Source organism: Vigna umbellata, chromosome 8, assembly GCF_029865625.1.
Source record: "Vigna umbellata cultivar VRB3 chromosome 8, Vumbellata_1.0, whole genome shotgun sequence".
NCBI lineage: Eukaryota > Viridiplantae > Streptophyta > Magnoliopsida > Fabales > Fabaceae > Vigna > Vigna umbellata.
Genome location: NC_142172.1, coordinates 40,163,385 through 40,304,515, shown reverse-complemented (window position 1 = coordinate 40,304,515; position 141,131 = coordinate 40,163,385). Strand labels below are relative to the sequence as shown.

General features: G+C 32.9%; 18 protein-coding genes across 21 annotated transcripts in view; 7 read left to right on the top strand and 11 right to left on the bottom strand.

The window, feature by feature from the left end:
• Positions 1-397, bottom strand: part of LOC124832499 (exocyst complex component SEC5A-like) — a 17,338-nt gene extending 16,941 nt beyond the window's left edge. Inside the window, exon 1 of one of the 3 annotated variants that reach the window (XR_015781524.1) lies at positions 1-397. This exon is cut by the window's left edge and continues 126 nt beyond it. Coding sequence is in view for 1 of the 3 variants with exons in the window: in XM_047306718.2 (XP_047162674.1) it covers positions 1-240 (240 nt within the window). In the remaining 2 variants the exon portion in view is untranslated. The other 2 variants (XM_047306718.2, XM_047306719.2) reach the window with 2 other exon arrangements.
• Positions 398-7,471: 7,074 nt separating this feature from the next.
• UPB1 (transcription factor UPBEAT protein) lies at positions 7,472-8,132 on the top strand. Its single transcript, XM_047306717.2, has one exon. The coding sequence runs from the start codon at positions 7,610-7,612 to the stop codon at positions 7,949-7,951; it is 342 nt and encodes a 113-aa protein (XP_047162673.1). The 5' UTR covers positions 7,472-7,609; the 3' UTR covers positions 7,952-8,132.
• A 3,746-nt stretch (positions 8,133-11,878) lies between these two features.
• Positions 11,879-15,865, top strand: LOC124832497 (calcium-dependent protein kinase 4-like). Its single transcript, XM_047306715.2, has 7 exons — positions 11,879-12,536; positions 13,427-13,570; positions 13,685-13,837; positions 13,956-14,068; positions 14,595-14,762; positions 14,894-15,118; positions 15,514-15,865. The coding sequence occupies exons 1-7, from the start codon at positions 12,002-12,004 to the stop codon at positions 15,649-15,651; spliced, it is 1,476 nt and encodes a 491-aa protein (XP_047162671.1). The 5' UTR covers positions 11,879-12,001; the 3' UTR covers positions 15,652-15,865.
• Positions 15,866-19,139: 3,274 nt separating this feature from the next.
• LOC124832493 (calcium-dependent protein kinase 4-like) lies at positions 19,140-24,216 on the top strand. 2 transcript variants are annotated; one of them, XM_047306712.2, is made up of 7 exons: positions 19,140-19,825; positions 21,004-21,147; positions 21,274-21,426; positions 21,545-21,660; positions 22,764-22,931; positions 23,072-23,296; positions 23,873-24,216. In XM_047306712.2, exons 1-7 carry the CDS (start codon positions 19,285-19,287, stop codon positions 24,005-24,007), a joined length of 1,482 nt encoding a protein of 493 aa, XP_047162668.1. In that variant the 5' UTR covers positions 19,140-19,284; the 3' UTR covers positions 24,008-24,216. The 2 variants fall into 2 exon arrangements, with proteins under 2 accessions (XP_047162668.1, XP_087952565.1); XM_088096439.1 differs by lacking the exon at positions 22,764-22,931.
• Positions 24,217-25,903: 1,687 nt separating this feature from the next.
• RPL21C (Ribosomal protein L21) lies at positions 25,904-28,660 on the top strand. Its single transcript, XM_047306714.2, has 5 exons — positions 25,904-26,268; positions 26,626-26,706; positions 27,596-27,697; positions 27,781-27,855; positions 28,406-28,660. The coding sequence occupies exons 1-5, from the start codon at positions 25,981-25,983 to the stop codon at positions 28,499-28,501; spliced, it is 642 nt and encodes a 213-aa protein (XP_047162670.1). The 5' UTR covers positions 25,904-25,980; the 3' UTR covers positions 28,502-28,660.
• A 1,220-nt stretch (positions 28,661-29,880) lies between these two features.
• LOC124832495 (putative membrane protein At4g09580) lies at positions 29,881-33,258 on the bottom strand. The gene is made up of 4 exons (XM_047306713.2): positions 32,760-33,258; positions 32,396-32,666; positions 32,126-32,296; positions 29,881-30,601 (listed from the first exon to the last, which is right to left on the bottom strand). Exons 1-4 carry the CDS (start codon positions 32,999-33,001, stop codon positions 30,470-30,472), a joined length of 816 nt encoding a protein of 271 aa, XP_047162669.1. The 5' UTR covers positions 33,002-33,258; the 3' UTR covers positions 29,881-30,469.
• Positions 33,259-37,562: 4,304 nt separating this feature from the next.
• On the bottom strand, positions 37,563-42,919 carry VND7 (vascular related NAC-domain protein 7). The gene is made up of 4 exons (XM_088095883.1): positions 42,586-42,919; positions 41,147-41,318; positions 40,653-40,928; positions 37,563-38,541 (listed from the first exon to the last, which is right to left on the bottom strand). The coding sequence occupies exons 1-4, from the start codon at positions 42,835-42,837 to the stop codon at positions 38,009-38,011; spliced, it is 1,233 nt and encodes a 410-aa protein (XP_087952009.1). The 5' UTR covers positions 42,838-42,919; the 3' UTR covers positions 37,563-38,008.
• Positions 42,920-53,951: 11,032 nt separating this feature from the next.
• LOC124819497 (DNAJ heat shock N-terminal domain-containing protein) lies at positions 53,952-64,441 on the bottom strand. The gene is made up of 12 exons (XM_047291026.2): positions 64,081-64,441; positions 63,586-63,917; positions 63,433-63,510; positions 63,233-63,335; positions 62,539-62,627; positions 61,957-62,068; positions 60,826-60,879; positions 60,708-60,756; positions 57,396-57,496; positions 54,927-55,042; positions 54,361-54,807; positions 53,952-54,259 (listed from the first exon to the last, which is right to left on the bottom strand). The coding sequence occupies exons 1-11, from the start codon at positions 64,399-64,401 to the stop codon at positions 54,459-54,461; spliced, it is 1,704 nt and encodes a 567-aa protein (XP_047146982.2). The 5' UTR covers positions 64,402-64,441; the 3' UTR covers positions 53,952-54,259; positions 54,361-54,458.
• A 3,428-nt stretch (positions 64,442-67,869) lies between these two features.
• On the bottom strand, positions 67,870-68,976 carry LOC124819496 (gibberellin-regulated protein 2-like). The gene is made up of 3 exons (XM_047291025.2): positions 68,874-68,976; positions 68,219-68,267; positions 67,870-68,149 (listed from the first exon to the last, which is right to left on the bottom strand). Exons 1-3 carry the CDS (start codon positions 68,931-68,933, stop codon positions 67,968-67,970), a joined length of 291 nt encoding a protein of 96 aa, XP_047146981.1. The 5' UTR covers positions 68,934-68,976; the 3' UTR covers positions 67,870-67,967.
• Positions 68,977-74,028: 5,052 nt separating this feature from the next.
• On the bottom strand, positions 74,029-77,154 carry LOC124819494 (Mitochondrial transcription termination factor family protein). The gene is made up of 3 exons (XM_047291023.2): positions 76,990-77,154; positions 76,591-76,661; positions 74,029-74,916 (listed from the first exon to the last, which is right to left on the bottom strand). The coding sequence occupies exons 1-3, from the start codon at positions 77,039-77,041 to the stop codon at positions 74,335-74,337; spliced, it is 705 nt and encodes a 234-aa protein (XP_047146979.2). The 5' UTR covers positions 77,042-77,154; the 3' UTR covers positions 74,029-74,334.
• Positions 77,155-79,312: 2,158 nt separating this feature from the next.
• On the top strand, positions 79,313-91,961 carry EMB2756 (transmembrane protein (DUF616)). The gene is made up of 7 exons (XM_047291020.2): positions 79,313-80,099; positions 80,472-81,245; positions 86,706-87,058; positions 89,744-89,955; positions 90,789-91,045; positions 91,130-91,308; positions 91,418-91,961. The coding sequence occupies exons 1-7, from the start codon at positions 79,847-79,849 to the stop codon at positions 91,484-91,486; spliced, it is 2,097 nt and encodes a 698-aa protein (XP_047146976.2). The 5' UTR covers positions 79,313-79,846; the 3' UTR covers positions 91,487-91,961.
• A 1,270-nt stretch (positions 91,962-93,231) lies between these two features.
• LOC124819493 (isoliquiritigenin 2'-O-methyltransferase-like) lies at positions 93,232-94,908 on the bottom strand. The gene is made up of 4 exons (XM_047291022.2): positions 94,468-94,908; positions 94,004-94,317; positions 93,834-93,898; positions 93,232-93,734 (listed from the first exon to the last, which is right to left on the bottom strand). Exons 1-4 carry the CDS (start codon positions 94,857-94,859, stop codon positions 93,438-93,440), a joined length of 1,068 nt encoding a protein of 355 aa, XP_047146978.2. The 5' UTR covers positions 94,860-94,908; the 3' UTR covers positions 93,232-93,437.
• Positions 94,909-110,076: 15,168 nt separating this feature from the next.
• On the bottom strand, positions 110,077-110,780 carry LOC148194673 (uncharacterized). The gene has a single exon (XM_088095816.1). It carries the CDS (start codon positions 110,576-110,578, stop codon positions 110,210-110,212), a length of 369 nt encoding a protein of 122 aa, XP_087951942.1. The 5' UTR covers positions 110,579-110,780; the 3' UTR covers positions 110,077-110,209.
• Positions 110,781-111,525: 745 nt separating this feature from the next.
• On the bottom strand, positions 111,526-116,961 carry EMB3003 (2-oxoacid dehydrogenases acyltransferase family protein). Its single transcript, XM_047313962.2, has 7 exons — positions 116,195-116,961; positions 115,472-115,744; positions 114,453-114,644; positions 114,269-114,356; positions 112,312-112,382; positions 112,114-112,197; positions 111,526-112,001 (listed from the first exon to the last, which is right to left on the bottom strand). Exons 1-7 carry the CDS (start codon positions 116,756-116,758, stop codon positions 111,897-111,899), a joined length of 1,377 nt encoding a protein of 458 aa, XP_047169918.1. The 5' UTR covers positions 116,759-116,961; the 3' UTR covers positions 111,526-111,896.
• A 1,158-nt stretch (positions 116,962-118,119) lies between these two features.
• On the top strand, positions 118,120-121,878 carry LOC124838375 (Tetratricopeptide repeat (TPR)-like superfamily protein). The gene is made up of 6 exons (XM_088095644.1): positions 118,120-118,407; positions 118,890-118,977; positions 119,282-119,342; positions 120,527-120,819; positions 121,033-121,179; positions 121,364-121,878. Exons 1-6 carry the CDS (start codon positions 118,217-118,219, stop codon positions 121,649-121,651), a joined length of 1,068 nt encoding a protein of 355 aa, XP_087951770.1. The 5' UTR covers positions 118,120-118,216; the 3' UTR covers positions 121,652-121,878.
• A 2,380-nt stretch (positions 121,879-124,258) lies between these two features.
• On the top strand, positions 124,259-127,042 carry LOC124838376 (protein SENSITIVE TO PROTON RHIZOTOXICITY 1). The gene is made up of 2 exons (XM_047313967.2): positions 124,259-124,472; positions 125,364-127,042. Exon 2 carries the CDS (start codon positions 125,393-125,395, stop codon positions 126,887-126,889), a length of 1,497 nt encoding a protein of 498 aa, XP_047169923.2. The 5' UTR covers positions 124,259-124,472; positions 125,364-125,392; the 3' UTR covers positions 126,890-127,042.
• Positions 127,043-127,418: 376 nt separating this feature from the next.
• On the bottom strand, positions 127,419-132,399 carry LOC124838381 (uncharacterized). Its single transcript, XM_047313971.2, has 6 exons — positions 132,093-132,399; positions 131,817-132,004; positions 129,227-131,299; positions 129,018-129,153; positions 128,603-128,901; positions 127,419-128,525 (listed from the first exon to the last, which is right to left on the bottom strand). Exons 1-6 carry the CDS (start codon positions 132,367-132,369, stop codon positions 128,325-128,327), a joined length of 3,174 nt encoding a protein of 1,057 aa, XP_047169927.2. The 5' UTR covers positions 132,370-132,399; the 3' UTR covers positions 127,419-128,324.
• A 7,284-nt stretch (positions 132,400-139,683) lies between these two features.
• Positions 139,684-141,131, bottom strand: part of LOC124838378 (GRAS family protein RAM1-like) — a 1,631-nt gene continuing 183 nt past the window's right edge. The window contains exon 1 of the mRNA XM_088097554.1: positions 139,684-141,131. This exon is cut by the window's right edge and continues 183 nt beyond it. Within this exon, the coding sequence (XP_087953680.1) occupies positions 139,816-141,131 (1,316 nt within the window). The 3' untranslated portion in view covers positions 139,684-139,815.

Below are 141,131 nucleotides of genomic sequence, written 5' to 3'. Positions count from 1 at the left end.
GACGTTATCCTCGTCACCGCTGGAGATGCTGAGCATCTCGACTTCAGAATCGTCGTCATCGTCAGCGACTCCGCTTTTGGAGTTGGACTGTTTGGACGGAGGCCCGGGTTTCTTTGGCTGTTGGACGTAGTTAGCGACGGGCTTGCGTGAATTGGAGGTTTTGCCGTAGTTGAGATCTCGCTGCGCTTGCTCCTTCAGCGCCATCTGGAGGAGCTCATCCTCGTCGCTATCACTTGACATCGTCGCAGTTCCCTTCGAAGGAAGAGAGAGAAAGAGAGGGTGTGGTTTCTGGATATTAGATCTGAGGGAGAAGAAGCAAACAAACAGAGAAGAAAGGAGAGTTCGAAGGAGAGAATCTTCCAATCTCAATGTATTTTCCCCGGAATTTCTCTTTTTCTTTTTTATTCGATTTTAATTGAGTGAGAACATTTTTATCGACCATATGTATCGAAATTGAATGGAATATTTCAAGGTTTTATTTTTAAAATGAATATTTGTTTTGGAAATATTTGTGTATATTTTATATAAAAACTAGTTTTAAATCAAATTTTGAACTGGTTTTTAATTAACTCTTTAACTCATTTTAATTATGTATTATTTTATATTATTTTTAAAACTGATTTTTAAATTGTTCATTTTAAATGTTTTCACTAATCATAGTCATCCTATGATTTAACAGTCATATGTCAAAAATGAAAAAAATATATATATAACATATCTTATCAAAATTAAATACATGTTTAATTTCAATAGACCTGTGTCTAATTAGATTTTATTTTTATATTTATATGGGTGAGTAGATTTAATAAAATCACTAATCTGACATTGTTACTTTTATTTTTTTCATCCTACTCTCAAAAAAGATATTTATATACTTTGATGTTCAAACTAGCGTTTGAATAAAAATGTCTCATTATTAATGGGGTGTTTATGATAACGAATATTTTATTTTAGGTGTTTATCTATTTTCATTATTTATATTTTATCTTTGGTTATACATGTGATTAAGAAATATTTATTAAGTATCTCCTAGTCATGGTTATGCTTTTGTTTGATGTTTAATGTTGCTAATTGTGTATTTAGATGATAATCATGCATCAATTGTATTGTTTATGATCGATCTAAAAGTATATTGATTGAGGAAAATATATATCAACAAGGCATAAATGATATCCGATACTATGATATTGCAAAAATCATCAATAGCAGACCAAGTTCGACAACATCGTGGGACACTAAAATTTTGTATGTGTATCTCAAGTTATATCCTTCCTCTAACTACAAACTAAATTAATTTTTTATATTTTAACAGTATTAAAGATATATAGTTAAATTGATTTTGACATATTTCAAAATACAATGTTTTAAAAGAAATAGAAAAGGGGATCAATTTGTTAACAAAAAAAATATCAGGAATTCAATTACTTAAATCAAACCATTAAATACTTAGTTTTGTTACTTTTCTTTACCATTTATTTATGTATCTAATATTTGTTTTAGAATGTATTCTTTGTTTACTTGGTATTTTGTTTATTATAGTGTTTTTATTTTGCATTCAATCGTTTATTTAATTATTATTCTTAAAAAATTACTTATAACCTTTTTCTTAACATATTCTCATACATATCTTAAACAAATAAGAGAGTATTTAAGTTATCAGTAATATGACAACATTCTTCATTTTTGTCCAATGTTTTTAAGTATTTAAATTATAAGTAATATGACAGCATTCCTCGTTCTTGTCCAATGTTTTTATATAAATATTTTTTTCACACAACATAGTTGGCTTTTAAAATGATTAATGTGAAAGGTTATATGAAATAAGATAATGAATGGACTCACTACGAGGATATTGAGATCTTATCTTTGAGTGGTAAGAGTTACTTCATAATTAGTGACGTTGACTTTTACTAAGTTTTTATTAATAAAATAAACTCTACTATAACTTTTATCTTCTTTAATTTTTAAATTTATCTTATTTTTGTATTGTCTTATGTTTACTTGTTTTATCTTTAATTTCCATTTAAGTTTATCAAATAAAAAAATAAAAAATAATTATGGTAGAAGAAAATAATATGATACTTAAGAAAGCATAATTGGACAACTAAAATATTATTTTAAGAATAATATCCACGTTGGACACCACAAGAATAATATCCAACACTGTAAACACAGAGACAAAATAGAATTGCAATGTAACCCAATATCGAGTGATATAACAAAGGTGTTAGGTGTCACACATCCAAATTGGGTGATGACTTTGGCACACGCTACCCTTTTCACAATTAAATTAATTGAATATGATGATTCTAAGTTGTCGAGTAATGTGAATGCTAGAATGTCAAAATTGAGTATTTATTCATATTTTCTGCACGGATTTAGGGGTTTTTCGAATTTGTATAATAGAAAAATGTCTTAAAGTGCTTGAGAGAAACTCTTAAAGGCTACTAAAGATGCTATGAAGCTCTCCTTTCTCTTCATTGGATCTCCACTTCATCCATGATGATTTTCTTCTTTGTAAGTTGAAAAGGGACTATGAATTGAAGTTGGAGATGTGAATGGGAGACGGGATTGGAGGTTGGAGCAACTACTAGATGCCTTGGAAAAAAAACCTCCTTCTATTTAATTTTAATTTTTTTTCATTTTTTCAATTAGTAGACCTAAGTTTATTTGTTGAGATTATATATAATAAATTGAATTTTTATGTATTTTTGTGTAGTTAATATATATGATTTTCCAATTCAAGTTTGTATCTTATTTTGCACTTAATGTTTGTTGTGGTTTGACTTATTTGCACTACTGAATGATAAAATATAAAATTAAATATAGTAAAAAATAAAAGACTTAATGGGACATTTTTTTTATTTTCTCTCTCTTGCCTCCAGATTTACTTACTGTTATGTTCATCTCTGTTCTTTCATGTTCTTTTTTGTTTTTTTTAAGTTAAATATAATTTGATTATTTTTGTTGTAGTTTATTCCATATTTTTTTTCATTATAAAAAAAAGTAACTCTCTCATGTTCCATTTGATATTAAAATATTAGTTTCATATTTTTTTATCTAACGAGTCTTTTTTGTATAATAATTTTTTATGTATATAAAAAAGTTAACTATTATATATTTTTTCATAACTTGTGTCTTATTATCATATGATAATTCATTTTTAGTCTTGATTTTTTTTAAAAAATAAATATACTTATATGAAGAATAAAAATATATATTTATTTTTAAAAAATAATAAAAGGAAAACTAAATGTAAAAATAAAACAACACAAAATCAATTTTTTCACATGTTAATAATTCAATTATTTATTTTTATTTTATTAATAACAATGATTAAATATGTAAACTTTGAGTATATTATTTTAATTTACAAATTTATTAGTCAAGATTCATCACTATATACTCACTAGATAACACCCGTAAGCTTAGACCCGTCAATTTGGTCCCCCTTACATGGTTTGGCCCTAACCCACGTAGGCTGGGGTCAGAAAAATCCACAGGGCTAAAAAATCCCTCGTAGAAAAAGCCCACGGGACCAAAATATCTTCAAAGGCCCTGTGGACCAGGGCCAACCCATGGGTCTTTTCTTGAGAAAAAATGTTCATTTTGAATACAAGAAAAAATATAATTAACTCCTAATTTATTACAAAAATAGTTACTATAAAAAAATTAATCAAAATTTTTTATTGGAGGAGAGTTCTAGAATCAAGAAACAAAAGCAAAATGACAATATTTATTGAGTTAGATTTTTTAAGTATATAATTAAAGGATCATTTTATAAATTTGAAATTTAAATATTTAATTTCGCTTTTTTTAGGTTATAAGTTAGAAATTTACTTTTTATCTAAAATTATCCTAATTGAAATTTAAGAGAAGATTTTCTCTAATTGAAGCTCTAAATTTAAAAAAATACGAGGCTTCTTTATTTTTTTAGAAAGCTATTGAAAAATAAATTAAATATAAATGATTTTATTTTTCATTTTATACTCAACAAATCATGCTCATAACATAAATAATAAGTAAAAAGAGAAAACTCATAAACCTTGTGCAGACTGCAGTTGTATCTGCCCATAGGTTTCAATCTCATTGTACTATTCACTCAAAATGTTTACATTTTAAATATCATAAACATAAACATACATTTATGTTATGTGTTCTAATTGAAAGTTAAAAATAAATTATTTAATGTGTTAGTTAAAGAATTGAAACACTCTAACATTTGTCATTCTTTAGTACTTTTAGGTCTATTTAAAATTTTCATTTTGTTTTATAAATCTTTTTATAATATATCTTATGATGATTTTGAGAAAAGATTATCAAAGAGAAAAAAACAAAATAAAACATAAGTTTACTTTACACATAAAATATTAATACTATTTATGATCCAAAAATTTTAGATAATAAAATTTTGAATTGATTTTAATTTTAAATAGTTAAAAACATATTGAGTGATATTTTAGAAGTCGAGAAAAAAAAAATAGTGATTCTTTTTAAGAACGGTAAAAACACTGCAAATATTAAATCAATTTAATATGTTATTATCTCTCTTTGGGGTTATTTTGATATTACTAATTATATATAATTTTCTAATAATTGGTGTCTGCAATATAAGACATAATTGTATTAAAATTGGCAACAAAATAAAGCATTTTTATAATATTTTAGTAAAATAAATTTGTAATACTATTTAGTTGTGTAAAATTAAGTGTGTGGTTTGTAATTGTTTTTAGTTATTTAAAAAGGTGGTTATTTTGAATATTAAATATTCTATTAAAATATAATTAATTAGTTTTATTTAATAATTTGAAATAAGAAATCAATTATATGAATATAAAATTTAGTACTTTTAATAGTTACTATGAGAATGTTGAAGTTTAATTTCCAAAAGAAAATTAGTGGGGTTAAATCCACCTTAACCTTGACTCTAACCCCCTTGAGAAGGGGCTTTGGGAGTTTGGGCTTTTTTTTTTACTCCCATTTGAGGAGCTTCTTAAGAGGAGACTTTTTTAAGAGTGAGTTAGAACTAGCCCGAGGGTCATGGATCAAATTGACACCTCTACGTAAGCTTAATGAAACTCATACCATGCATTTTGTTTGTCATATAGTTATTTTTCTAATGTATTCATATTTTTCAATAGCTCTCTCTCCATCATAGTGAGGACACTTTGTTCAATATGTAGATAGTTACATCGGTGATCATATGGTGAGTAACATTACACATTGCTCTAAAGTAAAAATATACTGTTTCTTTTGAACCAACTACAATTTTAGTCCCTTTGATGGGTACTCTAATTCTTTTATTAGTGAGCACTTTCTTCTTTTTTTCTCCAGTTTGTTTCTTAGTCGTTACTTTTCCAACTTCAATTAGCATGAGGCTTAGTATCTAACCTTTGTCATGTTTTACTTTTATCTATATTGATGACTTTTTATTCCTTTAATAAATGCATCAACAAAATCTCTTCATTGACTTGTGTGAATTTTCATAATTCCTTCAAAGGTTCTCTAACATACTATGTTACATCAAACAACCAAACGAAGCTGCTTATTTGTATTCAAACTTAATGTTATATATCACATTAATTAACAACTAACAAACATATGAGTGGATGTCGTTTTTATATGTTATTGTTTTTTCCTAAAAATATGTTTATACTTATCAAAATTATATGATAAATTTATATGGTAATTTTTAATAATAAAACTATATAATCTGTTTAGTTAGGCTTAAAGTTCACTTATAACATGGTATCAGAGGCATTCTATTCTTCTATTCCACCCGCTATCGGACCACCCAATTTCTACTATCACGCACGAGATGTCTATACCTCGGCATGAAGGGAGTGTGTTAGAAGTCTCATATCGACTAGAGATAAGGCCAAACTATAATATATAAGTGACTTACAAACCTCACCTTACAAATCGATTTTGTGGGGTTGAGTTAGGCTTAAAGTCCATCCTACAAATATAACTACAGATACAATAACAATCATACAAATATAATTTATAGCACATCTTTCTATTTGACAATTTTTTTTGTTGTAAAAAATTGTTTCACAATTTTATTATGACAAAAACCACATAAATCCCTATACATGTGTATTATTATTGACCTGACTTTTTCCAATTGGTCTGGTCTATCATTTGCGAGCTTATTGATTATCCAGCTAAGCATGGGTTAAGATCTCTCCTAAAGAGAAAAACACAACTTCATTGCTCTCTATTTTATTGTAGGGGATCTCAATCTCCTTTGCTAGACATTGGATGCGTGCCACAGTAATGATAAACCATAATGCAAAGTTTATTGCTTTTGGAAGTAAATATGAATATAGAAAAAAAAAATCTATATTTATGAGCAATAAATATCAATGTTATTCATAAAAAAAAAAAACTAATAACCGAATGAAAGAATGTCATCCCATAAAAGGGAGACTTACCTGGGGGAAAAGGATTCGTAAAAGGTTAGAAATTTGATTCCAACAATCTCACTTAAGATTTAAATTGAGGACCACAGAATCTAGCTATGAAGATTTAGTATCACTTAATTTTGAACATAAATGAATATAGATGTGTGGCAAATTACAGATTCATCTTACCTCTCGTACGAAAACATGAATATCTTTTCTAAATTTCTACATATATAACGCATGGAGCTTTAGCTTTTATCATCCACATGGAAGAAACTTGTTACTTGGACTCTGATGCATGAATGTGGATGTTATTTAAGTCCTTGATTTGTTTGTAGTTTCGTGAGGCTTCATGTTTTAGGGGAGGCATATGATCTGCACCTTCATGGCTCGGAGAAGATTAAAAATAAAAGGGAAAGGAGGAATGTTTGTCGGATCTCATCTAACATCGTATATGTGTAAGTACTAAGTACAATGTATCGTTTTTGTTGCGTGATAATATCAATTGTGGACGGAAAGATGAGGGATATAGACACGTATACGAGAAGGTGGTGGTTGTTTTGAAGAGTGATTAAATTCATGAGTTCGTTCAATGAAAAACTAACAGGGTTCATGAATCTGAGAGGTTATCAATCTTATCCCAACATTATGATCCAAACGGTCGACTTTTTGTTAAGAGAAGCAGTGACAAATAATAGTCGTGTAATAGTTTATAATGTCTAAGTGAGTAGTAACATGGTTTCCTTTGAAGCAGCAGGTAGTGAATATAATGAAGGCATGAGTTTGTATATGTGGAATGCCACGTTGATTGAGCTGGAAGGAGGCGATTGAAATGGTGAGTGCATTGAATTTGGAAAGTGGGAGGGGAATAATCCAGGGTGGTCTTACTAGGTGGAGGTGTGTGTGTGATGAAAGGTGGTGGTTTAGAGAGAGGTTGGGTGTTGTGAAGAAGAATCATGTGGATGCATGTGCATTGGGTTGGAGAACATGCCCAAAGCAACAAGCAACACACTTAGGTACACCTGTCTCTCTCCCATTCCCTTGGAACCCTCCTTCCAAAGTGTACTGTGGCCCCCACCTTCTAATCCTTAATTCAAATCAACCCCATCATGTATATAAATTATGCTGTCTTGGTTATGCTATTCTATTATACCACTACACCACACACCACCCTCTTGTTTTAGAACCTGATCTGCTTCGTCATGGGAATTTCTTCACACCCTTCTCTTGTCTCCCTCTCTTTGAAGGATCTGCTTGAGGGAACTGAAGCAAACAGAAATTCATCATACGGGTGTTTGAGGACCAAAAAGAAGGGTGTTATTAGGAGGCCAAGGAGGGTTTTGATGAAGAGAAGGGGTGGTTGTCGAAGAGGATCAAATGGGATTCGGAGACGCGTGAGAACATTGAAGACCCTTGTACCTAACTCTGATTCTTTGGGGTTGGATGGACTCTTCAGAGAAACTGCTAATTACATATTGTCCTTACAAACGAGAGTGAGGGTCATGCAGGTTATGGTTAAGGTACTGACAGCCTCTCACGACTGATTCATCTGTTTGTAAAGACTAATTATAATTAAGATTTTTGTTTTCCTTGTGGTTTGTAGCTACACAAACATTGGTTTCAGATTCCATGTTCTTTGTCTCCTGCATCTAGATTTAGATCAGTTTTATGATCATTTTCATGGTGTAAGAATCATATGACTGCCTTATTACAGTCTTTGTTATACATATATTTACCTGTATTAATCAATCGCTCAATTGTGATATACTACTTTTTTTTTAGTTATTATGCTTGAAATGATTGCCACTTGATAACATGTAGAACGTAAATGATCGACCATAACATGCACTCTTGAAATCTGAAAATGTGGAAATTTTGATTTTAAGAGTCAAAATACACATCTAAGTTCCTGTTAATCTGGCGAGAAGATTTACAATAGTGAGTTAGATGCCAAGTCGGAACCCAAAAATCTTAGATTGGTGGATTAATATTCCACTAGACATGATCATCACTTTTTCATTTCTATCGAACTAAAAATTTTCTTCGTAAACTGAATTTCGGAAAATTACTTTTACTTTATTTATTGAGAATTGGAATATTTTATGAGAAAAGACCTATAAATTTATTACTTTAACATTTTGACTTGAGATGTAAATTTCTTTCTCATCATTTTTATAACTTTTTATGAAAACTTAATTAAATCCTTTTATAGGTTAAACTCTGTTATCTTGTTGTTGAATCTCCTGATAAATCTCAGACTTGTGACTTTTTATAAGAGCTTAGTTCTCGCAAAAATTAACGTAAAATATGGTTAAAAGTAGGAGTAAATGATGCAAGTTTTTTTTAATGCAGGGATGACCTGTTTCTGCAGCTCATTTCTAAGATTTTCTCGTCTTTTCCTGTGCTTTTAAGATAGAAAAAACATACGTGTCATTTTTTACGAGAAAAAGAAAAACTATTTGTGTTGCTAAAAAAGATGACATTGTATATTATTTTCCTAATATTGCACATCTGTGTCAAATTTTACAAATTGAGTAATAAAAACTGTAAGTTAATACAACAATTTAAAATAGGAGCTCGCAGAAAATAATAAGAATTTGGATAAATTTACTTCCTCTAGTCAATTTAGTTTATAAAAACGTGTAACATAAAGTGTATATTTATAAATGTTAGGGGTTTCTTTTTGTATAACGAAATACTTATAATAAATGGAATAGTTACTTTTGAAAGTTTTGAATTATAATATTGCAAAATGGAGTACATTCTTTTGCAGTGTGTTGTAAAATTATTATTATTATTTGTTATGTTTTAATTTAGTGGTTGGGTCCGTAGAGAAGATGAACTCATTCCGTACGATAACCGTTGACTAACATGCTACTCATTTAGTAAAGTTAGTTTTTCTCATCAACCTTTATTATGAGAAGACGTGTGTAATGCACCTTTATCCAAAATAATCGTACTTACACTGATTTGAGGAGTGTCCCATGCCAAGTTTAATTTATATATATATATATATATATATATTATGAATAATGATATTTTGATAACATTTTTTTAATAATATTTTAACATCATTTACGTGTTATTTTGCGATTGATTCAAAATCACTTTATAATCAATAATAATTATAAACACTAATATAGATCACAGAATGACATATAGATGATATTAGTTATTCATATATTATTTAACTTCTTTTAACATACACTCGTAATATTTTGTCAGCCTACCCTTATTCTATTCTCCTATGCGATACAGTGCTACCTACTTTGGTGATGATTATTAATGAAAAATCTTAATATACTTTGGTAACATAAATAAACTACTTTCTATTTAATTTGATTAATTTATAAATTAATTTATCAATTTATAAGGCTTAATAAGAATGTCGAAGTAGTTTGTTATACAATCTTCTAATTTATAAATTACAAGTTATTTTATTTAATTTATAATTTTTTATTGATTTAGTTTTATTATTATATGTTATCTATTAATATGTTTTTATATCATTTTTATTTTCTTTATCTATCATTACTTGTTACAATTTTGTAGAGATAATTTTTTAGAATTTGCAAAAAGTTATTTTAAGTCAAATATATTAAATTTTAGCAGTTTTGGGCTTCTTCTTTTTTTCTTTTTTTAAATCTTATTTATAAGAGTTTATCCACAGTTCAAAAGACTAACTTTGTTAAATAAAGATTTATATTATAAGCTTCATATGTAGAATATTTCACTTATTTCGTGGAAAGATATTATATAATTGAATATATATATATATATATATATATATATAATATTTAATTCAGTATAAACAAGTATTTAATATATTTTATTTTTAGAATAATAAAACAATAGTCTTAGTTTAAAAATTTAATTTTATTAATTATGTTGGACTCTGTTAAAATAATTGAGCATGAAGTTATATAGTATATTGTCACGTATTCTTCAAGAGGAAATTAATGTTAATATGTGTAAAAAATTTATCAATATAAAATTAAATTTAAAGAAAACTAATAAAGACTTTAAATTTTAAGAGCAAAAGGGTAATCACTTAAGGTTAATTCATATTACGAGACAAAATCTATATATAAGATGCATGTTCAATTATTTTAACCATTAATAAAATAAAAATAAAATCAATAGAATTAAATTTTTGAAAATGAGATTTTTTTTATTGTAATAAGAATGAAAAATATGAATATTTATTATAATTTTATATTCTATATGTTTTAATCATTTTAAATATAATTTAAATTAAAAGATGATAATTGAGAATTTAAATACAAAGTTGATTATAATAACTTCCATGATAATATTATCGTGATAATTTCTATAATTACTCCATATTACTTATTTTATTTTTCATTTCTTTTTTATAACAAAATTCTTTTTTTAAGTTTTAAGTACTTTATAATTAATTAAGGTATTTTCAAATGAATATTTTGATAAAAGAATTTGATATACTAAGTACTCATAACATTTTTTATCCCATTATCTTTATTTGATTTTCAACTGATCGATTAACTTGTTGTTTCTCTGTATACTTTCCTCCAACTTATTAGTCATATTATTGAAAATATTGAAAAGAAACACCAATCGATATGAGTTAGATAGAAAAACAAGAAAAATAGATAGTTGACGACAGAATAAACGACATAATAATTTACACGAAAATAAAAATATTTTAAATTGAAGAATTTTTTAATAAAAAAAATTAAAATCACCTAAACTTTCAAAAATTAGTAAATTTTTAAAACATTTATTTATTTTTCTCATAATTACCTTTAATAATATATTGTGGATATATATTAGTAAAGTTTTAAAATATTAACTTTGTGGGGTAGGAGAGAATCACCTTTATGTATAAAATTCCTAAAATATATTCAAATGTAAAGAAAAAAATTAATAAATTGAAAGTTAGATATGTGAAATGAGAATAGGTGGGCTTGGTGTTTCAATCGAGGATAGAATAATTTGAAAGAGAGAATGGTCATTTTTGTGAATTCATACAAGTAACAAGAACATCTTAAATAAAGAAGTTGATGATGAATGGATGAAGAATTTATATAATATTTTATATTTTTATTTTTATTCAATGTTACACTTACACTTAAATTTGAGTTTTTAACAACTTCTCCTTCAGATCTTCATTACATCGGTCTTTATAATTAACATTAAAAATTGTTTATTTTTACTTAATTTTTTAATCGTTATTTAATTTTTTTTTTAAACAGTGTTGTAATTTAAGGCAGCCACACGCAAGTACGTGATGGATGGCTTATATTGAAAAATTCTATTTTCACACAAGCAAAACATGAGACATTAACACAAGCACAACCTAAATAACATCATCATAATCTTATTCTTAACTATGTTTCTTTCGGAATCATGACTATGATTTCATATCCTCCATCTAAACAAAAATAATTATAGCCTTGACAATTGTTACATGCATAGCACTGAGAAAAAGATAAATAAAGGGTCGCAAAGGCAATTCAACTCTGATCAATAATAACATATCACATTCATTTTCAAACCTCCCCCACAGAAACATTTAGGAGTTCAGAGGGAGAGAAAAAGAGAGAACAAACAAAATGCAGAAGCATGGTTTTTCAGCGAAACGTAGCGTGTTACCGTATCAAACACCGAGACTAAGGGACCACTACGTTCTGGGGAAGAAGCTGGGACAAGGGCAATTTGGAACCACTTACCTTTGCACGCACAAGATGACGGGGAAGCTCTACGCATGCAAATCGATCCCGAAGAGGAAGCTTCTGTGTCAGGAGGATTACGATGATGTGTGGAGGGAGATTCAGATCATGCACCATTTGTCAGAGCATCCCAACGTTGTTCAGATACAAGGGACGTACGAGGATTCTGTGTTCGTGCACCTTGTGATGGAGCTGTGTGCCGGGGGTGAGCTTTTTGACAGGATCATTCAGAAGGGGCATTACAGCGAGAGAGAGGCCGCAAAGTTGATAAAGACCATTGTTGGGGTGGTGGAGGCGTGCCACTCTCTTGGGGTTATGCATAGGGATCTCAAGCCTGAGAATTTCTTGTTTGATACCCCTGGTGAAGATGCCCAGATGAAGGCCACGGATTTTGGCCTCTCTGTCTTCTACAAGCCAGGTTCCTTTCATCTTTTCTCTATCCAATTTTTCAAACAAACGGTCCACAGCCCTTGTGTTTTAAAGGTCTAGCCTCTTGATCAACTTGATCAGGCACTCTATTCTCTAATCAGAATTCAAATTTCACGTCTGTAATCTATTTTACCCTTTACAGTAAATTTTTGTTACCCAAGATTATCAAGAAGGAACTTCAAATATGAATTTACAACAAACACCAACAACATCCGCGCATAAGTGTCTATTACACAATATTATTGACATGAATATTCACTCGTGAATGCAGAATACCTCAAAAGCACCTGCATATAAGTTTAGTCTATTCGTATTGCATATACATGTCTGCTGATTTTGCCAATGTTCATGATGTATGGTATGGTCTACAATATTTTTTTAATTTTTAACAAAAGTTGTAAATTGTGGTCATGATTTCATCGAGATTTTTGATGTGGTAGGAAATTGCAGGAAAATGTCGCTTCAGTAGCCAAAACTGCAGTTACATGTTCCAAATACCAATCAAAAAGCGCGGACACAGACCCCCCTTGCCCCCTTTTTCATATAAAACCTAGTTATTAACAAGTTGATACATTTACCACTAAATAAAGTGAAAAAAGGACAGGCAAAGCACAAGTTATTCCATATCTCCCTTTGGGATCGAGGAACTTATTACAAAGATTCTTCGATTCCATGATTCCTTTTGGATAAAAACATGTATATTTTGGACGAAGCGATTGAATTGAATACCTATATTCTGCGTCGGACGCAATTTTATTCTATTTTTCATGATGTGGAACAAAAATTTTCCCTTTATGTGTTTAGTTAGTACCGAAAAGAAAACAATATGTATTTACTGCTCATGCATGACTTACAATTCCTTTTGTTGTTTGTCCTCAGGACAAGCCTTCCATGATGTAGTGGGAAGTCCGTACTATGTTGCCCCTGAGGTGTTGTGCAAGCACTATGGACCAGAAGTGGACGTATGGAGCGCTGGTGTTATCCTATACATCTTACTGAGTGGGGTGCCACCTTTCTGGGCTGGTAACGATTCTAATGTTTACTGTATATTTTTTGGACTGACTCTATTTACGATTTAGTCTTCTGGTTGTTATCCTCGTCGTGCCTGAGTTGCTTTCACTTTTTATATTACCTCAGAGAGTGAAGCAGGAATTTTCAGACAGATTATAAACGGAGAGCTTGATTTTGTTTCTGAGCCGTGGCCAAATATCTCAGAAAGTGCTAAAGAATTGGTAAAACAGATGTTAGACAGGGACCCTAAGAAAAGAGTTTCTGCTCATGAAGTTTTATGTGAGTTCCTTGAGTACTAGTCGTCACTGGATTTTCATGTGCTGTTGGCGTATGCCAGATCGTTATATTATCAAAGCTTTGTAGCAGATTTAACTACTATGGAGTCTTGTATAATCAGGTAACCCTTGGATTGTTGATGATATTGCACCCGACAGACCTCTGGACTCTGCTGTTTTGACACGCCTAAAGCATTTCTCAGCAATGAATAAACTTAAGAAGATGGCATTAAGGGTATGTTTGGCTATCATTATACGCCTTATCCTTCTGTTTGATTTCTACAATGATAATAAAAAATTTCCGGAGATTTTTGTTTACTTGTTGAATGGGATAAGTTCATAACTTGTATATGGCTTAAGAGTAGCATTTGCTTTTTAATAATTAAGTATGGACTTCTTAATCCCTTCCACATAATAACTTTGTATATAGGATTGTAGATCTTAGAATGCTTTTAATATGTCATAAATATAAGGGCAGTGATTATGATGATGATGAATGTATATCACATAAGAAAATAAGGGTAGCTAAATACAGAATTGCCAGTTTCTATGAATTCATCTCTCTCATATTAGAGCTTTCTCCATTTGATGGATGTTCTTATCATTTGTTAGATTTCTGTTTGTTCCAGTTAATGATGATTAAATCATTTATATATTTTTTGTTTCAAAATAGAAATTCGTATGTACTTTATAAATTTTATATGCTCTGTCCCTTTTTTATACAGTCTGGTTGCGCTGACACATCTAAATATTCTTTTCAGGTCATTGCTGAAAGACTTTCAGAGGAAGAAATAGGTGGATTGAAAGAGTTATTTAAAATGATTGACACAGACAACAGTGGGACAATAACTTTTGAGGAACTGAAGGAGGGTTTGAGAAGTGTGGGCTCTAATCTCATGGAATCTGAAATCAAATCCCTTATGGAGGCGGTAGGTAGATTACTATTACTGTTATCGGAGAATGTAATACAGCTGTTTTTAGTGTTATTTCAAAGAAGTTCATAAATATTCTGCTTCTAATGTGTATTTTGAGTTGGGTGATCATTCATTGCCTTTGGCAGGCTGATATAGACAACAGTGGAAGTATAGACTATGGTGAATTTCTTGCTGCTACACTGCACTTGAATAAGATGGAAAGAGAGGAGAATTTGGTTGCTGCTTTTTCCTATTTTGATAAAGATGGTAGTGGTTACATCACCATTGATGAGCTTCAGCAGGCTACCAAGGATTTTGGCCTTGGCGATGTGCATCTAGATGAGATGATCAAAGAGATTGATCAAGACAATGTAAGTTCCTGTAAGGGTGTTTACATTTTCGCTAGTACTTGCTGATGTGATTGTTTGTCGTCAGTTGTTTAGTTTCTCTAACTCTTGTTGATTCCATTTTTAGTTTTCCCAATAAAATTGATGATATTACATGAATTCATATCTAAACTTAATGAAATAACATTCTCATAGCAGGTCTCTAAAGTAAATCAAACTTTTACAGAGACACTGATTTCAATTTTCACTTAAAATTAAGAAAAAAAACAAATTTAACTCATAAATACTTAATAAGGCTTTTCTTTCTGTGATAGTGTTGTTTGAAATTATCTTTGAGAGCCTTCTCTTAGGTACTTGAGGCATTGTTTTCCCTTAACTTATGAGGCTTTAGGTCCTAATTGTGTATCGTTGTTTTTCAGGATGGCAGAATTGATTATTCAGAGTTTGCAGCAATGATGAAAACGGGTGATCCGAATGTTGGTAGAAGCAGAACCATGAAAGGCAATTTGAACTTCAATATTGCAGATGCTTTTGGAATGAAAGACTCTTCCTCTTGATATGCTACCTGATTTTTTTTGTACAGTTAGGACCAATGATAGTAGAACAAAAATGATAGTAAAATTTTCCAACAGCGTGGCTATAATATGTTTTGTATTGGAACTTTGTTTACCTTCTGGAACAATCTTTTTATTTCTTTAGAACATTATGTGAAGTTGAATATGTTAACCATATATTTATATATAATGTAAATTAATTTGAATGATTTGTGTATCGTACAAGTGACCCAAGATTAACATGCTACAACGACTCATGTCTCTAGAACACCAACCAGTCATAAATCCTAAAAACCATTTAACTATAATCTATAATTGAGTTTACAGGTAAACCGTATTTATTATGTATTGAGTCATGATGACTATGCTATTCACACGTTTATAAGGTAAAAAATATGAGTTTGAGAATTTAAGATTTTATATTCTGATCGATTATATTACTGATTTAAGCGTTGGATAAAGATCTGTCTGCACGGTATCGCAACAAAGCCGAAAGAGTTTGCTTTCACCCCAGAGAAAGGGAACGTGATGCTATTATTTGCGGAGTCAAGAGAAAGCAAGGGATAGAGAAAAGAGTGAAGAAAAATTGTTAAACGACTATGGTTTAAGAAAAGTGATGCGACCGAAAAATATCTAATAAAAATGTGTTGCCGGTCGTAAGGATGGTAATTTGTGACACCAGGGATAACAATGGATTAGGAATAATAAGTCATAGCGTTTGCAACCATCCCCAGATAATTTCAGGAGTAAGTGGATGTCTAATGTTCTTTGTAATAGTAAAAATAAAATGTCTATTTGCCTTCATTTCTGAACATGAAAAATTATTACCATGCCTTCTCAATACAATTAATGTCTTTCTTGGAAGAATGAAAACAGAAAGGAGTAAACAACCATAAGCTAAAAAGAACGAAAATAATATTGATGGTTATGTTATTAAATGGAAATAAAGTAGATGTGATCTTGATATTATAAAAGAAAACCAACTCTTTTTTTCAGTTAGTACATTTTAGCAATATATACCAGGTTTAATAAACAAAAATATTCTTATATATTATGGATTCTAAGTTTTAAGATTAATGGTATTTTGAATAAAAGAGAGATGGTTGAGAAGAATGAGAGACGTGATTAAGGGTTTGGGATTTCTTATTTTTTTTTAGTTTGGAGAATGAAAATTATTCAAATACCCTCACTTTAAAACTTAGAATTTAGAATCTATAATATATGAGGGTATTTTTGCTTACTAAAATCTGGTACACATTGCTAAAATATATTACTCAGAGCGTACACAAATTAACAAACCCCATATATATATATATATATATATATATATATATATATATATATATATATATAATTTTAATTTAAAATACTAAAATATATTGTTATATTATTAAATTGAACCTGAGCAGTGAGTGTTTTTTATTTTGGAATATTTCAAAGTATCACTTTTGAAAATACAATAAGATCTACTGTACTTTTTATTATGTTTCTTAATTTTTTTACTAACTTTTTTATTTATATATTTTCTTCTCCAATAAAATATTCTAATTTCTCATTTATTTACTATTTTGATTCATTCACCCTTTTCTAATTTTATACATCCTATTTATTTTTCCTCTATGAAACACAATCTTAAAATAAGTTGTGATGAGATTACTTAATTTTCTGAAAGGGAATAATATTATTAATTTTGTAAGCTTTATAAGTTCAAGCAAAGTTAGAATAAGAAAAAGAAAATATAAATTAAAATGATTAATACAAATAAAAAACTAAGTTAAAGAAGTGTTATAAATACAAGGTTATTTTCTAACATATTAGGTAAAATGATTTAAAAAGAAAGCATATAGTCAACATGATTACTTAACTTTGTTATTAGAGTTGAGATATAAATATGTTTTCTGGATCCCATTGTTAATAATTGATTTTTTTAATCGGCTAATATATTAATAATAGGATATATGTACAATACCTATTGATAGTTCAGATGATTGATGACCAATAATAGTAGCATGTTAACTGATTAGTTATATGATCGATGACATCGAACGTATTACTTCGTGTATGACGCGATTAACTAATCTAAAACAGTTTAACATAAATTAATTAAATAATTATATTAAAATATATTGAGACATAATTAGGTTGATAAGAAGTGAAAATCTATAAGAAATAAAATATAAATACGAGATTAAAGTAAGATAGTTTTACATTGATTATTTTATTTCATATTATTGTATTTAATTTTTTTGTTTTGGGACACTTGCTAACTTTAATATTAAAATATCTTCTATAGGTGTCAACCAAGTAGTTAAGGATGAATGAAACATGTTTGATGGTTGACAAATTGGAGACACAAGTTCTCTAGTGAACGTTGTCCCGAAGAATTTATAAAAACAAAGCTGTTTTTTTAGTTTTAGATACTTTTTTGAAGAGATTTTGAGAGAACTTATAAATCACTTACCTTTTATTGAGTAAACACGATTAGAGGTTATAAGAGAGAACGATTCTTCAATATATTGTATTATTTTCATCGAGGACCTAAATCTCTTTAAGTGTTAAAGCAAATATAACTCATTGAAACTCTATTTATTTATCAAAGTACATTTTTATTACATGTTTATGAATTAGTAGTTTATATTTATTGTCGGATGAACTTATCACTCATCTTATTTTAGTGACTTAAGATTGATTGGGAGGTAGTTTTAAGTTGTGATCCAACTAATTGTCATCCTACTTTTAGATGTTAGGAATAAACGTAAGATTCTAATTAATTATAAAGTCATGATGAAAGATATTCATTCAAACTATCACTGATGAATACATTTAAATAAAACTCTGATGACATGATTTAATTGTATATTTATAAATAAAGATTGATTGATTACAATATACAAAGTGATGAAATATAACTTTAACAAGTTTTTATTGTCTTGAAAGATAATCATATACTCATAATTGTTTTAGTAGATTGTTAACATATTAAATGAAAACTATTTCTTTACATCAAACTTATTTTCTCACTTCTAATACATATCTTCCATTGTTTGATTTTAATCAAACTTGGTTAAAATTTTGTGTATTCTCCAAAATTCCGATAAATACAATATTGTTGTACTATAAACCATCCATGCTGGAAAAATTAATTACTTTTGAGCATCAACATTTGCTGCGACCCTTTTACAAAAATATATCCATATATAAGGCTTTTCTCTAATTAATCCGGAATTTCCTCTAGCTCCGCATTTTGAAACGAACCTACGGATTTCCAAAGTTTGAAACATACTAATAATTGTGTTTGCTGTATGGTGTCTGCCTCTACCATGATAGATATATATATATATATATATATATATATATATATATATATATATATATATATATATATATATATATATATATATATATATATATATAATTAGAATCTATTAATGATGAATGTAGGTGAGAAATTTTTTTTGCTGCCCATAAAGTGAGCTAAAGATAAAATTGATTTTGGTTTTGGACCTGATTCAAACGACAGTAATTATGGCCTTGACAGTTGTTACAAGACACTAAAAATGTGGCATGGTGATCGTGGGAATTCAGTTGGTATTATGAGTTTTGGAGATTGTTAGGAGGGAGGAGGAAACTGGGAAAATGTCGAAAGATTGGAGCGCATCAAAGAGCAAAAATGTGTTGCCGCACGAGACCCCGGACCTATTGGAGCACTACATTGTGGGACAGAAGGTGCTGGGAAAAGGGCGCTTGGCCACCACCTACGTGTGCACCCACAACGAGACAAGGAAGACTTACGCGTGCAAAACCATCCCAAAGACGAAGCTTTTGTGCCAAGAGGAGTACGATGATGTGTGGAGGGAGGTTCAGATCCTGCACCATTTGTCGGAGCACCCCAACGTGGCAAGGATACAGGGAAGCTACGAGGACAAGTTTGCGGTGCACCTTGTGATGGAGCTGTGTCGTGGGGGTGAGCTTTTCTATAGGATCACTCAGAAGGGGTATTTCAGCGAACGAGAGGCTGCCAAGTTGATGAAGACCATTGTTGGGGTGGTGGAAGTGTGCCACGCTCATGGGGTCATTCATAGGGATCTCAAGCCTGAGAATTTCTTGTTTGATACCATCGCCACGGATGCCACCCTCAAGGTTATCGATTTTGGTTTCTCTGTCTTCTTTAAACCAGGTTCCATTCATCGCTTATATTCAATTCGATTTTATAATGCATGCCTTTCCGTATGAATTTGTCAATCAAAGTCATCAAATTACCTCCCATCAATGTATGTGTAGTGTAACAGGTCCTTACAGATTAGTGCGAATCAACTTCAACACATTTGTTGGTGTGCCCGTGGGTTTAGCTGCTTGCTTACCCTTGACATGGGTATCAAAAAATAGAGAAATATTAAATGTTCAAGATTTCCTGTTTAATAAACCTCTCAGTAGGATTTAGAAATGTTCCCCTATGTCTATCTATGTCTAATTTACAAAATTATGATGCATGGTTATGGTTAACTTAATAACAACAGGATTAATGTAAAATTTAGAATCACAAACAATGGAATGCAGAAGAACCCATCTCTATCTATCAGCTAGAGTTTTTCGCAATGCCGTGCATTAAAATCTATCTAATAAGACAATAATTCTATAGTTATACAAAATTATGGTGAGCATTAAGTGAAAGGCCAAGATATCATAAACTCACTGCCATCAAATGCTAGTCTAATTAAAACAATCCATCATTTAATTAGCACAATATAATGATTTTTGTAAATTTTGGTGTAATAAGTTTTCCAAGAGATATATCGTGTCATAGTTGTATTGTATACATTTCGAAAGATGACCAAAAAAAATTATATCTTTTGGTGAACCAACCATCTTGTTCATACATTCTTTTTTGAGTTAGTTTTCTGTTATAATTCAGACTAAATTGTAACTGTTTTGTGCTCCTATATGAGGGAATGTTGAGCAACAAATAAATAGTAAGCAACTTAATGATTATTTTGCTTTCTTGATTAATTCTGAATAACTTACAAAGAGTCCTTTCATTTCTATCTGTGTGTTTGTTCTTTATTTTGTCTTAAATGGTGTAATTTGCTTTACCTATTTGCTAGTTCTTTCATTGTTATTGGACACAATTTGGCACTTGGTGCAAAACCATTATTTTCATAATTAATATTATTTAATTATCTAATTCTAATCCACAAATTTCTGACTCACATTATATGCCACTTTTTTTTTTCTTGATGTTATATAAATTTTCCTTGGTCACTTAACCATCTTCCTGGATTTAGTATGCGTGTATGATTTTGGCAAACAACTACCGAACACACTCTTACCTTTGCCCTTTTTCTTGTTTCTTCTCAGGACAAACCTTTAGTGATATAGTAGGAACTTGCTACTATATGGCCCCAGAGGTGTTGGGCAGACAGTCTGGACCAGAAGTGGACGTTTGGAGTGCTGGTGTTATTCTATACACCTTACTGAGAGGGCTTCCACCTTTCTGGGCAAGTAATGATCCTAATGTTTACTGTAATTCTCTTCGACTAACAACTGAATTTTTTTCTCTGTATATTATTTGATCATATGCTTGTTATCTTTGTGCCTGAGTTGCATTCAATTTTTTCTTTTTTTCAGAATCCGAATCAGGAGTTTTCAAACAGATTTTGCATGCAGAAGTTGATTTTGCATCTCATCCGTGGCCAAGTATATCAGGAAGTGCTAAAGATTTGATAAAGCAGATGTTGGATAAGGACCCCAAGAAAAGAATTTCCGCTCATGAAGTCTTGTGTGAGTTTCTTGAATACTAGTTTTAACTGAATTTTCTTGTGCTATTGGTGTATGGCAGCTCATTACAATGTCATAGCTTGGTAAAAGATCTAACAAGCATGGAGGCTTGTATTCTCAGGTCACCCTTGGATTGTTGATGACAGTGTTGCCCCGGACAAACCTCTGGATCCTGCTGTTTTGACGCGCCTAAAGCATTTCTCAACAATGAATAAACTTAAGAAGATGGCGATACGTGTATGTTTAATTGTTATGCCTTACCTTTTTTTTGTTTGATTTCAACCATGATATTAATTTTTTCTTGAGGCTTATATTAAAAATTTGTCGAATGAGATAACCTATCATAACTTATTGTTGCAAAATCAATCCAAAATTCCAGACATTAATACAGGTAGTGGAAAGTCAGGATTCCAAGAGGTAGGGGTAGGAATGCATCTTGACTCTTGAAGAATCCCATTCTCATAATGAGGCATGGATGAAGAGGTGAAATAATTAAAGTCTATTGAGTCTTATTTATGGTGGCAGTCATGAAGCTTTGTTTTATAAAGGGACATATGAAGAAAAACGATACACTCAATCTAGAGAGAGGGTCACCGCCCTAAGATGCGACAGGATTTTCTCAAGTTTTTCTGGAAAACTAATGCATTGTTATATAATGAAATACTTTAGAGACAATTTGGTGGAAATAGACACGAGGTGTCTAATCATGTAAATTCATACTTTTCGGTTGTTTTGTGTATGGTCTCGTACTTTGACCCTCATTAGGTGTGAGAGGAGTTTTTCCCCATCACTTCTATATGACATAAAAGTTTCATGTGCCATTTTTTTGGAGGGTTATCTAATTCTGGACGAATTTTCATTTAGTTTTTAGTTTGAATATATATATACACACAAAAGGGTTCTATGAATCCATTTCTCTCTTAGGTAAGAGTTTTCTGCTTTTGCTGGATATTTCTATCCTCGGTAAGGTTTCTGTTTGTTCTAGCGTGATGATTAAATCCAGTTCTATGGTCTCTTTGTTTAAGCATTTCCATTCATTTTGATTTTGGGTCTTTTATAAGGACTTCTAGAAAAGAAAAATATGAAGAAAAAAAATGAAATTATTTTCTTTATAGGTTAAAATTAGCTTCTGTACAAGTGAAAAATAAAAATGTAGAGAAGTTATTTGAGAGAGGTTCTCCAAATTAGATTATGCATGCAGAAGTCAATTTCATTTTTTTCTTCTTATTTTCTCTGAAGTTTGTCCAAACATAAATGATCTTTATGCTTTATCATTTTTCTGTACAGTATTGTGTTCATATAAGTCGTGCACTTATATTTTACGTTGAAAAATTCTTCAGGTCATAGTAGAAAGACTTTCAGAGGAGGAAATAGGTGGATTAAAAGAGATATTTAAAATGATTGACGAAGACAATAGCGGGACAATCACTTTTCAGGAACTCAAAGATGGTTTGAAAAGTGTGGGATGTGATCTCATGGAATCTGAAATTAGATCCCTTATGGATGCGGTAGGTAGATTATAGTTAATATAGAATAGAATGTAATAAAAACGGAGGTGTTATGTGAAAAAGCTGCATATCTTTTTTGCTTCTTTTGTATACGTTGAACTGGGTGATCTTTAACTGGTCTCTCTTGTGCACTTTGGCAGGCTGATATAGACAACAATGGAACAATAGACTATGGTGAATTTCTCGCAGCTACAATGCACTTGAATAAGATGGAAAGAGAAGAGAATTTAGTTGCTGCTTTTTCCTATTTTGATAAAGATGGTAGTGGTTACATCACCATTGATGAGCTTCAACAGGCTTGTAAAGACTTCGGCCTTGGTGAGTTGCATCTGGATGAGATGATCAAAGAGATTGATCAAGACGATGTAAGTTCCTCTGATCAATAGTACGTGCTGATGTGACTGTTGTCACTCTGCTTAGTTTAACTGAACTTCGTTGTTGAATTCATTTAGTTTAGCAATAATCACTCGAACAAGTTATCTCTAAAATTAGTGAAAGTGAAATATGTTTCTACTTTCTTGTTTCTCTTGCAAGTCAACCATTAGGATCAAATACTGCATAAAGATTTCATGTTTACAACTTTTGCTATGTTTTTGAATTCTCATTTCTGCCTTTTACGTGTTTATTCTAAAGTTTTTTCAATATTGAAAATGTTTTTAGCAATATTTACTAAATTCTCAGGTTTCTTAAATAAACCCTTTAAATATCATCTCCAACCTTACTTTTATTTGAGCTATTAATCTATATCACTGATTTGAGCCAAATTTTAAATGCTAATAACGTTCTGTTAATGCTTCCTTCCTAACGTCTCTCAGGTCTTTTATGTTAGCTGTCCCAAAATAAGGCTTTTCTTTCTCTGATATTTTGAATGAATTTACCTATGATACCTTTCTTTCTAAAGCAGAAAATGTTTTTCTATTCTAATTTGTGTCCTTTTTCAGGATGGGAGAATTAATTATGGGGAGTTTGAAACAATGATGAGAAGGGGGGAACCAGGTGGTTGTAGAAGCAAAGTCATGAACAGCAATCATAAAACTTCATTATTTCCTGGTTTAGGAGTGAATGACTCATCCTAATATGCTTATTGAGATCTTTAGTGCCGTTAGGAAACATATGATAGAAGAAAAGTCAATAGTTAATTTTTCATGCACATGATTATTATATATTTTACATTGGAACTCTGTATTCGGTGACGTCAAATAGACTCAACATACAAGGTAAATTGGCTTTTTGTGTTTGTGTTGAGCAAAGAGAAAGGAAATATGTTGCTATTATTTTTCAAGCTGCATAGTCATGTTGCCTCTAAAAATTATGAGTCCAATTCTTATCTGACTGGGCTAACCTAACTTGGTTAATAGTTAGGCTTAAAAATGTTTTTTTCCTCAACTATTATGAGCAATGGTAATTTGTCCTGAAACTTTGATTTTGTTTGTTGAGTTTTAACTTTTTAATGATTTTTTTTAAACATTTAGATGTAGTGACTACATTCTTGACCCCATCTTCTCCATTTTCCCATCCCATTTAGAGCCACAATCCAAATCTTCACTGCATGCATCACCATCGCCTGTCATCACAATGATTAGTGATGTTGTCGGTCTAACCTGCTTCTTCTTCTCTCTTCGTGCATAAGGAAAGACATTGTTGGTATTATTTTCTCTTTTTATACATGGAGATTTTTCTTTTTCTTTTTCAAAATGAAAATGAAAAATTCTCATGTGGGAAGAGAGAAGATGATGTCCACAACGTTTATAGTTATTGTGACGACAAATTATGATGATATGTGAATGCCATGTGAAAATGAAGAATAAAAAAAAATGTAGTCATTACATCTTAATGTTTAAAAGAAATCATTAAAAAATAAAATTTAACACACATGTTAATACAAGTATAAGCCATACATATATCTACGTGGGAAAGTTGTTTTCCACATGAGACAAAAGTTGTTAGTAATGAGAAACTAAATTCATTACTCTTAGAAAGTATAGGACATAATTAAAGTTCCAAACATTAAACAATTATAATATTACTTAATAGTTTATAGATAAAAAACATATTTAAACATTTTAGTTATAATAAAATGAGTTCTCTTTTTATTAGTGTATAATTTTTATATGTTAAATACTTAAATAAACTAAATATAATTTTACAATTAGTTCTTGCTTTGATAATTTACCATACTATAATTATAACTCAATATTAATTAAAAACTATTTACACACTTCGTACATTTTAATTAAATTTTGATAAAAATATAACTTAATTTTAAGCTGAAAATATTTTATACGATCTACAACTTTGTAAGAATTTTATTACTATTAAAACATTTTTCTATTTTTAAAAATTCTCGTTTTCTAATTTTTTTACAATAATAATTTATCCCGAAACATATTTTATTTTATATCTTTCTTTTTATGTTAAAAATAACTATTATGAATTAGGTATTATAACTGGTTTAACTAATCGATACATATGAGTCATAAAAGATCAATATTTTAAAGACTAGCTACCAAGTAAACTAAATGGATCAGATTCAAACCACTAATTTGACTCATTCTTACATCTATATATGACATCTATATAAAATAAATCGAGGATAACAAACATCAAATTAAGCAAAGTTAGTATAATTTCATTTTTTTAAAATTTGAACTCACTTGAGTTTATTTTAACTGTATAAATTCTCTATAATACTTTTACTTAGACTTGAGTTCATCCTTATTTTGGTTGTTCTAATTTTAGTTAAAATAATATATAGGAATAATTAGTTTTGTGATATAAGGTAGGAATATTACCCCTAAAAGGTTGAAATCTAAAAAATATCAAATTAAGCAAAAAAATAAAATTTTTATTGTTTGTTTCTCCGTAAGGTTGGTGCAGAGTGTGGCGTGCCTTATTTTAATTTGTTCAATTTCTATTGTTAAAAAAAAAAGTAAAACCAATTTAAAAATAATTTTTGGGTGAAAAATAAAAGTGAGAAGAGAAAAGGATAGGAAAGAAGAGAGGATAGATAGGCCTGAGAAGAAGAGACAGAGAGAGAGGTCTCTCAAAAATGGCCACTGCTGCTGTTTCAACTCTGTGCGCTACATTCGGAACCCATTGCACCATTTCTCACAACCCTAAACCTCTATTTTCTCAATCTTTCAATCTCAATCGTTTTCCTTCTCACTCTTACAATTTCACATGCTCGCCTCGCTCACCTCTCGCACCCGTTCCCAAGTCCTCAGAATCTGCGGTTGCCCAAACCGAAACGGAAACCGGTTCGACCGAGCCAGAACCGACCCAGATTGTCTCGGCTAAGGCACCCTCATGGGAGCCCGGTCTCTTCGCAGTCGTAATGGTGAGTTCTGATTAATGAATTGGGAATAACTTTCTTTTTCTGAAGTTGGGTATGGGATTCGATGACCCAGTGTGGAAATGTTGCAAGCTGCGGTTTAAAATTGTTGACCCAGATGAGTTTTCTGGCCAATTGCATTTGTACTCCAAGATTTGAGGCTGCTAAATGCTTTTAATTATTGCTTATATATGTTTTTGGTGCTATTGTAAAGTGGCGGCCATCGATTAAAACAGTTAATTCTGGTTGTTTGAAGTGTTGTTTTATTGTTCCACTTAAGTTTGATAGGATATTTTTGTGGTTTCTGCTAATATTATCTTCTGTCTTGTGTGATTCTGAACTTGTTTTTGTTGTATTGTCTAGATTGGTTCACGCCAATATATTGTTCACCCCGGGCGAAAGCTTGTTGTTCAGAGGTTGTCAGGTGCAAATGTTAATGATAAGGTGCATAACTATGATAGCTTGTTTACTTCTTAACTTCTGCTGTTTTGGAACAATATAAGACCTTTTCTTACTAGGTGGAGTTTGCTACATGGATCAAATGATGTTGTAATATTCTATTCTGAAATATCTCTGTAGACAAACCCCTGATTTCTCAATCCGTCATGCTGATGTTGTCTGTAACTTTTCTCGGTCGGTCTCCCTCTAGCTCAAGTAATAGATACGCTTTAACTCATCAGCCACAGTTTTGTATCATTCTTAAAACTCTTTCAATGTTTTTTTTTTCTGTCTTTGATTATATGCTTCGCCAGCTTACTACCATCACTTTCTCCCCAAACATTATTGCTTTTAAAATTTCTGTGATTTGAGCGTGATGGCAGCTGGGTAATAAGCATTTGAATAGTGAATATCAGAATAGTGTTTATGCATGCGAAAGTGCATGAATTACAGCATGTCATTTTTTAAGGGCAAAATACCATAGTATGTTATTATTATTGATGTAATTGGTAGTCACAAGAAAATGTATCTGCAACAGACAGACAATATATCTGTTCATTTATTATATCAAAGTTTCGGCTCTCCAAAGTACAAGATAGATATTTGGAGAATGAAGTTCATTGACTAGTGTAATCATATATCGTGAAAATTTAACTGATTGTAGATTTAGGACCTATTAATGATCTGAACCATGGTTTAGGACATGTAGATTTAAAGGTTCTGACAAAAAAGTCTGTTTAAGAAACTTGGCCTAAGTAAGCTGAATAAAGTTATTTTTACGAGTGGTTCGGGGTGATGTTGATGCCATCTCAAGTGATAATGCTATATGAACAACTTCTGTAATTTCCAAAAGATTATTTTATTATCAGTTTAATTTAGTTGTTGGTAACTACAGATTGCTTTGCACAAAGTTTTACTGGTTGGCACTGATACATCTTGCTACATTGGGAAACCAATAGTTACAAATGCTGTGGTATATGCAACGGTTGAAGAGCAGGTACAGCTTTTTCTTTTCGTTTATCTTCTCTAGATAATATTTTTAAAAGAAATCTTCTACCTACCACTTTAGTTTTAATGCAGGGTTTAGACCCCAAAGTAATTGTCTTCAAATATAAAAAGAAGAAGCACTATCGCAGAAACATTGGACACAGACAGGTACAACAGTTATGCTTTAACTTGTGCAATCAAATTATTTATCAAATATTTTGCAATTGAAATGTTGGTTTGCATGGCTTGGGAGCGAGTGGTTGGGAATTATTTATTCGTATGGGTGTACAATAGCAATAATGAGGTTTAAACCTAGCATCTCATGCAAACTATCACCCCACCTTTCTTAGACAGTTTGGTGGAATGATCTGTCCGAGCGTTTGAGGAATGTAGAAGTAAAATGACAAAGTTTGGTTATCATGAAAATAAAATTTCATGCCTTTGGAACCATAAATTTGGGAACTAGACATCTCCTTCCATGGCAGTCATCACTTCACCATACTTTTTAAGTGGCTATAACTAATTCCACTTATTATACTGAGTGGTGCAAGATTACCATGGCATTAATGTTATGCTACTTAAATCATACAGTGACTTATCAGAAACTGAATAAAAATTAAAAAATCTTGTGACATCTCTTCAAATAAAGCTTAGTTGAAAATGATTTCGTCCCTGTTATTGAAATGCTTGACATTGTGTTGATTTCAACATGTGACAGCCACACACACGTATACGGATAAATAGCATTATGGGCTATGAGAACTACCCAAAAGTTACTATGGACGATATCAAATCGAAGGATTCCGAATCATGAACATCTTGTGAACTGTCCCTATACTGTAGCTTCTTCATCTCCAATTTTATGCAATCATGCCGTCTTTATTAGTGTTGCTTTAAAATTACAAATGTAATTGCATATTGTAATTTTGTATTATTGTAATCTCCCGTTTCCAAATACATTGCTATTTCTCTAGCTCCAAGTTACACGTTCCAATTTTAGCTCATAATGTGCTTTTGTTTGCTTGGAATTGTAGTCAGTTTTCTTCTTGCCTTCCATAGAAGAATGGCTGGAAGAAATTTAATTTTAAGATTATAAGTAATTGGCTTATCCTCTTTTAATTAGTTCCATTCCTATATGCAGGAAGTAAAAAACTTAAACACACGCCAAACATCAAATGGTTAACAAGAAAGAAAACTGTGTTCATTTTTTTTTTTTCTGAGAAGAGAGTACGGGAAGGAAGTATTTATTGTTTCATTTGGTTGGTTAAAAAGAAAGAAAGAAAACTAAGTATACAAAACTTCGAAACTTTTCCTATTGTTCTTTTGAAAATCTAGAACTTCCTCACCTTTCTCGTATGCTCTCTGGAAACAAGTAATGCATTCAAATTTGTCAATGTCCTGTGGATTTTTCCTTATGTATTATGAATTTTGTTTGTGTGTGACTGACCCAAAGTGTACTCGAACCATGCAAAAAGAGAAGGGTTAGTAGCACACTTAACCTGATTAATATTTCAAGATGTCTTGTTATTTGGTAATTCTAAAAAGAATTTTACCAAATTAAGAAACTTGCCAGATTTAGTGAGTTTATGCGAAATTTTCTTAACACAAATTAATATTTCTCGTACCAAATTTTAGTAAGCAAGTTCAATGTTGATATTTGCAAGTAATTATATTTTTCTATACTCTAAAAAAACAGCAGGCAACATTTTAACTAGCTCCACATTGACCTTCAAATTGTAATGGTTCAGTGCAACATAAGCATATCATTTCCATACAAACATAGATTTCCTACCTCAAATATCAGTCGCATAAAAATAGGCTCAAATCTAAAACGATCCGTTGTTATGTATAATTTATGTGGTAAGGAAGATCCCAATGCCTATTAATACTATATTTTAATATAACAAATAATGGAACAATTTTTTTATGCTCAAACTGTTCGTACTCATTTGATAGTATTCTTAATTAAAATACAAAATAAATGTCAGTTTTTATGGAAACATTCATTTGAAAATCGAAACGACTTGGTGTAAAATGCAATTGGTTCACAAGTAATTTTAGAACTGTTCTGACTTAACTATGCCTAAGCTTCGTCAGCTAATGCAATATTAACTTCAAACGTGATTGGCTTTTAGCGATATTGACATGAAATAAAGTTTATAATTGAAGTTATGAATGACGAAAGCAATGGAATGGAACTAAACACCAATTCTTTAAGTGATTGCAGTATCTAGCTGATTTATACAAACATCAGTCCGTTTCATCCTAAGTTTATACGCAACATTGAGATGACTTCCTGTTAGAGAAAGAGCATTAAATTGGATAACAATACCAGAGGTGACTCTAACGACAGGAAGAATAATGGTTGAAGTTCTCTTCTACAGATTGAAAAAGCAACACTAACGAATAAAAGTCAGATCCTATATGGTGCGGAGCAAGTATGCATACTGCATCGCTAAACAAACACCACAACCTTCTTGATGACGTTAATGTCAGTATGTGTAATTTAATGCTCCAACAAAGCCTCGTAACCGTAGCTCAATCGATTGTACACCACTCACTCAGCTAAGTTTACCCTTGCTCTCTCCACACAACCAAAATATAAAAAGGGAAACATAAAAAACTTAGGCTCCACCACAGAAAATAAAATGGAGCACATGCTACTGTTTAAGTTAATAACAATACACCCTTTCTCATTGATATCTTTCTTCAATACTATCTTCTCTGATAACGTAACTTATCTTTTGACAAAATGTATAACGCAAGCTAGGCTCGCACAACTTCATTCGTATACTCTCTTTCTCTTCAGAAGTGTTGGAACTATGGAAACAAAACCAATGAGGAAAAGTACCGATAATGTCTTAAAATCATATAGATCCTTAATTGACTTTAGATCCCCAAGAGCAAGGCCAGCCTGGTTAAACAACAATAGAGGTTAGGAGTACAATAAAAGAAAAGCAGAAGATCATCAAAAGCATGAATATCATAGATGATATTTATCCTTTTCATCCATAAATTAGGAATTATATGCAACAACCATCCACGTTGATTGAAATCAAAATGTGACACGGTAAAAATGAGAAGAACATACTAACGTATGACCACACAGTCCGCATTAGCCTAGTTCAAATGAAAGGAGATGCAAAATGTACAAAAACAACCAACAAGGAACAACAGAAAATACACTCTAAGCAGTTAGGAAAAAGGATTTAGATGCATTTCTCAATATAGCAGTTCTCAGTGGAACTAATAATGTGCCATTTCAACCGAAACATTGCTAGCATAATCTTTCAAATTCCCAATAGCCTTCAAGATAAATGCTGCAATAAATCTCTTAGCTTAATAATGATTTACTCTAGTTGTTCTAATAAGTAAAATATGAATGAATCATCTGTGTATATTCGCATATATGCATATTGGAACAAGAATTACTTCGATATATTATTGAACTGTTTCCTTAAGAATAAAAAACATCCCACTCCAATTTAAGCAGATCTAATTCACAAAGTTCCTTCATATTAAAGATTGACATAAAGCTTATGCCCCCGGAAGGTATCTTTAAGAAGCATTCAAGAAGACACTCCATCCCTGATTTCTATCTAAGAAGAAGAGTTTTCAAATGCAAAAGTTCCAAAATGCAAAAGCCGAAGTTGTCAAAAATCAAGATCTTATTCCAGTGTAGAATAAAAAGGGGGAGAGGGGGGAAACACTTTTATCAGAACATGTGCACAGCTAAATCATACACAGAAAACAAAAATGCATTTAAATGAATATTTACATATTATAAATTAACATAAATAAAATAACCTTAAAATCACATTAATATTCAATAAAATATCTCAGCAATTAGTCATATGGTCCAGCTCCATCTAGCAAAATTTAGAGAACTTGCTGACCCAATAAAAAAAATTACCACAGAAATTGCAACCAAAATGAACGGAACAGAATTGAGACGGAGATAAAAAGAGTTCAAATGAAACCAAAATAGACAGGAGATAGATTTCAATGACATCAAGCGACAAGGAAAGAGATTTCAGGGCAAAATCTATGTTGTCTCTCAATTAGCTGGCTCAATCCAACTCACAAAAATAAACGAATCACGTGTTAGGTTTTGGGGCTCAAGTTCACAGGGGTTTGCGATCTTCCCTAATGATCCTAGACTAATTCTACAGGTTGCAATCCTGCATATGTTCAAACATGGAGAAACGTGAGAAATAGTAGAGCAGTGCAATCTTAGGTGCAAAATCAGGATATCAACAACCTTGCAAACGCCTAGAGGCATGTATACGACACTCACTAACTAAAAGGAGCTCAAACAAAAAAATAAACAGACACACGTACAAAACAAAAATTTAGAATAGGAAAAAATATCTAATTCAGAGAAACCAGCAAAGCAAGCACACTGCAGAAAAACATCAACACCAGCAGAGAAGCTTACTCTGACAGTAATATATGCTGCCGGAACAAGACCAACCAAAGTAGCCAAAAAGAATACATGAAACGGAACATCAACAATGGGAGAGGCCAAATTGATGAACAGATTTGGCAATGTCGGGGTTATCCTCAGAAAAAGCATGTAATTCAGCAGCTTATCCCTACGCTTTGCAATCTGATTCAACCATCCAGAAAACAAAATTCCACATTAACAATACCCACCAAATTCAAAATGTTTGCAAAAACATAAAAAATAAAGGATACAAAAACAAACCTCAGCTTGGAAGAACCTTAGCTTCTCAGGCCACAACCAAGTAACCAAAGGCCTGCCAATTAACTTAGACAAAAAGAAACAGGAAGATGCACCGGCAGTGGCATTGAAAACAACCAATAGTATTCCTCGTACAACTCCAAAAAGCGCCCCAGCTAAAAGGGACATGAAGATTGTCCCAGGAATCATGAAAGTCTGCATGAAGATGTAGGTGGAGCAATAGCCAAGAATAAACTGCGCCGGATTGTTGCTCGCATACATCGAAAGATCTTCCCTTTAACACAATAAATAGACAAATAAACAAATTAATACAATAATGATTAATACATAAAAAGAAGAAACAGCATAGTTGTTATGGTCACGGTACTTGAGGAGACGAAGATCGGAGAGAGTGCGGGGGATTTTGAGGCTTGTGTAAGCGGCGGGGGGCATGGTGAGGTAAATGCAGAAGAGGCCCGTGGAGAACACGAAAAAGACAGCAACGGCGGCGGCAAATTCCCACGTGTTGAGCGGGAACCTCTCCAATTTGGGCTTCTTGGCGGAGGGTGAATCGTCATCCTCGCCCTTCTCTTCATCCCTCGTCGCCGTCACATTCCTCGGCGCCGCCATACTACGATCCAATTAACCAAATCTCATGGGAATCGAGTTGACCGGAGTTCTGGGAATTGGGGATTTTGAAGGGTCGATGCAATGTTCTTCTCTGTTTGGGTGAAAGCCCTTAGATTTGGGGCCAGGAAGAGAGAGACAGAGAGAGAACGGGTGAGGATCCTTCTGCGAAATTTAACTGCAATGCAATAGGATGGAGAGAGAGAGAGAAAGAGTTTTTTCAATTTCAACTTTGAAGAACATAAGAATTAACAGGACTGTGATTTTAATTTCCCCTTGTTGTTTTTATTTCTTGCAATTTTTCCGGGATGGCTACTTTGTTGCGGCATTTTTCTTATATTTTTAATAATGTTTTGTTTCTTTTTCTTTTTCATCTCAACAGATTTTAAAATGTTGATTTGTATTGTTGATAATATGGTTGGCTCGTGGAAAAAAAGAGAGGAGAAAATGTAAATTAAAATTAAAAAGAATAAAGAGAACAAATTTGAATTTTTTCAGAAATCAACTATTTTTCTTCCAATTTTTTAATTTTAAATTAAAAAAAAGCAAAGGTGCTGATATAAAAAACAGAAAGACAAAGCTTGTGTTTTCTGTCGTCGTTTTATTTTCGGAAAATAACACTTGAACAACCATTTTTGACAACATTTAGACACGCGCACACGTGTCAAAATCTGAGTGGTCCATTTTCATTTAATTTTTCCAACTGGACCACTCAGATTTTGACACGTGTGCGCGTGTCTAAATATTGTCAAAAATAGTTGTTCAAGTATCATTTTCCTTTATTTTCAGTCAGACTATTTACCTAACATAGCATATATCTTATCATACTTTCAGTCCATTGATAAATATAAATGCTGTACTTAAAAAATATGGCATACATTTATTTGTTTTTATACATTTTTATTTATCTATTTAAAAATGGATATTGAAAAAAAATATAATTTATAAGGAGAACAAAAATGAAATTTAATTTATTTTATTTTACAATGATAAAAATTGAATTTAATGATTTCAAATATTAAACGTTTAAAAAAAAAGTCAACAAAAATCAGAATTAAAGCATTTAAGAAGATGAAGATGTCATCGTTATATTTATTATTATTTTATTTTACACAAAATATATCCATATACTTCATTATACTAACAGAAGTGATTAAAAAGAGAGTAGATTTTAATCAAATCAATGGATTAAATCAATATACCTTAATTTTATAATTATGGTAATTGTTGTTGTTGTTAGGGTTTTATTTAATTATCGTAATAAATAATAATTGATATTACCTTAAATACTAATATACTATATGATCTTAAATCAATAACAATCATTCTATTGTTTATACAATCACGTGTTTCTTGTGACACATTGTACTGTTAATTATTATTTTTATCTAATTATTTTATTGAAATTTACAGTAGATTCAAATCAATAAATTTTACTTGATATAAATTAGGTTGAATAAATAAAACAAATTAAGTTGATAAATGGTGTGGGAGGTGTCTTATGTTAAATATAATAGATTCCAAAAACAGAAGTATCCAACAAAAATTTGAAGAACAACTTTAGTAGAAGATGCAACGAAGAGACCCACTTATTACAATCATCATTTCAATTCTTAAAAATATATAAAAAAAATATTTTATACAAAAGCTTTACAAAATTTCAAGTATCATTTTAATTTTAATAAATCTCGTGGTGCTAGATATTTTTAAGATTCTCTTATAAATTTTGATCAAAATATTAAAATTTTCAACATTTTTTGCAAATGAAAATGTTATTTTAATATGAGTATTATACAACTTTTTAAAACTAAAAAAATCTTATAAAAATAACTCGTAAATAAAAATTTGTAATATATATAAATATTTCCTTTCTCTTAAATTTTAATATACCTATTTGTATATCCTTTAGTTGAAGTGTAGATCTAGTTTGGTGTGGTGAAGGTGATGTGTTTGATATATTGTTTAGTGGAACATGAAAAAGAAAATAATGCTTTGTGGAAAAGAATATTCGGAGCACAAAATTGATCGATCACAAATACTGGATAAAACAAACCCATCAAAGATTTTATCTAAGTATACCCAACACTTTGATGTTTATGGTTTCTTATGTTTTCTCTAAGTATACCCCACCACTGTTTTATTTTTTACCAAAACAAAAACACATACTTCTTTCAATCATTTAATTATTTTTTAATATAAATTATTTAGTAAAAGTAATTAAGTGAATGATAACATAAACAATGTATATATAATTCAATCTATTTTTAATTTTTAAATTTGATGAAAAATTATAATTTGCTTTTGTATGTAAAATTTTGATATTCAAACTTTAAAAATAAATAAATAAATTTCTTTTAATCCAATTATGTAAAACTTTTTTTATGTACTGTCAAATTTTACAATTAACACATATTTGATACACCAAAAAAATTTAACGTAATTAAATTAGAAAAATTATATGAGGAAACAACTTAAAATAAAACTTAAAAATTCAGGTGCAGTCATTTAATAACAAAGAAGATCCAAGAAGTGATTGTATCTATATATTCATATATCTTATTTTTGGTTTTCTGTTGTAGAATTGGTTGAAGTCATTTAAGTAAGTTGATTCTCCAATCATGTTACACATGCATTATCATCAAACTTAAGTAATTTTTTGTGATACAAACCTGACGTATACGACTATCAAGAATTAAATATAATAAACAAACTTTAGGTAGCAGAGGATTGGAAATATCATCACCGACGCAATAAATAGAACTACTCTCTATTTCTAAAACAATATTAAATAGCTAATTAAGAAAGCTGAAAATAAGTGCCAAACAAATTCATGAAATTTTTGAAGTTCCAAAAAGAATATTGGAAAGTGATGTGTGAAAAGAAAAGAAAAACATATAAATAGGTTTGATAAAATATCTATATCTCGATAAAAATATCGCAAATATTCATAGATAAAATTTGATAAATAGTTAATATTTACAAATAATATATTTATGGTAGTGAATAGTAGGTATTTTAATATCTATTTTTATAAATACATACTATATAGATATTTATAATATATAGATATTTATGGATATTTATTATTCATAAAAAAATAAAATTTAATTTATATTTTATTAAGTTAAATTTAATTAAAATTAAATTTTAATTTATATCTTTTAAAATTTTATTTATTTATTTTAAATTTTATAAAATAAATATTACGAGTATCATATTTATAAATTTTAAAATACTTATAAATATTTTTTAAATAGATATTCAATCAATAACAAACAAATTATATATAATTTTTTTTATTGTAAATTAAATAATAAGCAAACAACCCTTTTCATCTTATATATTAATGGATATATTCATGTGACAGTAGATTAAAATAATCTATATCTTCATTTTCTCTGTTTCTTTAATTATTCTTTTTCACGTTATTTATATTAAATATTGAAACATGTCACATTAATGAATAATAAATTACTCACACTTGTTAACAACAAATATTAATGTTAGGTATTCATTTTTCTACTAGCAATAAATTTTATCCATAAAAGATAGTGTTTGTGTATTTTATTTTTAGTCGGTCCTCAGTCTCAACACTACAGAGAATTAAAGTTTATAGCTAGCTAGGTATCTCATTCCAACGAAACTCAAGCCTGCGTTCTACAAAAAGAAAAATATTTATATTCATATCATAGTTTCGTTTTCTACATAAAAATATTACTATTTATTATATATAATTTGGATTAAATATGTTCTTCTCTAACTTATTATAAGAAAATTTGTTTTTTTTTTTGTATAAACTAAATTATAAAATGTTTAGTCCTATGAGGTTAAGTATATTTTTCAGTAAACGACAAATAAAGTGTCTTTTATATATTTGAAAAAATATTTAAAATGACTTTCGTAAAATATACGAATGAAATACTTTATAATTTAATTTAAGAATAAAACATAAGTTTTTATAATAAGTTTTTGATAAAAAATATATTTATCTCATAATTTTTTGTGTTATTTTTATATGAAATAGACTTAATTATGTACTAAGTTATTTATAAATTTAGATATACTATTTTATTTTTATAAAAGCACTTAATTTTTGTTTTTACAGTTTATTTTTTCTGTTAATTAAGCGAGGACACGATTATCTTATTCCATTATTTTATTTATTTTTCTCTACTTAATATGAAATTTTATAGTTAACATTAAAAATAAAAAATGATTTTTATTATTTTAATGAAAAACATGTATAACAAGAAAATGTTGTCGTTACCTATATGAATGGTAGTGAGGAATAGTCTCTTCGTCAGATGATTAAAATATAAACAATCTCATTATCTGATATATTTTAATTACATTAAGTGCAATAATATAAACAAGTCTCTAACCAGTAGAAACTCATAAGATAGAATAAGGTCACATACTAGTTTTTGTTGTTGTTGTCTTATGTATAACATTAATCTGTCTTAAAAATTTCACAATCACAACTATAGTTGAAGTAATAATGCCGTCTAATCAAACGAGAAAAAGAGTAAAGAATGAAGATAGTGATAAACTGGAAACTCCCTCCTCTGATTAATTTGTATATATATTTATAGTCATATATTGATGAATTGCACACAATGCTCTCGAAAATCACTGACGAGGGCAATAGTTAAAGCAAAGAAAAAGCACACTATGCATGCAATTGAGAATGTACATTTATAGTGACATAACCAAGTAAGGACAATAAAAAGTTAAACTGGGGACCCAAAACGAAAAAAAGAAAAGGTTGTGATCTTCTGAACTCTAAACAAAGGAGAGATTCACTCTTCAAGCGAATCTCCTTTATCACGAAAAAATATATATAATATCATCATCACCTAAAAAGCTTTTAGGTTCAATCTCCAGCAACTTCTAAATTAGCTTATGGTAAGATAACGGACAACTACGATATAATGAATATTTATCCATCATCTTACTTAGACTTTTTATTCATTAATTCACTATGGATGATTATGGTGACACACACGTTAACTATGAATCAGGGAAGCATCCTAGGATATGACTAGCTTGATCATGGTTATTATGGGGCATCATCAAGGGCAAGTTTGGATGTGAAAAATAAGCTGTGTCACTCAATTGTGACCCGAACAAGTTGTCCAAACTCTTCCAATCGATACCTTGCGCACTGCTATTGCTCCTTTCCTCACTACAATATTCCTCATTTCTGAGGCCATTCTGGTGTTGTTGGTTACACTCCTTCATTGCAAAACTTGCAGTTGGACTATCTAGCTGAGGAAGCTCAATCAGCTGTTTGTCCATGACAGTTTGGTTTGGCAGAATAAAGTGCTGCTGATCTGAGTTGAAAGGAAGACTAAAGCTTGGAGCTTCTGCAGGGTGATGAGGCACATTTGTTTCATTCAAAATGTCAGCAATTGATAAGGGTCTTGCAAAGCTTTGATCTTTGTAAAAGTGTTGTTGATGGCTACTACTACTGCACCATGCTTCATAACCTTGCCTGTGACTTGGACTAGGCTTTCGAAATGCTCGGCACACGACCCATCCTTCTTCCTGCAATACCAAATTATAAATTCTCACGTTCAGCTTTTCTCATGATTCTCAGATACTTCATTTTTTCTTCTGTATTACTTACTATATATCATCATCATCATCATTATTAACATACTATAATGGACAAGCGTGTCGTAATTTGCGTTTGACTCGGCAAAGTACCTTTGGAGAAAGTGGATATCTTTTCAGTACATGTTTGAAATTGGTTTTATGTAACGATCTATCGATTCCTAAAGTTGCATGTATAATATATATATATATATATATATATATATATATATATATATATATATATATATATATATATATATATATATATATATATATATATATATATATATTCATAACTATAACCCTAACATTTTAATATCCAAAAATTTACACTAACCTACATGGGGATGGAAAGAGAGCAAAAAAGAGTGTAATATAGAATTTGGAGTGTGAGAAAATAGTTTCCCTTTTTTTCTCGAAAAGTATATATTATTAAAAGGGATTAAAAGTAAAAGAAAAGGATTGGTCAGTATCAAACTTTTTTTCTCAATAAACAAAATTAAGTGTAAAGACATTTTATTTACATAATTTTCTTATATACTCTTTCACATTTTCGCAAATAAATGTTATAGAGAAGTAAATAAATATTTAAAATAAATAAACTACGTTTTATATGATGTTAAAATATTAAGATTCACAAATAAAGAAGTGCTTCAAAAAGCTATCTTTTTGTTACTTTCTGTCATAGGAATAGCAGTGAACCACAGTAGTAATTACAGTTTGTCAAATTAAAGAACTGCTCTATGTATAATACAAGCTAATTGATATATATATATATATATATATATATATATACGTACATACATGTTTTATATTGGAAAAATACTACTTTGAAACCTCTTAATAAAAATTACCTGACAACTCTTTTAATATTATAATAGTATCTATTTAGAATTTTAAGATAAAATGTAGAATACTTATAATTAAATATTATCATTTTGAATTGTTAAAGTGAATGTTTTTTTATTTGATAAATTTCAATATATCATTATCCTCTGTATTGAAAGTAAAATCATAAGATGATGCCAACTCTAATAACTTTTTATACATAAATTATTAAGCCATGTCATATGCATTTTTTTTCAACGTTAAATATATCTTTTAATAAGATGAATATGGTATAAAAAACAGTAACATGTCGTTGTTTGATTAAAATTCAATTACAATAGTATAAAAAAACTGTGTTGGGTACAGCCTTAAAAGTGTTATTTAGAATGTTTTATCATTACAATTTAAGGCAAAGGTTTAACTCGTGCAACTACGACAATGATTAAGTAAAATAAAAAAAAGTATTTACTAAAAGTAGAAGCCTTAATTATATTTAAAATAAAAGCATTTTACACACTACAAAATAAAAGTATTAATTTATTTCAAAATACAAAATGCATTTAATACTCGCTTAAAGTAATTACATAAAGCATTTAATGTAATATATTAAATATATTATTTAACTAGGATCCTTCGATACTCATTAACAAGTTTATTTACTGAAATCACCTAAAAATTCAAAAATCGATGCATTTATATAATTTTAATAAAAAACAAAGTAACTCTATCGACAATTAAAAGTTATCACATGAAAAGAATAAACAATTTCATATAAAAAAAAAAAGAAAAAGAGCGAGTTTACAGTTTTCTTTTTTGCAAAAATAAAAATAAAAATAGTAACTTGTCTAATGCTGTGTTTATACGATTGAATTATATTTTCTGATCTTATTTAATAAGGAGTGAAAACCATAGCATTTAATGAGAAGAATTTCAAACAATTCTAACAAAAAAAATGTTTTAGAAAGTGGCATATGATCATTGTGCAATTTGAAAAAGAGTGTGTATGTTTGAAAATGAAAAGTATGAAACAGTAAAAGTACTGTTTGAAGTGGTGAAGATAGTCTTGACAACCCTATTTACTCAAAATGACATGTTTGCCTTCTGCTTAACTTAATTCCAATAACATATTATTGGAAATCAACCATTGAGTTATAATTTGCATTGTATAGTTGCAAATAGATTACTTGCTTTGATCACAGTGGTTGATATGATTGAAGTGAGAAGAAACTTGCCTGTGGAGGACCATGTTCAGAGGTTTGATGCCTATATTCATGCATAATCCAGTCCGTTTTCCTTCCATTAGGGGCACGTCCCTTGTAGAAGACCAAGGTCTTTCTCATCCCTATGATTCTATTTTTGGTCATAACAGCCTTGTCCCTTCCAGTTGCTTTCCAGAATCCAGCAGCAGTCGCCCTGTTAGTTCTTGTTCCTGTAGGATACTTCTTATCTTTATGGCTGAAAAAGTACCACTCATTCTGTTGCTCATATCCTAACTTGCACTGGTCTGCATAATTTCAAACTAGCACATCAACAACTTTCTAACTATAAAATATCATAACTTCCTCCATATACAACGTTATGATATATAGTTAACAGATGAAGTTGAATTATAATTTCTTAAAGATTATTCATGTCCCTTTAATTTAAGAAAGCATTCGTGTCAAGATTAATTGCATTGTGCATATAATATATGTTATGTATATAACTGGGTAATTACAATACCTTGTATGTCCCAGGGTTCCATTTTGTAGAGATCAATCTCAACAATAACATCTAGATCGATTTTTAGGGAGTTTATCTTCCTCTTGAGATAGTACCCCACAAGCTCCTCTTCTGTTGGATGAAATCTGAATCCTGGAGGCACACATGATTCCATATCAACTGATGATCTCTCCTGAAACAAGCAAAGGAAAAGGAGTCATTTGTGAAAGATCAATTTCACCATTTATGTTTCCATTTTAGACTGAATATTATGCATAGAAGTTTGTCGTGTTCTCTTTTGACGTGCATCAAGGGAAAAACAAATGATTATGAAACGAAAAATAAGACGCTAAAATTGATTTTGCAAATTCCTGTTGGTAAGGGCAGCATTGGAAGATAAGGAAAAAAATCAGTGGTCATTGGCTTCGTGTTGCACTTCATCAAAGTCATAATAGTTTACAAACCTTATAGCTCTAAAAACCTCTAGGGATGAGATATTTTGAAGTAATGATGATGACGATGATGTATAACTTTGGTATTGGACCCAACAATTGTTCAGCATGTGCAATGACAAAATTGGCAGACCATGTGTGGAACCCACCATAATAAAGAAATTAACTAACAAAATAGGCCTATGATTAATCCTAAGAAGCTCTTTTTATGTGCCTTTATTTGCATGACATGGAGTTGGCAAAAGTATATTGAACACAAAAGTTGGCCGAAAAGCTTGACTTTGCTGTCACAAGCATGTCACATTTCTTTGAGTGCAGTGCACTCCCAACGCCTGCTGGTGGTGGAGAAAGACCTGCCCTATTGAAAATGTCGTGATCACAATTCACGACCACCAGGCACACATGTAGCCACCATATATGCTACAGATAAAGTTCCACTCATCAGCTTAAGCTATTTTTCAGAATTTTCCAAGGACACAATCACTACCCATGTACATGGTTTTCTTAAACCTTGACAAACTAGCTAGCCCTAACTGATTATAATAATACTACTGGATTTAATATTATTCATCTCTTGCTATTAATGGGGAGACTGTTTCATTGATAGTTTGAAAATTTTCAAATTAATCATATCACTCTCTTTTTCTATCGTTAAGATCATGATATTCACACGCTCTCAGTTGACAAAAACCAAAAGATATCATTCTGGGACTATTGTCATTAGTGTTTTCTTTCTTTCAGAAAACTAACAAATGTGAAGGAAAAGCAAGCTATAGATCCATTTAACATCTTCAGGGTTGTAGATGGACATGGATATAATATAACAAACATCAGAAAGCTGTAGTTCCCCTTGCAAAATAAATTTGAAAGCTCCCTTGAGAAAAACTCTCCAGAAGAACATTATACCAAATTCAAGGAGGTTTCAGACTTCTCTTGACTTGCTGTTGAGAAAAGAAAAAGGAAACAATCGTCACATTTATGAACACTACAAATATATAGAATACTCACAGGAATTTGGGTTAATGTCATCTTCCTCTTGAGTTTGCTAGACGTAGGCAGGCACTGAGATAAGACTAAGGGAAAGGATCGATCGATCGAGAGAGAGAGATGTGTGTGTTGAAGTAAGGTGAAGGTGAATGTTTGTCTAAAGAGAGGTAGGAGAGTTATATATATGTATTTGCAAGAGCATGTATCGAAAGGGATGAGAGAATGTTGTACAGAAAAGAAGCAGAAGAATAATATATATAAATATATACACATATAGAAACATATTGTAGATGAGGTTATTGATTGCGCGTGGGGTGGCAGATAGATGGAAAGGTCTTTGTTTGGACGGCGTGACACCGAGTTTTCACGCCACCCCCCTTCCACCGCTATATTGTACCCTAAGCCTTTTCAATTCCACCACTTTAAACAACAATGCTAGCTACTGTACAGTGCTCGCTTAATTTTAACCATATATATTACTGTTGTTATTATTATTATATGTAATGGATCATTCATAGTTTTCATTAACTCGTATTATACTTGGCTAATGCACTAGATCAGAGGCTCTCTCACTAATTAGCAACAGACACGAATAGTGAGTACATGCATGTCACATTCTCCTCCTCCATCCTTCACAATTGAGGTTTCACAATTGTCTGTTTGGTGCGCCGTCCCTCTACATTTGGCACCATTGCTTTTTTGACATCTGGAAGCTATGTCAGACTCCTAAGCTGTCCATATCAATATCTTAATCATTCCTGTCTTCTGGCTTTAGTGTTTTCATATGCAAACCATAAGCCCTCCACCAATGTTTATCCGATTGTTGTTTAGCACGGTTGTCGTTTTGATTTTGCATTCTCTGCATACCATAATTCATCTTCTGTTCTGCAATTAAGTATATCAGACCATTGGGTCGATAAAAGAGCATGTCCATTCCATAAAAAGCATGTATATTTGTTCATCAGTGCCATGTTTAACAGCTACAAAACCATATTAATAACATGAAAGTTTACACTAGCAACCTGTTAAACTCGTATATAATACAATTATTTCATCACACCAAAACAGTCTTATATCAGTAACAATCGAGTTTGAAAATAATTTATATATATTTTCATCTTTTAAACACGATATAAGTTAATAAACATAAAAGTTTTTAAATTTCTTCTAACGGATTTGCCTTCTGTACACCGGACAATGAGGAAGAAACATGGTTTTTCTCTTAAACATTGAAGTTCCAGCTAAATGACTTGATTATTGAGAAAGAATAGACTTTTATATATTATCCCTTGCAAAAGTAAGAGTAACTGATAACATGTTTCTTTGAGAACAATGCACTCTTTTGTATATATATTATAAAAAGGTAATGGATGTATATATTATACGCGGATTGAAAAGGAAATTTTGGGATTTGTATTATATGTCTGTATATATAAATACTCAAAGGATTAAATTTATTTGTTTTGTACAAACACACATAAAGCCTAGATAAGTTGGGATTACCAACCTATACCGTTGTACTTTGCAAGGGTTTATATTGTCTTATTCAGAAGCATTAATTTAATAAATAAATAAATATGCTGCAAATCTAGTACAGAAATTGCATTTATTATATGAAAGAGTAGTGACCAAAAGCCGAAAGCTTGTATAGAAAGCTTGCTATAACCATATTATTATACCTGAGGGTACCCTTTACACCTACTGAATACAACCTTCTAGGGACTCTGTTGGCAGAACAGCAATATTTAACCAACAACTTGTCACCTGCAAATTAAATAATTAATGGTTTAATGTTAATGTTGACGTCATTTTGTTCCAACACTTGCTTACATATGCTTCTTATTTTTTTTAAAATATGTGCTGACTGTTCACTTTTCATTATAGTATTCTTCTGAAACATTCATTTCTTTATTACATCCTCGGTTTAAATTGACACTGAGATAAGTGGACCATGGTTTGCTGTTTTTGTGTCCAGCAATTATATGTGCCCTTGGATATCTGTTACAATGGAGTACTAGTGTTCATCATTTTTGTTGAATTTAAACCTTGTAATTGCTTTGTTTAAAGATTTTTCTTTCGTTTTGTAGTGGTGTTTGCTGAATGACAATTTCTCAGTTGCCGATCTAGTTGATAGAACCTAACTAAAGCTATACCAAATCTATTCACTATACTATATACATTTATGTAAATCTCCTTTTAATGTATTTTATATGGTTATGTGGTTAGGTGTCCCACTATTTTATTAAACGCATGAAAGGTTATTATAAATTGTAGTAATAGGAAAATAATATTTTGTACTGTGCATGTGTTTATGCTAACAGCAACACGATTTTAAATTAAAGAAGCCACCGAAATGTGATCATTTTAATAGCGTTTCAATTATAGTTCTATGATATAATTATATTATTTTATTTTGACCTAGAGTTAGGAAGAATGTTTAGACCAAATTATTGTGTCTAAACTCTAATGTAATTAATTTGTCACCCTTGCTTTATATTAGGGCTATAATAGACCCGTGGCTTGATCATATACATTATTTAACATCTAGGTATTCCAAGGAAAAAGAAGTTCACAAGCTGAAGCATAAAGTGAGAGAATAGTAAAATTACAATTACGATGTTTATTATTCTACTGCGACAAACAGTCATAAAAATAAAGCAAAACAGATTAAAAACAGGTTACTGTTAGCTAGTTTAATTTTAAGCTTAGGAAGAAAAAGAACTAAGAAACATAATCTCAAAAACTACCAAAGAGACAAACTTACGATATGTTTCATTCACATCTATAAACCTTATTTTAGGTTTACATATAATGAAACAAGATTAGGTTATAGTTTTTGTTTGAATGTAGTTTTCTGAAGTGTATATTATATGCACCACTTGAACAGAAAGGCACCAGCTCTCTTTCACAGATTAGGGAAGAAGAAGTTATAAACAAATATGGAAAGTATTCTTTGCTTCTAAATATATCTGTTGTATATTTTATGTAGTGGTGTGGAACAGATTGCTTGTGTATGAGCCCTGAAATTTTGTGAATTCGTTTATTAGCTTACAAACAACTACACTAAAAGCTTTAAAGCCTGGAATAGGAACACTACACTGCAAATTGGTTCGTTCTAGAATCAAATTGGCTTATTTTGTTTAATCTTTCAGGTAATTTACTTTGAAAAGAAGAAGCAGAAGGAAATTAATAAAAGAAATTCAGAATTCATATGATTGTTTTGGCCCACACGTGAACTTTTTAAGGACCCACTTAAGGGTTCAAATCCTATTTCGGACCCACCTTCAAAAACCAATGATCTATGATAAAGAAGAAGAAACAAGAGTAGAAAAAAGTTCAGTAAGATAGACTTTTGATGGATGAAAGTTTTTATCCCATTGCAAAATCATACCATTCTTTTATATTATCTGTAGAATTTGATAGTGATATGCTTTGATATTATGTTGAAATAAAATTTAATGAACCAGGGGTTAAAATTTTTTTTGGTATACTTTTGACATTTTTATTCTAAAATTTCATAAATATATTAATTTGATCCGTACAATAACCATTGAATTAACCAGATATTTATTTATAAAAAACAACAGATTCCTATCAATGTCAAAATTAATATATTTATGTTGATAATAAGAAATGTCATTTCTTTAAAGATGTTAATTTTAATATAAATTATTTTGAGGACATCAAAAACTTATTTAGTTAATGAAATAATTATACATGATAGTTCATGCTATGAAAATATATCATAAGAAAAAAACACATATTATTGAAAATCCAGTCATCAAACCTATGTCCGATAATATGTGATTGAAACCAGTAACCAAATCTATCACTAAAATCAGTGATCGAATCTGTTGATTAGTGATCGAAATAAGTGACTGATTTAGTGATTGATTTTAAATCTTGTTTCAGTCACTAAATCGGTCTTAGATATTTTGTTTTTTAATTTTCTTTTTTAAATAATACTTTCTTTTCAATTTTTTTAAATAATATAAACGTGATAAATTTAATATAAACAATTATTGTACACAATTAATATATAAATTTTTTTCTCTTATTTATAATTTAACTATAGTTTAGGTTCATTTAGTTAAAACTGTGTACATTACAAGATAATTATTAAATAACAATAAATTAAAAGAAGAAAAATAGTTAGTCACTAAATTAACTAATTTATATATTAATTTATAGACTAAAATTTATTGATTTTTAAAATAATTTCTATAATTATGAATACAAAATTAAAATCGGATTATAAATTACATTATTTCCTAAGGTTTTAGTCATCAAAAAATTAGTATCTAAATTAATTTTAATAGTAACTTAAAATTAGAGATTAATTTAAACACTAATTTTTCGGTAGTTAATATCAGAAACTAATTTAAACTCTAATTCACCAATTAATGATAATTTTGTATTCACAATAGAAAGCATGTTAAATATCAATTATTTTTAGTTTATTATAAATTAATATTTAAATTAGTCATGTGACTAATAATTTTTTCTCTTAGACAGTGATTGTTATTTAATGAATTTCTTCTAGTAATGGTATTATTATTCAATTTTTCTTTATAAATTTGGTCATGTATTTAACTTTTTGATATATGATTCATAATAACTGTTATCCAAATAGAGTTTAAGACAAATTTATTATATGAACTCATTTTAACCGTTTAAGGTGAAATTTTGAAATTTTTATGGCATGCAAAGCTAAGGTTAAATGAAAATATTGATATTTATTTTAAATTGTTTGGTTAGTTTTGATTATTTGATGAAAATTTAAAACAATTTGAGAAGATGAAAATTTGAGGATTTTCCGTAGAAGAAAATTTATGGCAAACCAAATTTATTGAGATTTAAAATATTCAAACTATACTAAAAATATCATGATTTGTTTTTCCAACATAAGAAGGTTATATATTCGTTTCTCTTTAATTAATAATTATTCTCAAGTTTTCTCTAGAGTTGTTTTATTACCTATTCTCCTGCTTTGTACTTACACATATGTTGAAGAAATTAGGTGGGTTTAAAATTTTGAGGAACTTACATGTTACGTTGCATATGAGTCAAAAATCCGGGTCACGCCTTCTTTTCATATATGACAAAATGTCAACCTTAAATTTGTATAGATATAGGTGATAATAAGAACCTAGAGATAGCACTAACTTGAATACACAGTAGTAACATTAACCACTGATTGTGGCAGTGATACAGTCAAGAAGCTATGACACGGTGACATAGTCATGCAGAGGTCGGAAAATGCTCCAACGACGTAGGATACAACTAAGACCATTAGAAGATGCATTGTCACACACCTTTAGACTAAGTCTATTTCTGTTAATTTTTATTTTCATGATCTATACAGAACAGACCTGTCACCAGACAAGGCATTCATTCGCTAAACATGACGTAAACATCATGTTAATCTGCAATACAAATAAAGTTAAAGATATGTGAATTGTACATGGACTAAATTATCAAACTTATGGCCCCAAAAACTTTTACCACTTCCATAATTGTCAAATCAGTATCTTCAAATCTGATCGTCTTTCTCTTTTAAGATTAACCTATCCACATCTTCTTAGATAGTCGGTGCTCCATTTTCAACGAAACAAACAAAAGGTCAATCTAACGTTCAGGAACTTCTATCACTTTCTACACTAGTTTTTAACTGTAATAAGATGAAATGAAACACTGCTTTAAGTACCGAGACAACCCTCTTTACTTGGTCTTCAATTTTAGTTTCACCCCCCAGAACAAAGAAGGAAAAACCGTGGGTCCCGTTTCAATTCTCATAGATCATAGAAAATCATGAATCCAATCTGAAAAAATCATCACAAACAGATATGATCTACCGACTTTACGTTTTCAATGATATTTTAATGCTGTAATTATTGGCCAAGATATATATTTTCCGATTCTTATTGGCTGAACCATTAATCTTTTTTTAAGATAGGGGGTGCATCTATCAAGTATGCCAATCTTTGATTAAGAAATGCTGAATGGGTTTGAAATTCTATTTTTGTCTTTAATTATTTCAGATAGGTAAGAATTGAATCGATTAGTACTAAGGTAGCAGCAAGTGAACAAAAAGAGTAATTATGTTGGAGAATTAATAATCAAAAGGAGCAAAACAAATGTCATTATTATTATGGGCGCGTGTGGTGGAGCTTAACATCTGCGGATCTTATGCTAGATACTGTTCTTGTTTTTGATTAACTTAAACTGTCTGAAAGTGACCCTATCCCTTCACACCTCACCATCAGAATTGCTTCAGTACCATTGAGGTGGGGCAAACATTGGTCTATATGTAAACATTCTTCTTCCATATGAAGCTTGTTAGACAAACCTTGCTCAAATACTATGATGCAGACACTGCATGTGCAGTACTATTATGTTTTTTCTATCGATACATTACCTTTTTTTTTATATTACTATATAAATATATCTGCTTATAAATTTCAAGTCCCTGGTAAAGCTCGAGTTGTGCCTGTGGAATTAAAATTCTGAATTTCATATGAAGCATTTCAGGCCAGGCTTTGTCAGAAAAAAGTAATATTACTCCATGTCATATGATCATATATTCATATGTATGTTTTAGAAATTATATATGTTGTCTCTTGTGGATTATGATGACTGTTGTCATCTCATTCTCACAAGGGTATTTTGCAAAAGCAATTATGAACAAAATGGCCAAGATATGTGTCCACCAGGTCCACCACTAGATATATTTTGGTTCAATGAGTATAGCCATAATTTCGAGTTGGGGAGAAGGGAAAAGGAAAAAAATCCGGAATCTAGTTTTCAGTGCAAGCACCATGAGACTTGCGTGTGAACAAGATACACAGTTCATTGGTTGAGAGAGAAAAGGCCCATTATTATTTTAGCATGCAACATAAGGAAGGAGGGATAATCATTGTGATATGTATGTATCCTGTTCCCTGATTTTATTCATTATATATGTAGTGTAACAACAGAAAATATCTTACGTTTTCCCTTTAGTTATTTCTCTCGTCCACTTTTTCATAGACATAAGGATTCCTGTAATAAATTCAGTCATATATTGTGGCCAAAAGCATGTAACGTACTATTCACACTAAACTGAAGAGCTTCAATTTGTGTAGTAGTAAGCCAGCCGTGTAATTAAAGCCGGACCAGACTAAAAGAGAATTTTCATCTCAGTAATCACAAAACTCTAACCTCGGGTCAAAAGGGTGGAATAATCATTAAAACCCCATCCATGTTCATATTTAGTCAACTTGAAGCAGTAAACAAAGAATGAGGTTTAAGTCAAAATCTGTAGTTAGTGAAATTGATGATCAATTTGTCATTATCATGGCCGGTAACTAAGTTGTGTCTATGGTAAGCAGACGGCACCAGTGACCAGTGATATGTCACCAGAGTGGTCTAAATAGGAACTAGCAATAACCTTCCTTCAACTCAATTTGACTTTATATATTCATTGCTTGTTTTCGGTAAAAATATCATGTTAGCAATGATGCTGATTCGTGGTATTATTGTAATCTCTAAAACATGGGGCTGGCATTACTTAAGTTTCTCAACAGAATAGTACTTAAGTTTAGTGGTGTATAAGAGTGATAAATTTGAAGTTTAAGAGTAAAAGAGAAAGAGAAAGGTAAGTAGGCAATAGTTTTTAAAGTGAAGAAAGAGAATGATAGAAACCTTTGAGGAGAACTATTTGAGGTCTGTTTCAATGAAGCTGAGAATAGATTGTTGGGAAAGCAGCCGCAGAAAGAAAGTAATTTGGAAGGTGAAATGGGAGATGATGGAGCCTACAAGATTAGAATGAAATAGTGATGATTTTGATAAGGGGTGTGTGGTGGGGTTGCTTCATCAAAGAAAGAAATAGTGCAAACGAAGCAAGTTGAGAGAAGCATTTGGGGCGGTTTGTGGGACTGCAGAGGAGGTTGGGCTGCTCAGTCCCACACACACATTAAATGTATTCATAAAGCATACATTTTCAACTCTTGTCATTATATTTGGATTATCTTATCACTCAGTACTTCTTTTCCTTTCCTTTTATTTTCTTCCTTACACTACGTCTTTCTCTTTAACAGCAAACCTTCTAGACACCAAATTTCAAGCTTAAACCAAGTTTGATAATGACATGCCTTGTGTCGCAACCCAACTTGTCTCCCTTTATTAATTTCTCCTAAGATTGTCTCAATACATCCATTCATCATTACTTCTGCTCATTATTCCTTTTGTCTTTTACTGTATCTTTTTTTATTAATATATTCTTATACATTAATCATTGCTCAAAATTAGGTTTAATATTTTTAATTAAAATGCTCAATAAACCAAGTATGTGATCTTTTCCTGATATATAATTTATTTCCTATCTAAAATGGTGTTATAAAAGTTTATTCCTTAGACCAATCAAAAATACTTAATGTGAATTTATTGATCAAGATTTTAGTTTAACCAATTCTGAATTCCAATTTAAGAATCTACTTTATTTAAATATTTCAAAGAGGATATATATATATATATATATATATATATATATATATATATATATATATATATAAACATTTACATATTTTTTTCCAATGTTAAAACTTTGTTGCAACATTTAATTCTTAGACAGAACTAAAATATAATATTATAGGTTTAGTAATAATCAACATTAACTAATTATTACATTTATCTTAGTAATTGTTTTCCGACCTTAAATGGCACCATTACATTGATAGCAAAAATTAACATTTCAATAACTAGTTTTATACTTTTATGTGTTGTACTTTTTGTACAGAATTATAGTAATGACAATTACATACTGTATCTAACATTTATTTTAATTTGATTTCAGTCGTGAACCAATTTTGAGTTTTACTTAACTTCTACATATATCAAGACTTTTGAATTATATGTAACAAAAAATAATACTTTCACTCAGTTTATATAGGAATGAACAAAATTTAGTGTTATTCAAATTAAAAATGATAATATGAATTCAACCCGTGAAGCTGACCATCATGATCAGCTAGCTCACCTTATAATTAAAAATTAGAGAAAAGAGAATTATCTTTCTTTTTCTTTTAATTCTGACAACAAAAATAAATTTTAATGTCAATTAAGCTTTTTTTTTAAAAAAAAATTTGTAACTCATGAATTCACCTTGAAGTATGGATGGTGAATATTTTAAATCCATTTTGGAAAAAGAAAATATTGTGTTTTAAATGGGTTGAGTTTTTGACAAATGGTTAAGAAATAAAGTTGGATTGAGTGAGTTGTAGCATGTTTGATTGGAAATATGTAGCAAAAGAAGGTTTGGTGAGAGAAGAAGAAAAGTGGATTATGGAAGGACATCATCCCAGGTTAGGTAATCTTAATCATGATCGCATCAATTTTTAGACTTACTTCCAACTTTTTCTTTTCTATACCTTTCACCAGTCACAATGAGATAGCTAACTTTTTGTTTTTTATGAAACCCTCTCTTCTTATACAACACAAAATTCTCTCAAATACTTTTCATTTCAATTTCAATATATGAATTTAATTAATTGAAACCTTTAAAATGATGCAGAGATCTCACATCCATTCAAAAAAAGTTAAATCAATTAAATATAAATAATATAAACCTCTCGATTACAATTTAATTTTACAAAATTGAATTAAACATAAAATTTATATTCTTACTGAATCTAACATTTTCATTAATATATGTAAAATATTCTATTAATATCAAACAATCAATGTTAGTTATAATTTAGATATTATTATAATTTGTGCATATTTATATTTTTATCATTTATTTAATAAATGAAAAATTATAAAACCTTATATATGTTACCTACTTTTTAAATAATATAATTAAAATTATTCTTTAAACTTTTTTTATCCTGAACCTGTGGGTTATGGGATTTGATGTATCATGTGACCTAGTTTTTAAGTTTTACAAGTTTAATATTAAGAGCTATTCAAAATTCTAACATCATCACAACCAAGTGGTAAAGACTGTTGTTAGTTTTAAAATGGTAATGGAGGTAAATATGAAGGCCAATCTGGCACTCCCAGAACTTTTCAATGAATTGTTCCTTTGCTTGTAATAATGAAAGTGACCTCATTCTAAAAAAAAAATTACAATGAACTTAGTAATAATTTAAATAGAATAATAACAATATATTGAAATAAAGAATGAACATTCAAGATGGGATTGGTGCACTTCTTAAAACTTGGATCCGAGGGTCTGTTAAATGTGGAGTAAGGGGTGCACTGGAGCAGCATGAATGTGGTTGGGATGATTGATAGAACAGTATTGGGTATACAACATTTGTACAGGAGACCAATATATGCAGGGATGCCTCAATGCAACAACATTATTCTCCTAACTATGGACCATTGCCTCCTAGTGTTGCCCCGAAGGTCTCCTATTTTTACTTGCTTGGTTGGGTTGCATACACTTCATATTAGATAAAAATAGAAAAATAAAATATTATATAAAAGTGAAAGATTCATAAATTATTGTCTAAATTTTGGATAGAAAATGATTTTAATTCCTTATATAATTGAACTCAAATTTTATTGATGTATGTATTTTTATCAAAACATATATCTTTTCTTACTAAAAATTGAGACAAATCAACATAAATTGAAAGTCTAATAATATATTTAAAAAATTAATATTTTTTCTTGTTTAAAAAGAAAGTTCATAGATTTAATCCACAATATTTTTTAATCTTGTGAACTTTTTCAATAAAAAACTTTTACTATGAAATTTTTTCCCCAACCAACATGAGTTAAGACCAAATTTGGTGGACCAAATTGATAGCTCTAGTCAAAATTTTTTAATAAATAATTTATAGATTTAGGTAAGTATTTTTTTTAAAATAGTAAAGGAGAACTGAAAGTGATTAAGCTGGTAATTAAAGAGATTCATAATCCAAGACTGCATTCAAAATAATGCACATAACACGTGTTTGGTTTATTCCCTGACTCTTTTTTCTAAATCTATGGACTTGTCGTTAATACTTTGCTCAAAATTAATTCCTCAATTCACTTTTATAACTACTCACTAGTTTTGACCTTATTTGAAGTTTTCACATTCATATTTTCTATTTAAAAATCTCGCAAATTAAATAACTAGCCTATTTCAGCCTTTTTTTTATGCACAAAGTTTATCAACTGGAGCATAAATTTTACATAGAATAGAAAATTTTACGTAAAATAGAAAATTTTGTTTCCAAAAATTTAACCTCGATCCATAGAAAAATTGAATTTCATCAAAATGAGTTTCTATATCATTCCAATATTCATATTCAAAATATCCCTCAAGCCCCTAATTGAGTAAAATACGAAAATTGTAAAGCTTCAAGTATATGACTAAAAAAAGAACCAAAAAGATTATTAGTTCACACATAACCTAGATAAAACCCTCCTTTGAAAAGATGACACTGCTAATGTAACTTAGATATATAAACAATTCTTAAACTTTTACCGCGGATGCCGTACTACCATCTCCACTATTTCTGAAGCTATAACTACATGTGCCACAAAAAGCGATGCTTCTGACAAGCATGCTTGATAGACAATTAAATATACAGGATTAAAAAAATACGCACAGGGCCATTTATTATACAAACTCCTTCAGATAATATTCGCCAGTGGTGCAATTGCATAATTAGAATTCTCCCTAGAAGAGCACATGACCGTATTCAACACCAAGCGGCTACTGCATGCATTTGTAGATAAAAGAATCAGTTAGCCTGTGATAGAGTTGATCAAGAAAAGAAAATCAAAATAATATTAGTGTAAAATGACAGGAAAACTAACCATCAGGAAAAAGAAAAATACAGATTCTCAAAGAAGCTCATTAAACAGTTATTGTCCAGGTAAAAGAGGTCAGCAAACAGAACGCGAACTCGGTCAAATCAAAGGAAGTTCCTCTGAAAGTTTCCAGAAGAAAACCTTGAAGATAAATCCTTAGTCATGCTTTCTGAATCAAAATTTACACTTTTCCTTCCAGCTGTCAGATCCTTTTCACGGTCCCATGGCTTCCATGGATGTTCACCCATCCACTCTTGCTTCCCTGGCTGTTGCTTCACTTGCTTAGACTTTTTCTTGGATTTGTTAGCCACCTCTTCTTGATGTTTCTGCACCAATGTTTTTGACCGTTTTGCTTTATTGTATTTGTCCACCAAGTCTGCATCCTCACTGGCCCTTTTCTTATCCTCATCATTTGAAGCTAGTGCAGTAGCTTCATTGTATGCCTCCAAATAACTGCCATACAAATATATCTTTTTGGTAAGGCTCTCGATTTCACGGAGTGGACTATGCAGGTTGCAGGAAAAAGAAATTAACCAACCAAAGCATTCAGGAATAGAATGGAAGATACATACTTCATCTTTGCTTTCTGGGCCCTATCCAAAGGGGTGTCTGTCCAAACACTAGTATCACCTCTACCTTCCTTTGGGCCCCTACTAAACTTGGTTGATTGCATAGTCACACCACCAGGCTGAAACACAGATATTTAAATAAGTACGTTTAGCATAATAACCGATTTCTTCTTGATTAAATAAATTGCTCTAAAGCTCAAGCATATTTTAGAAAATTAGAATAAAATTTAACGAAAAGAGTACCAAAACAGGTTTCAATGATAAAAGAATTATACCATTCTCATAAAACCAATAAAGAAAGTAGGCTATAGTGTGGGTTGAAACAGAAGCACACTTCATCCAGGTTGATAATGCCCCACATCAGAGTTTAAGTAATTCCATTAATATCAACCAGATTTTGCAGATTCAAAAGCTACAAGTTGGCGTTTAACTTGTTTTTAATGTTGTAATTTTGATGTTAGTTGGTCTGATTGCCTGTGATCATGCAAAAATTAGGTAGAGGAATCATATATTATAAGTTATGCAAAGATCACCCAAAAAACAAAACTTTTTAATTGATTAAAATTGTCTTAATCCATTAATTTCGCTAAAAGCCCCTTGAGCTTTTATATGCTCTCCATTTAATAGATTAAAACTAGCTTTAATTGATTAAAATAACTTAAAACACTTTCTTTACTGATTTTAATGGATTAAAACTCGAATTAATCCATTAAAATGTTCTTTTCGGGTGTGAAGAACATTGTAATGGATCAATTCTATCGGCTATATGAGTTATCTCAAGCTATTTTCATTGAATCAAATTGAAGAAGTTCCAGAATATTTTCAAACACCTAAGGAGAACTCTACAGTTGTGAAAAAGAAAAATAGACCAAAAGTTTAAAGATCATTGACTAAAGATATCTTGAAGATCATCCTTTGAATCTTCTTTCTTTTTCATTTCACTTCCAAGAGTTTGTCTCAGTGATTTTGTTCCTTTTCACTAAATTTGCGTGTATGTATGTGTTTATGATCGGGGTTTCATAAGAGAGGTTGTAAAAGATCTTGCCGAGTTTAAGATCTTGATGTGTGTGTGGTTGTTTCATTCTTGTTTTCTTGAGAGGTTATTTTAAAACATTGAATGATAGTGGATTGGTCTATTCAAGAAGATTAGACAACCAAATGTTGCTCTTGTGAGAGAAAACCAGTATTGGCTCTTCTTTTCTTCTCCCTATATTTGCCTATTGAAATTTGAATTAAAATCAGTTCTTATTATAATGGAAAGTTAAAGAACATTATCTTGGCATTTCTTTTGAGGTTAACAACTTTCTTGAAAATGTCTATCTATAATTTAAAGAAAACAGTTCATCCATTTTGAAAAATCTTTTAAAGTTCAGCTCACCCCCTCCGGAACTCAGCCTTTGTTTCTAATAAGATAATCATGGGTATATCCATTACTAATGACTTTTTCGGCAGAGAAAAGATAAATAAATTAAATGAAAACACAAATTTTTGGAATTATATAAGAAATAAAGTGAAAGCTAAATATGTCTAGTTGAAGAGAAATAAAGAAGAGATGGAAACGAGATAGACAGATAAATAGAAACAAGTGAAAAATAATACAATGGGTCCACCATTAAAAAACATCCTCTCTTTCTCTCAACCAAAAAACCTTTATTACTTTTATCCTTTTTATCCCCCATTTCTCCCCAACCAAACTGACCATAAGAAAACAGGAAGGCTCCTAATGTAGATAGATATGTGGTGCTTTGAGGGATTTATAATGTTAAGCTTGACGTGTTAAATATGGCAGAGCTGTAAAATTATCATGGGTAAGAGAGTAAAGCACGTAGGAATTGAACAAGGAACCAGGGACTGTGTTAAGGTCTCAACTCGAGACCTACATTGGATACCAGAAGTCAGAGTTCATTGATTTCATTGTCGAGCAAGGGAAAGTTAATCAGAAATAGAAACAGCATTCATGAACTGTGGTTTCATAGTATCAATATTTTTTAACAACAGAATGGATTAGTGATTTCCAGAATTACTTCAAATGTAGGCCAAAAAATATGGGCCCAGACTGAGGTTTTACTCAAACAAAATCCTAAACACAAGGTATAATTCTTTAGGCATTACATAACCCAAAGAAAACGGTATTACAGATCAATTAAATTCTTAGAAATTCATTTCAAGGCTTTAGACGTGTGCTACCTACCAATAACCTCAATCAATTCAGAAAACCAAATATAAACACTATACCCAAATATAACATAACCCAAGCAAGTTTACAATTTCTAACTGGTATCTACAAATTACAAACCCAACGAAAATATATCATAGATCATTCATATAGAGAGCTAAAGTGACTCAATATTATATCATTGTATCACGATCATAATTAAACCACATTTCAATGTTACTCTACTTTATATCATAAATGGATTACATTTTCTCAAGCACAAGTGTCCAAAATATCAAATGATTAACAGGACTTACTTTCCTTTCCGGTGGAAGTGTTGTCATCCACTCGTCCCTTTTAGGCTCCACTTTAACCTCTGTCTCTGCCAGCAGTTCTTCATCACCCTCCATGGAAATACCTGCCAAAGAAATCCTAAAAATAAAATAACAGTTCAAAGGTAATAATAGTACCATCTACATGCCTTTTCCTTCCAGGAAAGACAAGTTAAGCTTAAATATATTTGTGGGTGGGTTGGGGCTGTTGACTGTGATCAAAATGAAACCAAAAGGGTTAGAGATCAACTTTACAACCTAAACAGTTACAAAACTACTCAGTACCAGCAAGAGGCAAAAGTGCATGCCACACACAACAAATTAAGCACAATATCACTAAATTAACCGGCAATAACACTTTATGTTGGTGTATTGGCATGCATCAGTACATTACCTTTTGTTGTAATTTGAGATAATATCTTTAGAATCTTCTTAATTAGAAGAAATAGATATATAATCTTTTATTTTATTTTATTTTCCTATTTTTCTTTTTAGGAGAATTAGATTATTACAAATAGAGGGTATCAAAATGTATTTTTTATGATTGAAAATAATAAATCAGTCTTATTTTCAACTTGATATCAGAGCTTGTCTAATCCACTTCCGCTGTCTTTGCTGTCCGCCGCCATGGCCATCGCTGGCCCCTAAAAGTCTCTTCTTCAATCTGTGCCTTTGTGCTTCATTGGGCTACAATTGCCCCAGCTAAGCTTTTAGACTTCTGTCTTTTTCTGCCTAGATCAGGCTTGTAGTGCCTGGTCTGACATTTCTCCAGCATTACCAACACGTTTGTCATTCTGATAACACTTACACAAAGTTGTGCTTCCATAATCTGGAATGGGATTCGAACCCATTCCGTTTCAGACCAGTAGCTGAAAGGTATTTTAAGCGATGCAGTTATTTGGCCAAGATTGGGGCCTCTCCTCTAATGCCCGATAGTTGGCATCTTCACTGGCTTTCAATCATTTACAGAGTTCTTGTTTGTTGTTCTCTCTGTTATGCACTGCTGCTCTCCGCCGTCGACCACCGCCGGCCACCGCCGGCCACCGTCGACACCGCCGGCCACCGTCGCACTTTCGTTCGATGACCAACGGATCTAGACTGCCTCCTTGAGCGACGGCCAACCCCGCCAGAGTCAGGACCAGACTCCGCTCAACGCGCCTCCACACGCCGCCTTTCTTTAGTTGGTCTCGAGTGCGTGTTTGTCACGCGCCGCCTTCTCGGCATTGGCATCAAGCTGCACTGCTGCCGGTCGTCTCGCCGGAGCTTCCTCTCTCTATTCTGACCCTCCATAGAGCCATTGTTGTCATCTTCATTTTCTTAACAACATCTCTGTCTTCTCGTCGTACGCTTCCGCATCGCCAGACCTCCCTCTCGTTTTTGTGTTCTGGTTTGGTGCGTCTGGTTAGTGCATTTTGGTTTTTGTCACCACCAATGGGTTCTTCTTCCCTTTATTGTGCGACACTGATTGGTCCTTCTTATCGTTATCTCCGCCACTTGTGTCGCCGAATGCACCGACACCTGTGACCAAGACCCGTTTCCATCATCTTCTTTCTTCTCCATTACGAAGGGTTCTCCCCATATCACCAATGGGTTCTCACTTCATTTTTGTTTCTCAAGCAACAATGCTTCGTTCTGCTGCTACCACAGTCGACGCCGACGCAGTCAGCCATCGGTGCAGTCAGTCGTCGTCACTGCAGTCAGTTGTTGTAACCTCTGCAGTTTGTCGTTGCCGCCTCAATAAGCTGCCACATTTTCTTTGGTCAAGATTAAGAGTGCATCGTGAAGTACACTAGCCCCTGCAGATAACTTTCTTCTTGAGCTAGAGTTTAGCCCATACTTCTTGTGATACATTGTTAACTATCACCATTTAGGAGTAGTCCAACAGAGAACTTTGGACCTCCAACCTGTCTTTGGCCTTTTGATGCCATCATAAGTCCTAATCTTTGGTGTTTTTGGTTTATGCCAATGCTTTGTTATAATAGCTCACTAAGAGTTGTTCTTTGAGACCGCCCGTTGAATTGACTCTTTCGAAGTTATGGGATTTAGATTTGTCCCTCGTACGGATTGGTTCTCACCAATTATTCCACCTTCACGTTCTGTCATTCAGTTGTGAGGAGGAGAAAGTTCCAGCCGTTGTAGGGTAGTGTAGTCCCTACAGGTCTGTTGTTGTTAGCCTCTGCAGGACAATTGTTTCCTGAAGGCCTCCCATATGTTCAGGGCAATTAAGTCCCTGAAGGTTTGTTGCTACTCAAGCAGTGAAGTCCCTGAAGGTTTGTTGTTGTTTAGGGTGGTTAAGTCCCTACAGGTTTGTGACTGTTAGCCTTTGAAGCCTCCCATATGTTACTCATGGAAATCAAGTTCTTGAAGCTTTGTTGTTGTTCGCCACTATTGATGACAATCTAGTCCCTATAGTTTGTTGCGATTCACCACTACGGGCCTTCATCCATTCTTGCAGTTTGCTGCTGCAAGTCATCATCCATTGTTAATGGAAATCTCTCTTGTCCATTGTTGTCAATTTCATGGTGCTAGTTCACTCTTGTCCATTGTTGTCCAAGTTGAAGTTTCATGGTGCAAGTTCACGGTTGTCCATTATTCTCCATATGATGCTGAGGAGTCTCTTGGGCTATACTTGTTTGTGTGTGCAATTCATTGGGCTACAATTGTTTGTGTGTGCAATTTGGTTTATTGACATTATCTCTGATTGAGTTTCTCTATTCCAATATCTTTAGAATCTTCCTAATTAAAAGAAATAGATATATAATATTTTATTTTATTTTCCTAGTTTCCCTATTTTCCTTTTTAGGAGAATTAGATTATTACAAATAAAGGGTATCAGAATGTATTTTTTATGATTTTTTATGATTGAGAATAATAAATCAGTCTTATTTTCAACTCCTTCTCCCAATAATATGCTAGATCATAGCAATTAAGAAGAAAATAAGATAAAAAGAGGCTTCTGAAATGATTTTAATGATTATGTACAGTAAAACTAGAACGTGAGGTATTACTTAAAAGTTGAAACAACCTGCAAATTTTCTCCTCTACTCCACTTTAAATACAAAAATATTAACAATTTTTCTTCGGCTAACATAAAAAAGATAATATGCTTTATGAATGTTAAAAAATGCAATTCCCACCATTAAGCACTAATGAAGTGAACACGTTTTCATTTTGCTCTGTGTTCTTCCACGTCCCTTCCCATCACCTTTTCTTGTATGACTCATAGTTATAGCAGTTCATGCAGAAAAGTAACTTGAACAAACTAGACAACAATCCTGTCTGCATTGCGGAACTCACCTTGAGATCTTCTCCACAATGCAGCTTCACGCATGGTTTTAAGTTCAGCCTGCAGTCACATGATGATATTAGTGCTTCAATCACTGATAGTATAGCGAGACAAATAAGTTCAAATTACCTTCAATTCCTCTTGTTCTTGCTTGAGTTTGATTTTCTCATCCATTGCTTTCCGCTACAAAAAGCACACAACACCATCTTGTTAATAAAAAGAATTCAAATATATTGAAAAAATATCTAATCTATCATATGTTGAACATGAGAACAAAACATCTCTCTAGAGAAAAAAATACATGCCAAAACCAAACAAAATTCTATAGGGAAAAACAAAAGGAAAAGTTAAAAATACAAGAAATAAATCAAAAGTCCTGTGCTGAAAATTATATTATTACCAAGTTTCATGTGAGACCACTAACTCATCTCACTTGGGGTCAAGTTTGTTTGTTCTATCTTCTTTTGGGGGACATATTATTACTCTTTTCAATGTATTCTCTCAAGAAGCAGCAAAAAACATACTATTTACCTTAGAATAAGATAATCCAATCATACCTAATCAGCCCCCAATGATTGTTTATTCACTACCAACACAACACATGAATGTCAGCAATATCGTAGGTCAAATACAAGAAATTGCTAACTTTGGCTTTTTCAAATGACTTCAGCCATGTCACATTAAATTATTCACTATTCAAGTTCCTTGATTGACAACTCTGCTTCACACTCGAATTTTTTAAACACCTTGATTTTGACAAATCTAGGGTCCTTAAAGTGCTAAAAAAGCTTATCAGTATTTTTCTTGGTTGAAAATAAACAAGTGTTTTCCCTGTTATTGTATCCAAACAGAGGAAATAAATTCCCTCAAATCACAGGTAAGGCTCTGAACTCAAATCAAAGTCACTTGTAAATAAAATAAACCCAAAATGCCAAGAACTCTGCCACTCATAATGTCCCCATTACCCAACTCAAGAAGGTTTGTCTTTAGTTAATGGTAGATAGATAACTATTCCCCGATTCACATACTATCTTTTCTGTGAAAAAGGACTTTGTAATCTATTTTCTGTACAAGTTTAAAAAAATAATATTTTTTACTTTCAAGTGAAACAATCAACTCATAAAACAAAAAGGCAAAAGAAAACCCATATATAGGTAAAACAATTAATCAAGTGTATGTCTAAAAAAGAAAAAGCTTCAAGCATATAGCATATAAAGAACCCTTAACTATGATCATAAACCATCCTTCTAGCAGGCTTACCTTTTCTGGATCTTGTAACTCTTTGAAAGCTTTATTTAACTTAATGAAAGCCTGGTGGGCTTGCGGATGAGAGCATTTATCTGGATGAACCAATAGTGATATCTTCCAGTACCTAAACGACATTAATCAAGATGACATTAGACAACCAAATAATCTCGATCATATGCAGTCATCTGATGGGAAAAAGATTGGGTATTTTTTTATTATTGCATAGAATATAGAACTTAATATATTTTAGAGGCATTGCCCTTTTAGTTCCCATTATAGATATAGAATGCCTTGAGTTCAAGCTTATGTTTTGAGTTCAGAATAGACCGTTATAGTCCATTTTGTTTATAACATGATAATCCAATGATTTGGATCATAATGATTTACAAAAGAACTTAATGACTTCTTTGGAGCAGTAAGGCAGCAAAGTAGAACTGAAAAATCATTCCAACAATACCCATTTTCTAGCTAATTCTGTTTAGGGAGGGGGAGCAACACAGATGAATTGGTTTTTAAAATAATTTATTCAAACACAAAATTAAGCAGAAATTGTTATTGCTTTGCTCAATTACAAAACCACATAAGAGAACATACCTTTTCTTTACATTTGCATCGGACATATTATGATTGACTCCTAGAACATCATATGGGCTATCAGCCTCAACTTCCATTATTCTGGTCACCTGAGAAATAAACAGACAAGAACTTGTACCTCAACATTCAATTACAAATAAACATCCAAAATCTAATTCAGAAATAAAGTAACAAGTAATCTGAGAATTAAAGAGTTTCTCCCCTGATAGAAACTTTTAAAAACAAAGATAGAAATTTACAAACCAGTATTAAATGGAAAAATATAAAGATTCCTACGTTCAAAGAGCCAAAGTACCACCATCACCACCCCCAAAAAAATCTCAGAATAAACAACTGGAGCTTCCCTAGAGACTCCGTTGATCAGAGGAAACCAAGCTATCTTTATCCCATAGCAAAGCAGACAGTTAAAGATTAATCCAGAAGTTCAAATACAGCAAAAGTTAATGACTAGTCAGATTCAGACGACAGATTGTTCAGTTTAGTTGAAGGAATCTACAATACATAATAACCAGAGGAGACCGTAGAATGCATATGCCGCCAAATTGAAGAAGTTATTTCTCATGTTCCCTAAATAAAATCCAATCTTATAGGTAAAATACCAATATATCATACATCAATCATCAAATCCAAGTATTTTATTTTAATATTTGAAGAAAGAAAAAAATCCTGATTAATGACTCCTGGGATTAAGTACCTCTTCAAAACGTTCTGCTTCATTAGCTGATTCTGCTTCAGTAACCATAGCTGGTGGTGGAGGTCCAATAAATAGTTCACTATCATCATCCAATTCGGCCTCTCTAAAGTCGTTGGCATGAAAAAGCATCCATCATCATATGTGAATCGACTCAATTGAGCCAAGAAACAGAATCAAAAGCAACTTAAATGGGTTGGCACCTGAGCTCAGTCTGCGCCTCTGTTAATTTGGCAGCGGCAGCCAGTAATTCAGCTGATGGCATTGCAGGGCCAATCATCCTGCACAGTAAAGTAAGCAATAACTTCAAAGAAATAAATAAATAAAGTCAGCAAAATGACAAAAAGAATTGTCACCTTTTCCTTGGACCGACAGAATGATCATCTGGTGATGCGATCACATGGTCATCCACCATCTTTTCATTTCCAGCATCCACTGTAACTGAATTGGATGCAGGCACCACCGGCGCAGAAGCTTCAGCTTGCTCATTTATGGGAATTGTGTAGGAGTGAATGAGTGGGCCAAGAACATCCAAAGTTGGGCGACCTTTAGAAGATAGCAAGAAAACCCTATCTCCATTCTCCTTGAGGTTTAACGAAAGAAACAGCTTCTTCAAATGCTTCGCCAAAGATCGTTCTGATATACCCTTTATGTCAACAGCTTGTCCGTTATCAATCATTTGCAAAAGCTAAACACAACCAAAACAGCAACAAGACCAATAAGAATCAAGCATGTATTGTGAAATATGCAATATGCTGTGACCGATTTCAATTTAAAACGCTATTTTAGTGTTAAAGAAAAACACTATCAATGAAATTGGCAAAGTATGGGAAGAGAAATTAAAGTGAAACCTGCTTCAAATCGTTGCCGACGTTAGGGAACTCTCTCATCATTTCAGTTATCACAGTTTCGGGCAGAACCCTAGGTTGCTCGTCTTCATCCTCCGAAGAGTTGGAAGAGTCATCCGAATCATGGAGCCTCTTCCTCTTTTTCCTCTCTTTGTCTCTCCTCTTTCTCCTTCGCTCCTCCTTCTCCCCGCTCTTTCTGCGCCTCTCCTTCTCGCGCCGCCGTCGCCGCCGCCGCGAAGAGTGGTCGGAGTCCGACAAAGACGAAGAGGATGAGGAGGTCGACGAGTCCTGCAGACGACGCTGCTTCTTTCTCTTGTCACCCATTTTGGGAATTCTTTCTCGGGTCACCCTAAAGAAATGGCAAAAGTATAAATATGTTAAAAAATACTTGTTATGTGTGAAATATTCGTAACACACAAACAAGTATTTTTTTTTTTTTGTTTTCTCTTGATAAAAATTTTACGATATTTTTATGTGTAATGTGAAATGCAACTTCCCCTGTATCAAGAATTCGTGATGCAGTCGAGGAATCGGTTATCAATATCTATGTGATCTTAACTGATTATTTCTTTGAATTAAGGTATTTTATTTAATTATGTTTTTAAATTTAACAATTTTTTAATTATAAAAATATTTACAAAATAAATAAAAATTATTTATGATAATAATTAATTTTATTATCATAAAATATGAACACGTATTCTTTCTGCATGTATTTTTACTAATGTATAATTTTCACTAATATATAATATGTATGTGATTAAATTGTTTTTCTTATATTGTGTGTGATTAAAATCTAACTTTCTTTTTATAATAATTTATGAGGGGTATAAAATATTTTAAAAATGCATATTTAAATTATTATTTTAGTTCAGTATCTCTATAAAATCTTCTTTTATAGATTTTAATTTTATATGATTTAAAATAATTAAAAAGTAATAATTTTATATTCTATACAAAGTCATTAGTGTATGAAATACTTTTTTAATATAACCGTCGACCATAAATGTAATAATATAATTACACCAATAATATTGGAAAATATTATTTATTAGTACAATAACAAACCTTCTAGAAAAATGTGGTTGTTGTTTTATTAAATTAAAAAAAATAACATGTTTATTATTAAAAACACAAATAGTTACTTATTATTAAAAATATATCAAGTTATAATTTTCTAGAGAAAAGGTTATGTTAATTATTATGAATTTTAAAATATATCTACATTCCAAAATCTAAATGTAGAATATCATAAAATTGTTATTTTAGAAGTGATAGTAATCTAAAAAAAAAGTGAAATTCAATTATTTTAATATTAAATGGTTTTATTATAAATAGTTTTGTTATAATAGAAATCATTTTCTAGAGTTTTCTACCTTCTCTCTAAGAGTTATAACTCATAGGTCATTTCTTTGACGATCAGGAGGTACCTAATCGATCACGGCAACGAGGTCTACGTTTCTATCCGATCAGTTTCTGCAATAAAGCAAGTAAGTTTCAACTCTTTTTTCTCCTTCCGTTCCCAAATTTGTTTTAGAGGAATATTGTACTGTTGCATGTGTAATCATGGCTCTCCTACACATTCTTGGTTCATTTAGAGTTCTAAGGACTTTATCCGTTTGTAATTTGGTGTTTCGTAGGTTTGCCTAGGTATTTCTTGCGGTTCAAGTAATATGCGGAACATTCTTTGAGTTAGATTTGTTTCTTGTAAGGTAAGGGAAGTTAGGATTATTGGTTTAGTTATGATTATATTAATAATTTGATATCTCTATGAATTGTTGTTGATTTTGTAGAAGTTACTATGATTAAGTATTTTATACGTTTGTTAATTGTTAATTTGAATGGTATGATGTTGAGTGTAACTGAAATTGTGTGATATTGATGTGTTATACTATTATGAAGGTGTTTGATGAATTTGTGTTGTTATTAGAAACTTAATTCAAAATGGTTGTGATGAGAAATGGTTACATTTTTAGTTTTAAGTCTAAAAAGAAGATGTTTGCATGAGTGAGTTTGAGAAATAGAGGCTTTTGAGTGTGAATTATTTTTTAAGTACTGTCATGAGGTAGATTGAGACTTGTTGGGTGTATATTGGGGGTTGAAATCTGAGTTATGGTGAAAATGAAGTTTATAGTTGAAGTTTGAAAGTGTTTTGATGGAAAAAAATGAGGTTTTAGGTTGTGAAATTGTGAGAGAAGGATTGTGAACTGGTTTCAGGCATTTGGGGACAGCTATTAGATATTTTGTGTCTTGTCTAAGCATTTAAATAGAGGAAATCTGATGTAAGGGTGTTTGGTGGTTGATAAGTAGAGCTTAGTTTGGTTTGGAACTAGTTTTTAGGGGTTTGGACTAGTGAGAATTTGAATTATAGGTTCTGTGCTTAAATGGTCTTTTTGGAGGGTGTTAGTAAGTCATTTGGGACTTGTCGGAGTCCCTAAGTTGTTTGAAATAAGCCATAATTGGTGGAATTCAATTTGAGTCTCTAAAGTGAGGTTTTAATAAATTTTAGTTTGAAATCTTGTGTTCAATGAGTTCAGAATGTGTTTAGGTTGGTTTATAAACATTTATTTAGGTATATTTGAGTCTAGAATACAATCTAGGGATGTTAGAAGTAGAAAAAGATGCATAGGATAGGTCATGAAGGGTGCAAATTCTACATATTTGATGTTGCAGAATTATGCAGTCTCACTGATTAAGCTCCCCATTAAGCAAGCAAAAGACTTCTAGCTGAGCGAGAGTTTCGTTGAGCGAAAGGTGAGTGAGCAGAACCCATTGTTTCTATTTTCGCACAACGAGCTAGTGTCCGCTGAGCGAATAGAACACTTCTAGCTAAGCGAGAGGTGAGTGAGCAAAACTCATTGTTTCTATTTTCGCACAACGAGTTTGGTGCACTAAGCGACTAGTCTAGAACCTGTTCTTATTCTTTCTATCTTTTTTTTCTGATAACCTTGAGCTATATTTTGACTTTTAAAATGGTGTAGAAGTATCTATGATATTATATGATGATTGATGTTGTATGTTGTGATTTAATGTGAAAGTATATGGGTGTAATTATGGTTTCAAAGGTATGGAAGAGAGTTCAAAGGAGGAATTTCTCAGTGGTGATTTCAAGTGTTGTAAGTATGAATATGAGAAACTCGGTCTTGGAGTTCATCCTGACATTCTAATGATAATTCATGCTCAAGTAGAGAGGGTGAACCATGTCATGAGAATAACAGGAAATCCTAGTCTAAGGGATTTACCTTGGTCTAAGGCGAGTGCTAACGGACTAACCTTGTGTGTTAGCTTGAGGTGAGCCAACTGTTTCACCACAACAAGTGCACAAGCTGTCATAACTCGACATTCATACTAATCCGAATTGTCAAGTCAAAAGGATTGTCATGCATAAAGTGTTTGGTTGATTGGTGTGAGATATATATATTTTTATAGTAAAATGTTTAATATGTTTTGATGTATTATGAAAATGTTTTGTATCACTAGCTTATCCTTGTTTTGGTCTTTGTTGTTTGTGTGTGTTATCTTTTGTAATAATCACCCTTGTTTTTGTCTTTGTTGTTTGTGTGTGTTCTATTTTGTAATGGTTAAAATGGTGTGAGTTTATCTTTTTCAATGGTTTCAGCATGAAGTTAAAAGAGAGAGCATCAACAACATAGATAGAGTTTTATTGTCCAGTATAAAATTTTCTTAAATTGTAATTTATAATTTTTATAAGTTATTATCCATGTAATGTTTTATTTACTTTAGGCATTTATTAGCATTTGAACATAATAAAATTATTGGTCTAAGTAGACATTGATAACATAATACGTAAACCTTGTTATTTCAATTTGAACATCATAGAAAGGCAAGGAAGAACACTCTTGAAGTTTAGGAATATATAAAGTAAATGTTTAAGGGCACTTGAGTTTTCCTCCATGTGTGGTGAGTGTAGCATAGCAAGGGCAGAAATGGGTGTTCCCAGAAGTGCCTGGTGGCACGCAGTTGCACCTCTTGCAGCAACTATTGCACGCCCTTATGCACATTTTGTATCTACCAGCCTTCCTGCACCTGTTTTTGCACTTTCCATCGCAGTCTGCACCATTTAACCACATAATTATAATTAAACTTCAAACAATACAACAGAATATACTCTCAATCTTACCTATCTTGTTGGCGGCGACCATGTGCTCATTTCCATTGTAGATCCCCAACTGAAAATTTTCTCATATTTAATAAATAATAAATTAGAAAAATGATAAAATATTTTTTTTATATTATTCAGAATCTTATCTGTATAACGTCTGGTCAGTCCAAAAATAAGACGATTATTAAGGTTACAATTTTATAGGAACCAGTCGAAAAATCAAACGGTGAAACTAAAATTCGAGTTAACATTAAGGTTATGTTAATCCTAAGCCGCCAGATTATTATCAATTGAATTATAATTAGATTATCATTAATCGGAACTCTATCTCAAAATCTGTATATACACATTTGTGGTTGTATTGAATTAGTTGCATTTATTGCTTATATTATTGGACACTACTAATTTTAACATGATAGTATCTTCTATATATAACTCCTCGTTCAACCGAAAGTGTGAAGTGAGGAAGAATTTTAATCTGTGCTTGTGAAGAAGTTCGATTGTTCTTCCTAGCCAGCCCATAAGACAACATTGAATTATTGGCTTTTCCAACAAAATATGCTTTTGATTGGAGTTTGTTGTCCATACAAGGCTTCATAGGCTTGTATAATAGATACATATAGAAAGGAAGTCATATTACTGTGAATAACACATCATGAATGAACCAGTTTACCTCTTGTATAAGGATGAGGAAGAAAATAGCCATGACCACTGTGTTTCTGGTGAGGGCCATAGTTCTGGGTCTGAAGCTTTGAGTGTAGCTCTCAATATTTATATGGGAAAAGAAAAGGTGATTTTTGAGAGAAGAGGTTGCAGCTGAAACAAGATAATTATGTCACCCCAACAAATTAAACACCCCATACCTATGCATGCGCTTTGAAAGTTGTATAGCCGTGAAAGAATTCACAACCAAACAATATTTTTATATATTGATTCAACCTTGTTGCAATGTCTCATGTGTTGAAAATTCTTATTAATAAAGAAAATGAGGATGTTATTAGCTGTAATTTTTATTTATAAAAAGTTCTACATTAATTAGAGATAAGACCAAATTATAATATATAAGTGGAGTGTAAATCTCACCTTTATAAATTATGTGAGATTAATAACTTTTGTCCAAGGATACATAAACCTTTTTGGCTAACCTATTTAGCTTTGATATCTGTTATTAAACAATCTTAAAAATCTAATTCCACAAAATAGATTTAAATGTTTATCCATTAAAAAGATGTATTAAATTCTTATATATATTAACTAGACAACACTAATTTACAATATTCATATTAACAAGCTAATATTATGGGAATAAATTCGGTTTGTGGTCAAAAGATAATTTAAATGTGAATTGTTTTTTTATGAAACTAAAACCTGACACTCAATATCTAGGTAGCCATTTAGTGAATGTAATTACGTGTTGTAACTTCATATGAAATTTCTGTAGTAAGAATTCTTAAAGATTTTACTCTCTTACGTTATTTTTAAGATTACTTTGTAAGGATTTTATAAAATGTTTTAATTAGTTGTAAATATAAATATATGTTTCCAAATCAGAGTTTTTTTTTAAGTTTTATTTAAGATCCAAATTCTTATTTAAGACTTATGTTGGATGAAGAAAAATGTAAAAGTTTTATGAAGAGACACTCGCAAATCTTTTAATCACAAAATTAATGACAATCAAACTGGTACTGATAAAGAGTCCAATATATTTTTAGTATATAAATTTGGATACGAATAGAAATTTTTCCATATTTTAATACTTAAATTTAAAAAATAAATAGATATTACTTTTTTTAGTTTAATGTATTTTTTAACGTGTCAAATATATTTAAAATTAACGTTTAAACTATTTATATTGTTTAATTTATAAAGGTTAAAAACTAAAATATATTTTAAATTCGTATCTAAATTTAAAGATTAAAAATATATTTAATTCTTTTATAAAAAAAATAATTGTTTGTCTGTCGAATTAATCTTTACAATAAAAAATATTGTTAATACAATAATATTAGTTTTCTTTAAATTCCAAATATTGGCGTAATATTATTATCTTGCACCACTTTATGTAACCAGGTCTCTTTTCCTTCAGTTTGTTTTTTTTTTCCAGAAAGTAATTCATCAATCTTCTTTTAGTAACCATTGTTAATGGAGGTATAAGCTTAGTTTATAATAAAAGTTCAAAGGAAAAATACGAGAGATTATACGTTCAATTTTCCACTAATATTTGAGAAATATATAAGACGATAAATTTGAAAGAGAGAATGAAAAAACTTGTGAATTGAATTTTTTTTCTAACAAAATTAACAACTAATATTTATGAAAAAAATGAAATTGTCAATTAGAGATGACTAACAAATATATATCTCTCCACAAAATCAACCAAATTCCTTGTTTTCTTGTCTAAGAAATAACCACCACCAACTGTGTATATATTCAGACACGATTTAAAAAAATCACTATATTTCGAAATTGGTTTGCTCAACTTGTAGTCCAGGAATGGGCAATGAATTCACATTTTAAAAATAAGTACCCAATTTAAATACCTATAGTTTTCTTAAAAAAATGTATATGACCAAAAGACTAAAGCAGAAACTAAACATAGAAAAAGAAGAAACTAAAAGGTCCAATTATTATCTCAATCACCCAATTCTGACATCAAAGCGAAAAATCCAAAAATTTATAGCATTATAATAAATGTTACATGTTATATTGAAGATTTGAAATAATTTACTATATATATATATATATATATATATATATGTTAATTGATTATAGTTATTGTAATTTGATATTTGTATGATTTAATGACATTTTAATATCAGTATATCAATATTAATATATCTATTAACAATTAAATCTAAAAATATAACTTTATTGAAAGTATCAATTTCAGCATGGATGATTATAGACGTAAAAAACTCATTTAATCCTGAAAATAATGATTTGTTTTGATTGCGAAAAACCAGATGAAGATATGATCCAGGTAGAGCTGTGAAAACGGGTCATCCGGCCCGACCCGGTCCATCATAGGTTGGTCACTTAGTGAGTCAACTTAATCCGGTTAATTTATTAGTGAGTCAGAAAAATTCGAACCCGGCTTGACCCACCATGACTTGGTGGTAAACGGATTGGTTCACTGTCCCACTTAATTACAATTTTTCTTAAATAAAAAAAAATTACAAACTTTCTGTAATACAAATCTAAACAAATTTCACTCCCAAATTTCACTCCCAACATTAGTGTTTAATTAATTTTAAAAATAAGGAACTTAAATAACTTTTTCAAGCAAAAACAAAATAATAAATGTTTTTTTATAAAATTAAAATTAAATTTTAATAAAATAAAATTATGTAGTAGGTGGATTGGTGGGCCAACCCGGCCCATCATGCGTTCAACCCGCATGAGCCGGATTTAAACGAGCCGGGTTGAAATCTGATCCGCATAAAAAAAATACAATTTTTTCTAACCCAGCTTAAACCCGTGGTGGACCGGGTTGGTTCGCGGGTTGTGACCCATTTTAACAGCTCTAGATCCAGGAAACCATTGCAATTAGGTTTGATGATGTATTAAAAGTCAAGAGTGGTTACTTCTTTACACTGTGTTCACTTCTATGGATGATACTGTTCAAATGAATTTACAAAGAATGATTTGTGATGAATTGCGTGTTCGTTTGAGAAGAAAGGAAAGAAATGTTGAAGACAGATTTGCGGGATGGATAGGTTTTGGAACACCCGCGAAAGTGAAGAGATCGGGAGGGATTTATAGGAAAAAGTCTCATGTGCCCTCAACATATTATATAATTTCATCTGTATATATCACCTTAACATACATAATCGATTCTAATTAAAACAGAACCTATTCTTGAACAGCCTTTTATTGTGGATTCACGAATAACTAGAGTTACTTTCGCTTGGTGTGCTTGCAGAGATTCATGAGAGTGCACTTTGGGGACGAAGAAGGAGCTTCTACAGGTTGATGGCATGAAGAAGAAAAGGGTTGAAGATGAATGCACGGGTTTGAAAGCGAAAGAAGACGATGAACAATGCTTGGAATGAAATTTGACCGAGGCGTATTCGGTTCCAGTAGAGTGGTATTCGGTTCCACCCCTGCGAAGAATTCACAAAACATGATGTATTCGGTTCGCTAACAGGGTACTGGTTCCAGGCTTGCGAAAAATTGATAAAAATAGATGTATTCAGTTACCTAGTAGTGGTATTCGGTTCCCATTATGCAGAACCAAACTTTGAACAGCTGTATTGGGTTCCAAGCTATGTATTAGGTTCTGAGTAGCAAGGTTGGCATGGAGGTGGAGGCATCGTGATGTTTGACGAAGGTGGAGGATGCAACTTCATCCCATGCTCCTTCAAGCACTCGACAAAGGTGGAGAACGAGACAAAGAAACAGAATGCAGAGAGGAGTCAAACATTTCAGTGCATGCATTGGAGTCCATGGAGGTGGGTGAAAGATGAACACCTCTAACAGTTTGTTTGAGATGCAGGTGTTCAGTGGTTGGAGGTTATGTCGTCTTCACGTAGACACTCCTTCTGGTGTGTGATTGGGAGTTAGCAGAAGTGCGAAAAATGGATGCGTTTGACCGAGCTAGAGTGCGAGGAGAAGAACCTTCTGCTGAGCTGCTTGCAGAAGAAAGGGGATTGCATTCCAATGTTGAGCCAGATGTAAATAGGCTTTTGCATGGAAAGATACGTGCAAAATTGGAGGCTTTACAGGTTCACATTGAATCAGAAATGCGTTCTGGTACAACAAAGGTGGTTGAATACTAGGAGGCTATTTTAAAACATCTCCACATTTATAAAGCCAAGGTATTTCCCGTCACATTAATCTCCAATTCTTTTCCATGGCTTTAGGCAATGGTTGGTTTTTACTAAAATAAAATTTTTGTACAATATTAAAATTAATTTTAATAATTAATATTACTTTTTTACTCTTTATAAACTCTTTTACAATTAAATATAACATTAACAATTATCATTTTATATTACATTAATAACTAGAGGCATTTTGGTAATCTTCAAGTTCTATCAATTAAACAAAATTTTTTTATCTGTCACCTCAATCAAATCTTACACTAATTCTCATAAATTTTACTTTTAAATCCACTCTCAATTACCTCCAAATCCACTCAAACAAACAACAAAAAATTTACCCTCAAATCCATTCAATCACTCTCCCCCAAATCATCTCAAGAGAACAAAGCCTTAAGCTTTGTTTGACACAAACTGATATAATTAACCTACTTACTAGAGATTTTGCCTATTTGGTCTGATATTTGTAAGAGAAAATGTTAATAGCATTTTTATTACATTTTTATTAATTGTCTAAAATAAGTTTAAAATTACAAATTTGTGAGGTTCACTTCTTATTTATAGTAAGTCTAAAATTAGTTAAAAGTTACAAACTTTAAACTTTTCTCATGATTTTGTAGTTTCTAATACATTTTATCCATAATGTTGCAAATAAACTCTTGCACAAACTGAACACCAATACCTGCTGATAAAAACAAAGGTGTAAACCCTCCCCTTTATGGTATCTTTCAATATTTAACGATGAATAATATTATGAGATAAATTAAGGTTACCATTCAATATTTAGTATTGTAATGATAGAATAAAAGCAAATCCACCTAACACCCCAAATTGGAAAGAAAGAAGAAGATAACTATTAAATAGAATGGAATCCCTTACATTCTTCATGTTCATTCCTTCTTCTTGCAAGCAATCCAAACAATAAAACCTATGATCATTCTATTTTATACCACTTTATCATATCTCTTTCTATGAATCTAAAAGGAAAAATTTGCATTGGAGTTGTAATTTTGTCAACTTGGTATCAAATATTATTTATAGCTCGTCAACAATATTGAACATCTTCCAACACAAGAACATCATTTACAAACCACCTTATCAGTCTGGACACTACTACAGCAATCAGCAATTCACATTAGTGTCTAAATCATAATTTCTGAGCAAACCACTTCAACTTGAGAATGAATTAGTTATTGGCATCCTAGAAAAGTGAGAACATTTCTTCATATACAATCCATTTATGTTGGAGAGGGTGGATGGATGAACCAAAAAGTTATTCACCAGTCAGCAAAAAGATACATCTCACCCAATCATCTAGAAGCGAGCCCAGCATCTAGTGCATTGTGCTATACAGTCTCCCTTGCAATCAACATTATAACCCAAAACTTTTGGATTTCTAAGGAGAAGTTTCCTAAGAGAATTTCCGTTAATACTCCACTGCTCTTCCAGGATCTTTACATTGCCTTTCAACTCTTCCTCTAAATTACATCCAAGAATTTCTGGAAACTTTTTAAGCAACTTAGACAGATCATCATCAGAAAGATTTAAACTCCTTAGATAATCTAGTATTCCATTTACTGTCTCAAATTTGGGAACTTCCATCGTACGTTCTTCTCCCCAGTAAGGGGAATGAACAAGACCAAATGCTTTCCCAAGAATCTTGTCCTTTTCTTCATCACTGAAGTTAAATGCAGAAAGAGCTTGTTTACATGCCTCCCACATGCTTTGATCTTCATTACTTGTGATAATACTTTCTATCTGCGCACTTGAGTGCAATATCCAATGTTTGGTAGAAGGATTTGAGGTCCATGTTGCTGTTGCTACACTTGGTGAATATCTACAAGAAAATCTGATATTTGGCAGTGGAATACTTGATGATGCAGCAGAAAGATCAACCTGCAAGATTATATGCAATTTTCAGACTTGGCGAGCATTATTAGCCTTGTGTATGATATATTCCTGTTAAATGTTGCATTTCAACTCTGTCCATTGCAGATCCAAATGCCTTTTTAGGAATGATGGTGCGCATAAGCATAAAAAAAGAAACTATGTGTGATGTTGACCGTGAAGACAGAATCAATAGCCTCATGATTAAATTCAAACCTCTACACCGTTGTAACTCAAGGAAAAATGTCAGAGCCCGGGTTTAGTGTAGTTTAACAAAAGGTTCAAATATACAGTGTGTGTGTGGGAACTCGACGCTTCGTCCTTCAACCCTCTGATATATAATTCTTCAAGAAGGAGGATAAGGATAGGATATCACAGAACAAGGAGCAGTGAACTTTACTTTTCTGGAGCTCTACTACAATACTTTTAACTGGTTTAGTTGTAAAAAATTAGTATTCTCTAGCAGCATATCAAAGTCTTCAATTTTCAGTTCTGGAAGATCTTCATACATTACTGATTGCGAAAAATTATAAAATAAAGTTCCCTGCTGAATAGGGAGTAAAAATGTAACATGCTAGATAATCCAAGCATTTAGTATCAAGTCAACCATAACAAAATCCCCACCGGTTACAGTAATCAAATTGTAAAACTGTTCTTTTTATGTTTTCTACTCAATTCTATTCCATGTTTCTTTACTAAAGTAATTTTAGTACTCAAAGTCAACCTTCAAAACAAAAAAAAAATAGTTTTGCAGTTCTGGCAGTTGAAGACAGTTAATACATACGGTAAAATTATACCTTCTTTAAGTCAGTCCAATTCCACCAACAAAAGTACAAAACCATGAAAGCATTCTAATACACTTCTATCCTAGAAGGCTTATGAGAAACTAAACAGGTTAGCATAGTAATACTTTTCAATACCACAATCCCCGTGATGATAAATGAATGCATACCGACAAAGATGTCATTTTTAGGACAAAAGAGCATTCACTCTTCAGTTTATAGCATAAACTAGTACCCATTCTTTGAAGAAATTACTGTCTAAAAACATTGTGAAACCCATCACTCGGCCCCTTTCTTGGTCCTAGAACAGTGAAAAGCCTAACACGGTCCTGTCTAAAAGATGGCAAACTTTACACTCTTGATTAGCTGACTGCAACATTTTTCCATCAACAGACTTCTCTTCAGTTTCCACAGAGCAAGCAAACACAATAACCAATCCGACAAAACTTAAATGTAGTTTTTAGTGTGGTCCCAAATCAGAATTGAAGTCTCTTCTCGGTATTTTATATTAACCTTTGTTGTAAAATTAATTAATCACGCAGCTTATCAATATGAAGCTCCAATTTTTCTAAAAAAAAAACACCAAAAGTGCTTACGGAACTCCATCTAACTTTTGTCCAAATCGCAATTCAAACACGATGTCTTCTTCAATTTCCTATATCTTCACTATTTGCATTTTCATAGCTAAGTGCTGAAAACAAGAGAATCCCTCAAAACTTTCTAGATGTTCACTATTTGACTAGCACCGATTCTTAACTTTTTATTACACGGATTGCAGCCTTCTTTCAAAAGGCCGATGAAATAAATGTAAACATGAATTCTGTTTTACAAATCATTCCGGACAAACCTATTTCTGGAAAACATATTCATAAAACTAGAAAAGTGTTAAAAAAGCATTTACCTTGCAATACCAAAACTGTGCTGCAGAATCAATGGTAAGTAAAGGGGAATTCAACCGGTTCCCTAACATCCCTGCAATCGCAATATAACACAAACATCTTATTGCAGTAAACAGTAGTAAATTGTAATATGGGACAGAGAAAAAGGTGGGAAAAAAAAGGGTACCCAAGAAAACCAAAAACAACTTTCCCACCTACACCATTAAGTTAAAGCAAAGTTCACGCTCCAAAAGAGTCACAAAAATCAAGGACACTCAAAAAGCAAATTCCTCGTATTTCTCGTGTTGAGTTGAGATATTGAATGTGATAATAAAACCAGAATTGCCCATTTTAAACGAAAGGGACGAGAAATGAATGAATAGCAGAAAAGAGGAAGAGAAGGATTGAAAAATTAAATGTACCAGAGCGTCGATAAGGAGACAAGGCCAAAGATGCAAGCTTGAGACTCTCCATCAACGCCCTATGCTTCAACGCTAATTGGCTTACCCAACACCTTCACTGAAAAACACTGTTTTTGTGGAGACATAGGTTCTACATTTTGGTGGTTGAGAAAATTGCGAGTCATCAAATTTTGAAAATAATTTTAAGATTGAATATCTACAAAATTTATGATAATATAGTTCTTCACTAGAAAATAATATTTTATTTTGACATATTTTCATCCCAGTCTTTAAAACATATAATAGTTAGTTATTGAGAAATTTTGGTTGAAAAATAGTAGTAACATAACCTCTTATACTGGATGCAATGTTTTTTCTATAAACTAATCATTACTGGCTTAAAAACAGGTTTTTAAATTTACTACTTTAAAAGAAATAAATAATTCAAAAATAAAAAATTGCAAAAACGTGTAGTGGCCAAATATTGATGGATAGACCAATATGAAATTATTTTAATATAATATGAAGTTTTAAGTTCAAATTCTAAATTACCAATTTTTTTAAAGGAGAGTATTATTATTATTTTATTTATAAGATCTACTTTCTTACCTATTAAATTTATATTGACTTGTGTCATAATTTGGGATTAAGAATTTTCATCATATATAAATCTAACACACCGTAGGAAAAAAATGTGTAATTTTATCCTATTTAATCCAACACACCGTAAGAATGTAAATTTTTTTCATCTATTAATTTCTAAACAAAATATTCTTTTAACAAATTATTTTCGTTCTCGTGTACACAATAAAGAGAGAGAAGTTATATTCACGGTTTCCTGTAAAAATATTTGAAAACGGAAGATAAATTAAAAAAAGAAAGATAATTTTTAATCATATTAAAAATAAAACGTAAAAAAAGTCCTTCAACTTTTAAAAAAAACGTTAATAAATATTCTCACTGGTTAAAAAATAAAAGTGTCTTTTACTAAAAGTGTCATTTATAATTTCTAACTCTTCCACTAAAACTTTTTATATTTAGCAAGTCCTTAACTCGTCTTTAGCAGTATAAAGCTTTCAATTAAAATAATTAACTGGACTTAATGTTTTATCTTTATTATCAGGAGAAGAAGTCCGAAAAAGAAAGTTTAAGTATTTTTTTAATAAATGAGTTAATATTTTGGAGAATGTTAATTAGGGATTAAGATATAATTAATGATTATTGATTTTATTATATTTATATTATCAGGAATAATTAATTTTAATAATTAAAATAATATAAATTTATAATTAATTTCACTAATTATATATTAATAATTAATAATTTCAGATATTAAAATATGATTTATTTTTTATTATATTCGAAATTTTGGTGAATTAACATAAATATTGTAAGAGATCCTTGAAAAAAAAAAGAAAATTCAAAAAAATATTAAACTTATATTTTAATTATTTGTTTTTGTAAAATTTTTATATATTTAACATTTTATTACTTGATAATGACTTATTTACTTTTGTTTGTTGTTTTTCTTTTAGTTTAATAATTGTTTACGTTTAATTATATTTCAATTTTTAATAACATTAAAACAAAAAACAAACGGTTAAAAAAATACAATAAACGCTAAAATTATAATATTATTTAATTAATTTTGAATTTTTTATTTATCAAATAAATTATGAATTAAAACTATATATTACTTATAAATATTTTTGTCATTTAAATAAAATAAAACTATATTAATAATTAATAATTATGTTGATAAAAATTACTTTAATATCATATTTAACTATAAAATTTTGTAAAATTCGATTTTTATTAATTATTGTTAACCGTTTTCTTAAAAACATGACTCTATTTTATACTGCAAATTATACATTTTAATAAAGTTTGAATGAACTTCCTCTGAAAAAAGAAAACAAAACAACTGGTTAGTAATAAATTTTGTACTTTAAACTTGACCAATAGAATATCTTATGAATGACAATAAATGACATGGCGTGTGAGTGCATTAGGTTACTGTTACTCATCTGGTTACGCGTATGTTTCCTTTAACTTTCTTCATTTATTGTCATCATTTTCATCACTTGTATTCAAATAAAATTTTAAGTTTATAATCGCATATTAAAATTATAATTCTTTTTACAATATTATACATATAATAAATGATAATTAATGTAATATTAAAAACAAGTATTGTGAAATTCAAAATCATAGATAATTGAGTAATATTTTACATTGTTAAGTGAATGGTACTTCCTTTTTGAAACATGTGGGATCTTCTAAAACTGGATCTAACCATGCTATATTGTGTCAGATCTTCCAAAACTAGATCAAAACACAATACTAGTATGTTTAATGGAACCCAACAAACAATTAATAATTAACAGAGTAGAGTCATCCAATCACTCTCATTTGATATTTTTCTGTGTCATATGAAAAAGGAAAAGAAGAAAACAGAAAGTTTAGCCAATCTTGAATCCCAATCATCAAAAGATTATATGCTTTATTGGCCTCTAATTTCAGGGGGAAAAAGTAAACCCATTTCCGCCCAAGACTCCGGCGGCACACCGTCGCCGGTAACGTTTCTCTCTCTTATTTACTCAACCTCTGCTTCCTGTCATACATATCCATTTTTTAGATTAATAAAAAGTTGAAAGCTGGGGTGCCTATTTTTGTTTTTCCAAAGCACCAAGAAAATCAAGCTTCTTCTTCCGTCGCTTGCTTCACACTCCTCTTAACCTTGTACCCACCTGAAATCTACAGCATCTCATCGCACCACAGTGTGGAAGTTTGAATCTTAGAAGAAAAGGAGCACGTGGGTAAGTGGTGCTGGGTAGAGAGAGAAACAGAAACGGTGTGTGTGCATCATTGTTATGGTATGGCTCAGCAGAGGCAATCGGGAATGGAGAGGCTTGGGGTGAGAGTGGGGGCCCACGATCTGCACCACACCAACGGTTCCGGCGATCACGTCGCTGTCGGGATTCGGGGTGGCGCCGCTCACAAGCAGCCGCGGTCCCGGCGATCGGCGCGATCCGACAGGGGCACGCAACTGTCGGTGGCGGCAATCCTTGTTTTCCTCTTCCTCGTACTTGTCGTCACTGTGCTCGTTTTCTCTTACATTTCTAGAGACGGTGAAGTTCTGTTTTTTTATGAATCTTTTCTTTCTTTCTTTCTTTCTTTGATCATAACGCCTTTGTTGATTTTGGTGTTCTTGAGCACCCATGTCAGTGAACATTGTGGGTTTTGCATGAACTTGAGTGCGATTTCTTGTTTGCTTTTTGAATAGGAGAGGGTTTTTGAATCTGTAGTTTTTCTTGCTTGATGTTTACTTTGGGCTGTTCAGTTGGTTGATTGGGGCTAGGTTATTTAGAGAAGTAATAGATTGAATTCTTGGTTTCATCTATTATAATCAATTGTTTGCTGTTGCTTTATTCATTTTGTTCTTGTTATTTTTTTAGCTTAGTTTGTTTCTGGCTTTTAAAGATTGTCAATGGGTGTTGCAGAAATAAGTAACAATGGGGACGACGGTGTTGATTTAAAGAGTGATTCTGATTTTCTTACGAATGTACCTCGGATACAGAAGAAGAAAGTTCTTGACTTTGGGCATGCCTCTGGAGGACATGGTCGAGATTCAAGATATTGGGATAAAGATGATAGGAGAAGGGATGGTGATTATGATGAGGATATGATGGAGCATACAAGTAAGGATCCTGGAGATGAAATTGTCGAAGATGATGATGCTGTAAAGAAGGATCACGACACCAAGTCTTCTCACGATGGCATAAAGCGGAGGGGCGATGGCTTGTATAATGAAGCAGGACGTCAGGAGTTGAAAAGATATGAAGCAGAATATGAGGCTTCTTTGAAGAATCTGAGACACTCCACCGAAGTTGATGTGAAACTGTTGCATGAGACTAACCTTGAAAAGAAAAGGGCGTCGGATGACACTGATGATGAATATGATGATTTTTTTGATTTTAATGATGCTCAATTGGAGAACTCTAGCGATAGCAGAAATATGAGAGGGGAACATTCTACTGCCAATGTGTTAAGCTTGGACAATGAAGTTCACAAACAGAAAGAATCTAATGATTCTTTTGCTGAGGAAAACAATGATGATGTTACTTCCGAGGATGTTGAAGAAGCGACTTTCTTGAATAAAAAAAATCCTCATGAGGGGAAAACAAATTCTAAACATGAAAGTATTTTTAATGGACAATCAACTAGAAAATCACATCCTGAAACAAAGAAGAAAGTCAGGCGACGTAAATTTTCAGGTGAAGTTCATTCTTTCTGATTGTTTCTTTAGTAGATCTCCCAATGTATGTCTGTTGTATGGAACTCCTTCTGAAAGTTTTGCATCTGTATTCAGAATCACCATTTATTTGGTAACCATACTACTGTTGCTCATGAAGATAGATTTGCTGGCAAATGTCGTAGTTTTGTTCTGTTGCAGGTTTTTTGGTAGTTTCTGAATAAAGGATAAAATTCTTACCTTTAAAGAAAGTTAATCTTGAAATGAGGAATTGTCTAAACTTGCGGGCTTCTTATGGGTTTAGGGGTATTGTTCGGATGTGTTGGGAAAATAATTTGATATATCCTTTACATGTTGAATATGTTGTTCCCTATGAAGCTCGGACATAATGGTGTGTCCCTGAGAACACTCGTATGAAGCTCGGACACTCGTATGACATGTATTGGTGAAGTATCCAATTTAAAAAATGATTTTTTGGGTTTGTAAACATAGTTCTGACGTGGCTCCGACACTACATTAATAAGGACAAACATGGTGATTTTTTTAAAACTTAGAAACTTATTCTGCAAGATTCTATTATGATTATGGAAATAAGAAGCACATCCTGTATAATCAAGAATATTTAGATATATGTATTATTAGGAATGTTTTTATTTCTTCTCCTATCATATCTTCCTATAATGTGGAATTTTTTGAAGTACTTAATTTTTTTTAGATGAATCTCGGTTAAAGGGTCATTTTCAATGATGATAATCAAGAGGGAGATGAAATGTCCTAAATGAATTGGATCCTCTTTTCACTTTTTATTATTTTTTTTTTTTGATAGATTGATTATAATCAAATTTGTACCCGGTGACAATATGTTTAGAGTATTATATTTGACTAACCTTGTTTATGGATGATTTTGAATATATAAATCTTGATTGTCAATTTAAATAATTTATAAAGATGTTCAGTACACACACAAACATATCCGTGTCACTGAGTGTTACATTTTGGAGACTTTGGAGACTATGCATGCCGCAATGTTCGTGTCTGGTGCCTGTATCAGGATCCATGCTATGTAGGTTGTTTCTTATTTTTGTTTCTTCTATTGTTTTAACTTTTAAGCTGCTCATTAGGTCACGCAGTGCCTTTTCACCAACGTAATTTCTCAAATTAAATTATAACGACTTTCTGAAGCATTTCTTTTATCATGATAATGATCACTAGCTAGTTACTCACACTCGCCTGGGTGGGGGTTCTGCTTTGTTTTCAGAAGGAAGCTGGTAAAACCAAAGCACAATTTAATTTACGCTGGTCTTGACTGAACCAATGGACTTTTTCGGTTGGAAGTGATTTATCTCCAAACCAGTGGATACTTGGAAATTCTTTAGTCGATGTCCATCTCATTAATTAGGTTTCTGCAACCATAGAATTAGAGTGTGGCAGTATCATAAACTACCTTTTGAGTTTTATAACATTCGACACTGAAACTGAAATAATTGTTCAAATGCTCTGATTAAAAATGGAACAGTCTACAGTCAAGATCACAGCTTGTGTTGCTTAGTTCCTCCTGGTTTTCATTTTATTTCCCCATTAATGAAAAGAACCAGGGGCATGGTGGATTTATGTAGACTCTAGTTAGTTAGCGGTCACAAATTTTGTTAATGAACTTGTACTAGGCTTCCCCAAATGTTCTATTTCATTTATATCTTCACTTGGCTAAGGAATTAATTGAGAGATGACCCCTGTTTTTGATGATTTCCTGCTTTATGCCATTTGGTGAGTTAGTTAAAATATTGGTCCGTTGATTATTTGTCTAATCTCCTGATTACTGTGTATTAAATTAATGTAATACTCCCGGTTTAAGTATGTAGTGGTTCTGAGGAATTTTTTGATGACTCCATTTGAACACTAGAGCCATATGTTATAGGCTGATTGGGTGCTTGTTTAAGCTTAAAAGTAAAGTGCTTTTGAAAAAAAAAGTGCTTATTAATTAGGTATAAAACACAGACATGCGACATAGACACAGATACTGTGGCATGACATGAACACTGTGATACGTGTGTGTGTATTGAACATCATTATGAATTATTTAAATTGACAATGAAGATTTATCTAGTCAAAATTATATATAAAAAGTTATATAACAATTTCAACATATTGTTACCTAATACAAAAATGAATTTAATCCATTTATCTAAAGTCCAAAACTGAAAAAAGGATCTAATTCATTTAAGAAATTTCACCCTCTTCTTGTTTGTCATCATTGAAAAAGACACTCTTGGAAAGGTTCATCTAAAGACAAATCAACAATTTCAAAAAGTTCCACAATATATGATACGAGAATAAATAAAAACATTCCTAATTATATTGAATCCCCTCTTTATTTTCGTAACTACAGCAGAAACTTAACCAATAAGTTTCTGGCTCTAACTTATAAAAGAAATAGTGTCTGTCTTTGTTGATGTTGTGTTGGAGCTGTGCCTTAGTTATGTTGGAGCTGTGTCCGAGGTCTGAAAACGTTTTTTAAATCCAACACTTTAGCAGAGTGTATGTGATAGGCTTCTTTTGTCAAGAAGCCGATCAACACTCCTCAACTCTCAAGCACACACGAAAAGACACAAAACAGTATGTATATTATTGATGTATGAGTGAAGAACAAATATTCAGTCTATACCCAAATGTACAAAATGACCAACTCCTCCTGTACAGAACACACACTTTATTTATAAACTCTCCCTTTCCCTTCCCACTCACTGACTAACTGTCAACAACCTTTCCCTCTTAATCGCCCTCTCATTTCTTCTTCCTTTTATCTTAAAACCATTATATCCTATCATTACACCCTGTTGCATAACAACCTTGTCCTCAAGGTTGGAACCATTAAGCTTGATCTCATGACTCCTCTTCATCATCGTGTTATCATATGAAAGGAACCCACTGGCTATTGTCCTCCAATTCAGGTATGAAGGCTTGGATGGTGGTTTATATGAGAGAATTATTGACTCCTTTCTCTTCCATTAATAAGAATTGCTCCTTTTCCAAGATTCCCCTGGACCATATGACTGTTCTATACTGCTTTCTAACCTGTGACCTCTTACATTGTGGAGCACAAGTATTGTAGTTTGCTTCTGAAACTGTTTGCACCGCTTCCATTCCTGAAGTTTCTTTCTGGATCTTTTCCTTTCACCACTGTGAGTAATATAAGATGGCTAGTTAATAAAGATTCTGCAAGAAACCTGGAAATTCCTTTGTGGCCATTGCTAGAAGCTAGACCTCAGTAATTTCAGGAAATGGATCTGTAACAGCCCTAGTGGATGCACCCATGGACACCCAGGCAACAGCTGGGTCACTTCCTGACACCACTGTTTTAACCCCAGACCTCAACAATTCTTCACTGTTTTGACATACCCACCACAACCTACCACTCTATCTTCACTAAAAACAACAGCTTTTGCAACTTCACTTGGAGAAGCTAGAGTCACAACCTTCCCATCATGGTCTTCACCGGATGTATTTTCCCTACCAACATTTGTCACATTATCCACCCTTACAGCAGCAACTTCTGCCACTTTCTCCGCAGCAGCCACACCAATGTCTCCATCATAGTTTTCTTCATTGCCTTCCACTTCACATATATTTTCTTCTCTCCTATCTTGCCCTCTAATTCCTGCAAAGCCATCAACACTCAAAACAACAGATTTTGGCATTCTACTCCCTGATGTAATGGTAACAACATTCCCCTCTTCACTGATATTTGTTTCTCTTTTCTTCTTCTCTTCATCATTAGCCAAGTACTCTCCTTCTTCATAGAATTTCTTAGCTTTCTTGATGTTTTGCAGACTGTCTTTCACAGCATCCCAACCCTTCTTTACTTCTTTCTTTCCTTTCTTGTTGTCTTGCAGAAATTCCTCTTTCCATCCCCTTCTTGGTCTGTCAAGAGATTTATTCCTTCCTTTTGTGTCCCTTTCTTGATTCTGGTCTTCCAATATCATTTCTTGGATATTTCTTCTCCATTCTGCTAGCACCCTTTTCTGTTCGCTGGCCCACCTCTCCACAGTATTGACTCTTCCTTCCAAAGTATTGATTCTTCCTTCCATCACATTCTCCTCTCCAAAGGATCCGGCAGGTCGGACCAAACTTGATAGGCTTCTTTTGTCAAGAAGCCGATCAACACTCCTCAACTCTCAAGCACACATAAAAAGACACAAAACAGTATGTATATTATTGATGTATGAGTGAAACAAAGTACAAAGAATCACCCCCCAATGAAGCCTCTCTCCCTCCACTGGAACAAATATCTAGTCTATACCCAAATGTATAAAATGACCAACTCCCCCTGTACAAAACACACACTCTATTTATAAACTCTCCCTTCCCCTTCCCACTCACTAACTGTCGACAACCTTTCCCTCCTAACCACCCTCTCATTCTTCTTCCTTCTATCTTAAACCCATTATATCCTATCAGTATGATATGTGTTGTACAAGTCTCATAAATGTTGGTGTCTGATACATGATGGACACATGGACATGTCATTGAAGATGTTTTTTTGGTCATATTAAAAAAAAAGGTTTAGTGTCCATCCATGTTTTTGAGAACCGCTTTGGGCACAAGCTTATTGCAATAAGCTAGTAGTAACTTGTCAAAATACGTTGTTTTCTGCTTATTTTTGGCTTCTGCTTTTGTAAAAGAAGTTGAAACGAACGTCTTCAAGAAAACATGGTAAATGCTTTTTCTGTAAAAAAGTTTTTTTTTTTTCTCAAAAAAGATCAAACAAACTCACAACTGTAGAAAAGCAACAGTTTCTGTTTTTTTTTTCATGTCTAACCATTTAAGGACTAAATATATGAATACTTATTAATGTTTTTTTTAAGATGTGCACTAGAGGGCTTTGATTAATGGTCCATCAACCAGGAGATGATCTTGTAGATACAGAAGTCAAGATGAAATCATGTTTAGAATATAAGTTTGAATTATATCTTATATCTATTGCAAGATTTTGAGGACAGGAGGGCATGTATATTTGTTCAAAAACAGATAAATTGGTCTATTCAAGTTGGTTTCTAATTTGTCAAAATACTAGATAATATTTCATAAATGTGATGATTTTCTTTGTTTAATATGGTTGAAATTGATTCCATAGAAATTTCAAATCTGTATAAACATGGTTTATGTGTAATTAGTTTTTTTTTCCTCTTCGCTTCCTGCTGTCACCGTTTTTTCTCATGTATCTAAGTCTGAGAAAGATTTACCAAATGACGTTCTTAAAATTGATTCAAGACCTGTTTGCAGACTAATTAATATAATTTATAAATATTTCTGACTTTATATAAATATATCTAATTGGTTTTGTTTTTTATTGTTTTAAGCCCTCTTTGGACTTTCAAACATTTCTCGAAGTGGTTCTATTCATGATATTTTCTTTATCACCAATTTATCACAACTATAAAAAGATAAGAAAGAAGATCTTGTTGACATGTTACCTATTAAACAGGATCCTGTGAGATGAAATTGTTAAACTCAACATCACAGCTTGTAGAACCCCTAGAAAGTCGAAAATTTGCAAGATTTAACTTACAGTACACAGAGATGGAAGATAAGCCACTGGGAGAAGAACAATGGGTTCCCAGATTTGCTGGCCATCAGAGCTTAGAAGAGAGAGAAAGTTCATTTTTGGCCCGGGATCAGAAAATAAACTGTGGTTTTGTTAAAGGTCCTGAAGGGTCTGAAAGTACTGGATTTGACTTGACAGAAGACGATGCAAGTTACATCAGCAGGTGCCACATTGCTGTGATCTCATGCATATTTGGAAATTCTGATAATTTGAGGACCCCAGCCACCAAAACGGTAATTGGTCTACTTTGTGTTTTAGTTCAGTTTGTGGGTTAACGTTAAGAGTCACTTACGAATTTTCTAGTAAAATGTTACTCTCTTCGAAGTTTCATTCAAGTAAATTAGTGCTCTATTTTCTGTGTGGCATCTATAATCTATTACTATTTTTATATGAATCTGTTGTGCATTTTTATCATAAGATTTCCCAAAAGTCTATATAAATTGGATATCATTTTTTTGTGTTTTTAGTTTTGGCATGCTTGTAAGCATATGCCTCCGTGTTTTGTTGTTTGGACTATTCCTCCCCAAGGAGTTCTCTGATCATGATATTTCACACAATTGATTGTAATTAGTTAGTTGTTCCCTTAATTCCCGAACTCATACTTGTTAATATTGTGCTTATGTTGGCATGTTTGTGTTAGGAAATTAAATGTCTATATAAGAAGGAAGAAAACAAATGGTTAGATGGTTAGTTGGTTGGTTAGGAAGGTAGGGAGACTATAGCTGTCCTAATAGTGATAGTTGTAGATAGGTTGAGCAACTATTGCCACTTTATACCGATTAAACACCCTTATTCAGCCAGGACTATAGCTGAAATTTTCGCCAAAGAAGTGGTTAAATCACATGGGATTCCCATGTCAGTGGTAAGTGATAGAGATCCTACTTTTCTAAGTCTCTTTTGGAAGAAATTATTTCAGCTGCAAGGAGAAAGACTTAACATGAGCACAACTTATCATCCGGAGTTTGATGATCAAACTGAAGTTCTAAACAGAACTTTAGAAACATATTTGAGGTGTTTCAGCTCTGAACAGCCCAAGACATGGTCCTTGTTTATTCTGTGGGCAGCTTGGAGAAGTCCTTTTGAAATGGTGTATGGTAGGCCTCCACCATCGCTCAGCAGTTTTATACCAGGGGAAACTCCAGTTTAAGAAGTAGTACAATACTTGATGACAAGAGATGAAGCTCTTAATCAGCTCAAGTTTCACTTAATTAGAGCAGATGACAAAATTTGCAAATAAACATCGAAAACCATCACCCATCAAAGTAGGGGACTGGGTGTTTTTGAAGATACGTCCTCGTCATCAAGTTTCAATGCCAACTAGGTTGCACCCTAAGCTATCAGCGGAGTATTATGGGCCTTTTTTGGTGCTAAGACAGCTGGGGCCAGTAGCTTTTGGTCTGCAACTTCCTGAGACAGCCAGGATACATCCCGTTTTTCATGTGTCCCAATTGAAGAGGGCTGTAAGAACACATCGGTGGAAAAGGAGCTGCCAGAGGGGCTACAAGGAAGCACTTCCGTTTTTCTTCCCAATAAAGTGCTGGAGAGGAGGACTGTGCAACAACCAGGGCAAGAGGAACCGGTCCCTCATGTTCTGATTCAGTGGTTGGATGGAGGAGCTGATGCAGCTACATCGGAGGATGTGACTACTATCAAACACCATTTTCCAGATTTCAACCTTGTCCTCAAGGTTGCTTGTGCAGGGGAGGGTAATGTTAGGAAATTAAATGTCTATGTAAGAAGGAAGAAAAAAAATAGTTGGTTGGTTAGGAAGGTAGGGAGTGATAGTCGTCCTAATAGGGAGACTGTATATATGTGGGCTTTTGTTGTGGTGGGGGATGTTTTGGGAGATATTGAGAGATAGTTGACAGAACATTAGTGTCCTGTGAGAAGGGAAATATCAGCCCTTGACTGTGTACATGTTGTTTGTTTTTGTTGAAGAGCTAATAAGCTGAGGCATATTCAGTTTTATCTGGTTTTGTTTGTGCTGTTTGTGAGTGAAAGTTTTCTGTGAATTGGTTTCTTTAATCAAGAAACCTAACAGTATGAACAATTGGTGGTTAGGATCAAATTGCAACTTGCAAGGCATGAGACTGGAGTTTCACATTGGAAGTGTGGGAGTTTGGTTTGAGATTTGCAATGTCTAATTTTTGTAGTGTGGTTCTCCAAAGGTTCTGGTCAATCAGTTTTACTGTTTTTCATTATATCTCACTTGCAAATAAGCAGCATGGTGGAGACACATAGTCAAGGGGCAAATGCACAACCATCCTACATGGGTACTGTGTGGCTGGCTGCTACATGTTATGATGAAATATTAGGATCCATTTTGCAAGGTATGTGACCTAAGTCCCACATTAGAAGGATGGAAATTTAGTGAATTTTACAAGGTCTTGAGCTTTCAAACTACAACGGCTAGCTTTTTGTAGTGTGATTCTTATCACGGGCCAGCAAAGACATGTTGAATTTTTCAACAGGATAATGAGAAGATTTCTTGGAAGTTGATTGGAATGCTAGTATTGCCTGCAAAGAGACTGAAAGGCATTCATCATTTATTTAGCAATATTTAACGTACAGTACGAGTGGGAGAAAATAGGTTTCCCTGTAAGACTTGGGTATGTGATGCTTGGCTTCACTAACTGGGAAGAATAGACACTATAGTTCTCCTCCAATTTTATGAGTTGCTTAGGAAAAGAGGAAAATATATTTTAAGGATACCCGAGGATAATATTTAAGCATTACCAGTTGATATAATAATTTCTTATACTTTATTTTCTCAAAATTGCATTTTTTAATATGCATTGAATGTTTTGGTTTTGACAGAGTTGTTGGAACTATTGGAAATTTAGGGGCTGCCATCAACTTTGGATGTAATTTCCACCTAGTATTTTTTATTGTATTGATCCAAATCATTGTGGTTTCAGGTCACTCGATTGTCAAGGAAGAATGTCTGCTTTGTTATGTTTACTGACGAAATTACAGTTCGGACACTCTCTTCAGAAGGGCATGTACCTGATAGAATGGGTTTCATTGGCTTTTGGAAGTTGGTGGTAGTGAAGAATCTACCATATGATGATATGCGAAGAGTGGGCAAAATACCTAAGTTATTGCCTCATCGACTTTTTCCTTTTGCAAGGTAAGACTGATATGAGAAGGAATAGGTGTTGTTCTTTTGAAATTTACAGTAATGATTTGGATGATGTTTAAAATATGGTGACTGCTCGGGGCGTTTAAACACCTATTTATGTGTTGATGATATATCACTTTAAGATTAAATGGTAAAATTTTAGTTAGCTGATTCTAACATTTGATTCTTTTATTTTGTACACCATATCCTTGTGTTGGAAAGAGTATTATAAAGGAGAAACTAAAGAGTGTGACCATAGGGTGTAGATGTCGGTGTCCCATTTTTACTACCAATAAAGAGCTTTATAACTGCACAGAGGTCACTGCATGATGAATCTCTGATGGGATTGAATGTTGAAAGAGATTTATGTGGATTATTATATCAGATTTTAATGATGATTTATTGGCTTGAACATACTTTCATTATATTTGTGGACACTATTGTGTGTTCCAATGTTTTATAAGTTGGAAGTGTTTCTGCGAAAATTCTAGACTGCCTTAGTATGTTATAAAACTAATGGCTTAAATTTTAGCGATTCTTCAATTCCCCAACCTTTCTAGCCTAAACCAACTTAGAAAATGAATCTGTGTGCATTTACTAATTGTAGAATTTTGGTTATCGGAACAGTTAAGTCCTTATTGCTATGTAGATTGATATAAATACAAATTTATTTTGTATGTGGTGTTCTGTACATATGTATCTGAAATCTTTGGAAAGGTTTCTTATTAATTTTCTTTGTTATTAGTTAATTTTTTTAGTTACTGTTTGTTTTACGTATAATTTTCTTTTCTTAGATGTTCGGTAACTTAATGGTTCTTCTTTTCTTTCAATTTTCATTTCAGGTATTCAATTTGGCTGGATAGCAAATTACGGCTGCAGCTTGATCCTTTACTTATCTTGGAGTACTTTTTGTGGCGCAAGGGTTATGAATTTGCAATATCCAATCATTATGATCGGCATTGTGTGTGGGAAGAAGTTGCACAAAACAAGAAGTTGAACAAGTATAATCACACAGTTATAGATCAGCAGTTTTCATTTTACCGGGCTGATGGACTTGAAAGATTTGATGCATCGGATCCAAATAAGCTTCTTCCAAGCAGTATGTTCTGTTAAGCATTTATTTTCTGTCAATTTCCGAAGTTGTTGATTAAATGAACTGAAGTGATTTACATAATCTTGACAGATGTACCTGAAGGTTCTTTTATTATTAGAGCGCACACCCCAATGTCAAATTTGTTTTCTTGTCTTTGGTTCAATGAAATTGATCGGTTCACTCCTCGTGATCAGCTGAGTTTTGCATATACATATCAGAAGCTGAGAAGGATGAATCCAGACAAACCATTTCATCTGAACATGTTCAAGGTGAGGCAATATAAGCCCAGCTACATTTAGATAGTTTATTTGTGCTGTAACAGTACATTGTGGTCGTGATGAAAGTAGCATTAATGGTTTCTTCTTCTTCTATGTCCAGGACTGTGAAAGGAGACACATAGCCAAGTTGTTCCGTCATAGATTGGATGATAAGAGGATACATCATTGAAAAAGAATACCAGAATAATGCCAGTTTATATCAACATTTTTATGATATGACATGATGTACTTAGCCAGTCCTGTCTGTATCTGTTGAAGTTGTGATTACCTGCTGATCATCTGCTGCAGAATGTGTTACATGAAGATTCAGTGACTTGTGCTCCAGCACTGGTGTTTGCCATGAAAATGAAGTGGTGTTTCTCAAAATATGATCTTCTACAGTGCTGCTGCTGTGTCACAACATAATTTTGTGGTTGTTTTATATATTTCTTGTATCTGTCCATTTGTGACAAAATTCATTTATGCCCTGGGATACAACAAGCAAAGCATCAAATGACTCACTCCCTCTCCACTTCCACTACCTCATTTTTCTTTTCAAAATTGGGATTGTTTGTATGTAGAAATTTTTGCTAGGCCATTAACACTTACCTTAGAAATCTCACTTGTCATTCTTATTGTTTTATTATTATTTAAACATTTCATTATACTAAGCACGGATAAGTTGTTAAATTAAATGTGTAGTACTTTCTCTACTGCTCCGTAATTCATTAACACGGTTCTTTTACGAAAATGACTATTTGTTAATTTTGTACATTCCAGAGATATACACTTTGGACCTTAGTTTTGTTTCCATTGACACTATTCTTTATACATATATAAAATTGAACTTTGATTTCTCTATTATCTTTTCTTAATCTTGGTAACGGCTGATTGTTTTATGGATGACTGAAAACTGTTTTATCAAATCAACTCAAGTTTTCACAAATTTGGGCTGATAAACAATAAAACATTTATCCATCTATACAACAGCTGTGAGTGTTCCCTATAATACTAACAAACTGATCGTGTGACCTAATATTTTTCATTGTTTGTGTAACCAGTCAATAGTATCGGTTGTATGCCAATCGTTTTTTCGGTTAATTTTTAATTAACCAAAAGACAACTAATTAAGAATGTTTTTTAACCAACAAAAGACTATTCTCTCGTAATTACCAAAACATGACGAATATGAAAATTGTTTTGGGGTTCCTTGGCTTGTGGTTGTCGCAGACTAGATGAGTTACATTGTAGATTGAACAAGTTCTGGGTCGTTAGCTATTCGGTTTCAACGCCTTTTCAATGTTATTTAAAGTCTGTTTTGTTGGGAATTCAAGTGTGAGTCTAAGTCCCATATTGGATAGAAATGAAAAAAATATAAAAGTGAAAAACTCGTTAACTCATTACCTTAAGGCCTTGTTCACTTGAATGGATTTGGGAGAGAGTGATTGAGGGGATTTGAAAGTAAATTTTTTTGTTGTTTATTTGAGTGGATTTGGAGGTAAAATTTACTTCTAAATCCACTCTCATTTACCTTCAAATTCACTCAAATAAACAACAAAAAAATTTACCTTCAAATCTTCTCAAATCTCCTCAATCACTCTCCCCCAATTCCATTCAAGTGAACAAAGGCTAAGGTTTTGGATAGAGAGTGATGTCAATTCTTTATATGGTTGAGCTCAGATGTCTGCTACAAAAATCATCCTAAGTTATTAAAAGAATAAGTACAACTTTTGTATTTGTCATTTATATATTGCATCATAATGAAAACATAAAAAGTATTTTCACTTATATATATTTACTATCGTGAACTTGAGTTTTTTTGTTGAGTTTCCTACGTTTAAGTTCATATCTTTAGTTTCTATAGATTAAAAAAATATGCCATATGATATTATAATTTGTGAACTAGTGCAACAGATCAGACAATATATAAAAGGATGGTTATAAAAGTATCACTATAATAATTTATTTGAAATAAGTAGTACTTATAAATAGCCTCGTGAAGAAAAGTTGCTAATCAGCAGAAACTCAACCACTTTTTGAAGAAGTACAGCTGAAATGATGGATCATCTTATTGGTAGCGTTATTAGCTTCATAGAAGTGAGTTTTTGAACTGGCTAGCTATTCGTTGATGGAAAGTAAATTCATTTGTGAAATTCCATGGTTCCTAAGACAGAAAAGGCACGGCAGACAACTTCAAATCTTGAGAATCCAGAAAGCGTGCACAATTTCTCGTACTCCTTTTCACTTCTTTCCTTCCCACCACTTGTGATATACATGATGGTGTCGAGGGTGGAAACAAGCTTTGATACATTCGACTCTGATGCTTCTTCTGGTGCTATAAATTCTATCACAATCACCTTTCCATTCTGTGGCAGTGCATTGTGACAGTTCCTCAAAATGCTTAAGCAGTCTTCATCTGACCAATTGTGCAACACAGTCTACATGTCAAAAGAAATAAAAATTGAGTTGAATCATCGTTGGACAGATCAACCATTCCCAAACATGAAATTTTAGTGTCATAAAAAGTGTTTTCTAACCTTTAGAATCATAGCATCACCCTTTGGCACATAATGGTACATATCTCCTCCAACATGCTGTATCCCTTAATTCATGCAATTTTAGACAGTTTCCAAGTCAACTTTTGGTAAAAATAAAATTAAAATTAGAACTAGCATGCATCATTGACTTGTTCTAATGGCATATATACCTGGGTAAGATGCTGCTTTTTCGACTACTTGGGGCAAGTCAAAATTAATACCCTTAATTGTAGAGTACTTGGAGATTATCATGTGGAGAGTTTGCCCTGTACAACCTCCCACATCAACAAGAGTTGACACTCCTTCAAATCCTTTATATTCATCAAGAATCTTATTCACTTCTATGTCGCAAATATTAGCCATTGATCTGTTGAAAATATAATTCAGTTGTGGATCTCTTTCAGTGCATTGGTAGAAAGGCATTCCATGAACCTTCTTGCATAGGTCGAACTCGGAATCAATTATCACATCCTTAAAATTTTGCCTAAAGTCACATCACGACAACAAGGTAAATAAATTCTTCCTTAAAGGCAATGTATAAACAAAAAAACTATCAGCACACTTTTTAACATGGTGAGAGTTTCACCAAACATTACCCTTTAGATTACTGTATGCAGCAAACAAAACTACTTACCAAAGTTTTAACAGTGTAGGATGTTGGCAAAGTGTATTTAAGGGACCGAAAGAACCCTTTGTTTCATCATTGGCAAAGTATTTTCCAACAGATGAGAGTCCATAAGTTGTCTCAGTGCTACCATCTTCATTGGTGTGAGTGCAACAAGTGAGCAGAGAATAGTTAGAAAGCAAACGCAGCATGCGCTGGAGCCTATCTAGGTGTTGTGTTGGTAGTTTAGAAGCAATTTCTGAGGCTGACATTGCTGCATTTGGTGGTGGTGCCTTTGCTATGATTTCAAACAATTTAAGCTCAATAGCAGCATTGAGCACTGAAGGAAACACATAATTAGTGCAAAGTAAAAAAGCACAAACGAAAGCCTCATCCTCTTCTTCTTTGGGAGAGTTTGCCATATTTTCTTCTCTCTTCTCACTGCAACGATCTTCGGCTTATTGTGGGTTGTCATTTCTCCTTTTATTATTTTTGGGTTTTTCACTTTCTTCTGGTTCTAATTAATCTGCATTTTTTTTCTTTTTGTTGTTGTTTTTCGTTTGGTATTGGTTATGGAAAACGTGAAAGACAAGCTTATTTCTGTTTGATTGTTGATATTAATTATTATGTAATAAAAGAAAAATATACCAAAATAAAGCAAATCACTATAAATCAAAATGATGTATGTGCATATAAAATATTTTTATTTATATCAGTTTCTAAAATTATATATTTACAAAAAATATATTTAAATAAATTAAAAATAATAATAAAATTTATAGTTATAATGATAAAGAAATATTAATTTAACATCAGTCTAAGTGTGGATTATTGTGCTAGTAATTATAAGAGAATAAAAAAAAGGATATTAAGTATTCTCACAGTTTTTAGAAGAATTTTGGGATTAAAATAATTTTAATGATTATTTGACTTTGATAATTGGATTATCACTCATACAATTTGTCGGTGTCAGTCAAAGAATTACAACAACAAAATAATCTATCTTCTCGTAACAATTATAATAATGTTCAATTTTAGGGGTGTCACTCCCTCCACCACCACATTTTCTCCCTCTACCTCCCCAATTCTATTACATATTTTTTGAATTACAAAATTAACATTTTATAATTACACAAATAACCTTTTTATTTTTTAATTATAATTATTTACTTTAACCCTAAAATCTATCTTTCTACTTCTTTGGAGTTCGCTGCTGGAGATCATGTGTTCCTTCGACTCAACCCAATCACTGGTGTAGGCCGAGCCGTTCGTCCAAAGAAGCTGTCTCCCAAATTCATTGGACCATACCAGATTCTGAGGAAGATCGGACCAGTAGCGTACGAGCTTGCATTGCCGCCTCAACTGTCAAACCTTCACCCAGTTTTCCACGTTTCTCAACTTCGGAAGTATATAGCGAATCCATCACATGTACTGGAATTGGAGGACGTCCAGCTTCGTCCAGACCGAACGTTGGAGCTGCATCCAGTCCGTATAGAAGATAGCCGCACCAAGTACTATAAAGGCAAGGACGTTCGTTTGGTGAAGATGGTGTGGGACGCTAAGACTGGTGATTCAACGTGGGAGGTGGAGAGTGCAATGAAGGATTTGTATCCGCATTTATTTACATGTAATTTCTGAATTTTCGAGGACGAAAATTTTTGTAGTTAGGGAGAATGTAAAACCCTCTATAATTAGCAATAATAATTCTGCGTCAAATCAAATTAATTTGCACCACAATCAATGTTTAATCCCCTTAAAAACCCACTCCCAACTCTGATTTCATCTCTGCTGTGCACGGAAAGCTGAGCCAAAAATCATTTCTCTGGAAACATTAAAAACGCACCAATCTCTGCATGCACGCACGCCACGTGTCGCGGGAGAAGCTTCCAAAGCAGGGTTCGGTGTGCAGGTGGCAGGCTGGGAGACGCTAGTCTGTTTTGACGTGGAAATCCACAAAATCTGAGTTTTGAGAAACTCTCTCTCACTTGCTCGCACACTTCGTCTTCCCCAGAACCTAAAACCTCCATTTTTCTCCAACTTCTCTCTAAGAACCTTCATCTTCTCTCTACCATTACTCACTTCTTTCAACTCCAATCAACTTTCTGAAACCGTAGAAACGTTCACGGGCCAGTAAGCTTCATTTTGAGCCGAACCTCCTTTGATCCTGTAACCGGTAAGTTTCCCAGCCATACCCTAGTTCTGGAGTTACTACGAACGCTGTTTCAGTTGCATGCAAGGATAAAATCTGAGTTTCTGAGTTTTCTTTGGTTAGACTTAGTTAAGGAGCGTAAGGAAGAGCTTAGCGGGTAGAAAGTCATAGTTGGGCAGATTCAAGTTATACTGTTAAACGTTCACTGCTATCCAGGTAAGGGAAGCTTATATGTTTAATTTATACTGTATGTTGTACGATCTGAGTTGCATGTACGAACTGTATGAAGTATGAGCTGTTATGGATGTTCACTGATATTTGATATGATTCTGGTTTGATTAAGCTGTCATGAACGAGCACTGCTTGTATGTATTATATATGTTGTTGATTTTGATTGAAAGGCATGTTGATTCGATTACGTATGACTTGAGTATGGTTATTGTATGGTTGGAATGATTAAATGTTGAGATCTATATGATGATGATATTTAAGGTCAATTAAATCTGGAATGAAAGTTATAAAGTTTATAATTTGAAATCTGGAAAATTTTGTTAAGTTTGAAAAATCTGAAACTTTACATCTTCCTTTTGATAAATGACGCTCGTCACTGTACGGTCTTATACCGTTCGGTTTCCCTGCAAAAGACTTAGAATTGAATTCTTTCATTTGGGAAGAATTCGGTGTGAGAGCGAGCGTTTTTATTTAGTTACTATGTTGAGCGTTCGGCTCAACATAGAGTGTCGTATGCCTTAACTTAAACAATGCTGAAATAAGAACGTTCGGCCTTATGTCGAACGTTCGTCCTTAATAGCGTTCGGCCTCATGTCGAACGTTCGTCCTAAAGAGAGCTCGGTTCCATATTGAGCGTTCGTCCTAAAGAGCGCTCGGCCTTTTTCCAAGCGTTCGTCATGATTTGTGCTCGGTCATATACCGAGCGTCCGCTTTAATAAAGAGTTCGGTCTTAAACCGAACGTTCGATATTATTCCCTGCCGAACGTAAATAGCATTCGTTCAAGTATTTGAATATTCACATTCTTACGTTCGTTCTAATACTAGTATCGGTCTTCCATGTGCAAATTCCTTCAAAGAAAATTTCTAAGTATTATTAACCATCCTTCCTATATTGAATCTGGTTCAAGATCTTTATTATGAAATTTTCTAAGTATCAGTACTCCTTCAAATTGAGTCGTTTCATTTAACTGACCCAACAGAGAGTCACGTTCGTCCATCCAGTACTTATTTTAGACGTTCGTCCTAATTCTTCAAAGGACTGAACGTTCGTCCTTTTATGCTCTTAAAGTTAAATATGAGAATGATGATAAATTATAAGATCTTACCTTGCGAACACTATATTGAGTGATTCTATGAGTATGGAATTTGAACGAGCGTTCCATGGAGGGACGTCTCCTATATATATTTGAATATTAAATTTGGTAAAGTATGACTGTGGATAAGCTAAGCCAGGCTTGGTCCATCCTGATATTCCGTGACACTCATTCTCAAGTAGAGAGGAGTAGTTCATGTGTGGGAATGGCAGGAGGTCCTTAGTCCATAAGTTAACATGGGCGACGTAAGAACGGACTAACCTCGAGTGGCAGCTGATTAGGTATATCCCGGCTACTACACCACTCGGGTGCGAGGACGCTTGTAGCTACACAGATCATACAGTCCGGACGGTCGTCATAAATATATATATATATATAGTCATATAATGTTACATGAGTGCTTGCGTGGAATGATATGTTTATTGTATATGTTAATGTATGATTTAAATTATATAAGCTTACCCTTTCGTTTCCTTGTGTTGTCGCCTTGTATATGTACGTTCGTCCTGTCATTGTAATGATCATCCGTGTGGATGTGAGCAGATGGAGGTGCGTCACTTGAAGAATTGCTAGAAGAAGAAATTTTGGAAGACGCGAACCTGGTGGAGGTAGAAGTTAAGGCAGAGCCTTAGAGCGCTCGCGAGTGTTTGTAGATAGTTTTATTTATGTTATTTTGAACGTTCGGTTATAGTTTTGTAAGACCGTTCGTCCCTGAACTCTTGCTTGTATAAGCGTCCGTTATCCCTTTATGTTTATGCCGTTCGGCAATTAGACGCTAGTTCAGATTTGTAAGACTGCACTGTTTTATATGATTAATGTAATTAATTCTGATTATGGTAATTACTATATGTTGGGATGTTACATTAGTGGTATCAGAGCAGTTTTGTCCTTTTAAGGAACACTGTAGGTTATGAGTGCACTACGTTTTTGCTGTGTGCTTATTATGTGTTAATGAGTTATTGTTTAACTCTTGAACATTACTAACGCTCATTTTTCTCTGATCCAGAGAACTAATGGCACCTAGACTTCCTCCTCCTCAACCGAGCGAGCCTGATACGTCCAACAACACCAGGTTGTTGGAAACAGTGGTGGAACGACTGCATCAACAAAACACCACTTTAATGGAACAGAACGCCACTCTGATGCAGCAAAACCAGGCCGCTATGCAGAGTTTGGAGGCCTCTCGTGCCAATTCTGAGATGACGCAAAGACAATTGATGGAGATCTTAGCTGCTACAAGACACGCCCCGGGAGCGTCTTCTTCCAACGCTGCCCCGCCTGCAGCTGAATGGAGTTTGGAGAGTTTCCTCCAACATCGTCCGACTAAATTCAGTGGGAAATGCCTTCCTGATGAGGCGGACCAGTGGCTGAGAGACATGGAGTGTATTTACGATGCTAAGAGGTGTCCAGATGAAAGCTGCTTGGCTTTTACAGAGTACTTGTTGACTGGTGAAGCTAGCCACTGGTGGACGAGTATGAAAGCCATCTTAACGGACGCTCAGAATCCCATCACCTGGGCGGTCTTCAGAGGCAAATTTTATGAGGAATACTTCCTAGATAGCGTTCGTTACGCTAAGGAAGTTGAGTTTCTTCAACTGTCACAAGGGGCAAAGTCAGTGTCGGAGTATACCAACACCTTTAAACATCTTCTGAGGTTCAATACGATGGCCACCAGTGAGGAGTGGCAGTGCAGGAAATTTGAGAATGGGCTGAGAAGTGACCTGAAAGTAATGATCTCAAGTTTATGTATCCGGTCGTTTCCTGCTATGGTTGAGCGAGCCAAGGTTTTGGAGAAGAATATGGCCGAGGCGGAACGGTTGAAGAGGCAGCAACAGGTGAGTAGGGGACCGATCGTGTCCAGAGGAGGAACTGTTCAGAGGAGACCTCCATACGCTCGTCCAAACCAGCCTTCTCAGACGAGCGGATCGCAAGCAGTAGTCCCTGTCGGACAGTCTGGACAGGGAAGTGTGGTTTGTTTCCGGTGCGGAGGACCGCATTATAGGTCCTCTTGCCCTCAGTTGGTGGGAGGAAAGCACTGCAACCGTTGCGGAAGGAATGGGCACTTGGATCATGAGTGCAATATGAGTGGGCGTGCTGTGATGAGGCCGCCGAATGCAGGGAGGAATCAGCCAAGAGGAGGACGAGCCCAAGCGAGTGGGCGAGTGTATGCGATAACGAGCGCTGAGGCAGCGAGCTCAGGTAACCTTATAATTGGTGAATGCATGCTGTTTGGTAGACCGTGTTGTGCTTTGTATGATTCGGGGGCAACACACTCCTTCATCTCGAAGGCGTGTGTTGAAAAGCTGGGATTAGAAGTGAGCGAGATGCAGTTTGATCTGGTGGTGTCTACACCAGCAGCGGGTGAGGTTAGGACGTCCACTATGTGCGTCAAGTGTCCCATAGAAGTGGAAGGGCGTAAGTTCAAGGTTAGCCTCATCTGCTTACCTCTTCAAGGTTTGGAGGTGATTTTAGGAATGGATTGGTTGGCTGCCAATCGCATTCTTATTGATTGTGGAGCGAAGGAATTAATCTTCCCTGGTGAAGAAGAAGAAGTTCTTTCAGTGACGCTCGGCCAACTGAAAGAAGACATTATGGAAGACGCCAGCTGTTTTCTCATTATGACGCATGAAGATGGAGAAGTTGGGAATGCGAATTTAGGACGATCGTCCACTAGTGACAGCAATGGACGATCGGTTGTGAAAGAGTTTGCGGACGTTTTCCCGGAAGAGATACCTGGACTTCCCCCTCGTCGTGAAGTGGAGTTTACCATTGATTTGGTGACGACAGCGGCTCCTATCTCGGTTCAGCCATATCGAATGTCGCCTGCTGAGTTAGCTGAACTAAAGGAGCAAATTGAAGAGTTGATAGAGAAGAAATTCATTAGGCCGAGCGTATCACCCTGGGGAGCGCCCGTGCTGTTAGTAAGGAAGAAGGATGACAGCTCTCGGTTATGTATAGACTACAGGCAATTGAATAAGCTGACCATCAAGAACAAATACCCATTGCCAAGGATAGATGACCTGCTGGATCAGTTGCATGGGGCTGCCGTGTTCTCAAAGATAGATTTGAGATCCGGGTATCATCAAATTAGGGTGAAGGAGGACGACATCCAGAAGACAGCCTTCAGGTCTCGCTATGGGCATTATGAATATGTGGTGATGCCTTTTGGAGTAACGAACGCTCCAGCTGTGTTCATGGAATATATGAACCGCATATTCAGGCCTTATTTGGATAAGTTTGTGGTCGTCTTCATAGATGATATTCTCATCTATTCCAAGAACGAAGACGAGCATGAAGAACATCTTAGACTTGTACTTGGAGTGTTACGGGAGAAGGAGCTATATGCCAAGTTGTCTAAGTGTGAATTCTGGATGAAGGAGATTCAGTTTTTGGGTCATGTGGTGTCGGCTGGAGGCATCTCGGTAGATCCAGCGAAAGTGCGAGCGGTACTGGAATGGGAGAGTCCGCGTTCGGTTGCTGAGGTGCGTAGTTTTGTTGGATTGGCGGGCTACTACAGACGTTTCATTGAGGGTTTTGCTAAGATAGTGGCGCCGCTAACTCAGTTGACTCGTAAAGACCAGCCGTTCGCCTGGACCGATCGTTGTGAGGCCAGTTTCCAGGAGTTGAAAGTGAAATTGACGAGCGCTCCAGTGTTAGTTATTCCAGACGCGTCTAAACCTTTCGAAGTATATTGCGACGCCTCTCACCAAGGTTTGGGTTGTGTTTTGATGCAAGAGAAGCGAGCGGTGGCGTATGCGTCTCGTCAGTTGAGGATTCACGAAAGGAATTACCCAACGCACGACCTGGAGTTGGCAGCGGTCGTTTTTGCGCTGAAGATTTGGAGGCATTTCTTGTACGGATCCACGTTCCAAGTCTTCAGTGATCACAAGAGCCTCAAATATTTATTTGATCAGAAGGAGTTGAACATGAGGCAGAGGCGTTGGCTAGAATTTCTGAAAGATTATGATTTTGAACTGCTGTACCACCCTGGGAAAGCTAACGTGGTAGCGGACGCTCTAAGCAGAAAGGTGGTGCATGTGTCGTCCATGATGGTGCGCGAGTTGAGCTTAGTAGAGAGTTTCAGAGATCTAAGGTTACAGTTTGAGTTAGAACCGAGCAGCATCAAGTGCTGTAACCTTAGAATATCTAGCGATGTGTTTGATCGGATTAGAGTGAAGCAACGCGAGGATGAAGAACTGGTGAAGATTTTGAGCGCGCTCGGTTCGGATCAAGCTAAGGAGTTCAATACGGGAACGGATGGCATGTTGCGTTATCTGGGTAGGACGTGCGTTCCAGATGATGGCGAGCTGAAGAGAATTATTCTGGAGGAAGGTCATCACAGCCGTCTTAGCATGCACCCTGGCATGACTAAGATGTATCAAGACCTCCGGAAATCATTTTGGTGGCCTGGAATGAAGAGCGATGTCGCTCGTTTTGTGGCATCTTGTCTAACCTGTCAACGAGCGAAGGCGGAACACCAAAGACCTGGCGGCCTACTGCAGCAATTGGAAATTCCCGAATGGAAGTGGGATAGCATATCCATGGATTTCGTGACCCATCTACCACGTACGGTCAGAAATCATGACTCGATTTGGGTGATTGTGGACAGACTAACGAAGAGCGCCCACTTCCTGGCCGTGAACTTGAAGATGTCGATGACGAATCTGGCTAAGTTGTATATTAAGGAGATCGTCCGTCTGCATGGAGTGCCTTCAAGCATAGTTTCTGACCGAGACACGAGATTCACATCTCGGTTTTGGCAATCTCTACAAGGTGAGTTAGGGAGCAGACTACAAATGAGTTCAGCATATCATCCACAAACGGACGGCCAGTCTGAAAGAACTATCCAGACGTTAGAAGACTTGCTGAGGACGTGCGTCCTAGATCACTTGGGCGCATGGGATGAAGTCTTGCCACTGGTGGAGTTCACGTATAACAACAGTTTCCAGGCGAGCATTGGAATGGCACCGTTTGAAGCACTTTATGGGAGAAAATGTCGAACGCCACTTTGTTGGTTCAAGGAAGGAGAGAACGTGCTAACTGGACCCGAGCTTATCCAGCAAACGACCGAGAAAGTCAAGCAAATTCAGGAGAGGTTGAAGACGTCTTTGAGCAGGCAGAAATCTTATGCTGATAAGAGGAGAAGACCGTTGGAGTTCGCTGCTGGAGATCATGTGTTCCTTCGACTCAACCCAATCACTGGTGTAGGCCGAGCCGTTCGTCCAAAGAAGCTGTCTCCCAAATTCATTGGACCATACCAGATTCTGAGGAAGATCGGACCAGTAGCGTACGAGCTTGCATTGCCGCCTCAACTGTCAAACCTTCACCCAGTTTTCCACGTTTCTCAACTTCGGAAGTATATAGCGAATCCATCACATGTACTGGAATTGGAGGACGTCCAGCTTCGTCCAGACCGAACGTTGGAGCTGCATCCAGTCCGTATAGAAGATAGCCGCACCAAGTACTATAAAGGCAAGGACGTTCGTTTGGTGAAGATGGTGTGGGACGCTAAGACTGGTGATTCAACGTGGGAGGTGGAGAGTGCAATGAAGGATTTGTATCCGCATTTATTTACATGTAATTTCTGAATTTTCGAGGACGAAAATTTTTGTAGTTAGGGAGAATGTAAAACCCTCTATAATTAGCAATAATAATTCTGCGTCAAATCAAATTAATTTGCACCACAATCAATGTTTAATCCCCTTAAAAACCCACTCCCAACTCTGATTTCATCTCTGCTGTGCACGGAAAGCTGAGCCAAAAATCATTTCTCTGGAAACATTAAAAACGCACCAATCTCTGCATGCACGCACGCCACGTGTCGCGGGAGAAGCTTCCAAAGCAGGGTTCGGTGTGCAGGTGGCAGGCTGGGAGACGCTAGTCTGTTTTGACGTGGAAATCCACAAAATCTGAGTTTTGAGAAACTCTCTCTCACTTGCTCGCACACTTCGTCTTCCCCAGAACCTAAAACCTCCATTTTTCTCCAACTTCTCTCTAAGAACCTTCATCTTCTCTCTACCATTACTCACTTCTTTCAACTCCAATCAACTTTCTGAAACCGTAGAAACGTTCACGGGCCAGTAAGCTTCATTTTGAGCCGAACCTCCTTTGATCCTGTAACCGGTAAGTTTCCCAGCCATACCCTAGTTCTGGAGTTACTACGAACGCTGTTTCAGTTGCATGCAAGGATAAAATCTGAGTTTCTGAGTTTTCTTTGGTTAGACTTAGTTAAGGAGCGTAAGGAAGAGCTTAGCGGGTAGAAAGTCATAGTTGGGCAGATTCAAGTTATACTGTTAAACGTTCACTGCTATCCAGGTAAGGGAAGCTTATATGTTTAATTTATACTGTATGTTGTACGATCTGAGTTGCATGTACGAACTGTATGAAGTATGAGCTGTTATGGATGTTCACTGATATTTGATATGATTCTGGTTTGATTAAGCTGTCATGAACGAGCACTGCTTGTATGTATTATATATGTTGTTGATTTTGATTGAAAGGCATGTTGATTCGATTACGTATGACTTGAGTATGGTTATTGTATGGTTGGAATGATTAAAATGTTGAGATCTATATGATGATGATATTTAAGGTCAATTAAATCTGGAATGAAAGTTATAAAGTTTATAAATTTGAAATCTGGAAAATTTTGTTAAGTTTGAAAAATCTGAAACTTTACATCTTCCTTTTGATAAATGACGCTCGTCACTGTACGGTCTTATACCGTTCGGTTTCCCTGCAAAAGACTTAGAATTGAATTCTTTCATTTGGGAAGAATTCGGTGTGAGAGCGAGCGTTTTTATTTAGTTACTATGTTGAGCGTTCGGCTCAACATAGAGTGTCGTATGCCTTAACTTAAACAATGCTGAAATAAGAACGTTCGGCCTTATGTCGAACGTTCGTCCTTAATAGCGTTCGGCCTCATGTCGAACGTTCGTCCTAAAGAGAGCTCGGTTCCATATTGAGCGTTCGTCCTAAAGAGCGCTCGGCCTTTTTCCAAGCGTTCGTCATGATTTGTGCTCGGTCATATACCGAGCGTCCGCTTTAATAAAGAGTTCGGTCTTAAACCGAACGTTCGATATTATTCCCCGCCGAACGTAAATAGCATTCGTTCAAGTATTTGAATATTCACATTCTTACGTTCGTTCTAATACTAGTATCGGTCTTCCATGTGCAAATTCCTTCAAAGAAAATTTCTAAGTATTATTATCCATCCTTCCTATATTGAATCTGGTTCAAGATCTTTATTATGAAATTTTCTAAGTATCAGTACTCCTTCAAATTGAGTCGTTTCATTTAACTGACCCAACAGAGAGTCACGTTCGTCCATCCAGTACTTATTTTAGACGTTCGTCCTAATTCTTCAAAGGACTGAACGTTCGTCCTTTTATGCTCTTAAAGTTAAATATGAGAGTGATGATAAATTATAAGATCTTACCTTGCGAACACTATATTGAGTGATTCTATGAGTATGGAATTTGAACGAGCGTTCCATGGAGGGACGTCTCCTATATATATTTGAATATTAAATTTGGTAAAGTATGACTGTGGATAAGCTAAGCCAGGCTTGGTCCATCCTGATATTCCGTGACACTCATTCTCAAGTAGAGAGGAGTAGTTCATGTGTGGGAATGGCAGGAGGTCCTTAGTCCATAAGTTAACATGGGCGACGTAAGAACGGACTAACCTCGAGTGGCAGCTGATTAGGTATATCCCGGCTACTACACCACTCGGGTGCGAGGACGCTTGTAGCTACACAGATCATACAGTCCGGACGGTCGTCATAAATATATATATATATAGTCATATAATGTTACATGAGTGCTTGCGTGGAATGATATGTTTATTGTATATGTTAATGTATGATTTAAATTATATAAGCTTACCCTTTCGTTTCCTTGTGTTGTCGCCTTGTATATGTACGTTCGTCCTGTCATTGTAATGATCATCCGTGTGGATGTGAGCAGATGGAGGTGCGTCACTTGAAGAATTGCTAGAAGAAGAAATTTTGGAAGACGCGAACCTGGTGGAGGTAGAAGTTAAGGCAGAGCCTTAGAGCGCTCGCGAGTGTTTGTAGATAGTTTTATTTATGTTATTTTGAACGTTCGGTTATAGTTTTGTAAGACCGTTCGTCCCTGAACTCTTGCTTGTATAAGCGTCCGTTATCCCTTTATGTTTATGCCGTTCGGCAATTAGACGCTAGTTCAGATTTGTAAGACTGCACTGTTTTATATGATTAATGTAATTAATTCTGATTATGGTAATTACTATATGTTGGGATGTTACACTTTATATTTCTAAAACATTCACTTTCCTTATAACTAATACTCACCTTTCTGATTTATTTAAATATATCGTGTTTATTAAACTTAATTTAAAAAATTATGAAATTTTTAATTTTTAATTTAAATGTTAGTGAATAGAATATGCCTTTAAATGAAATAAAGAAGGTAACTGTCACTTTAGTAAAAATATGAGAAAAATTAAGCATTCAAATTAAAATTAATTTTCAATGAAATAAAGTTAAATGAAAATAATTTTAGATTAGATTGAAAATAATTTTAACAACAATTTGATCAACTACACCATTAACCTACAATTCAACAACACCAATCAATACTTTCCAACAACTTACACACACATATATAATCAATATATTAAAATTATAATATGCATAAAATACATCATTATAACCCAGTCATATTGAAATTGTTTAGATACTCTAAAGTGTTATCAAAGTTTAATTACCTTTTATCACTAACACTTCTTTAGTCAAGCTTAAGTAGTTAACTTCATCAATCTCACATAAAGACTAAACATTACAAACTATGATCAACATATAAATACATTACTACACTCCTAAACTAACAAATGTATTTTAATCCTAAAAGCCTCACATGCAAATCCAACTCTTAGGCATGCAAGTTGTTCACAAATGAACTAAAAAAATTACTTGAAAATGAATTCTAATCATGCACACACTCACTCACTCAAGCATGCACACACTCACACCTACACCTACGCACGCACACATGCACTCATACACATGTTCACGTACGCACCCCACACACACACAAACACACCTACCCACTTAACTCAATAAAATTATAAAACATACACCAAACTAAACAATATCAAGTAACTCATCACACATTATGACATTTTAAACTCAATTATCTTAATCTAAAAATTGATGTATGATTTCGTCATAAAAACCTTAGGGTTGTTCTCAATGACAGGAAATGTTGCCTCTCTCATCACATAATCCATTTTATACTCTACATGAGTCTTGAATGGGTATTAGAATATCAAGATAAACCTCAAGTTTTGACTCTTTACATCAATGTGTACACTAAAGGAACACCATTATATTTACAAGATTCCAAAATAATTAAGCCAAACTCATACTTTCATTCATAAACATGATTCTACATCAAAGTACACAATTAAATGTTATGTTACATTAATGGTATCAGAGTAGTTTGTCCTTGTGAATTTTTTGTGTCTTGCATGTTTAAGAGTTTAAGTTTAGATTGTAGAGACTATTTATGAAATTGGAAATGTTAAGAACAGAAAGTGTTTTATAGAGTGATGAGGGTGCACATTCATGACTATATCAAAGATAGTTTTCCCTTCTTAATTTTGAAAGTTTCTAGAAAAGAATAATAGAAAATAACTAGTGATAAAAAGTATATCATGCGGTCAGTAGATGTCGAGAATGTATGTATAAAAAAGTTGGGTTTGTTAGAGAGAGAGATAGAGCTAATATTTGAGTTTTTCCTTTTGTACCAATTCTTGTCATGGTTTCACCTCTCTTGTTTGTGCTCAGTGCTTTATAATGATAGAGGAATGAAGATTCACGGTCAAATTGGTCTGCTTACCTTTACATAATTGGATAAGGCCTTTGAGACCATTTTTTGTCTTAAAGATATAAAGTTGTAGTATGTTGCATATCGGTGGGTGAGGAAAACTGAGTTTTAGGTTTTGAAGGATGGGGAAAGATGTTGGAGTTCAGAGGTTAGTATAAGGGGATATATTAGTGTGCATCTACGTAGCAAGGTTAGAGTATCTGCATTGGTTCTACATCTCGACAATGTCTGAGGCCTAAAGGTGAAAAGTTATGGCAGGTTTGAGTTTAAAGTTAAAGATGGTATAGTAACCCTGAAGTGTATAAAGGAGATTAATATTTGGAAAAAAATGATATAGAGCTTTGAGGATTAGCCAAGTAGGGTGATGTTTCCTAAGTAAGGGGAGAATAGACTTTTGGGGAGGATGAAGTATTGTAGAGGTTTTATACCAAGTTCAACAATCAGAAGAAGATAGTTGGAACCTCTCATCAAGAAGCACCACCAAAGTAGAGAGCAGAAGGGATGTTCTAAGTAAAATGGTTCACATAGGAGAAAGGTTTGAATTTGTGCTAAGGTGAAGGATTTCAAGTGACGAAGGAAGAAGCATATTGTTAAGATTTTTCTCGTAGGAAGGACATAATAGTAGTATCAGAGCACAATAAAGGAGGAAACAAGAGGAAAAGTTTTAAGTGCTTAAAAGGGTGTTTGTGATAGTTGGTGCTAAAGTAGTTAGCATAAATGATCTAATTCAAAGATATAGGTTACGAAGGTGGTGCTTGGACTAAAGGTTTAGATTTCATTTGGAGTCATATACCCCTTGGTGTCACTAGTATGGTAAATGGGTCATGGTTTCCTGTAAGAGGGAGTTGGAGTTGAACCGATGATTTCGCTATAGTTTTGACCAATTGAAAACTTCTCGAGTGTATGACATGTCTCGTGGTGATCAAATTATCTAAATTCAAAGTCAATATGAATTGTTTCCTTTGAAAGGTTGGAACATAATCTTAAGGGTGAGCAATCTCATCCCTATCGAGTTGTGGTACCCAAAGAAATGATGTTCTTTGATTCAAGAGAGTAAATTAGTAGTTGCGTGTGGATTAAGCTAAAAAGTGGGGGTCGAGTGTTATATGGTTTAGAGTTATCTGACAAAGGCAAGCGAAGAGCAAATGTAAAGAATCTTAGTTGTGGAAGAGTTTCTAAACACTTCCAAAACAAGTGCTAGGATTTCCACCTAAAAGAAAGGTAGAGTTCATTATTAACTCAATGTTTTGAGTGAGAGTAGTGTTAATAGCTTCTTGTATGATGATTCATATAGAGTTGGTGGATTTGTAAAAGGAAACGGAGGATCGTGATTTTGACTCAATATGTCACCACGAGAAATTACGTTATAGTAGATCTAAAAAGATATATAATTGTATGTCAAGCTATCCAAATGTAAGTTTTGACTAATAATTGAAATAAAAAATTAAAATAAGAGAATAAATATTTTCTATAAAAAAATTAAATTATTTAGTTATTATATATTAAAATTTCATAAGAAAATTGTGGTATCACTAAATTATAATTGTCCAATATAAACTTTTTAAAAGTTATACTTTTTATGAAATATTATTTTAATATAAAAATAAATAAATAGTAATAAAACATATTAAAATTATTAAGTAATCATTTTATATTACTTTAATATACATATAAATATAACTAAAATAAAAGGTATGTTTATTGTTTTATTAATGATATAACGTGGTTAAATATCTATTTGAAATTAATGCGTGTGATGTCAAATTTTTGTTCTGTTTTGCACTAATATCATATACTAATATCTTAACCTAGTAACCTCGCTGTCTTGGCAATAGCTAGTGACACTATAATAAAAAAAATTAGTTTGCTCAACTTTTTTGTTTCTAAAAGGGTTTTTCATTTTTATATTGTTTGTTGCTGTTTATTAAAAAATCAAGACAAATGAGAATCAATCATTAAAAAAAGGAGTAAAGGTGCATTTGTTTTAAAAGTTAGAAAATTGAGTATCATTCTATTAAAAGCATAATGTGTATATGTTTAAAAATAAAAGAGATGTGAATGCCCGATTAATATCGTATCACCTCTTTCTATATTCTTGGAAGGCACATAATAAAAGTATTTAAATATCCTTTTGTCTATTTTATGCAAACTATTTTTAAGCATTTATTGTTAATGATGCAAAGACGCTATTCTCGATAATATATCTAATTTAGGAGGTTTAACCTTAAAAATTTGGTTTCACAGTGCACTCCAACAATACTGAATTGTCGAAAGTAATATCATATAGCTGGGTCCAAAAGAATTCTAGAATAAAACACAAAGCATATAATTGATTGATCAATCAAAAGCTACTATGATGAAACTCATACGAATAAATCTGTGATTTATATTTACTTTTATAAACATTACATAGTCATACTCAGAAGCTATTAGTCTGATTGCCAAAATAACTTTATTTGAGAATTGTTGAGGGAAAAGAACTTCTTGAAGAATTTCATCATCACCACCATACCATACCTATTCTTGGTTTGAACAAGAGCAGTGCTTTTCTTGGTACATCTGAATTCAACCGATTCCCTTGAAGAAGAATAAGAAGTAGCAAAGTCTGTTGCTGAAGACAACTCTTCATTGAAAACCTCCCACAGCAAGTCCATCGGAACATCTTCATCATCATCATCATCTACTCTTTTCATGTTCTTTCCATTTTCCAGTTTTTCTTGAAAGCATTGTTTTTCATCTCCTTTGCTTCCTTCTCTAAGGACTTGATCAGAAGAGGCCTTTGGTGAAATGTCCCGCATTTTGGAGAAGGTGAATTAGGGTTGTGTATACATGGTCTGGCTAGTTAAAGTGAGAATTTTTGAGATGTTAGAGAGATGGGAATGATGTGAGTCTGGCTTTGGTTAGGTTTGTAGGGTGGGTTTGGAGAAGATTAATTTTTTTTGGGAGGGTTTTAGTTCAACTGCTGCACAAAGCTACGTTTATTGCTCACTATATATTAAGTATGGGATTATTCATTTGCTATGAAAGGCTAAACCAATGTACCCATTTCTTCATCCACTATCAAATCAATAATTGCCAATTCACATACTAGAACAGAAAGTGAAAAATATTCCTAAAATATTGCAGTCAATTTTTCTATTCATAATTTAAAACAGAAAATTGAAATTGTTTATAAATTCAAAATGATTCTAATGAAAATTTAGAAATTCTTTACAATTTTTTTAATTTTGTTATTGTTAAAATATTTTTACGCTTTAAAATTGTGATTCGCCCGTTCTTAATTTTTACGAAACCACGAGGCAGTGTTTTTAAACCGGGGTCGGTCCTTGATAGTGACAGTGGTTTAAGATGTGTTTAAGTAATTATGTGATATATGATCCTCTGTGTGTGATGTATTGTGATGTCATATATTTAAATGACTTTCATTTTTATGATATGTTAGATTACGTATCAAAATGACATGGTATTTCGTGTCACGTCCTCATTTAATAGTAAAAGGTTAATGAAATAAATTAAAATAGAAGAATTTCTATTATGAGAGCTAAAATGATAAAAATAACTAAGAACCGAGACGATAAAATAAGTATATTTAAACTTTTAAATATTCATCTTTACTGTTTACACTACCCTGTTCAAATGCAACAATATTGCTTGATATTTGAGCCGATAAATTTTAGTAAAAATAAGTAATAATGTTTTCCATTAGTCCCAAAACAGGAACTTGTGAATGGGATAAACTTGTTAGTGGAATAAAAACTGAGAAACAACATTTTATGTAAACAAACTTTTACCCTCGATCACTTTTCAAGATTTGGAATCCAAAATAAGTTGTATGCTTACATAAAATTATGTGCATTATTAGATAATAATGAACATCCCAAATAAACAAAAAAAAAGGCAGCACTAAAGAAAAATTGTAAATGAGATTTTCGACTAAAAATATGTTGTAAGAAACCACAGCTCAACTTTTCTATTCAAAACTCTTGGCAAAATCCCGAGTGAATAGTAATTGACTCCTCAATTTCTGCTTGTCAACAAAGAATAACCCCCACAAACCTGATGAGAGGAATCACACCCAGAAAAGGAATGATCTTTCACTTTGTTAGGAAAATGAGACTAAAAAGTAAGATCTTTGGGGTCCTCAATAATCAATGAGAGTGTTTGCAAGAACGAAGCCAAATCAGCGCCATAGATGACTCGGTGATCAGCTGTGACATTGACCTGCAAATTTACACTTGTTCAATTATAGGAAACAAGTCTGGAACTGGATTTATGTTTTTCTAACAATAGCTAAGTCATAGTCCTATGTATGCAAATGTCAGGACTCTCGTACCTGCATTTGGTTCTTCATGCCAATGCGACCATCCTTGGTAGCCACAACAGTTGGCTGTGATGCTCCAACTGCCATTATTGCTCCCTACACAAATAAATCCAAAGAATTATAATTTTCGTGTTGCCCATCACTAATCGAATTGGAACATTTAGTCAATCTCTTGCAATTGCAATATTTGACCACAAGTAAAGCACTCACAGTTCCAGGTGGCAGAATAGCATCAAATCGATCAACACCAAACATTCCCAGATTGGAAAGAGTGAAAGTACCTGTAAAAAATAATAAAAACAATCAGTGAGGATGGGAAAATATCCAAATCAGAGTTCTTAATTTGATCCAATTGGATGTCAATGTTCAACCATTACAACGGGCATTAATTCTTCAGGTAAATATCATAGATCTGTATCTTGCTTCCTCAAGAGATGCCCATAACAAGAACAAGAAAAAGCATATATATCAGGCAGAACTGAAGTAGTCCACACTAATAAGGCCACTAAGACACCAATAGTACCTTGAAGTTCAGTGGTTCCATTAAATTGGCAAGAATGTCAAAGAATGATATGGCCTTTAAAAATTTTGTAGCAACAAAAGTAGCAGTCAGAAATCCAATTTTAAATGATTGGCTATAAACCTTATTATTAAACTGGCTTTCAAATTCTAAAAGCTGATAAAATGTATAATATTCAATTACAGTAGATGTCTCCTAAGTGGGGTGGGGGGAAATTGTATCAATGCCTTATACTCGAGTAAAGTCAGAACTGAGATTTTAAGATTGGTGAGAAAAACAGAGTTTAATATACCACAAGTAGTGCAATTTAGGTATCTCGAACCCATCTTGGTACTTATGAGAACAAACACGAGTGAAGTAAGGAAAACAGTACTATGATGGATGAGGTAGACATACAAGAAACTTACACTTGGACAAGGATATGACCAAAACTCATCTAAGTGACTTGGGCATGTAAAAAGAATATCAATGGAGACTCTAATAAATAGCAGAGTGGATCAAATGAAAGATAGAAAAAGTAAAATTGGTAGGTAAAAGAATAAGAAAACAATAGGAAAAACCATAAAGACCTTGTGCTGAACTGTTTTACCAAAATTGTGAACTTTACAAGAGTCAGATCGCCTCAACTATATCATCAAATTTGACCAAACTTAGTGGGATAGGCCTTTGGTTGACGTTATTTGTTTTTAAATTGTAAGCTTTTTTTATTAACTCCGACTAGTTATTTATCTCACCCCTGTTGAATAACGATGACCACAGCATCACTAAACTTTACATTCTCTCTTCATTGAACTTTTCGCATCCTTAGTCTTATGCTAACTTAAGTCCACGTTGCCAGGTAATAGAACCTACATCCTCTGCTCTGTTCCCAAAAATAATTCCAAGTCATATTTGTAAATCCTCATGCTTAAGGATTCATTTTTATTTCTTAGTCTTTCAAGCCCAACTTATTCTTTCAACCTCAAGCACTCATTGCAATTGTAAACCTAGAAGAATACAACCATGGAACATCAGAACCCTGCAGAAAACTGATCTGAACAGATTTTCCGGTATCATAATTCATACCTCACTTCAACTTACACTAAAAGAAAATAGATAAACATCCATATACAATCTCCAGCTTTGTCAGTGATTGCCCATAAAACAAGATTTTTCTTTGGTAAATAGTTATAAACTGCAAATGTTCCACAAGTTATACTTTTTTGCCTATATGATACATTCATTCCATGCCTAAAACCAACTGTTCAAATATATAGCCTATGTAGATGTATAATGTCTGGGTCATATATTCATTGATTTCACAGTTGCAATCCAAACAAATAACAAGACTATGTAGATGATAATCCATCAATGCATCCCAATCCAACTTTCATAGTGATATTAACTTTAGACACGTCTGCCCAGATCACACACTAATCATGAACTTGAACTCCGATATTGTCATTCATATTTTGAAACTATGAGCTATTCTTCTTTTCATTCAAAGATATCTCCTATGTATGTAGTGATAGACTTCAATTCTAATGAAATTAATAAGAACTCAACTATCAAAATTTCTGGACCCTACTTACAATTTTCAAGGATTCAATAATAAATTTGAAAATTTGCTAAGATGCAGAACAAAACCAATAAAATACATGTAAGTACCAGTGTTGTACTCATGAGGTTGCAGCTGCTTGGACCTGGCCTTATCAACCAACTCCTTCCACTTTCTTGACAATGAATAGACATCAACCTACAACATACATAAATATACCTTTTCACAATTAAGAACCATCTTATATTAGAGGAGAGTGGATTAGAAGCAGATCAAATTAGAGTATAAAAAAACCTTATCAGCATTCTGAAGCACTGGTGTAATCAATCCACCATCTGTAGCCACAGCGACTGCAACATTGATGCTGCTATTATATGTAAAGCTATTACCATCTCTACAACTAGAGTTGATAACAGGGTGTTTGACCAGTGCAAGCGCAGTAGCCTTGGCAAGCAATGCTGTCATAGTAACTCCCTTTGACTTGATCTGAGTTTTTTAAAAATAGAATCAATCAATTTGGGTATGAATCCAGAACTCCAGGGTACTAGGTATAAATAATTTAAAAAGGTGAAGATATCAAACTATCAACTGCCAGTAGCATGTTCAAATAACAAGGAACAACTTCACAAAGAACGTAACATCATACATGGCTAGTACTTTTACACTTGACCACTTTTGGTAATCATTTTCTTTCCAGCTTTTTATACTCCTTTTTGTGTTATGTGAAGATCCTATAGTAAAAAATGGGAACAGTCCTTACAATTGACTCTGTCAATTACTAAACCCCCATTCATTACAAGGTGTAAGAAGATTATGCTATTAAAGATACTATTGACTACTCAAATTGGATAAAGTGCCCGTTACATATTAAACAAAGGTCACAGGAACCCGTGTGATATTTATCTAGCATCAATCATAATCACAACCATATCTAATGACTTAGTGGTAGAACATTCATATTTAGTACCACATACAAACTACAAAGTATGTGAATTCCCCCTTTTTCACCCTTTTATGGTTGAGTGTTAATCTCTAAAAGCACCAAGCTTTCAACAAAATGCAGAACCAACAGAGTTTGAAAACAATTAGAACACTCCAAACAGTAAAAAAACCAAGCACAAAAGATTTGTAATAATAGTATAATCTCTTCCCTACACAGTATTGCAACATCAAACTCACAAGAGTACCACAACAAACATTGAAAAGAAAACCAACATGGTATATCAATGTGATTTAAACAACTAGAATAGAATTCAATGCAACCACACTTAACGCATTGCACATCCGAATTTGATTGCACATTCAAAGCTCACCTTCTTGTACAAGGCATCAAGTGCATCCGTGGTGATAGTGTAACCAACCCTGAAAGTGGGAACTGCCAAACTCTCCACCATGTTTCTACTCACAGCACTCTGCATTGTAGTGAAAGGCACCACGGACCCCAACTGCACCCCGGCAGGTGTTGCACTCTTCCCTGGTGCTGGTGATTCTACGGCTGCGACATTCCCAAAAGCTGCAAATGCCTCAACATCTTTAGCAACAATCCTCCCCATCGGTCCAGTTCCCACTATCCTCCCCAACTCCACCTGTTGGAAAACATGTCAAGAGCCCAAACGAACAGAGAAAATGATGTACTGGACAAAATGCAACCAAGACCTTAGTAGATTAAACTTCTTATTAAATACTCATAAGAGAAAAAATAAAAAGGTAAAATAAATTAAAATTCTCTCCTCAGTTAAAATCAATTAAACATCTCTTATAACTTCTTTCTCGAGTTAAAATTCAACTCATAAGAAAACAAAATCATAAAATAAACAAACATCTCTTGTATCTTAAAACCTACACATGCATTTCAATTTTTATAGAAACTAGTCTACCTTCTCTAAATGTCTCCAACTGGCAAATGTAGAGCAGCACAAGTTAATTTTAACTTACAGAACATGTTTGACTCTTTTTTGTGTATTATTTTCTTCTTATATAGAAATTTAGGTAACAATCTAACTATTTCACAACCGTCTAACCAGCTATAAAATCACCTTCAAATCCTTGGCGAGCTTCTTCGCATAAGGTGACGCAACAATTCGCTTCCCTCCCTCCGAAGCAGGATGACTGGACACTACGACCGGAGCCGGAACCGCAGCTGCGACGGGCGCCGCAACCTTCTCCGGTTGAGACTCCACTGGCGGTGAAGGTGCAGGTGCAGGTGCGGGCGCGGAAGAGGAAGAGGATGCTTTGGACTTGGCTTGAGGAATCTCGTCCTCGGTTTCAGCAAGGAATGCGATGGGGGATCCGACGGCAGCGACGCCACCTTCCTCGACTACGATGGCGGCGAGGTATCCGTCGTAGAAGGTCTCGACGTCCATATCGGCCTTGTCAGACTCAACGACAACGACGCTGTCTCCCTTGGAGAGCTTGTCGCCCTCGGATTTGGTCCAGGAGACGATTTTACCCTCCGTCATAGTCGAGCTGAGTGCCGGCATGAAAATCTCCCGGATCTTGGCCCGAACGACTAGGGGAGACGTCGTTTTGCGGTGAGTAACGGCAGGGCGGCGAAGTGAGGAGGAGGAGGGGACGAAGGAAGTGTGGAGAAGGTGAGCCATGGCTGAATGAATGAAAGAATGAAAATGGGTCTGGATTGGATTGATGATAAACAAAATGAGGAAATGTGTTAGTTGTTCAGTGTTAAGTAGAAAGGGTTTTCCTCGAATTCATCGAAAGGAGACGGAGCTTCCAAGTTCCAACTCTAACCAAACCAAACCCAACCAACCACCGTACCACCCCTTCAGATGTTATGTGTTAGTGTTAGTAACGTTGTTTTAAGTGTTGGTTCATCTATGTTTGCATTGCAGTTTAGTACAAAAGTCATGATAAAAAAATATAACATAAAAATTGCAATTAGTAAAAAATCAGGTCAAGTAATCAAAACTTAGAAAAACAAAAAAGTTATTTATTTCTATGAAAAAACCTTTCGCTATTTCAAATATTAAACTAAGGAATGCATTTAATAAACTACAATTTAAAACATTATACTAGGAATATATAATTATCAACCAGCCACAACTTCAAATTTTTAAAAAATAATAATCTTAAATTTAAAATTCTAAAAAGTCACGAGCAGCATTACTTAGTTAATAAATCACTATTGTGTTACACAATATAATTAATTGAACACATAAAAGATACTATATTAACTATTTAAAAATAATAAATAGAAGGGAGTAATCACTTATTTATAAGTACATATAAATTATTAGGATAAAGTGTGACAATATGAATAACTGTACCACATTTAATAAAAAAAATATAAATATTAATTAATATAATAATTGATGGTAAATTTTAACATGATAAATTCTAGCATAGTATGATAATGTTTACAGTGGAGGAAGAGATTAAGTTGGATGTTCAACACTAAACATCAAAGATTTTCTAGCTAAAATAATAAATAAACAAGTAGGGTTTTATTCGATATACATTTTACACATAATCAAATATTTCTAGTCAAAAAATATTAATTTGAATTTCAATAAGAATAATAATTAAAATTACACATTAATATTATAATATTTTAATAAATTATTCTTGTGAATAATTATTATAAGAAGTTTAAGACATTTTTAAATCTTTTATTATATATACTGTATATTACGAAGATATGAAATGTTTTTTTTATTATAATATTGGTCTCTATAGTTTTATATGCGAATAATTTTAATATATATGTAATAATAAATTTGTTCCATTATTAAAATTAGATAATAAAATGCTAAAAAGCTATTTTTAAAACAAAAATCAAACCATTCAAACTAGAGAATAGAAAATATTATTAAAAGATAAAATCCAATCACTAAAACCATAAAAACCAAGATTATTAAGAATAAAAAAACAAACATATATAACATAATAGAACAATATTTATGAAGTTTAGTATAGAAAAATCCGGAAAGAAAAGGATAAATGAAGAAGGTAATGTAACAATGATGTTCCCGTCCAAGGTGGCATAGGTTGCTGGAGCAGGATAACCCCAACCGGAACAACTCAAAAAGCATAAACAGAAGATGGGTGGTTCCATTTTCGCTCACTTCCTCCTTCTCCCTTCCACTTCTTCGCCCTCTCTTTCCACTCTATTCCCATCTAAGCTCAATGACTCTGTTCCCTTCACCCTTTTCTGCAACCAATTCCCTTCCAAAGTCTCTACTTCCTCCCCTTCCCAATTCTCATATCCTCGTCCCTACTCATGTTCTGTAAAGTAATCCCCTTTCCTTTCTCTCTTTAATTTATACAATTTTTATCTCTTACTTGCAAAAGATTAGAGCTTGAGCATCGTGGGTTAATGGGGTGCCTCATTTGCCTCTTTCTTCAATGCTTCATGTAAATGTTGTTAGTGTTAGTGGTTAATGTTGTTCAAGAGAGTACTGAATTGGGTAACTATGTAATTGGTCAGCACCAACCAAGTTAGTTTTATGTTGGCTACTGCCTCTAAAGAGTACAATTTTGCGGTTTCTAACAAATTTCTGCTAGCAGTGGAGACAGTGTTGCTACCATTTATCTTTTTGTAATAGAATGATTTATGTTTAAGTGCTAGAGGTGATGAATTTCTAGATTTGTAGCGTGATACATATTCGTATTCAATACTTTCATTTTTGTTACCCTCTTAAAGGCTGTTGTTTTTTTAGTGGTTCACAGTGGTGTGATGCATGGATGAATATTAACTTAGAGCACTATTTACAGAAAGGAAAATGCCTTCGGAATTCAGCAAAAAGCTTCCATACGACATGGAGACAATCTTGATGCAGTGAAGAGCGGGATTTTGCTGCAGGTTGTTTAACTTTCACGTGTTTTACAACAAAATTAAGCATTTCATTACATCCAGTACTGAATCTTGTATTCCAATACACCTTTCATGTTCACAATCTGATTCTCCTACTCCTTCTTACAGTCCTAGTTGATTCATTGATTTCTCTTTTATTTTGGTGACAGAAATAAACTCTAGGTCTTGTATAAATATGATTCATTCTAAATACTATTATCTGTTTAACTTTAAAGTATTCTCATTATTCGTGCCCTTTGTTTACTCCTTAAGTTCTGGATACTAATCTTTTCTTTCATCTGGACGAAGACAGAAGTTTCAAAGGAAAATGCCAACAGAATTCCTTAGTACCCTTTTCAACAAACAATTTACAAGTAATTCCCTATTCTCTGTTACTAATTTTATCATTCTTAACATGCTTTTCCGTATAACGAGTGAATTGGTCTAAGATGTAATGGAAAAATATTTAGTCTTAACGTGCTGTTGTTTCTCTAGAATGTAGAAACTGACCATCTGATGCTATCGTGCTCAAATTTTGATAGACCTCTGAAGCATTCTATCTATGTAGTGATCAACAAATACTCCGTTATTATACCAAGATAAAAAAAAAAGACAAAAGAAATGATAATGAGGTTTGTTGAGATGAACAGCATGACAAATTATATCAGGCAGCTATGCATTTAGATTTACATGTTCGTTGGTCAATTACATTGAATATAATGCTACTGATATGGATGTAGTTTTTGCTAGTTGAGAAAAGCCCCCATCTGTGTTTGACTCTCTGCTACCAATGGACTTGATTTAAGCTGTGTTATTTCACTAATTTGAAGTGTGTTACACATTTTTGTTTTTCAGTAATCTGATTTGCCCCTATCCCTTGCTTGTATTTGTTGGTAATGGGCGTTTGAATCTTTTGTTCTTGTAATTGATCTTCAAGCTGCTAATGTGTTAACCATCCATGACACATCATGGAATTGGGGTTGGTAACCCTCTTAATTTGTAGGGAACCAAATCACTATCCCATTTCTTATTCACTTTTTGTCCCACCAATAAAAAAATAACATTTCTAAAATAACCATAAATTTATAATTCTTCAATACAATAAAGTATAACTTATAAACAATAATTTGGATTTAAATTAAGAAAAATACTTTGGAAAGTATTTTAATTATTTTTGTTGCATAAGAAAGCCAACCCGCTTTGAATGGCTAGGGGGTTAAGGGAAGGGTCGAACCTGTCCTAAAGAAGTGTACAAACTACAATGGGCTAAACAATTGAAATGGATTCAATCATTCAACTCTATTTGACAGCTGTAGGTAGCAAAAATAATTACGATATTGTCATTAAGTTTGATTATGTTGATTGTTTTTAGCAGTCAAATTGCTGAAACTGATTGGGTAAAATCTATGGAAATTTGTGCACCTTGTTAATTCTAAGCATTCTGTTAAACTTGGTTCAAACATTTGGGAAAACGTCAGCTAATTCAAAATCTTCAAATTTTGCTTTAAAGTTGAAATGGTCACTTGAGACATTGCCCTTTTTTAATTTTCTCTTGCAGGATTTTCAGTGAATGACTTTACAACCAAACATCTTGAAGGTGGTGCAAGATCATCTAAATGGGTTTCAGCATTCTTGTTTGGACAAACTTTATCAGTGATTTCTCCTGATGTTTCTTATGCAAGCAGCTCAATGAAGATAAATGAGTTATATGAGGTTGGAGAATTGTTTGATTTAAGCATCCAACTAATATACTTGGTATTGCTACTGAGTTTGCTAGGGACTGGGACCTTTTTTGTGATTCGCCAAGTTCTTGTCCGCAGAGAACTTGACCTATCTGCCAAAGAGTTGCAGGTAAGAACCTGTGCATCTTCCCTTTGGTCCTTTAGATTATTTCTTGGGCAAGATACACGGTGTTAACCTCAAAATGTTTTAGACCCTGAAGCTCTCTAAGATTTTTTTCTCTGGTTTGGTACCTTAATAAAGATTATATACACAAGTGCAAGCCATTTGGAACTAGATGTTTTATGATCCTTTGTCCTAACTCCTGTTCTTTCATTGCCTCAGGAGCAAGTCAGAAGCGGTGATGCCGGTGCAACTGAGCTTTTTGAACTTGGTGCAGTGATGCTGCGAAGGAAATTTTACCCTGCTGCAACCAAGTACTTGCTTCAAGCAATTGAGAAATGGGATGGGGATAATCCTGATCTTGCTCAGGTTAGAGGATTTGTTTGATTGCAACCATTGTTGTTTCACTCTTTATTTCCATTCATTCATGATTTTGTAGTTTCTAATAATTTTCTTATCAACAATAAAGAGTATGTTGGTGGTGCTCCTTTCTTGTTCTGATATGACTTTTTAACAACTTTAGTGACTATTACATAAACCAAATCATCAATAGGTTTACAACGCTCTTGGTGTAAGCTATGTCCGCGATGGAAAAGTTGACAAGGGAATTGCTCAGTTTGAGACAGCTGTGAAGCTTCAACCAGGCTATGTCACTGCTTGGAACAATCTTGGAGATGCCTATGACAGTAAAAAAGATTACAAGTCTGCTTTGAAGGCATTTGAAGAAGTCCTACTATTTGATCCTAACAACAAGGTTGCAAGGCCTAGGAGAGATTCTTTGAAGGGACTTGTTGAAGCAGCCAAAGGAGTTACCGTCACAAAATCAACTGAGAAGAAATAAGTGATATTATATCAACTACCCCATGAACATGGCATGGTTGAATACATAGTTTTCAATAACTTGGTTCTGTTGCAAGGAATTTTGGTTCTATTGCTGTAGTTACTACAAACTAGCAAATGTAGTTTAAAGTGCTCAATTATCTAATGGTGCTGATGGTGTTTTCACGTATGAAAAATCCTCCTTTTATTTTTAGTTATTTATTTTACAAAATGGTCATTTTCGAGCCTTGTTATAGTGGTTCCTTTCATCATGTCATTTTGTCATTGCTTATATCATATATTTTGAATTATTGTAGGCGTGCTGTCTATTGGGCCTCCACTTTGTCCTTCTACCATTGGAAGTCTAGAATATGACTTTACTAGCTAAAATAACACAGTTTAATTTCTCGTAAAAAAAATATAAGAAAATTATATGATGACTTCTTGAGATTATTAGAGTTAATAATTTTAGTATGTGTGATGATTTATTATTGAAGAATAGTGCGAAAATTTAATAGTATCTAGATTACTCTCTAAAAGCAAAAATAGTATTTCCTATATTTGTTGTTTGATGTCAGTGGAACTTTATATAAAAGATACAGTTATAGTTCCTCTTTCTTGTTCTTGAGAATTTTTATTTACATTTAGATCTTGTAGAAAAACGTATTTGTTTTCTGTTGAAAAATATTTTTAAAAAGTGAGATTCCACGACAATTTATAAAAGCTTAGTAAGAAGATGAACAGGAGTTTCATATGTATAGAACTTTTGTTTTTTAAGTTTCAAAAGTACATTTCATTGTTCTTCTTTTATATTATTTTAACAACTTTAAAATGTAAACCGATTTGAATAGAATTATTCTGTTAACAAAAAATTACTACCTAGAATTGATAAATCTGTATAATCTATATTGTAAACTTATCGGAAATAAAAAAATATAATTAGATAACTCAACATTATTGGCATTCCTCCCCCATAAAACAACTCAACCTTAAATTAGAAAACCACAACGATATCTTTACAAAGATATTTCATAAACATGAATCAATATTTTTAAAGTATATTATGGAGCTTAATAAAAGCATAGTCACAACACAAAGTGAAGAAGTAATGATGTATATATTTAAAATAATAAAAGAAATCTATATAAACTTCCTACAAAACCCACTAGTAATTTCTCCCTTACTTCAAAATTTTAGCAACTTCTAATGCATAAAATATTACATAACATCATAAAATCATAACAGCAAATAAAAAATTAAGATAAAGTTACATATCTTTTGTAAAAGAAAATATATGTTTGTCACAATTAAGATATTGATGGGGAGGATTTATGGAGATAGACAAAAATAATGAGATAAAACAAGACCTTAATATATAAAGGTTATTACTATCTTTAATCTAAAACAAAACAATAAATTTTTCAATGTAAAAATTAAAATTTACATTTAAATTCTCAACTAGACACATAACACCAATGAAAAATATATCAAATTCACACATAAAATACTAATACTTCTTTTAATTTAAAACTAATTTTATAAAAAAAAAATTCTTACGTGTTCAACTTTTTCATCTCTGTTTAGACACACCTATATTTCCACCATGTATTGTTAGTACCCAAAGCTTTTTCTTGCATCCTTTTAATCAAACTAAAAAAACAACCTTGAATTGAAAAAAATGTTAATAATTATTAGAAGAGGCTAGGTATTCTTGCTTGCCTTTAAAATTTATATAAATATAAAGAAGATGAACAAACTTTAACATACTTGAAGAAGACACTATATCTCTCTCGAAAGAGTGGCAACTTTTCATTAAGTGAAATAACAGATTCAAAGAACAATCTCCAGATACAGTGTACCAATTTTTTTTCTTTTGAAGAGGAACACTCTCATTAGTGGAAATACAAATATGGAAAAATAATTCTTACATATTTAGAGATAATCTTGTTCAAAATAAGATGAAATCTTTTTTAAAGACGATGAAAATCTTAAACATAAAACAATTCAGATCTTCAATAGGAAAGCTAAAGAAATCAATATTTTCTTGCACCATCAGATATAGTTTCTAACTTGGTAGGACTACTTAAAATACATTATCCAGTAACTTTTTTCAACCATGAGAAAAAAATGTTTACAAAAATATTGTGATATTATTATATATATGGGTTACGTAGATAGATCTTAAAAAGTACATGAAAAGGAGTAACAAAGCCAAGTTTGTAGGGAGCGTAGCTTCCTGGGAAGCTCTCACAGCTTTCAGTTGCCGCTACAGGAACATGCCTCCACCAGCTACTTCACCACAACACAACCATTATTACACTTTTCACACGCTTTCATTTTTTCAAGACAAGTCAAATCATTTTCATATGCATGCATGCATGTACAGTCCAACAAAGCACATTTCATCCTAGCAGTTAGTTGTCTGGTGCGTCTGTGTATGTGGGACCCTTCATCTCAAATCAAAGGCTCAACCTTTTTGGCTTCTTCTCATCTTTGATTAAAACCCACCAAGCAACGGCCCTGATTGATGGTTGCAGAGAGTAAGTGATAAGAAATGCCCCACGACCTCTATTGTGGGCCCCACATAGCATTGACTCATCTTATGGTGGGTAGTAACAGTGAGTTGGAGTTGACCAAATATGCTTCTGCTTTGTTCAACAGGAAGGAAGGAAGAAACATAGTTTAAGTTTTAAGCTTCTTGGTAACTGAGATATTATTATTTTTATTATTATTGATTATATAAGCAGTCACTTCATCTCCTATGTTCTCTTCCCCATCGCAATTTTCCCTCTTTTTCTTTTCATTTCAAGGGAGCATTCAGATTGTTATATAGCTTTGAGTCGGTAAGTTCTTTACTCTTTGTATTTCTGCTTCTAATTCTGTGTTTAGGGTTTGGTCAGAAAGCATGCGTCTTTTTCTGCACCAGTTTTTTGGGGGAGTTTTTTTTATATATTGGTACCTTGAATCTATCATGTGTTTTTTTTTTTTTTTCCTTTTTGTCGTTCTGAATAGTTTCTTTTTAGCCCTCTCCTTTTATGGTGTCAAAATCTGAATTGGTGTTTTGTAGCAACTGATTTGATGTGTTTGAAACGGGGGTTGTTGATGGTTGGAAAGAACGAGTGAGAATGAATGGGTTGATATGCTTTTTAGTACGTAACTATCTAGTTATCCTTTAAGAGATTTATGATCTGCAAATGGGGTTTGGGAATTTCCAGCTTTATGTGGAATAACTGAAGGGTGATGGGTTGAGGGTTTTGCCTTTTTTTTCCCCTATCTTTTCTGATTGTACGATGATTTAAAAATTTGTGGAAATGAGAAAATTTGAATCTGGATTTTTGGATCTGAAGATACCTGAAGAGACGAATAGCTAGCTTGGTGTTGAGAGTTTGAGACAACTGTGTAGTTATTGACTAAATTGAAAGCTTAGATTTTAGTAGCTAATTGGCAATATTAGCAGAAAGTTGACTGATTTACTAGAGTGGTTCTGATTTCATGAATCTGATGCCATTGTGAATGGAAGGTGATATTTGTATTTGCACAAACACTAATGTTGAATGGTATATGGTATATTTCCTCTATTAAGGAGGGTTCATGTATGTGTGAGCGCGAGCGCATTTATATAATCTTTAAGTAAACAATCTAATGCAATATGTCCTTTCTATTGTTAATTTAATTGTTTATAAAACATCTTATGTACATCGGCTGTTCTTTAAATAGATACCTTTGATTGACAGGGTTTTTGATTCCGTAAATAGAGTTTAAAATGAATCCAAAAGGAGGCTTATGTGCTAATAACTGCAAAACGTCCTCAGAACCTCCCTATTTCTATGGTTTCGGAATTGAATCACCTTTCAATGAATTCAACCCTCCCTCTCTTCCAATCCAATCTGTACTTCCAGGTCAATCTAACACAGATGTTGAGATCCCTGACCAAGAAAATTGTCCACTAAGTGACTCATCAAATACCAGCAAGCTCCAAGATTGGAATCCAGGTGCAATGTTGAACAATCTTTCGTTCCTTGAAGAAAAGATTCATCAGCTCCGGGATCTAGTGCATTTAATTGTCAATAAAAAGTGCCAACCCTTTGGACAATCTCACGAACTAGTGACTCAGGAACAGCAGCTCGTCACAGCTGATCTTACATCAATTATTGTTCAATTGATCTCTACTGCTGGAAGTCTTCTTCCCTCTGTTAGGCACACCCTCACTACAAATCCCTTGGTTGGCCAGATTGACCAGCTTCATGGGATTAACCTCCCTTTTGGATCAGAACCAAGTACTGGCATTAACCCACAAAATAATAGTGGAAATAAACTGTTCGATAAGTCCACTCCGAATGATCTACCAAATACTTGTGAAATGGAGCAAAACTATAACATGGAAGAACACGAGCCAAAAGATGAAGAAGATGTGGATGAGGGAGAGAGTCTTCCACCCGGTTCCTATGAGATTTTACAGTTGGAAAAAGAAGAAATTCTTGCCCCTCACACACATTTCTGTACAATATGTGGGAAAGGATTCAAGAGGGATGCAAATCTCCGAATGCACATGCGTGGCCATGGTGATGAGTACAAAACCCCTGCAGCTCTTGCAAAACCGCATAAAGAAACCGGGTCCGAACCGAAGCTTATCAAGAGGTATTCCTGCCCCTATGCCGGCTGCAAGCGTAACAAGGATCACAAGAAATTCCAACCACTAAAGACTATTTTGTGTGTCAAAAACCACTACAAGAGAACGCACTGTGACAAGAGCTATATTTGCAGCAGATGCAACACCAAGAAGTTTTCAGTCATGGCAGACCTTAAAACTCATGAAAAACACTGTGGCAAGGATAAATGGCTCTGTTCTTGTGGCACAACATTTTCAAGGAAAGACAAGCTTTTTGGACACATTGCTCTTTTCCAAGGCCATACACCGGCTATTCCTTTGGATGACACCAAAGCAGTGGCCGAGCCACCTGATCCCCAGAACCGAGAATGCAGCAGCAATAAGGTAGGAAGTGTGAACTTCTGTTTTGGATCAAAGCCTTCAAGTGAAAATGTAGTTCAAAACATGATGGATATGAAAGGTAATATTGATGATCCTGTGAATTATTTCTCGTCGCTGAACTTCGAAGGCTGTAACTTTGGGACGTTTAGTGAATTCCCTCAAACTCCATTTGAAGATTCAGAAGGTTCTTTCTCTTTTCTCATGTCAGGATCCTTTAATTATGGTACTAAATTTGGTGGTGGTGAATCAAGTTCCGACAATCTGTTGTGACAGTATATGATGATGTTACTCTCTCCATAATGTCTCTGTTTTCTTTTTCCCCTGTTAACAAATAATCCTTTTGTTTTTGTCAAATTTATAAAACCAGAAAAAGTCATGTACTCCCCATTTCTTTACATAAAATGTTTCTTATTTATAACTTCATTTATAATCATAAAATCATCTCATTTTTTACTGTACATGAAATGTTTGTTGTCCAATATAAATCTTTAAAATTAAGAAAAGTGACATTTATAAATATTTACATTAGCACAACTGAAAAATAAAATAAAAAAATATTTCTCTATTTCTTTAGGGAAAAGTGTTGAAGCATATTATTAATTTAGTCTTAAAAGGGTTCGATAGTTTTTTATATTTATTTTTTATTTAATTGAGTTTTTATTAAAAAAATTTAATATTTGTTTGAAATATCAGTTAAAATTTAATTTATTTTTTAATTTTGGAATTCTTACTATTTTTCTATTTTCTTTCTCTTTATTTTTCTCCATTTTCTTTCCCTTCCATCATCTATAACGAACCATCCCATTTCTTCTATCTTTCTAAACACCAAAAATCTCCTCAAACTTCAAGCGCATCTCCCAAGTTCAAATTTTAATTAAGTAGTAACTAATGCACGGCCAATCCAACTCTAATTTAAGTATGAACAATTCATGAATCTTAGAAATCCAAATAAAGGAAGAAAGGAAAAAAGGATGTTCAATGGTGGAGAAGATAGTGAGAGTAGAAGAGGAGAAAAATGATGGTCAAAGGTTCAAGAAGGTGGAGATAGAAAAAAAAAAAGAAAAAACAAGTTTCAAAGATTTCTAATAATCAAATTTTGACATAGAGCAAATTAAATTTAACAAAAGATATTAAATTTTAAAAAATAAAATTTAATTAAATAAAAATATATATAAAAACAATTAAACAAAACTTTAAATATAAGTCTAAATTACTGATTAAACATTTTTTTAACACTATCTTATTCATCTTCGCTTTTTTTTTTCTTCTTTTTTCACTTTTACATCCAATAAATAAATAGAACGTACATCTATCATTTTTCCTGTTCATGAATACGGAATCTGGTCGCGATTTTCGTGCGTCTATATCATTAGTCATTTCTAAAACCACCTTCCGTACCGTAGCTCAAGCTCAGTCAATCCGACTGTGTGACGTAACAACGCCTTTTTCTGTGGCTTTGCAATTGTGGCCCGAAATTTTTATGAACCAACATATGCATGGTGTTGGTGCTTTAAGTTAACCCTAGAAAGAAAACGTGTAATTAGATAGAAAAGAATAAAAAAGTGTCCAAAAGAAAAGGACAGTTTTCCCTCCCAGGACTTAAAATAAAACTAACATAATTACGTTGAGATTAGGTCAATGGTTGTCCAGATTGCTAGAGTAGGTTTGAAACGTGGAAATGAGAATATAATAGTAAAAAGTTTAATCAATGAAAGTGTAAAAACTGCTCAGCGATGAGCTTCAAACCAGCCTTTGATGGCAATCCACAATATTTCTCCCTTAAAACTAAATCATCTTGGCAACACCAAGTCAGTCCTCGAGGAGAGCTCTTGGGCCACATGAACCTCTCAGAGAAGGGGTTTACTAAACTCTGGCGAAATTGTTGCACTGTCTCGCACAGCAACCCCTGAAATGGTAGAAAAAGAACATCAATGAGATGTGTCAAGAGAGCACATTTTATTTTCAGTATAAGAGATTAATTACCTTTGCCATGGATTTTGTTTTCAATGTAACATCATGACTAAGTAGGACAAGTTGTCCAACATTCTCCATTTTTCTATACTGAAGAGCACATTCGAGGATGTGATCTTCGACAGCAGGTGAAGCACATTTCTTTGAAAGGGTTGGAACTGTCAGCCTGCACTCTTCCATCGAGCTTTGGATATGAATCCACCAGCTTGTTTTCTCCATGCATTCTTTAATCCATTCTAATGCCAAAGAAGCCTCGGAAGTTGTTCTGAAAAGTCTAAATTGTTGCTTCATAGAGTCTAGTTCCCTTATGACTGACATCACAGATTGTTAGTGTGAGAGCCAGTTTTTAACTTGTGTGAAAAGCAACATCACTTGCATTCCAAACAAAGTACATATAACAAGCATATAATGATCTAAAACTCATTACCCGATTTTGGAATGATTAAACGAGTCCCTTTGAGACCTTGTAGAAGCTGCAAAGCTTTTCTTGACTCATTGTTCACAAGAGAAGCAGTGTCTACAACCATGTCCCAGCTCCTCTTTTGTTCTCTACTAGTATGCTGCTGCAGTTGCAAACAAAACAAATGTGAGCGTATATGCTAAATAAGAATGGTAAACGAATATAAGTTCACTTACAGAAGGTTTAGTGCACTTGTTTGAGATGATCTGCCCACAAATACCGGCATCATTCATACTTTCTGTAGCAGAAACAGTCACCGAGTTATGATTGCTTCCAGTGTTCGTTAGTGATCTGAAGGGAACCCTTTCCACTATTTTCTCTTTTAATTCCATCGTATCTTTCTCATGGACCAAGTTGACAAGACATTTAAGAGGCTTTCTTTGTGACTTCCATTCTTGAGCTACTTTTGTAGTCAAGTTCACTTTATTTGAAACAGAGGTTATGCCTTTGGATGAATGAATGCTGGGACTAAAACAGCTCAAATTGGGTGATCTTTGTGACATGGGAAATTTAATTTCTTCTAGCTTAGCTTTCTTTCTCATGAGCTGCAAGTGATAGGAGTTTGAGCTTAGGTTTTCCTTATTTGAACTGAAACTTTTTCCTTCAACATCAAAGAGAGAGAAAAGATCCTTTGGCATTGATTTATTTACGGCATCTTTCACATTACTCTTTTTAACTTCAGTGCCAACCTTAGATGTGTTCATAAATCTACTATTTCTGGCCCGAACATGGGGAGCACTAGCAGCCTTACATCCTCTTGACCAAATACTGCCAAAGGTTGAACTTTTCTCTGTTGATTCTACATGTTTTTCAAGGAATGCCCCTCCAGAGCGTCCTGTCACAGCGGTGAGAGATTGAGGTGTCTGGTTCTCAGCTGTAATGTTCGAAACAACTTCCGAAAGCAATGAAGAATTTGGAGATTCTACATGGAATGACGTGGAGGAGATGCTCTTTGTACAATTTTTTCCACTATCTTCAGCTATTTCATCCACTGAGTTACCAGATTCCTGACAGGATTTAGCACCCGGGGAAGCCTGCAGCTTTGACTCCAACTCCTTGCCACATTTATTTTCTATTCCTCCATCAGATATTGAATCCATAACAGCATCTTCAACAATATTGATTGGTTGAAATTTGGAAACAGGAATATCTTCAATCATTTCATTATCTCCTAGTGTGCAGACAAATTCAAATTCTGTGGGTATTAGAGTTACTACAGCTAAGCTCTTTTCATTAAAAGATGCAGGATCATCTCGAGAGTACCCTCCCTCACGGAAAGATTTTCCATTCTGATCTTGCAACTTTGACGTGTACTCTTCCTTGCATTCATCTTGTTTTTCTCCATCACGTTTTGAATCAACAGAAACTTCTTCAATAACTTCCACTTGATGAAATACAGAATCAGGAATATCTTCGTCAACCATCAAACACATATTTCCAACCTTGTCATTATCTCCATGTGTGATTCCAAACTCATATTCTGTAGGTATTGCAGCCACTGCAGCAGTATCTTTTACATCAAAAGATGAGGGACCAATATTTGTAGGCAAGCTGGACCAGTGAATTTCACCTTGTTTTTCTCCTTCAGGTACTAAATCCACAGAAAATTCTTCAACAACTTCCATTTGATGAAATTCAAAATCAGGAAGATCTTTGTCAACTATCAAGCACGTGTTCTCAGAATTGAAAGTTCTTGGTACGGTAGTTAAAATATCTTCAACCTTGTCAGATTCTGAAGGTGTTACAGCCACAGCAGCAACATCCCTTTCATCAAAAGTCGCAGGATCAATATTTGTGGACAAGCTGGACCAAAGCATTTCCAAAGAAGGTGGTTGTTTTGCGAAACTACCATGTGGGGCTTGAAGCTCCACTTTGGTCCCCTGGACCGCTTCCACAACAGGCAGACATAAGTTCTGTGTCAAATACTCTCTCAATGTGCAAAGCAAGTTAGGCTCTCCAGGCATCTCCACTTTCGGACAAGCTTCAATTTTCTCAGTGTAATCAAGTTCATCAACTGATTTTGCATAAGGAGGTGATTGTACATGCGGGGGTGATAAAACACTAATTTGATGGTCACAGTGTATAATTTCACCACCATAGTGTGCAGGAAAACATGATGTTTCAGTTCCATTGATAATTCCCAATCCCTTATCTTCAGAATGGCTCTTGCTCTCTTCATCACAACAAAGAGAAACCACGTCTTCAGCCTCCAGAATCTCTCGTTGCACACTATATTCCAAATTCTCATCCTGCATGCCCAACCAAAGTAGAGAAAAATCAAAGAAAACACATAAACAAAATACATAACATTTAGAAAAACAAATACCCAGAATAAAAAAAAAAACAAACTTCTGCGTTCCGGAAAGCTGTCTCAATTCAAAATCCTTAGTAATTCCCAAAATTCCAGACAAACAAAAACGAAAAAAAAAAACCAACGGACACCTGACTTGCATTGCATTCTACAAAATATAAACATTTAACATAGTCCGTAATTACCTCTATTTTTAGTTCCTATTGGAGAAAAATATAATTTGTGTTCCCTTTTACACGTATAAAAGCTAATTTTTGGTTTTTAATGCCTAATATAATATAATAGAAAACTTTCAAACTGCATAAAATAAACTATTTCAAAGAAATTTCTGATAAACCGCAAAATAACTCCTAGGAATTAAACTTCATATACATACATAAAAGTGAAAATTAAAAAAGGCGATAATTCTAGGCTAAGTGAATAATTTTATCAAAACGTAAAAAGAAAAAAAGTACCTTGATTATCTCTTCTTGTTGACCTTCTTTTTGTTGTTGATGGGGCACAAAGACATTCAATTGGGTAAGAGTGACCCAGCTGAGACGATAAATCCTAGTAGAAACCCCTACAGTGAAGGTGTCACCTTCCTTCAATTCCACAGTCACCCCCGGCTCCAGCTTCATCCCACGAGCCCACGTACCATGCACTGCCCGCACAGAATCGAAATCCATCAAGATTCAAAGCAAGAACAAAGAAAAAAAAACAGAAAACGATTCGTTTAATTAGCATCGTACCAGAAGCCAAATCAACGAGAGAAATAGTGTGGGAAGAAGGGTTGGAGCGAATCCTGAGGTGGAAGCGGCTCACGCTGGGGTGCATGAGGACGACGTTGCAGTCAGGATGTCGCCCAATCAGGACCGTCTGATCTTCGTTGGTTCCGTCGTGTACGAGGAAGATATTCTTGAGAACGGCGTTGTTCTTGAGCACCGTTAAAACTGGGAACTTTGCATGCTTTTCTTGTTCTGGGTTCTTGTTATTCTTACTCGTCTGTGCCATGGTAGCGTCAGCCATTGAAGAAGATCTTTTTTTTAGAGCCTGAAACTTGGGAGTGAGTGACTGAGTAGTGATAATAAGATTTATAGTTTTTGAATATTTGAAGGCGAGGTTGTCTCCAACGGCTATCTTTTTTTTCTAAGCGTTACATTTCCTCTTCTTGAAGACATCATGAAATAGTACGTTTTTAAATTAGTTGTTCTGAAATTTAAAGGTTTAAAATATTTTACATTATAATGTTAACTAGTTCGTTATGTGTATAGAATTAATTCCCTTTTATATAATTAAAAGTTATAATAAATAAGATTTAATGTATGAATCATATAATGAAAATGAATGATAAACATATACTTAAATATATAAATTATATATTGTATTTACAATAATTTACAACAATAGTTAATTATTTATAATAATTTATTATTTTAAAAGAAGAGATATATGAATCCGGTTTCGAATATAGAAATTCTTAATTGAAAGAGTGAAAATATTTTGAATTGTGAGTTTTAATTTATAAGAATAAAGATATGTCCAATATAAAAGCTTTTACATAGTGGATGAACTTCAAAATGCAACTGGAATGAATACTGAAAGATGTTATGTATTTTTGTGATTTAAGCAGATAAAAATAGAAGAATAATGAACTTAATGGGTTAATTATGGTCCATTTCATTCCACCACAACAAAATAACATAAGTAATTATCGATGGTGAGACCATCTCAATTAGTGATGTTCAAGTAATCATTAAAAATAACTTCTCTTAATGAATAGTTTTGAAAAGAAATAATGTCACTAATAGTAAGTGAAACTATAACAAGAGATTTGTATATACTTAGTGGAATTTCATTTTATTTTTAGTTAAGATGATATATATATAAGTAAAAATCTAGAATAATAAATAAAACATTTTGAACAGAAGCTAACTTGGGTAGCAAAGTTTTATTGGAGAATGTGCGTTAGTGGTGAAGTTGCTTACTGTTTCCAGTAAGTGATTTCTAATCTTTTACTGTAAAATCACTGATGCAATCTACTGCCTACTACAGAATGATAAAAAATAAATAATTAGTGTAGCAGTTTTCTAGAGCCTCCTTTTCTTTTTGTGCACAGAAAAAGAAAAAGAAAGAAGCATGCAAGCAATGTACATGAGAGCTTGTTTATTGATCACTATTTTTTTCCCATACTTTTCTTTAACCAGTTGAGTCACTGAATCAGTGAACATTTTCTTTTTTCTTTTTTGGTTTTGGTTTTGGTTTTGACATGGAAGTTCTACGCAACCAATGCTTGCTTTAGAGTGCCATGACAGTGATACAACTCATTTGCATGACTGACTAAAGTATTCTTCTTGAAACAGTGATATAAAAGGTAATCTGAACAATTTACATTTATTCATTATTGTGGGTGACCAGAATCATTCTGCATGGATTTCTAAAAAATATTATCAACATGTATTTTCTTTTTCAAATATTGCAAAACATGTTTTAATGGAAATATTATTGTTAAATGACAAACTTAAATCCATTGGAAAACTAAAACTGAAATCATTAAATAATTAACTAAATCAAATATTATTTTATAAACTAAAAATTATTAGTATTTAAAATAGTTTAAATAATTTTTTTTATTCATTTATGAATTAAATTTTAAATTAATATCTCATTTTAGGTACCAAACTTTCAATTATTAAATTATTTTGTTTAAATTGATGTCTAATTTAAAATTAGATATTAATTTATAATCAATAACGGTAAGTATTTATAACTTTAGTAACTAATATTAAAAATCAATTTAAAATTTAATTCATATACAAATTATAATTTTTTATTTTTAATAGATATTAATTTAGATACTAATAACTTTTAATTTACAAAATAATGTTTAACTTAATTAATATAATGACTAATTATTTTAGTCTCTAAATTTGATTGTTATTTCATTATTTTTTTCTAATTTTTATCATCTTTTTATGTGAAAAGGTTATGAAAAACTTAAAATCTCTTTTGAATAAGATAATTTATGTTTTCTTTAGTTTATGTGTGTATATTTCTTTCATTATTTTTTGTTAACTTTTTTTTTTTCAAAATTGTTTTAAAAAGAAGTGTAGAACATATTAATCAAATATAATGAAATAGAATAAACTATCTTGTGTTCGCACATTGTAATACTTGCACACATAATTGACTAGGTTATATGCTATACTTGACTATCATAAGTAAAATAATTAATTATTTGATATAATAGTTAACTACTTAAAGTTTAGTTTTAATATAAATTTTATTAATTATCAATTATTTACTGAAATAATTAATTTATTAGGTTGTTCATATCGTGTTTTTACATTAATTATGAACAATATAATCGATTATAGTTCTAATTCCATATCAATTTACATAAAAAGTTGTTTTGAAAATTTCAATGTTAACTAGTCACAAAAATTATAGACATTGATCCATTTGATAATAAATAAATAAATAAATAAATAAAGTATTTTTCTTTTTGAATCTTTCGAAAAGATTTTAGTGAAAATATCACTTTTTCCTTGAATATTTATCACATCAAGTAATATCATTATTTCTTATATCTTTCTTTTAAATTTGATTTTTTTTACACCTAATAAGTTTGATTTTTGTCTAAAAAGTTTTTATATAGTTTTATAAATTTCTTAAAAAGGTTTCAAGAAATTTGTATCAAGAAATGAACTTTAAACTTAACTCAATTTCACAAAACGGGTTTGTAAAGTTAGATTTGCACCCACTTATATATTATAAACTGGGAATCCAAATGTAAGTCTAAGTCTCACATTTATAGAATGAAAGAGTAGAGCATTACATAATAATGAAAGAACCATTAACATATTGCCTTAAGGTTTTTAGTAAAGAATGGTGTCAATCATTTATATGATTTGATTAAGGTCTCATTAGTGTTTGTGTCTTCCCGATGAATTTCCTCTTTGGTAGACTCAAATATTTGTGGTCATTGATACTAAATGTAAATTCAAATAGAATTCAATCATTTTAAAATTCTCTTCTATATTTTGTTTTAATTTTTTTATTTTCAAGACTCTAGCAATAAATAAAGAAATTTAAAAGCATCAATGCACCTTCGTAAATACAACCTAATTGTTTTCATATTTAGAATATGTTTTGATTTCTATAAATTTCTATTAAATCCTTGTAAAAAAATGTAAAGAGCTGAGTTTTTTAATTCTAATAAAAAAATATGTATATACTGTATTTGTATTAAAATATTGTAAAAAAATTTATATTAACGTATTACTGTCCAAGTTAGAATTGAGCTGAAAAATGTTTTTTAATGAAAAGATTGTATATTTGGAACTTTAACATTAAAAATCATATCTAATAGGAATTCCTAAGGGAAAAACATGGTACGTCCTTGGTGTCTTAATAAATAAAGAAAAATGTGTTTGGCAAATACACTTTTTCCATTGGCATTGTGTAGTCACAATAGGAGAAGGTAACTGGATTTGATACGGTGAGATTCAGATAGATATAGAGAGATATATATTTAGCATTTGATAATGACAACTCTCTGTCCATAGAACCAATAATATAACAAATCACGCACTTCCAATCATTAGAACAAAATTCAACCCTTCTTAAAAAATCTCTTGCCGCCATATTTTTTTAATCATAATTAAATTTAAATAAATTTATCTCTTTCTTCCTTTCTCTATTTTTCATTGGAAAATGACACTTGAACAACCATTTTTGACAACATTTAGACACGCGCACACGTGTCAAAATCTGAGTGGTCCATTTTCATTTAATTTTTCCAACTGGACCACTCAGATTTTGACACATGTGCGCGTGTCTAAATGTTGTCAAAAATAATTGTTCAAGTATCATTTTTCTTTTTCATTAGAAGTGGAGTTTAAGCAAGCTTCCCATCTACATTAATGTACTTCTATTTTGTGAATTTCAAGTCACCAAAACACTAATTTTAGTACCCACTTCAACTAAGACTTTTTAAGTGGTAAAATTATTTTTAGAGAGTGTCTTTTGGAAAATTATTTTTGTTTATTAGCATTCCCGACAGAAGAATCTCAATTGATAATTAAAAATAAACAAACGATTAAATGAAAAAAAAAACTGAAAAGTGCTATGTAATAATGGATAAAGTGGGAAACATGTTGTAAGAAAATGTCAGTTATGTATATAAAAATAATAATATGTCAACAAAATATGTTAAAGCCATAAGAACTAATTTTGGTAAAAATACAGATGTACATCACTTTTTTTTTACCATTGGAGATTAATTTATTTGGAGATCTCACGATTTTTTTTGTTGGAAATTAATTTATTTAAAGATATACATTAATAAGACAAATTTATATTGTATAAAGGTATTATAATCTAATTTTATAAAACTGAATAAGGTTTAAAATTTATATTTTAAGATGATATTTTCAAAGTCTATTATTTATCATTCTATTCATTATCAGATTACAAAGCACCCAGAATTATCCAGTCTAATCACTCAAAATTAAGAATTATGTTATGAGAGGTTCTTTGTATGGCTGTACTTAACTTATATATTTAGAAAATTTGATTATATGTAACCTAATATCTGAAGGTAGGTTGTGTTGTGAAGGCAGAAGATTCAGCTTCTTTAAAGCAGAAAAAGTTGTAGGAGAAAATGCTGACTATTTCATTGCTTCAAATGGCTAAAAATCTTGTGTTTCTTTTTCCCTGACACACTAGAGATTCCATTACAACATAGAGAGTGTGCTTGCAACTACTCCTCATGGGTCACGATCCCCCATAGAGATAGCAGATTGTGATTTACAAGCCATAATAAATGCATCTTTTTTCCTGTTCTTTAGTAGCTACAGTACACCGGACACTACAAAAACAAAATGTTCCTATGTTGCCATGCTCATAAATTCATGTCAATGACATCAACTTAATGGAATTAATCAGAACGAGAGGTTTATAACACATCATTTTCTCTTCTGCAGAAATTAACATCCGACAAATACCAAAAATGGCTTGATATAGTTATTACTACAGTCTGAAATATTTCAGAAGATATGCATTGCTTAATTTGGCTGGTGTTGCAAAAACCAAGTCTTAGAATGTAGTAATTGATTCAACGCGAATAACCAAAGTCCAAAATAGCGTACATGCTACACTCATAGCTAGGCATAGGAGCTTCTGGAATCCATTTCGTGTTCATTTGGGTTATATCTTATACGGCTGCAGAAGAATTTTCAACCTTTACCTCTCTATTTTCAATCAAATATTTTTAAATTCCACATTAGAATTACTGAGTTATTATTTAGTTTCACTCTTTTTCTTATTACGTGTTTAAATATAAACCACGGTTCATCCTTTATATATGTGGCCATGCTCATCACATTGAAGAAAGTAACACATATCTTCCTCAGACTGATCGCATTAGGTTTCTCTTCTTTAGTTTCGATCAGATCAACGGTTATTATATTTTATCTTTAGTGTATTTTATACTTTAAAGGAGTTAAAATTAAATAATATTATTTTATCTTGAACAGAAAATTGTTGGTTATATAATACAGTAATCCAAATTATTGCATTGATTTATATCTATGAGTCATAGTTTCAACCACTATAATTAACCAAAATTGCATGTTCTAAATATGGTATTTTACACATCAATTAACAAGACTGTATATATATGAATGGTTTTCTGCAGCCATGCAGACATGAAGTGATGATCATTTTCTAATGAACTGCTAAATATCTATATTTATTTTTAATGAATAGTGAATTTTGGATTTCATGTACAAATTCCTTGATGAATTTTTTTTAAAACTAAAAGGAAAAAAGTGAGTTTGTTAACCTCCCTTCTAGATTTTGGAAGCATTCATAGTAGAATTAATAATTACCTTTCTCGTCTTGTATATAATTTGATATTTTTTTTCTGCATTCTACAGTGTCAAAACAATAACTGGTCTCATCCAAAACAATGTAAAATGTAGGGAGATATTTTAGTTATTAAAAAGGTTAATTTTTATATTTGTAAAAAAAAATGAAGAATAAAATAGTGAATATCATGTGTATACAGAAGACTGAATTCCTTAATAGATTAATGAGATGAAAACGAATTTTGACTAAAGACATAAGCTGAGACAACTAGTTACTAGATGTATGTACTTTACATTAATTTATTTGACTGTCAATGTAATTTTAAATTATCTATTCATTTTTTATATATCAAATTGATATATTTTTTCTTGTGAGTTAAGACTTGTTTGGCGATTATTTTCAAAAGTAATTTTTTGTTTTTTTAAATGAGGTTTGATTATCTATTTATTTTATCAATTATTTAAAAAGCTTAAAAAGTATAAAGTAAAACCATATTTTGATATGTTATAATTCTTGTTTTGAAATACAATGTTAGTTTTTAAACTATAGAAACTGTTTTTTTGAAACAATATTATTAAATTTATGTTTTCTTTCATGAAAACAATACTATGCTTTTACAAAGTAGTTTAAATTAGAACACAAACTTAGTTCACTCATTTCTAAAGAATGACAGATCACTGTATTTTAATTAAAATTTTTAAAGAATTAATTATGCATACATTTTTTATAATATTATATTATCTTTTAATGTGCATATTTTCAATTTAGATTTCACTTAAAATTTCCTTTATAATTTTATAATGTTTTAAAAATACCCATATGTAATAATTGCTAGCCAGCTTTAATCATTTCAAAACTCCTATATTTTTGTCCTCAATCTGTTTCTTCTTTTTATCCACACATCATGATATCCTATGTGTTTTATTGCCTCCATATATTTTAATTTCAAATTCCCCTTTTGATACTCCAAATATTTTATCCTCAACACTGCTTCAATTTATTCACTCAGAATCTTTATGTTATGAAAATTTTAGTTTCCTTTTTCTTTCACTATTTCTGTAATACTATTTCTTACCCACACACTTCTCGTCAAGGATAACAACAGTTGTTCCCATGTAGAAAGGAAATATATATAATATTTTTTAACTCTAACTCCACTGCTGCCAATATAAGATGATTGATGAAGTCATCAGTAACTTCTAAAACCCTTTGTTAAACGTAGAGTTTACGATAACAAGATATCAGATCTCATTCAGCTAAACCTAAATAGTTTCTTATGATATATATGTGTTCATGACTTAAACTAGGGTTTTTCCACTTAGGACCAAAAGAAGAGGAAAATTAGGGTTCATCAAGCTAAAACGTTGAGGAAGAGAAGGGACCAATATTCCTAATATTATATATACATAAATTTACCTTAATCTTTACTTAAACAATGTACCAACTACTGAAAGCTCTTCATAATTCAAGACATAAATATATAACAGATAGCGAGCTAAATGAAAAAGAAAATAAGAAAAATATTAGCTAAATCATCATTTTAAGTGTAGATTATTACCAAAATGATGAAAAGGGTTAGGACTTAAGCTTGTATATAATCTCTCAGACTGATTGCCATGCTGAGACTGTGAGCAGAAACCTATTTTGCCACCCTAAAGAGATAGCCCTTCCTTCATCTCTTTCGGAAACCCTGAAACCTCCACCTCCTTCTTCCTCAAACTGAAGAGGACAATAATGGGTCCTCATCTTCAGCAACAGTTTTGCTTGGATCATTGACTTTGAGCTTATTTTGGTGGCAACAAACCCATGATTCTCCATTCTTGCTTTCCATGTTTCCATCCTTTCATACTTTGGACAATCCACACCGTCCACATCATTGTTGAGCATGCTTTTGATCTCTTTCCCCAGAAGCTTCTTCTCAATTCTCAACCTCTCAGCACTCTCTAGTGGGAGACAATCATCCAGTGAATCAAACATGGCTGCAAAGTAGTGCAAGGAGTCTGTGAACCTTGACAAGAAGCTCCTAGGACTCCTGCTGCCCTCTTGCTCCACCACCACAACAATGGAGGGATTAAGGGAATGAACAAATCCCAATGTGTCAGAGATCTTCATAAAACAACTCAAAGTGTTCAAATAAGAAACCAAGTTGACAGCCACCGTTTCATTCTTTTTCTTCCTTAGGTTGATGACCCTTGAGCCTCTTAGCAGCCCTTGGAATTCAAACACAAGACTGACAAAACCCTTTGAGAAACTAACCAATCTAGACTCAGTTTCTTGAAGCTCTTTGAGATTCTTCCCGAATCCGGTTATCCTGAGGGATATGCGGTTGCCGGTAGTTGCCTTCTCCGAGAGAGACTGAATGAGAGAGGGCCATTGGAAGCCATAGGAGACATCAAAGTCAATGACATGCAAAGCGCGGTTGTTCCTCTCTTCCTCTTTCTCAAAGGCCTCCAAGATAGCTTGGTTTGCAGTGAAATGAGCGAATTGGTAGTAAGGTGAAACTCTGTAGAGATCTGTGAATGCATTTAACTCTTCCTCAGTTGTTGGTTCTTCCATGAGCATGTCGTAGAATGGGGATTTCCTTGTGAGAAGCCTTGCGGCCAAACCATCAGCAAAATAAGCTACCACACGCTGAACCGAGTCACCTGTTAGGGAAACAGTTTGGTACAAATCAGTGAGATTCTCTAAGGATGAATCCAAGTTGTTGTCATCAACAGCAGTTGCCGTTGAGAGCAGCAAATGGATCAAGGGGAGGCCACTCCCATCTTCTACAACTCCTTTCCTCCTATGGTCTTGTCTTAGCATCTGCTCCCTCATTTGGAGAAGCCTAAATATCTTCCCTTCATAGCTTTCATAGGATTTCCTAGCAGTAGTACTACTCATAGAGACGTTATGTTCCCTAATTATCTTTCCCTTCT

What these genes read in the sequence shown, in the direction of transcription:
- LOC124819496 (XM_047291025.2), bottom strand. Translation starts at nt 68,933, where the DNA reads ATGGCCCTCACCAGAAACACAGTGGTCATGGCTATTTTCTTCCTCATC. An exon ending in TCCTCATCCTTATACAAGAG is followed by an intron (nt 68,268 to 68,873) that starts GTAAACTGGTTC and finishes GAAAATTTTCAG; the next exon opens with TTGGGGATCTACAATGGAAA. An exon ending in GGTCGCCGCCAACAAGATAG is followed by an intron (nt 68,150 to 68,218) that starts GTAAGATTGAGA and finishes TAAATGGTGCAG; the next exon opens with ACTGCGATGGAAAGTGCAAA.
- LOC124838375 (XM_088095644.1), top strand. Translation starts at nt 118,217, where the DNA reads ATGGGTGGTTCCATTTTCGCTCACTTCCTCCTTCTCCCTTCCACTTCT. An exon ending in TTTCAACAAACAATTTACAA is followed by an intron (nt 119,343 to 120,526) that starts GTAATTCCCTAT and finishes TTTCTCTTGCAG; the next exon opens with GATTTTCAGTGAATGACTTT. An exon ending in ATAATCCTGATCTTGCTCAG is followed by an intron (nt 121,180 to 121,363) that starts GTTAGAGGATTT and finishes AATCATCAATAG; the next exon opens with GTTTACAACGCTCTTGGTGT.
- LOC124838381 (XM_047313971.2), bottom strand. Translation starts at nt 132,369, where the DNA reads ATGGCTGACGCTACCATGGCACAGACGAGTAAGAATAACAAGAACCCA. An exon ending in TCTCGTTGATTTGGCTTCTG is followed by an intron (nt 132,005 to 132,092) that starts GTACGATGCTAA and finishes CTGTGCGGGCAG; the next exon opens with TGCATGGTACGTGGGCTCGT. An exon ending in AAACAAAATCCATGGCAAAG is followed by an intron (nt 128,526 to 128,602) that starts GTAATTAATCTC and finishes CTACCATTTCAG; the next exon opens with GGGTTGCTGTGCGAGACAGT.
- VND7 (XM_088095883.1), bottom strand. Translation starts at nt 42,837, where the DNA reads ATGTGTATATATTTATATATATTATTCTTCTGCTTCTTTTCTGTACAA. An exon ending in GGAACCCTGGGACATACAAG is followed by an intron (nt 40,929 to 41,146) that starts GTATTGTAATTA and finishes GAAATTATGCAG; the next exon opens with ACCAGTGCAAGTTAGGATAT. An exon ending in ACATGGTCCTCCACAGGCAA is followed by an intron (nt 38,542 to 40,652) that starts GTTTCTTCTCAC and finishes TATTGCAGGAAG; the next exon opens with AAGGATGGGTCGTGTGCCGA.
- EMB3003 (XM_047313962.2), bottom strand. Translation starts at nt 116,758, where the DNA reads ATGGCTCACCTTCTCCACACTTCCTTCGTCCCCTCCTCCTCCTCACTT. An exon ending in AGCTCGCCAAGGATTTGAAG is followed by an intron (nt 115,745 to 116,194) that starts GTGATTTTATAG and finishes GTTTTCCAACAG; the next exon opens with GTGGAGTTGGGGAGGATAGT. An exon ending in GCATGAAGAACCAAATGCAG is followed by an intron (nt 112,002 to 112,113) that starts GTACGAGAGTCC and finishes GTAAATTTGCAG; the next exon opens with GTCAATGTCACAGCTGATCA.
- LOC124819493 (XM_047291022.2), bottom strand. Translation starts at nt 94,859, where the DNA reads ATGGCAAACTCTCCCAAAGAAGAAGAGGATGAGGCTTTCGTTTGTGCT. An exon ending in AAAAGCAGCATCTTACCCAG is followed by an intron (nt 93,899 to 94,003) that starts GTATATATGCCA and finishes GCATGAATTAAG; the next exon opens with GGATACAGCATGTTGGAGGA. An exon ending in GTGATGCTATGATTCTAAAG is followed by an intron (nt 93,735 to 93,833) that starts GTTAGAAAACAC and finishes TTTGACATGTAG; the next exon opens with ACTGTGTTGCACAATTGGTC.
- LOC124832493 (XM_047306712.2), top strand. Translation starts at nt 19,285, where the DNA reads ATGTCGAAAGATTGGAGCGCATCAAAGAGCAAAAATGTGTTGCCGCAC. An exon ending in TTAGATCCCTTATGGATGCG is followed by an intron (nt 22,932 to 23,071) that starts GTAGGTAGATTA and finishes GCACTTTGGCAG; the next exon opens with GCTGATATAGACAACAATGG. An exon ending in AAGAGATTGATCAAGACGAT is followed by an intron (nt 23,297 to 23,872) that starts GTAAGTTCCTCT and finishes GTCCTTTTTCAG; the next exon opens with GATGGGAGAATTAATTATGG.
- EMB2756 (XM_047291020.2), top strand. Translation starts at nt 79,847, where the DNA reads ATGGCTCAGCAGAGGCAATCGGGAATGGAGAGGCTTGGGGTGAGAGTG. An exon ending in CAGGCGACGTAAATTTTCAG is followed by an intron (nt 81,246 to 86,705) that starts GTGAAGTTCATT and finishes CCTATTAAACAG; the next exon opens with GATCCTGTGAGATGAAATTG. An exon ending in CGACTTTTTCCTTTTGCAAG is followed by an intron (nt 89,956 to 90,788) that starts GTAAGACTGATA and finishes TTTTCATTTCAG; the next exon opens with GTATTCAATTTGGCTGGATA.
- LOC124832497 (XM_047306715.2), top strand. Translation starts at nt 12,002, where the DNA reads ATGCAGAAGCATGGTTTTTCAGCGAAACGTAGCGTGTTACCGTATCAA. An exon ending in TTCTGCTCATGAAGTTTTAT is followed by an intron (nt 13,838 to 13,955) that starts GTGAGTTCCTTG and finishes TTGTATAATCAG; the next exon opens with GTAACCCTTGGATTGTTGAT. An exon ending in TTAAGAAGATGGCATTAAGG is followed by an intron (nt 14,069 to 14,594) that starts GTATGTTTGGCT and finishes TATTCTTTTCAG; the next exon opens with GTCATTGCTGAAAGACTTTC.
- LOC148194673 (XM_088095816.1), bottom strand. Translation starts at nt 110,578, where the DNA reads ATGCGGGACATTTCACCAAAGGCCTCTTCTGATCAAGTCCTTAGAGAA.
- UPB1 (XM_047306717.2), top strand. Translation starts at nt 7,610, where the DNA reads ATGGGAATTTCTTCACACCCTTCTCTTGTCTCCCTCTCTTTGAAGGAT.
- LOC124819494 (XM_047291023.2), bottom strand. Translation starts at nt 77,041, where the DNA reads ATGGAGAGTCTCAAGCTTGCATCTTTGGCCTTGTCTCCTTATCGACGC. An exon ending in GTCTCCTTATCGACGCTCTG is followed by an intron (nt 76,662 to 76,989) that starts GTACATTTAATT and finishes TTGCGATTGCAG; the next exon opens with GGATGTTAGGGAACCGGTTG. An exon ending in CACAGTTTTGGTATTGCAAG is followed by an intron (nt 74,917 to 76,590) that starts GTAAATGCTTTT and finishes ATAATCTTGCAG; the next exon opens with GTTGATCTTTCTGCTGCATC.
- RPL21C (XM_047306714.2), top strand. Translation starts at nt 25,981, where the DNA reads ATGGCCACTGCTGCTGTTTCAACTCTGTGCGCTACATTCGGAACCCAT. An exon ending in GTCTCTTCGCAGTCGTAATG is followed by an intron (nt 26,269 to 26,625) that starts GTGAGTTCTGAT and finishes TGTATTGTCTAG; the next exon opens with ATTGGTTCACGCCAATATAT. An exon ending in GTGCAAATGTTAATGATAAG is followed by an intron (nt 26,707 to 27,595) that starts GTGCATAACTAT and finishes TGGTAACTACAG; the next exon opens with ATTGCTTTGCACAAAGTTTT.
- LOC124832495 (XM_047306713.2), bottom strand. Translation starts at nt 33,001, where the DNA reads ATGGCGGCGCCGAGGAATGTGACGGCGACGAGGGATGAAGAGAAGGGC. An exon ending in TCCGATCTTCGTCTCCTCAA is followed by an intron (nt 32,667 to 32,759) that starts GTACCGTGACCA and finishes ATTGTGTTAAAG; the next exon opens with GGAAGATCTTTCGATGTATG. An exon ending in CAGCATATATTACTGTCAGA is followed by an intron (nt 30,602 to 32,125) that starts GTAAGCTTCTCT and finishes TTGTTTAACCAG; the next exon opens with GCTGGCCTTGCTCTTGGGGA.
- LOC124819497 (XM_047291026.2), bottom strand. Translation starts at nt 64,401, where the DNA reads ATGGGTGACAAGAGAAAGAAGCAGCGTCGTCTGCAGGACTCGTCGACC. An exon ending in GATGCAAATGTAAAGAAAAG is followed by an intron (nt 62,069 to 62,538) that starts GTATGTTCTCTT and finishes AATGTCGTTTAG; the next exon opens with GTACTGGAAGATATCACTAT. An exon ending in AGTTACAAGATCCAGAAAAG is followed by an intron (nt 60,880 to 61,956) that starts GTAAGCCTGCTA and finishes TGCTTTTTGTAG; the next exon opens with CGGAAAGCAATGGATGAGAA.
- LOC124838376 (XM_047313967.2), top strand. Translation starts at nt 125,393, where the DNA reads ATGAATCCAAAAGGAGGCTTATGTGCTAATAACTGCAAAACGTCCTCA.